The following is a 140,904-nucleotide window of genomic DNA, read 5'->3' as shown; positions in this document are numbered from 1 at the left end:
CAACTAAACTCTTCAGTTAGTGCAGCAATACTACATTTTTAAATTCTATTTCTTTTTATTTTAACACCTCCTGAGTCGTGACTCTGCTTCAGTCTTATTTTTTTTTTGGGCTAAATCATGTCTGGGGGTTTTAAAGTTGTAGACGGTGCAGAAAGTCTGGATGACAATGCATCATTCTGGAATTAGTGAGGATTTGAGGGGAGGGGTCTGAGTTAATACTTCGGTAAAAGGAAGTAATTAAACGGGAGCCTAATTGGAGTCAGGGGAATTTGTCACATTCTCTTCATGCAACAGGGAAGCATAGTGATAATGATGTCACGCTCCATGTAAGTATCTCAGCGGGCATGAAGCACGGGCTCTGTCACTAGTGGCACTAAGTCTTTTGGAGGACTATTTCTACTTATGGTGCTTTGCAGCACCAGGAACAGGCTTTATCTTTGAGCAAAGTGTGGAAAAATAAAATACAAAACATCTCCATGGAGAGGCGGATGTTGCAGCATTGGCTGAAACCAACACACACAAATGAAAACGCTTAAATAATTCAGTGCTTCACTATCAAGAGCAAAACCATATAAGCTCTGTGAGTGTGGAGGGGCTTTGGACGGGAGGCTTGTACCGTTTCCTCCCTGATGACTAACCAGCAACCCTTTTCCAAATAAGATAGCAGATTGGGCCGTAGGAGGCTGTGAGATAAATCTTTGGAGACAGATCCTCTTCCTGGGCTGCGCCACGTGACTCGGGCTGTGTTGTTAGTGTGTGTTAACGTCATATTCCGGCAATGGCCACTAGGTCTGTGGTCAAACTGGATTTTCACTGAATTACTTTATCACTTGGTGTCCTGGATATAAAAGTGCTTCATCTGATCAGGTAAAAACACAATTTCAGCAGCATGCCAGGAATATTTTCCTTTAACAAGCATGTCCTGCGTCACCCGAGGGTAGCCCAATTACATTATGGATCTGCCAGAGAGAGACGGCTGGGAGGGTTGTGTGTCCTGCAGCTGAAGGAGACAGGTCTGCAACTTCACTTTTTATGATTTCCAACTTATTAATATTACATAAACAGGACGGAGCCCCTGTCTCACGTCCCAGGAATCAATGCACGCTCACTGTGGACCGTGGACGTGAGGAGCACACTGTTTAATTTAAGATCACACAGGCTCTTAACTCAAACTGATATCAGTGTCTGTCAACTGGTTTTACAGTGTTATCGCATCTTTGACTCTCCATCCATTATCTCGAGTGCTTATCCGGTGCTTAAACCCAAATCCAGGGATCAAGTTGAGTCAAACCCCAGATGAACAAAGTGCTGAACAGGCTTAAAAGAAGGAAATAAAAGAATATTAAATATATATAAAAAACACAATAAAGAGATAATACAAAAAAAATAATGTTAACATCATGATATCAAGGTCTCAAACTTAACTCAAGTGACGAGGATGCAACAATTTAACTAAAGTGGTGCCAGCGCATTTAAAATCTTAAAAACAAGCAATAAAATCGATCCTGAATTTGACAGGAAGCCAGTGGCGAGTGGCTTTATACCAACTCCAGACACGATTGAGCCATCACCAGCATTTCATTACCTCTTAGAGATTATTGTACTTCCCCCATGAATTCTAATAATCCAACCAAGAGATAATAAAAGCCTGAACAACTCTCTCCAAATCTTGGAAAGTTTTAGCTGAATAAAAAAACTGTTTTGATAGCTGAGCTAATTTGCTCGACTGTTTTGAAGTGAGCTTTCAAATATCACACCAGGATTCTTCACAGAAGATCGATTGCAGGATGCTATCGGGGCCAAAAGCACCATCGGGCCCCTGCAGCAAAAATAATGATCTCACTCTTCTTTTCATTGAGATTGAGAACATTTATATCCACTCAGGTTTTTATGTCTTTCAAGCCGTCCAACGAGGCCTGTAAAGGGAGAATAGGCAAACTTAAATAACCTTCTTGCTCTGAGGCGATGGTGCTATCTCTATATTTTGGACTTTGTGCTTCTGTTCTGCGACAGTCAAACAGCTGTGAGGACACGAGACTGGAACGGAGAGCGGCCTCTGGCTGCAGCCGAGGAACCAGCGGCGGCGGCTGCATCTGTTTCCCGCCACATACCGCACACATTCACCGTGATGAAATCTGCAGGCTGGCAATGAAACCTGAACAGAAGCCCGGAGTGATTCATTTGGGCAACGTGACTCTCGCCGTGGTTTACCGCTTTAAATTATATTAACCCTATGTGATGATAACTGGACAGAGGGCCCCAGTTTGCCTCAGGAGAAGTGATTATTGCCGCCGTAATGACGCCCTTTGCAGGCATTATCCATTTGGTGGGATATGACCGTGGGAACGGCGACGGTTCAGTGGACGGCTAATTCTCTGAAAACAAATCTAAATGTGCGCCGCAGTCCAGCTGCATGCAGGAATTATGCAGGAGGGTTGTTTAGAAAAACGCACACCAGCAGACTAGTGGACGAATGGTTAGCTGTATGAAGCATGGCTAATTGCAATCTAAAATAGCTGCCTGTAGAGTATTTGAGGGGAATTTGGTTTAATTAAGATGATGCTCAATAGAGAACTGTGTCCCTGAACTCCTCTCTCATAAAAGGCTGCTGCACATTCATATTAGTCATGCAAACATAATTCTACCGAGAGGCCGTGCATGTCTTTCTCTGTGACTGCACCTTCGGAGACCAACAAAAAAACGAAACATAAAGAGACTGCGTAGGAGACTACGCACGCACTCACACATGCTAGAAACACATTGCACACACAGAGAGAGTGTGACATTTTTCACGTATCGTATATATATGTGTGGGGGGAAGAAATTATACGAGACACACACATCTGCCCACGTCCTCTTGTCCTCGCTGCATTAAACATGGCCTCTCTTGAGCTTTTCCTGGCCCTGGCTTTCACAACAGATATCAATAATCCATGCAGAATAAGCATCGATTAGCTCTGCGATGAGCGATGCTGCAAGTCGGGCGACTTCTGATTAGATTCCCTCTGATATCGCTGCATCACGCAGTGGGGCACTCGGCGTGCGCTGGAGGAGATGTCTGGTGTCCTCGCGGTGAGAGAGGCGGGGGGGCTGTTGGCTCCTAACATGCCCCTGTCAATTCTGGCTCCGGTGCCATCATTCTGCAGCAGCGGCCCTCGGGGGGGCAGTTTGTTACGTCGACGCGGCGAGCAGAGAAATGTGAGACATTAGCAGAAACCCTGTTGCTCCCAGTTAATTGCCGTGTGCACTCTGCAGAGCCGAACTGGGTTATTGGCTGAGAGATGATGACTGGGAGATGGACAGCGAGGAAAGAAAAAAAAAAATCGTTTCTGCTCGGTGCACAGCTCTCAATCTTTCATCTGAAAGTGCAAAAAATGATTGCGTTTAACATGCCGCACTTGACATGTGTTATTATTGACTGAGATTTGACTAACAGCTCTGAGTTTGTCAGAGGACGACGCTGAGTGTCCCCCATAGCAGCCCAGTGTAGGACTCCTTCTGATACTAGCTTGCCCTGTGTTGATGCTCAGGAGCTACTTCACTATTATTCCTTGTCATTAGTTAGTTCTACAACATATTGTCTATGGTGCAGAGTGAAGATAGAAAACTTTACGTTCATCCTACCTGGTTTACCTGCAGAGAAGATTTTACAGTCCATGTATTTTTTTTATCAAATGAAACTGAATTTGCTTTATAACTGTTCTCGTGTGTGGTTTGTATAGAAGTTTGAATGATTTACTCAACTGGTGCTATTTTCTTTTTCAAACATTGCATGTCGGCTATTTCAGAGGTCAACTTTGCAACTTTTCAAAATAAAAAGCTCTGCAATTCAGCTCAATACAAAGCATTACAGCAACGAAGCAAACCTTGTGCTTTTACTTTGAAGACAACTCGCAAAAGAGGAAGTCATTCTATGAAGGAAATGGCGGGAGAAAAAAAAAATCCCCACTGACTGAGACAGAGCTGGTTGCCTATTTATTCAATTTTTATTGATCACATGTTCAAATCTCACCGGATTAAACACTGTTCTTCACCTCAGGAGGTTTGAGGAATGATTAGCTCGATATCGTTGTGTTGATTGTACATTCAAGATAAAAAATGACGGGTTTACATAACTAGGATTTTTGTGATGCTATACCTCGAAATAATATGATGCTTTTTCCCCCAATTAACAAGTGACACTGCCACACACACCCTTCATCCGAATCAGGTATTAAGGTAATTGCACAATTTCCGGGTGGCACTCGACTTAGTTCCAGAGGAGAGCTTTTTGAGAACAGGACCTGTCACTGTTTTTTCCCCCAGCGCATGATTAATGACCCTAATTTAGAAGTTTTTTTTTTTAATCCAATCACGCTCTGACATTTGGTATCAGACGAGTCCTCCTTCATTCTGTCCGTTGTTTACCTCCTGACAGTGCAATCTGCCAAAGAGGCAAGTGCCGGGCTCTCGTTTATAACTCCCGTGTCCAGATGACGTTTTTGGGCAGTTATGCGTGATTACCTCCTCTTAACGCAGAGAGGCGTCTCTGAAGCGTGCAAGTGTCCACTGGGGTTGCGTTTATAGCTTTTTACTGCACAGTGAAAATTGGGGTTGGTGAGCTTTTTTATTTCTTCCCCCAAGCTTGAAAATGCCCCCGACCGACGAGTCGAGGCTGGTGTCAGGTAAAGGACACACGGAAGCCTCATCTGTGTCTCTGCGCATCTCCTCGGTGCACGTAAGACGAGTTGTCCTCGGGACTAAAGTGGTTTTTACTCTTTTGCCTCATTGACCTTCGCAGAGGTGATACCAGTCCAGGTGGACCCCAGGCACGAATTTAAGCCGCAGTGATAAATTGCACACGCAGCTCTCCCGGCTTTGTGAGCAAACAGTTTGTGTGCTTTGCTGTGGGACTTTGGCTCGAATTTGGAGCAGCAGAAACTGAAAAGGAGACCTTTCAACCGCGGCACACCCCTGTCGAGCCAAATAAAACACTCTCTGACACCTTCATCTGTTGGCCCCACACTGTGAGGATGCTCGGGTGCATCACCAATCACGGCACTGAATGTGAGAGACTGTGAAACTGTGAAGCTGAGAACGACGCTTAAGAGATCCCAGTGAGGGAGGGAAGCCTTTGTTCTTATTTTTAAAACCAGACGTAGGATGCAGGTTCGTGTTTCAAGATCTGGCAGCTGCTCTGAACCTCAGACAAGACTTTGATTCAATTTTAGCTCAAAAGGAGAAGATTTCAAATCTAATTCATCCTCGGAAAATGATTGATAACCTTTCTCTTCGTGGCGCAGAAAACTTCCCACCTCTGCCCTTTGACCACAGAAATCACAATTCTGTTTGGAAGAAATATAAAAATTACAACAGTCTAAGTTTACTTCCTTGATGGTTTGTTCTTATCTTCTTACGCTGAGAAAAGCAGTCATTTTTTTGTTATTGTCCAACCCAACAACAAGCTGGCTGTGCAGAGAACCTCCCGCTGGGTTGTGCATGTGTGTGAAAGGTAAACTGCCGGTAAACTCCGTAGCCAATTCTTCGGATTTTACCCGCAGGTCATGTCTGAAAAGGGGCTTCTGTTATTTAAAGAAGAACGTGCATGACATGAACTGAATATCAACTCTTTCCTTCTCGGTTTCCAAAGTGTGCACTCGCATGGGAAGGAGATTTTCATTGCAGTTTGTCAGCAGGATTACTCAACAACTACAAAATAAATCTACATATAACCAAAAAGGTATAAGGTATAACTTATACCTTCAATTTGGTGCAGATCCAAAATAAAAAGCTGGATCTCATAGATATAAATATGGTCGCTGTATGGAAACAAATTTAGTATAATTGTCATTGAGTTACCAACTTTATTCTGGTTTTAGCTTAAGTTTTGAAGTATTCATATTAAAGGCCATACTATTTGTGTAAAGTGTAGCAGAGACACAGTAAACAACAACAGAGATGTCACAGGTATAAATTGTGTGTGATCAACAATCGCGCCCTCTTGCGATGTTGTTTGTGAAGCCTGAGTTCTTCACTCGGAGCCGAATGAGCCTCTTGCTTTGCTGCTTTATTAGTATTCCTGCAGCGGACCTGAGAAAGTTGTTGAAACGCTCTTCATCTGATAAATCAGTATTAAGGGTTTTCATCAGAGAGAGAATTACACCGCTCCTCCACCGCTCCACACTTTTCCTCCGGGAGGCTGAATAACAATTTTACATTCTTCAAAAAAATCATATAATACCTGTTTTCCAATCATCCTCCCTTCTCATGGTTAAATTTAAAGCCCATTAATTTTATGTCACCTGAAGTTTCCCCATCCAATATATTTCCTCTGCTGACGGAGCGATGGAGCCAAAGAGATGAACTCGAAATCAAGCAAACAATTCAAAACTGCAACGCGTGCGATACTGCTGCTTCCCAGAGGCGAGGGGGCTATTATGTTTCTAGCCGATTCCAGACGTGACCTCCGGAGGATGTCCACAAATTTGAGTTTGACTTTTACGCATGAACATCGCAGCAGGAGGTTCTCGACTCGTTTAGAATACAGAAACCTCCACTTTGTCATCCTGAGATATTTGTGTTGTTTTTGTGTCTTTCTTGTGTTAGAAATGTCATCTACACGACCACGTGCTCGGGGGGGGGGATCTCCTGCCGTGTTCACATCGGGTCCTCCAGACATTCTGAGGACTTCACACTCGAAGAAACTCGGCAGAAAGTCCGGAGGCTCTCACTCGGACGTTTGCGTTCCTCCTTCGAAGGATCTTAAGACTTCAGCTCACGTCTGGAAGCAGCTGAAAGGATAAACTTCTACTCTCATCGCCAACAGGCCTTCAGATGTTTTCGGTGTAAATGTGAGTGAGCTGCTGTCGGTATGTGTCACATTCAGTTTTTTGGCCACTGCTGATGGAACAAAAATCACTGTGGAGCTCAGGCTGAATAACTGTTGCTGGGTCTATTTCACGTTTGAAGAAATATGGGTGAGTGGAGGAAAGCTCCCTCAGAAGAGATCAGTGTTTCTCACACAGGAACTTGCTTTGAAGGAAAGCCTTAATAACTGAGTAGCTTTCGATTTTAAGGGGCACATAAGTACGTGCCTGCACTGGTGGTGATCGAAGCTTTGTTTGCAGTCTCTGGGATCCCTACAGCTCTCGGCCAGGTAATTGAAAATAGAAAAAAACCAAAACGTCTTTGTTATGGTCATAGAACACTGAAAGTCAACGCTGTTGTTTTTCTGTTCAACACAGATATTAATAGGCAATATCCTGCGCCTCCATGCTTATAATGTATTCAAATTAACTAAGGGTTTTCACAGTCCGTCAGCGTGGTGTGTAGAATATCATCCGACAGGCGAAATGCTGCCACAGAGCAGAAAGAAAGACTAAATCCTGAGTTGGCTCCGACCAGAGACAACAAATCCATAACAGCAGCAGCCTCATCAGCACTTGTAATTGTGAATGGGCTCAATAGACTCTGATGCCCCACAGACCTCAGTCACTGCGCCGCGCCGCACCGTCGCTGCGCCTCTCAATCAAACTGCTCCGGACAGATTGGAATGAGACGAGCAGATTATTGGCAGATGTGGTTCCACTCTGCAAGTGACTGCTGGTGCAAAAACACACATGCAACAGGAAGAAAAAGAAAAACTGCCACAACTGGTAAAAATACAGAAATGATAAAACCAGTTAATAACCACTTATTTCCAATTTATTAAAGTGTAAAAACACATATTTATAAATATATATGTATTTAAGTGTGTATTATTAAATTTTGTGTTTTATAAACACTAATTTTATTTTAAATATAATATATTAACATGATATATATTAAAAACAAAGCCATGCAATTACAATCACATTTAACAGCATCAAGACATTAAGAACTTCACATTTGTGTTTGGGCACTTGAGTTAAATCAGTTTGGTCCAGCAGCCGTAACGTCAGTCAAGTAGGCAGAGGGACATTTGGACGCAGCCGGTTCTCAGTGCTGTCCAAAAGATCCCCCCCCCAAAATGGACGAACCCACACTCACACATTTCTCGTCAGCGAGCTCACTGTGCAGCAGATGCCGCTCGCAAATGTCAAGTTGTTATTTTCTCTCTCTCTCACAGACGTCGTGTTTAACATCGCAGAGTGAGCGTCCCAGCGTACGTCCAGGAGCAAGGTGAGGGCCGGACTAATGACCGTCGAGAGCGTCTGCGGAGACGCCATCAAAGCTGTCACCCATCGGCGAAGCATCGTCACACAGCCGCCACACAAAGCTGGTAAATAATCAGCGGGGACTGGGGACTGCAGTTGACAGAAACTCAATAATCCAAGGTCGGGGCATTTAACAGGCAAAGACAAAAGGCTTATCTAACCACTTCTCGTTTGCGTCTCTTCGCCAACAATGTCAATCAAAGCCGATGAGTGACAGTTCCCCACTTTAAAGATTTATGCTAATCTGAAAAAGTTGCAATCGGGCAGCGGACAAGTCGGCCGCTGACGTGGAATCAGGTCGTACGAACACGTCAGGAAAAAAAAAAAGATACCAAAACAATCTGATCTGGTGCAGTCAGACGCTTTGATAGAAGCATCTGTGCACGTTACGGACGAAGCAGCAGAGCGGCCGCCACTTCAACACCTCACTCTCAAGCCGTGTGGGTCGAGATGTAGTGTTTACTTGAAAGAGGATTAGACTCTTGGCTTTCATGTGACATGTGCTTTGATGAGGTGCTCTGGTAAACATGCGAGGCCGGTAAACGTGCTGCAGGAGGGAGAGGACGCTCAGGTGTGATCGATCCCACCGAGCAGCCGCAGAGTATAAAGGAGTGGTTCTACATGTTTAATCCTGCTGGACGTCATGATACGGATTCAACAGACAGTCTTTAGACTAAGTTTTATCCTTATTGGACACCGAGGAAGCTGGAGTCACTGTATTTGTAACGCAAAACTTTCCGTGTGTCAAACAACATATTCAGTTTAAACTCTGACGTCTACTCTGCATTGACCCTTGTGAGGAAATAAAGGTTTTACCATAAAATGCAGTGCCAATATAATAAAAAAGTCCCAAAGAGTTTGAGTTGACTATCATAAATATAAATGTTAAAGCTGCAGTTATGTGGTGTGTATGTTTTACAGTTTAACAGCATATGATGCACAAACTGTCGATGATTAAGTCCAAACATGGAATGAATGCATCAATCATGGCAAACAAGTACAAGTACAAGTAATACATGTAGTATAGTTACATCAGTACCATAGAGGATTTTAGACATTTGAAGTTTTTCCACAGAAGAAAATAATATGTGGAAGTTGATCAGCATCATAAAGACGTGAGCCGTTTTCAGACATGCAAATATACGACTGCAAATATCCAGAAAGTTCTGTCGCGTTCACACCAGGAAAATGTGCAGAACATTCAGATGAGGGTGAAGCAGCAGGAGCCAGGACATGATGAATAAATTCTACTGTGAAAAAGCACATTTTTATTTACAGCACTTGATCGACTCCAGGCCCAAAGCTCTCATATCCCGTGGTCTTTCCAAGTCAACATCTTCGTCCGTGTCCTCTGCACGTATGGGCCCCTCTTCTTCATCCTGGGATATTTGCATTTTTCCAGTTTTGCGTCCACAATTGTCTGGAAATGTTCCCACCGCTGCTGTATATTATCACATGGGCTCTCTCGGACTTGGGGGGGGGGGGCCTGACGGGAAAAGTTCCAGAAAAAGGCTTGAGCAACTGACTTGGGCATTCCAGCCCCTCTGGACGATTTCAGGACAATGTGTGGACGTCAGTGGAGCAGGAGACGGAGAAAATGGTTTAGAAATAATGTCCCAAGCCAGATTTAGTCTCTGCACACTGAGGTATGATGGAACATTCTTCACCCACATGTTATATGTTATGTTCCTACTTAATTATGTTTAATGCTGTTCTCTATGAAATGGTGCTGCAGTCATAGTACAAGTCTTCTTTATTATTACTATTCCTTTTATTGTTTTGATTTCAGCAGCCTGCATGTTGCAGCTTCAGTCTCCCACAAACCTTTCAGCTTTTATTTTGTGATGGCAGAGTGAGTTATGAATACCAGCCGATACCAGCCCCCTTCAAGATCCATTAATTATTTCCTGGGAATTAATGAAAATGTTGTCTCTTGATACTGAAGCTGATAAATAAACCAACCGACAGGAGTGAAAACAGAGTTAATTTAATCCATTTGATTTGGCCCATCTGCTAACATGGAGGAGGTGGGGTTTATGAGCTACACTGCAGGAAGCCACCAGGGGGCGATCATTAGTTTGCTCTCATCTTGTCCTGCATGTTTTTTACTCTGCTTTTCATTTAAACATTTCTCCTCCCTCTCATTTGAAGCATCTGTTCTGCAGTCATGTTTATAAATGTATAGTTTTCACTGACGTCTGTAGAAAATGAATAAAACCGCGGCCGTGTTCACGCCAAAAGAATCAGAGCCTCGGGGACAATCCGGCGGGGGACCTCTTGAGCCGCAGCTTACATGTGCAAACTGCCATCTCTGAAAGATTGAAGCCGGGGGCCATGTGTCATTGTTTCCACAAACGGCCTGATCTGAGGCTTGGAGTGGTCGGCCATTGTTTGAGTAAACACAAAGACAGCTTTTGTGTGAAAATGCTAAACTGAGATTAGCTCCTGCAGTCGAGCGGGCTGCGGGCTGCGGGCTGCGGGCAACACGGCGGCGCCGTCTCAGAAGGTCGCGTTGGTAATCACACAGTCCTGTAACCGAACCCAGTGAAATCAAACTGTGCCGACCGACGCCCAGAGGAAAACTATGAAGATTATCCAACAATTGCACAAGTTAAGAAATCCAGCAGGATCCTCTGAAGCCCATATTACATTGATTTTGTGCCAGCGTGCAATATAGCAAACATATCAGCGGCTCTATTGATTTCAGCGGGTGTGTTTTGGGAGGATAAATGGCCAATTTGACATCAAGCACGAGCTCCATTTTATTCCCAACCTCTGAGCTCCTCTCCATAGGTTGAAGAATGCCACGTTACAGCTGCACTTTATTACAGTCATCTATCAGCACGTGTATACGTCCTGCGTTTTCCGAGCGGCGCCTTTACAATAATTTCAATTTCACTACAGTATCAGATCATTTAGATTTTTACGAACACAAAAAGGATTCCCATAAATCATTCTGCTGGGTGCAGTCAAATTGTTTTCCCCTCAGCCCCTGATAAGAATTGCTGCTTGTTAAAACGGATGAATGGCCTCTCAACAACACACTTATCTCCTCGTGTGCGGCGTCAAACATGTGTGCACGGCCATCTTAAAACGAGACGCGTCTCATTTAATGCGAGGAGTTTACACGCTGTGATGTGTGAAGACGACGGCGGCAACAGCTCCCACCATTAATTGATGATTTATTGTAATTCTCTGGGCTTGGGCATCTGGTTAGTTTTCAGATTTTGCGTTTGCCGCCTGTACTTTCTACACCGACCAGGGAGGAGCCGTCGAACACGCAGATCAGAGTCCGAGACGACGTTAATCAAGACGACCTCCACGTCCACTCCACCTGCTGCCTGCGGCTCATCCCAGCTGTTTGTTGTGCAGTTTACAAAATTAATTTGATTCCCGTTTCTCGGCCGTACCGGAAAGATCACTCCGACTCCAATTTACCATCCAGGGAAACAAGATCTGCACATGTGACACGCCGGTCTGAATGAAGGCTAAAGTGCAGCGCTCATGAGAGCAATTTCCTCATTTGAGCTCTAAGTCAATAAGGTCAAACACAGGACATTAATCACCGGAGTTAAAAAAAAAGAAAAGGAAATCTCGACGTCTCGGTACAAAGGGAAGTGGCTCTCTGCTCAACCTGCGAGCGCAAAGCCAGATTTCCAGCCTACAGCTCATTAAATCTGAATTGAATTTCTTCTCAGTTGCCCGTGTTGCAGATCTGTATTCACCTCGGGTGATGAACCTCTTCTGGCTACCAATTAAGGGGAAACATTTACATGTACGCACCAATTTAAATGCACCACCATCAGAGCAGACATGCTCAATCACCTCCAAGTCCGTCCCATTCATCAGGCTCCGACTTACAGCGCCAGTCTCCCCGTGTATTGATTCTCCTGCACGCGTGTGTGTGTGTGTGTGTGTGTGTACCTGTTTTCACTCAACAGTCTGGGAGGGACGCTGCAGCTCGACTGGGACTACGCCTCGCTTTGCTGTCGGGCCTCCACGGCGTGCAACTGTCATACAGAGAATACAAACGGTGTGAGACATCACAGGTGAATGATTTAAGCCCGGAGCATATTGACCGTCTGTGTCTCATTGATGTCGACATTGATTCTACAAGTATCATTGTTGTCTCCTCCCTTCAGATGTTGGCTCCCTGCAGGGTATCTGAGGTTCACACAGACATCACCCGCTGGAGCTGGTTTGTACAATGATGTGTTTCTCTGGTCGAAGAGACGGGAGTTTGGATTAAAAGGTTTTAAGAAACTAATGAATTCACCCAATTCATAATTTTCTTAGCTTTCACTTGCTGCATATTTATATCTATTATATATACGTCGGTGTGTTTCTTTTTTAGACCCAGAAGTCGTTGGGATGACATATCTGGGGGGGGGGCATGGGGACGCCTCGGGGTCCAGAAAGAGCTGGAAAGCGTGAACAGGGGAGAGGGACGTCTGGAAGTCGCTTCATTACCAGATACCTCCATGACCCGAGCTCGGATAAGTGGAAAAACGATAATTTAATGAATGGATGTTTCTTTTTTTAACCATAAAGCCCGAATTCAACAACTCTGAATCGACATATTCAAATGAACAGGGATATTTGGATATTAACCAGTTTAATAGTCAGACTAAAACACTGTGAAAATAATGAGTAGAAGAAAACAATCACTGGTATCCACAACTTTGATATTCTGAATCTTTAGTTTTTACTGTAAACACTTCTATCATACTACAACTGCTGCTTTCTTTAACTGCTATATACTACATCCTGTGCATGTACATAACATTACACTCTCAATCCATGTTTGCACTGTTCCGGTTTGCAGTACTCTCATCCTATCCACCGTGTGTCTTATGACTGAATACTATGTCGTACTGTGTTTTGAGTACTTAATATGTTCTGTCTACATATGTTTACACTGAGGATCAGAGAGAAACAGCATTTCAATCCCGTCTATGCCCTCTACCAATGTCAGAATCAATAAAGTTGACTTGACTTGACTTGACTTGACATTTAAACCTGATATTATTACAATCTGCCTCAGAATTGACTGCTTCAATTCGTTTTCAGCTCTTTTCTTTCCTCTTAAGGTCAAAACTGTAAAACGTACATGCACAAACTCATTTCATGCATCTTGTCAGTGAGGACCACACAAATAATGTAATAGAATGAGATCATTGTTTTTTTCTCCCCACAATAAATCATAGAGGAATCTCAGGGGTAGGTTGAAATAACTGTAAATACAGTAAATAGACACTTCTGCTTTTTAAAGCGAGAGCAGATGTAATGAGCGATTTATCTTCCACAAATCTGACAGCGCTTGTCAGGTAATGCTTTCGTGAGACGAGCGAGAGCGTCAGTGACTTATGCGAAATGCTCCTTTCAGCAGCATCTTCACCCCCAAGTCGGAAAGTAAATAAATACTGAAAGAAATACAGCTGTTGATGAATTACTTTTCAGTCGAGCTGAAACAAGAGCGAGCGAGAAGCGAGAAAGTTCCTCAGAAGTTGTCGGATCTCGTCGACTGCAGAGTCTGAAATGGGCAAACATGGGGATTCCTAATAATCCAGCCAATTTAAATGTGGGAGATGAACAGTGAAGAGAAGCAGCGAGAAGAGGAGCGCGCTGCCTCCTCACTGTTTTATTACTCAGTTTCACTTTGAAGGAACCCTCAGATTGCTTCTACTGATCCAGGTTTTTACTGTGGCCTGCCACCATGGGAATCTTTAAATCAGGCAATATGTCAGCGCCATGAAAGGTTCGCCGCACCTGGCTTTACTGTAAAGTAGGCAATGAAGCTGTAAAAGGCCACGCGATGAACTGGATGCTCCCTTGCACAGGCGGGCTCCAGACCACGGATAAACCCTGCATTTACCTCTCCCCTCCTTCCTCCGTGGAAAATGGAGGCTGGGTGGGCTGCAGCGGGGGTCTTAGTGACGGGTCAGGGAGGTTTAATCCAGTGCATTGAGAGGAACCGATGAGACTTTGATTCTTCAGCATCTACAGGCGATGAATAAAACATCAGGTGTCACCGCCAGACCTGCTTGTTATTTAGATCTTGAAAAACTCCCCAAAAAAACAAAAAAGGTGCAGGAATAATGAAGCTGCACAATTTATAGACAACAGGGGACGTTTGAGAAACACAACCAGCTGCACAAGGTCACATGTGTGCCAGTAGAAAATGACCCAGTGAGAGTTATGTTCAGGAAGAAAATGGCCACACACACACACACACACACACACACACACACACACACACACGGTGGTTAAATTCACTAAAAGGCAACATAAGACACAATTAGATGTGACAAACTGCCGGCGCGGTGCAACAGCTGGGATCCAGACAAATGTGACAAATGTCAAAAACCTGTGTCTGTGACATCCTGGCGATGAACTTCTGTTTCCACATGATGCCGAGCTTCGTCACATTCTGCTTTAACTCTTTAGACTCTTGTTCTTCACTTCGCTTCAAAATATTTGACCTTCGATAGTCACCTCACATTCAAGTTTCCTGGTTATCAGTCCTGTAGTTTTTGCGTAAGCCTGCCCTGATCGAGTGAATTCCTTCAAACGAATGCAAACATTTTAATTGGAGATTTAATAGTTTTAATGCCACACACATCCACGTCTGAGCAAACCAGACGAGGAATATAAATACACACACACACACACACACACACACACACACACACACACACACACACACACACACACACACACACACACACACACACACACACACATCTTTTCTAAAAGTTAAATATAAGAAGTGAAGATTTAGTGGATGAACTTTTGGGGAAACTGAGGATTTAGCTCTTTGCTCTGTAGCAACAGGGAAAAGTTTGCGGTGATTAACAGAAACTCTCACTGAACTCAGACTCGAAACATTTTCCAACTGTAGAAAAAGTCAGACGGCCCCGAAAAACAATACTGTAGCTTTGATAAAGTCCATGTGTTGCTGGAGGAGTTGTTTCCTTGTCTCCCTGGTTTGTTTCTCCCTAGTGATTCTTCTGGACGCCATGTTCCGCTCTGTGACATGTGATTGTGGACTACTGGCCTCACTGGGAATCTTGGCCTGTTAACCCTCCTCTTCCTCCTCCTCCTCTTCCTCCTCCTGCTGCTCTCAGGTGAGACATGCTCACAAGGTGCACACTGGGTAATTAGTGGAAGTGAACTGAACTGCAGGAAGTGCTTCCTCAAAGCAACAGGTTCCCACAATGCTTAGCAGATTAAATCATTATAGCTGTTATGCTAACACGTTGGCTGGCTCAACATTAAATCCAGGGATTAGTGTTGAGTCATGTTAACACACCATCAGCCTCAGGCCAGTTTTTTTGTGTGTAAATTATGAATGATAGATTTTTGGTCTTTTAAACGATTTAACTGAATTAAAATGCTTTAATCATGTTGTTTTAAATCATGTTTAAATTAACTGAACCAAGAATAATCGATGTCGGCGTAATCCAGATATCGTTAAATAAAAAAAAACTGCTCCCTAATCTTGCGCCACCATCAGGCTGAAATTATATCTGCTACCACATTGTGCACATCAGGGAGAAACCTGCTCCCTGACTTTTATGCCTCTGTCACCAGGTCGTATTTTGTGCAGCTGCACATCATCGCTCAGTCGTCTGCATGGGACAATATTGACTTTGGGAGTAGCAGGTAACCGGGCAGATTATAAGGTCTTGGCTGAGGTCTGCACTTTGCTGACTACTTTTTCCTGCCTGACCTTTAAATCTCCCTATGCAGCCCCCAGATTTAGAAATCCATCCCCTGGTATTTCCTCACACAATAGGTTCTCCAGGAAAGTCGCTTGGATCTTAAAATTGAATCACCACCCTTCAATCTGCGGGGATTCGGCTGAATTCCAATATCTCTATAAACAAATCACCGAATGTGACTTTTATGTCCTGGAAGGAATTACACCTGCAGGGGAAATTCTTGCAAGTGATTTATTCGGAGCAGCATGACGCAACACATCATTTTCGAAAACACAGAAATTAGACATCATGTGGCAGCGTCAAGCATCTGATACCCCTGCAATAACAATTGCCTTTATGAGGCTTTCAGTATTCAGGTTTTAGTTCAGACTGTGACTGTGGACTGTTAATTCTTCTCTATAGGAACAGAGCTGTGTGGCAAATGTTTGGGGGTAGAAAAAACACAAGGCCCGAACTACAAGGGACGGGACATTTTTTATCAACAACATTTGTCTTCTTTCGTCTCAGATTTACTCTTAAATGTGTCGCACTAATGAGGCCTCTCAGCAGGGGGCTCTCACTTTAATTTCTTACGAGGGGACGAATCACAGTTTATCAAATTAGCCGCTGTTCCTTGAAACTTTCCCTCTAATTGTGGACCATCTGCCACCACACACCAACTTCTGCAACTAGTGGATGTTCAATTTAACTTTAAATCATGGATACGTTTGATGGAGCCTGGGTTTTAAATCCTTTGCTCTATAGAACTATCCTAACATGCAAATAAACCAATGCTAACTGCTGATGCTAACCATGTCAGGAAGAAAGGAGGCAGTTCTTCAAACACATAAATACTATTTCAGAGAAAACATGAACAAACTATGTCCTGAAAGTTGTCCCACGTGTAGTTTTCGTTGTGCAGCTCAACTTGTCCTGAGAGCCACTGGGTCAGACTATACATGAAGAGGGGCGCGAACCAATATTTGTGGATTGCCCCCTGGTGGCTGGTTGCAATTTTGGTCATAAACCCATTCTCCTCCATGTTAGCAGATAAGACGAGGACCAAACTAAACCATCATGTCAGATGATTTGTTTTATTTAAGATGGTTTTCTGTCATTTTAGGTAGCTCATATCACACTGATTGCACATCCAGGATATCTTGGCTTCATTTTGTACAAGAGGAGGAAGTGGAGACACGTCGTTCGTTTTTGTAAACAAAGTGTAATGCTGAGTTTTATCTAGTTCAAAATACTACTGTTTTAATTGCTTCAGCACAAGATGGCTGCACCTTTGTCCTGGATACTTTGGCATCACTTTTTTACAGTGGGAGGAAGTGATCGTCCATCTTTAAGCTTATGTTTGACTAATGTCAGCAAACATGTTATTGACAATGTTAGTTTTCTGACTCTGTTACTCGTCTTTAATTTTCATTTACAGTCCATATTTATGAAAGTCACAGTGTAGAGAGGATGTTTGAGAATGTGGAGCTCTCTGGTTCATCCTCTGGGGAGCTTAACTATTAATGCAAGTGCAATCGCAGAACAGCTCATTAGATTTTTATATTTCTTGAGTAGAACTTTCATTCCTTCCCTTGGCGTGGTGCTGCAGTTCAACCTCTGGGAACATGAATTCTTAAACAGTAGAAACATTATTTTTGAAATCTTGACCAAGGTGACCTCATCATCATTTAGCAGCTCATAGGAGAGAAACAGTGAAAAACAGTCTGAGGAACAAGTTTAAATTATTCTTCTGTAAACAAAGCCAAAGAAAAGACATGATTATTTATTTCTCGTGTCCTGCGAAGCTCGGCAGAACAACACATTGTGCACCGCGGCTTCCCGACGCTGCTGCTCCTCCACCACAGCTGCTTTTTAGAGGTCAGGAGACAACTTCAATTATAACTTCAATAATTACTGGACTGGTGCAATACAATGCTGGATGTTGACTCTCTCTGCAAAGCTGCTCCTTTAATCCCTCTGTTCACAGTCTTCAGCAGGAACATGGCACACTTCCCCTAATTCTCATTCTCTGCCATCCCCGCCTCCGCCGCTGGGAACCATCAGGCCGAAAATCCAAACATCACAGAAACGTCCAAGAGCAAACACAAATTAGCTGGCTCTTTCAGAATACCCACTAGTTATATATATATTTTTGTATATATAGCCTCTATGAAGCTGGATGTTTTGTACTGCGGCATAGAAATGAAGGAATAACTCTGATGACATGCATGTTTCATTATAGGTTTCATATCATACATAAGATTTTAATTATGGTCTATGACACACATATATAAACTGAGAACAGTTGAAAGTAAAATTGAATTAGGGTGAAACCGTAATTATGAGAATTAAGAGAATTCCAAACGTACAGGAACATCAGACACATTTAAAACATTTTTATTAGACCACCGTTAAGTTTGTAAAAAAAAAAAGAAAAACACCCACACAAAAATCATCCCATAATATAAAACGTTCTTGTACAAAACTCCGCTCCTCTGTGTGACACGAGCCGTAAAGTACAACTACAATCTAAAACTTTGTTGGTTTGAAGCAACACACATTAGCCCTAAAATAATCATAAACATATCTAACATTACAGTAGTAGTAGTAAAGAGTACAGTAGAGCACACACACTCACTCACTCTGACGTTATCCTGCGGGGAGTTGGTGTTTTAACTGCTGACACTATAGCTTCTGGCTCTCCGAATCCAAATGGGTCCCCTTGCAGTATACATAATCCATTATCATAAATCAGATGCGCCAACACAGACAGGTGCTGCATGAATAATTAAAGGTCGGTACATTAGCACTTGTGTGTGGAGGTATGTGTTGGGGCTGACGTCACTGAACGGACTAAAAGGGCCGCGAGACCCCTTCCGTCCCCATTAAACAGCCTAATGCTTTGCACTCTACCCGGTGGGATGACGCACAAAGTAAGAAAGAGGAGACCGACCTCACATCCTCCCCCTCTGAGTGGAACCAAAAACACAAGGGGGCTAAATCCGTGGGATAGACGCAAGCTCGGAGCGGCGTCCGTCCTCCGTCCTCCTCCTCCTCCTCCTCCTCCTCCTCCTCCTGTGTGGGTCTATATCTGATGTGCTCGAGCCGGTTCCCCTCGTCTGAACCTGAGCGGGCGAGCCGGGTTTGCTCTGACTCCGTAATGGGAGAGTCCGGGGAGCTGGAGGCAGAGCCGGGCGAAAGGTCTGCTGGAGTGAGCAGGCTGTATAGGACCACAGATCCCCCTTTCTAGCATTAATTACACTTGAGGCAAATTCATTTGGATTTCTGCCGAGCGAGAGATAAGTTTTTTTTTTACTGCAGACAAGGCGAGAGAGGCGCCTGAGAGGACGGGGCGATGCTCTTGATCCGGCGCCGCGTGGATCTGCAGCGGTGCTTTTATCACAGAAAAAAGTTTCTGCGGCCTTTAATGCCACGTGTGCAGAATTCAATCAACTCGTGCTTTTACATAAGACACGGGATGACCTCTCAGAGGGAAGAGCCGTCTGATGCCGCTTCATTCAGATCAGTCAGAGAAGAAAAGGGAATTTCAAGTGATATATGTTAGAGCTAAAGTTCATCAGTTTAATTATTATCGAACTCTTTCTGCTTCTCAAATGTGAGAATTTGACGCTTTTCTTAGTTTTATTTGATTGTAGATTGAAAGTCTTTGGATCCCGAGCTGCTCGCCAGACAAACCAGGCAATTTGAAGCTTTGGGAAACTATGACGGGCAATTTTCTTTGTTTTCTAACATTGTATAGACACAATTATAATTTTTTTTACCATTATGACATTCGCTTAAATGTGGAAAATTCTCCTGCTTCTGTTTTTCATTCCTTTTTTTCTTTCTTACTACTTGTTAGAAAAACCAATAAAAGACCAAATTTGAAAAAACCAACTGATCAGAACAATAATCGTCTGTAACCCTTGTGCGTCGTCATCAATATCTAAAGCGCTAGAAATTACAAACACCAAGTATTTAAAAATATACATCACATTTATTCGTACTGACACCAAGAGTCCGTACAGAGTTTGTCTTTGTCTATTCGTGTTCGGGGCGCGACAGGTGAGTCAGAACCTGTCGCACGCCTCCATACATCCAACAGTCAACTAACTGTATCACCGAGCATCGCTACCAAAACACAGAGTTTGACATAGCGGACACACACCACTGGTTCTTCTTCTCTAAAGGTAACACAATGTACAAAAAGCAAGTCTGGAAATAGTAAGATTCTTGGTTCCATAAAAACTTTTTCTTCCCCCTCCTCAATGTGTGAATAAGAAAACAATGCACTTATCTCTACTGAGCTTCTGCTTCGTTGCTTGTTAGGCAGCCAAGGGGTAAATTGATGCAGATAAGTAATGAGAAGAAACAGGCCGGCTGATCCCTGTATTACTACCACAGCAGCTTTCCAGGAACTGTTCACGCTCTGTGGAGCCCCAGAGCTGCAGGAGCCGTCTGGAAGTGGTTTGATGCCAGTCAATGCGAGGAACACATGATGTTAAAAAAAGTAAATGACTAAACAAATCTTTTTTCCGCACAATGTACACTACAGTACAACACTACCGTCGATGTCGATGACAACAAAGCAAATCCAAAACGTTCCGGGGCCCTGGAAAGAAACAAAAGGGAACTAAAACAAAAAGGGGGGATGAACTCGGAAGAGCTGAACGTCAACTGGCAGACTCGACCCCCTTCGGCAGGCCTCGGGCCCTTTGAGATGGGAAAGGCCAAAGCAAGCAGGCAGTCAGAGGGGAATGAGGGAGCGAAGACCGGTGGCTCCCTCCGTGGAGATGAGGACGGGGCGCAGTGGCCTCACCAGGACGCTGAAGGCACCAGAAGAACCAGGAGCAGTGCTGTCCATGCTAGGCTCCGAGGCAGACAGTGCACCGAGCACTGGTTGCTTTTTGCTCGAACACCTGAGAGGAGCGAGAGAGAGAACAAGTCAAAACCAGAGAAAACAAAAGATGCAAAAATGTTATTTTTAATGCTGAATAACTACATTGACACACAGGGAGTTTGGAGCCATGAATAAGTTTCCTTTTTCTTTCTTGCGATGAAGAAACAAGGGGGCGGTGAAGGACAATGAGGACGAGGAGGAGGAGGAGGAGGAGGAGGACAACAACAACCCGTCGCCCTGAGGAGTTTGGTCGTGTTGCACATTGAGCGGTGAACTTCCCGCTCGCCCTGTTGCCTAGGAGTTAATTGGCTGTGCCGGAGTAGGAAGGCTTGTGTGGGTGAGGTAATTAAAACAGTATTAGCCAAGGAAAACTTGGCTCGCTCAACAGCTGCGGTGACTCAATTAAGGGCAGAACATAAGATCTCTACAAAGAGAAAACAGCCTGAGCACGGAGATTGGATTTCAGTGGTCATGTAAAGGAGAGCGCAGCCGGGAGAGAGATGGGGGGGGGAGGTAACAAATACTATTAAGCTTACCGGAGGAGGTGACGACTCGAACCTGGGAGCTGACGGCTCCCTCTCCTCCTTCGCTGAGGGCACGCACCTCCATGATATAGGTGCCTCCCTCTGGCAGTGAGAGCATGGTGGACGGGTTGATGGTTCGGGTCACCTGGTTGTGACCTCTGCCCTCCTGCTTGAGCAACACCTGCAGGACCCAAGCACAGAGTCACTTCAGGTGTACACTGTGTAAACAGTTCAGATGGTGGAGACACATCATTAAACACGAGCTTGGTTCAGTTTAAAGTTATAAAGAAGTGACATTTGGGGTGATGAGATGTTTCTGTTTCCAAAATGTTTAAATATTGAATTATTATCATCATCAATTATTAATAAATGATGATGTATTTTGGTATAAAGCATTACATCATTAATTACATTGTTAATTAAGCTCAGCCTTATACCAATCCAACAAGCAGTTTGCACCACAGACTGTGTATAAACATGGACGACATGACAGCTACATCATCTGGATCGCCCCCCTGGTGGCTGTCTGCAGTATAGGTCATAAACCCTGCCTCCTCCATGTCAGCAGATGGGACATGGACCATACTAAAAAGTCAAGATGCACATTAAATAAAGATGGTTGCTCCCATTTCAGGTAGATCTAGGTCCAGTAAGTTGGACTTTAATTAGTTATTTAATGCTATTAAAACGGGGACAGTTGAGCAGCTCCACCTTACGATCACCAGGGGGCAGACTCCAAACAACCAGCGGCACCCGAATCCAGGATATTCTGGCTTCATTTTTGTACAGTGAGAGGAAGTAGAGACCTGTTGTCCATCTTTATTTACAGTCTAAGGTTTGTACCTCTGATCCCTCTGTCAACTCATCATATCAACTTGACAGAAAAACAACAAACGGGAAAATAAAAATAAAAACAGATACTGGGACATACTAATTTATTCAGGAGACGCCTGTGGTTCTATATTTCTGACAAGGACAAGAAAACTTTGCGATAGGAATTTACATTTATAAAAAAAAAAAAGGTTCCCACTCCACCACCACCGTTTAGTTTCACGAATGTTTTTTTCAAACTGAGCAGACGTGACTTTGGAAATGGCTCATTACCATGTAACCGATGACATCCGATTCATTGTCGTTGGCCTTCACCGGGTCCCAGCTCAAAGACACGTTGTTGCCCTCCTGAATCCACATGAGGTTGGCAGGAGGTTGAGCCGGAGCTGAGGAGAGAATTCAAAACAGCGTTTTTTTGGACCAATGAGGTCAACCGCCACACTTTTTTCTACAGGGATATTTCGAAGCCATCTTATCAGGGAGCCTCTGTGCTATATATAGCAGAACACGATTAGAGTCAGCACTCACGGGCCTTCCTGGTTTTGGCCGTGACGGCAGCGCTCGCAGGACCCTGGCCGATGCTGTTGAACCCTTTCACGATGATGAGATACACACTGTTGCCGTCCAGTCGCGTCAGCACCATGGATGTTTCGTTTTTCACGGTTTTCTGTTTCTTTCCCGACTCTTCCTGCTCCATGTCTTTCCAGTAGCTGACCTTTAAACAGAAAGTGACGACGTTGACTTCAAAAACGTGCACAAAGGTATGCACGCTGCATGCAAAATGTCACACGCTGTATGTAGATGTGCACGTGTCGCACGCAAACACAAGCCCCGAGCAAAGAATGTACACAAACCTCGTATCCTCTCGGTCTCCCGGGGCCGGGGTTGGGAGGTTTCCAGGTGACCCTGATTTCCGATGAAGAAAAGCTGTGAGCCTTCACATCGGTTGGTGCTTCCCTCGGTTCTGTGAAACAAGACAAAACGGTGACGATCATTAAACGCTAAAAACCTGTAACTTCCCTTTTGCTCTTTTTTTTAAATCCACACAATCACAAATATCCACTCACCCCCCTCAGCAGAGTGGATGACAACAACTTTACTGAACGGCCCGTCTCCCTTGTTGTTGTACACGCCGACCTTCACCTCGAACGGGGTGAGTGGGGGGAAGGTCTCGTCTCGGTACTTGTACGTCGTCGAGTCGGCTGAAGTCACCATCTTCTCCTTCCAGCCTCGGGTCCCGTTGGCGCGAAAAGCAACGATGTACCCGAAGCCCTCGCCGTTTTGGAACTCCTCAGACACAGGCTGGAAGAATCAGAAGGAGCAGAGCAATCACTCGAGCGTGTCTCTCACCGAGCGTAAGTGCAAACCTGGCTCTGTCACTGAAGGTGAATTCTTTCTTCCATTTGAGCAGCGTATTCACCTCAAACAAGGTTTTCATTGAAGAGAAACCAAAAAGCAGGGTTAGGTTTTTTCCTCTGTGGTATAGCCCCATATAACCCATTTTCAATTTCCTACTCATTTACTGTATCTGTCAGCCGGTGTTGATAAAGATGCCGTCACTCCTGAGTAATGGAAACAAATAATATCTGGCTCAGTCGTGCCCATTATGTTGCTATTTATCTTCCCATGTCTGACGGGAGGATTCTTGGGACCCGGCATCTGTGTGTGACGGGTGCGGTGTTAATCCGTGGTCCTTCCTGAAGTGGGGAAACTGGGGAGCTGCCTTCCACAGCTGCTCTGCGCTTAATCAAATCAAATGCCAACTTATTAAGTGGGCTGGAATCTAATTAAAATAAGGGCTGCAGGGATTCAATCTTTGGCAAAATTTAATAAATGGCAAACACCTGTACACCTGTTTTTGGCAACAGGGCTGCGGCTCGCCCTCTAATGTGCTGATTTGCATACGGGCTTGGAGGGAATATCGTCCCCTGAAGGCATCGCCCCAAATTATGCCATCCAGTCTGCAGAGGCAGCGGCGGAGGTGTAGTTCACGTTTCACTCAACAACGACCAATCAGCACGACTCCCTAATTACAGAGATGATAAGTGGAAATTAATTAGCCACCATCAAAGTTATTATCAGAGCAGGAAATGCTTTTAAAGGAGTGCCAAGGAATATGGGTCTTTTTAAAAAAACAGCATGAACAAATTAACTTGTTAAATGTAGAAGCACTTGTGGGTTTGGGCGTCGAGATCGTCCCAGATAAGTGGGGAGACTGTGACGGCTGTTCTGACTGAGGTGAATCTCGTGGATGAAATGGCTGGGGCCCGCTGAGCTCAGCGACGGTGACGGTGGGGGCATCGCTAATGGTCCTCCCAATGGCTCCCCGAGAAAAAAAGCGGTGTGTCTGAGTGTCAGCCATCTAATGAGACGGCTGAATGAAGCTGCGGCGACTGTCGAGTCATTCATCCTGCTTAATAACCCTGCCCACCGTGGCCGTCCGAGCTGTGACAACTATTCACAGGCGATTGGAGAGGCGGAACTGCCGCGCGCTCAAACGCCTCGACTGCCAAAAAAGGGTGAACATTCCTGCGCCGTCTCCTTTAATATCCATCTGCATTGATCACCGACGGACTCCTGATTTATCTCCAAAAGCACTTAGCAGAAAGGAGAAGAAATAGGGCAGAACTAAAACGACTTAAAATGCCAAGTAGCAAAAGGAGGACACTGCATCTAAATAGAACATCACAGCGGTGCCCAGTGATCCTGACACACTTATTGATGGGTGACTACTCCCTGTTCCATACAATGGTCTCAGAGGAGGCATTAAGAAGTACTTTAATTCTTCAGGTAAAGCCTGAACTTCAGTGAAGTGAATAAAACCAGAGCAGACTGAGTAATGTTTACACTCAGTCTTGTGTTGAGGCTCTTTCACATTCATATTCATCATACCACCTTAAAACACCATTATAGTATAATATTATTATTATTATTATTATTATTATTATTTACCATACTTATCTATGCCAGTCACTTTACTGCTATTGTATCCTCTTTGCATCCTCATTACCTCGACTTACTTATATTTGAATGAAGAACTTTATATTATACTTTTGCTTTTATTCTATTAAATAGTCGTTCATTTGTTATATTTGTGTATTTCCTCTGTAAACAGGCACAATTTGATTTATGTAAAAGACTTTGATTGTTCCAACGATGGAGGTTTGTATCACTAAAGCTGCAAATTCATGAATTCCATCAACAATTCTGAGTGATAAACTTATAATTGTAACAATAACTATAATTGTACCATTTAAAACCAAGTTACAAAGTGCTTTACAATAAAAAAATGAACAAAATGCAAGTAATCGAATCCAAAACATAAAATATGACAAGATAAAATACTACATATACATTAAACTTTCAACCATACCAGTAATTAAGAATAGACCATACATTAAAGGTGAGTCTTCGGAAGACACAGCTAAGGGCCACGGTTAGTGGGGCCCTGCTGGAGGATCTCAGGTGGTTTTACATACAGGCCCCGTGCACACCTGCTATTAACATCTGTCCTGAGAGATCCGATCACAAGTGGCCAGCGTTAAGTACGTGTGTTCCCACGTGATGTTAAAACGTGTCCTGAGTGTGTCTCCTGTGACCACGTGTGATCACTTCTCCCATCTACATCCAAATTAACACGTACGCCAGATGTGTTAAGACTAAATTATGCAGTTTTCACCCAATCTGAGTTTCCAGATGTGTTCGGTGTTCTGAGTGCGTTCACACCTGTACGCACGGATCGGATCGCAAATAAACCACATGTTAATACCAGATGTGTACGGGGCCACAGATACAGGAAGGAGCCCGACCGTTCAAGGCTTGAAAAACAAGCAGACATGTTACTTGAAGGGCACTTAGAGAACGTCCCTCGTCCTATCTTATCCTATCTGCACCAAGTTTCAATAAAATCAGTAGTAGTAGTTTTTGTGCAATCCACGAACAGCAATGAAAACATCACCTCTTTGGTGGAGGCCATCATTCAAATTGACTCTATTTCGGCGGTTTTATATCAAACTTAGCTCCAGTGGCTACTTTGTGTAACTGGAATACAGAGACCCCCCTGTTATTGTTCCCCAACATTGGGGTCCTGCATTTATTTACAAGGAGGTCGTGCACTGTGTCATTCTCGGCACGCTTCGTGACACTCTTGAGTTATAAATAGGAAACGGTCCACCACCAAACGCCATCCCATCTGGAATGGACATTATCCTCCATAATGTGCCACCGAGGTGCACTTCTGCTCGTGTGAAGGTTATCTTCCCAGTGGCAGTTGGGCTCCCATACTTAATAACTACAAGAATAACTGTCAGTTGCTTGCACATCTGTTCACCGCTCCCCTGTTAATATATCCTTCCACCGATCTCAATTGCAAATTCTCGGGGCTTTGCTCATAGTAATTCTGAACATGCTGCACCCCTGAACCTGGCCGCGAGCCAAGCTGTCCACTTGGAAACGATTCACACTAATATCCTCTTTACTTAGCGAGAGATTTATTACATTTTGTACAATCATTGTCAAGACCGAGGGTACAAACGGATATTCATAAACATCCCCTGGATTTATTAGGAACGACTCCGCGACTCAAGGTTAATCATCGTTGTTGGTCTCTCGTGGGACCAAATTTTAAATTCACTACATCTTAATCACTTGGCCGGCTGCTGCGGCTCCTGGTAATATACGGTGTCGCTGGCCTACTTTGAGCTGTGTCAGCAAATTCTTTAATTGTGACCAAGTTGTGCCCTCAAACTCTGACACCCTGGATGGTTAGGTACATTTCCAACACAGTAAAACATGAACCTGTTTTAAATGCATTGAGCTACGATCTTGAGGTCCTGCTACTGTTACTGATAAAGGAGACGTTCGTGCCCACAGTCAACAACACGTGCACATATGCTCCATAACTCAAAATAAGGAGAGCCAATGAGGAGATCCTGAGATGTAATAAAATCTAAGGGTCAATTATTTCTGCTTTAGAACTGTTACATATAAATGTGAGTTTTGTCTTAGTTCTACTTGAGCAGGTTATATTTCACGTTTGGCCCTGAGAGTTCAACAACATAAGGAAACATGCAGATAAAGAAAACAGACGAAATTATTATGGGACACTAAAAAGCGTAAAGGCGGCTGGGACTCGCTAATTCAAGTAATCTGATAGAAACACACTCAAGTAAATGCTAACGTTGTGTTTTTCTTATCAACATGTATCGTCTTTACTGTGGCCGATATGACGTCAACCTGTTTCTCAATTGATTAAGTGTATTTAGAGACTAATAATACAACAAGATGCTAACAATCCCAATGTTAAAATAAGCATTTAAGTAATTTTCCACTAAGACTGAGAAATCAACTTCTGCTGATAACTTCACGAGTCCCACAGCAAGCGTGTCTCAACCATCATCACTATTTAGTGTCTCCTGGAAACACTTGTGCTGTGTTGTAAACATTCGCAGCACGTTTTCCATTTGTCGGCGAATCCGTTGTCAGATTGATGAATATGTTTTGTGCCTTTTTATACGTGTGTTTCCTTAAGTTGCATTTCCACCGTACTGTTTGTTATAAACAACTCATATTGAATTATTTATTGCTGTTGTGACTTAAATCCATTTGGGACCAGTTTAATTTTCCTTATCCCACTGAATGCAGTTGCTTCCTTTTTACAATGAGCACTTCAACCTCTGCTCTGGTGGAAAACCACTCTTGCCCCAGTGAACACTCTCTAATCTGTCTGTGGAGATTCTCAGTCTTCCGGGTCATAGTTAACCAAGAGGCGCCGAATTGAGGGCAAATCAATTCAGCGCCTCATCTGGTTTGTTCCTTCCTCGAACAGCTGAAGCCGGCTCCACCTGATCAAATCCTCCAGCGAGGAGTTAAGATTCAGTAAAAACCCCAGTCCGAGAAAATCCGGTGGAATGCTGCAGCAGATGGGTCTATACCCTCTCTGCTGTCTGAAATGGAAAAAGGTCACCCTGCCCTAATGATGGGTGCTCACCTGAGCCCTCTCACGCCTCACAGACCCTCTCTTCCACAGACCGAGACCGCACCTCTGTGTTATTCCACTGGATAGAATGTGCGTCGCGTTTTTCTATCACAGGGGTCACGGTTCCCTGGGAGCTGAGTGCATCCTCACCTGTGTTATTTTATCTTTGTCTCTGCAGCTGTGGTGCTGGGCGTCTCGTCTCCTACGACTTCCACAGTATTAAAAAACTGAGTGTGAGCTGTCTTTTTTAAAAAACTGGATATTGTACATTAGTGCGGACATGGTTTTCAGAAAAATCCTTAAGCAGCACGTTAAGCTTTTCCAGGGGACGTTGACTCAAGCGACCTTTAAGCTTAAATCTCAAACAGCTCACTACGCTAAATACAAGCATTTATAATGTCGCAAGTTTAAAGGTGCAGTGTGTAGAATTTAGTGACATCTAGGGGTGAAGTTGCATGTTGCAGCTTACACACTGAACCTTTTAAGACTTCATTTGGAACTTGTCTTACCTAAACTCTGTGTGAATTCATTTGTCTTTCGTTAAAATCTTAAACGAGACATATTCAGGCTCCTAATTAAAATTTGGGTTGTTACTTGAAAAGGTTCCACAATCCTGTAATGTTCAGAAAACATCCCTTTCCTTATGCCGTCCTTGGCTGCAGCTCGAGCGCGTGTATGAAATGTTGGCCTCCGCTCTCACTCTACCTGGCTTTGCAAGGGAGCGTGCCAGACTAGCCGCCAGCCGTGCATTATGCAAATGTATATTTTTTTGTAAAAAGTATATGTTGGACTAGTGATGAGAGGTTTCAGGAGGAGTGTTTTCTGTGGGGGAGAGGAGCACCATGAACTTTGGGCTTCTTTACTTTGCTTTTACATTCACAAGCAACCTATATAACGCACGAGAGGAAAGAAAGACTGGAAACAAGCGTCTCCATTAATCTTAATTTTTTCAGACTAATACGATCAATAACGTTTCTGCTGGAATTTAAGCTTCAGCTCTTTTTCTACTTGATAAAAATAAAGCATCCAATTTAACCAAAACTAAATTCACCACGGAAATACCTCTGCCACAGAAGTCGACCTCCTCATCTGGGTTATTTAAATCCTGCTGAAAATCCCACCAAACATCTTTCTTCTCCCATTTTAAGAACATCTCCCGACTCCTCTCGTCATTTTCTCACCCGAGCTGCTCAAACGACTCCTCTATGTTTTAATTAGATCCCACTTTGATGGTTCAGGGAATAGGAAGGGAAAGAAAACGCAGGTCCCCAGCACACACTGAGTGAAACTACAGAACCCCCCCATGGCAACTGACTGTAAACTAACACAGTCAATCACCTGAATCAGAAAATCATCAGAGCGCTAGTTTTTTCCTCAAGCTCAGGAACCACGAGGACGAGCGTCGTCCATCAACCGTGTTTTATCCCCCTTAATAATGTCTGACAAGAATTCCCAGGCAGGAAAAAGTGACGCTATTTAATGAATGCCACATGCAACAGCAACCGCTACATGATTATTAAGTTATACAGGATTTATTATTTAGTGACAGATGAAATCCTGTAGGAACATGGTGAAGCTGTGGTTTCAGTACAGATGTTTAAAGGGGAACGTTGCTTGTTGTCGCTCCTGGATCAAGCTGCAAGAATGTTCTGAGCAGCGGGGGGGGGATGATACATTTTCCCCTCACTACAAATGAATTGTCACATTTAATTTTTTTTATGCCCAATAAGTTTGTTTCCATATTTTATTGTGTAAATGAATCATTCAATGCTTTAATCCCTGGTGATTTCAGTACTGCAGGCAGGGCTTTGTTCCAGAGGGTCACAAGCAGAAAGGTTTAGAGGAACTGGCTTATAAAGTGAATTTAATAAGAATAAACTCGTCAAAATCAACATTTATATTTATTTTGTTGTTTATTTACTTCATCAGGCAAATATTTTGTGATAATCAGTTATTAAGCCTCAGCAAATAAAGACCCACTGCTGGACCATCGTCGTCATGATGGAGTCCACTGCTGCAGAGCCTGTGTGTTCAAAGTTTTTTAATAGTGAACGTGTTTTTAGTTTTTACATATAAATGTTTAGTTTAGATCATCAATCAATCAATTAATCAATTTCCTATTTGTAAAGCGCATATTCACAAATTATAATTTGTCTCAAAGGGCTGAAATCACACTGTTTGAACTCTACAGGAAACATTAACAGCATTAAAAAAAAAAACATCTACTCTTATAGTCACCTAGAATGGCTCATATAATTGAATCACTTGAAATAATATTAAACTTCAAACAGTATTTCATTTTATTCATTCTAATGCTGTTGATTGAGTGGGTCTGGTGTGATGATGGGAATAGTTCATCTGCCACACTTGAGGCGAATAGATGCTCATACGACACATCATGTATTTGAGACTAAGTCTGTTTTAAACATGACTGTTTGGAATTATAACATATTCAGAAATTAATCACATTCAAATTATACAGGGAACTTTGGTTGAATAATAGTTAAAAGATTTAATTTTGAATTCCAGGTTTTTTATCAGCCTCTATTAGAAAGCACCTCGGATTTCAAGGCCTCTCTCTCATACGTAGTGAAGATATCATAATTATGTGAAAATAAGAGGCTCTCTGGAGTTTTGAAAACACTTCACGGTTTGAATGTCAAGTCGTTGACATTCCTCGATACGACAAGAAGCTGCACAGATGACGTTTAAGTGAGAGGAGACGAAATGAAAAGCTTCCATTAACCGCTGTTTATTCAACGAAAGAAAAATTGCAGTTTGCACAAACACCACCGTGACATTTGTGTGTTTTTTCTGTCATGCTCGTACTACAGAGAGACTTTGGCGAAGGACCTACCTCCCATGAGATCACCAGTTCATGCCTGCGGCCATTTCCACCACTAACATTCGCTGGTGCCACTGATGGGACTGTGTGGAAGAGGAAAAAAAAGGTTAACACTGCAAACTCTCTCACCCACTAAATGTTCCTTTAACACTGTTTACAGGCCTCGATCGTTTGACCTACATTTCATTGATGATTGGAATGTGTATCATGAAGATTATACAATGCGTCGCGTGTGTAAACAGACATTTAACAGAACCATAAAACAAAAGGAACGTGGTTATTGTGCAGTTTTTTCGTGGTTTCGAATTTTACACCCTTTGTCTGGCGTGTGGATCATTGCTGTAAATTCTAGGACGGATTACCGCGGCCGTGTGGAGATACAGTAATTAGTCTGTTAATTATGATGAAGGAGATTAAACATATAAAATACTTCTGATTGACCGGCCGACCTTTGTAATTATTACATATTAGAGGAGAGAAACAAGCAGCAGCAGCAGATCCAGGCTGTGTCGGTGAATTCTTAGTCGCTTTAAATGGTTGATTCTGCTGTGTCTCTGCCTCGGGGCGTTAAAGGAGCGGCTGCATTAACAGAAACACTAAACTTCTTGAAATTCATGTAAGCATCTTATTGATTTTTAACGTCTCACCCAATTAAAACTGAGCTCATTGACGAGGGGAACATGACGTGCTTGTGAAGTGCCGGGTGGGGGGGCACAATACATGATTGCAGCGTATATATCTGGCACTGATGGCCCACACAGGATTTACCTGCTTCTTTAGTCCTCACTCCCCTCGAAGGCGCACTGGGATCTCCGGTCCCAATCGCGTTGCTCGCCACCACCCGGAACTCGTACTCCACCCAGGGGTTGAGCTCCACAGCGATGGCCGACTCCATGTTCCCGGTCACAGGGTCTGGGTCTGCACACAAGAGTGTTTGCTTGTGTATTTATTTATTCGGGACAAGTGCCACATTACAACAGCTGCACTTTTCTTCAACTTTAAGGGTGTTTGACAGCGTTCTCATCCGCATCGAGTGCTGAACAGTGTAAGAATCACAGAGCTTTAAACGTAAAGTCCCCCTGAAGGACAATCAGGCAGGAAAATGATGCTGAACGTGGTGAAAAGGCGAACAGGGAGTTTTCTTTATGGCAGTCACCTGATCTCAATCAGGCAACAGCAGGTGTTTCATTGAAGGAAGCCAACAAGAGGACTGTATAGCTGCAGCTCCAACCTTTCTGTGCATATCTGTGGGCTGTAGCCCGGAGGCCATCTTCACCAACAAAGTATTTCATATGATTAACCACGATGACATTATATGATCACTTGAAGGCAGTGTCCCCTGAAATTGAGGAATAATTCCTGCACTGTTTATACGATAGGTTGTAAATAAAGATGGACTGTGCATCTCCACTTCCTCCCACTATCCAGAAATGAGCCAAAGAAAAAACAAAAAACAAATCTCCTCTCCTTTTTAAACATAACGTTTGGTTCCCATCTGCTAACATGGAGGAGGCAGGGTTAATGACCTATACTGCAGCCAGCCACCAGGGGGCAATCGGGCCACATTTGGCTTCACTATTGGTCCTGTCGTCCATCTTCAAACACAGTCTAAGGTTTATACCTGCGTGTAAAAGCTGAGAGTCGACACTTCAACCTCGTCTTTTGTTTCGTTTTAAAATCCAATGTGGTTGAATACGGAGCCAAAAAATAAAAATAACACAGTCTTTGTTGGTTTGGACTCAGCAGTTAAACACCTTCCCTCCCGATTCTCTGTTATTTGGCATATTCCTAAAAGAGCTGGTGACGATAGTGTTTTCCTGAAACCTGGCAGATGATGTTTTGACGCCTGAACAACGACTCACTGGCAGCTTCAGAGCACATCTGGACGTCTAACGCGTCACATAGAAGGGAAAGCTGATTTCAGAGCCGAGTGACTACAAACTACAAAAGAAAAACTCCAGTTCATGAATGTGTTTTCAACCACGTTACAAGCAGGTTACCCAACTAATCTAATTTCTCCAGGGACGCCCGTGATCAAGCTTTTGTCAATATTGACTCGGCAGCAGCAGACAAACATTGACTGAAAGCATATCCATGTCACAAATGAACCAGAGGTCTCTCTCTATGCTAACTAAAGCAGCGTTGGGGCGAAGCGGCAGAGCTCACGTCCCTTATCATCCGACGCAGCTCACAATGAGACCACTCAGTCAAGCAAGCTGCTATTCAAACAGCGGCTGATAACCGTGTTTGCAGGGAGTGGGAGCTAAAAGCGCTATCTGCGTTATGCTAATCTTAACAAGTTCAACACCGACAATACATCACACAGGCCTAATTGTGCTTTGTCGAAATTAAGCGCGGTTGAGGAGACATGATGCGAGAGGAATGTACACAAAGTATGATTTATAAATCAGTGGGGATGAATCGTTATCACACCTTCAACTCTGCTTTTATTACCAAACGGCGTATTAAGATGGATTATGCACAACGCTTAGCGAGCCTTCATCCCTTAATGCTAACTGATGGTTTTTACTGTCAAGGTACCGAAAGGGAGGAGAAAGTGCATTTATGCCAAATGGACAAGGATAAGTGTCGTAATTCACACCTGAAAGGTTAATTTCACACTAACCGATACGAAACGGAATAAAATTAAAACCAATGACATTTGAAATGGGCTTAAATTACTTTCTGCTATAAGCTCCTCCGAACAATAGTTCAGATGTAAAACGGGGGACGGAGAACTTGCATTTTAACTTCGGCGTCTGAGAGTTTTTTGTCCAGATTGAAACAAGCCTGATCCGTTACTTTCCGGATGGGATTTAAAAGACTGAGGGCGATAATATATAGAAGTAAATTGCCACATCGAGAATGTTTAATCACGTGTGTTGAAAACAGCAGCCTCGCTCTGATTCCCAGTCTCTGTACATGACTGTGGGCCGGATTGAAGCCTTTATGTGGCCCCACCTTCACCTTCCAGATCGAGGGGCTGCAATTTTCTCCTTATTGATTACCTGTTTTGACAGTTTGCCAGCCTAATGAAAATGGGCTGCGGGCCTGTAAATTATAGGTGCTGATGGGGCTGTGGTTGTCGAGGCCACGGGTCCAGGACAGGGTGGCTGTGGTGTCGGTGATCTCCTCCACGATCACCACTCCGGGGGGTCCGGGAGGACCTGAGGGAAAAACGAGAGGTGACACAAACAAGGAATTACAGGTGTGTGGATGGATGACGCAACGAAGGAGGAAAACTGTTTGAATTCATCCTTAACTCGTCCATATTGTGATGTCTTCATCACGCACACTATGTCTCACTGATGGATGCAGCCACGCGAGCATTAAAAAAGGATGCGCACTTGTGTGCATATGGTGACAACACCGATTCCCTGTTGTAATCTTTGAACAAACAAACAGCCGACAAGGAACACCTCATCCTAAACTGAACCAGGATTTGGGTCGGACACGGTTCTGCTGCCAACGATTTCCTGCTGATAAAGGGATACTAACTGGTGCTGTCTTTTTTTGGGGGGTGGATTCAGACGGCAGTTTGCCAGTTCTGCTGAGCGTGACTGTGCTGCAGACCTTCCGATGTTTTAATTCAGTCGAACATATGTTTACCGCGCTATTCAATAGTAAACGTAATCTGCAAGTACAGCAAATGTCTAAGGACTCTGGGGGGAACAGCTGTAAATGAAAAGTGGGCAGCTGGTACGCTCCATGAAAACCAATCTACTGTGTCCCCCAAAAAGTGCCCGTTAGAAGGTTACGCTGAAAGGGGGCATTTGCATCACGGGGCGTTAAGATGACTTTTGTGTCACCATGGGAACAACACCCGCTTTGTGACCAACGCATAAACCCTCTGCTGTATTTGAGCTAAGTGCAAATGACAATCATTGAATATGAGACTGTGGAGAAGGGATGACACGGCTGAAATATTTCCTTTTTTTACGATATACATTCATACACAGGAGCACGATCAATTCATCAGGTGGCTGATTAAGAGCGGTCGATATTAACGGAATAACTAAGAGGCAATTTGACATTAAAGGAGAAAACAAAATTCTAATTATTCATTTAATTTAAACTAATAATTATAAAATGATGGAAAATAGATAGATAAACAAAACAAAAAGAAAAAGGAAACAACCTGTATTCCTAAATGAAATATACAATAAGATAATACTGAATTATTGCCTGACCAGACAGTTCAGAAAAAGCAAACTCATGTTAAAGTTTCGGTTTATAGAACCTAACATCTTATCTCAAACTATCTAAAGCTGACGACACGCTGCTGCGATAACGATCCACTCGTTACATTATCAGCCTTCACATTCAGACGCTGCCACACAATCAGATCACGAGACAGTTCATCTGCTCAGCAGCTCGTATCGAACTTGCTCATGCAGACAGACCGTCTGTCCGGCCTCATTCACAGTGACCGTAAAAATTAGTCAAGATGATCAAAGGGGCTCCGATAGTGTGGAAATTGTCTCTAATGTCTAATTGGCCAACTCCTCAGACCTGCTGCACTGAAAACACATTTGTGGCTAATTTCCTTGATTCGCAGTAACTGCTCCACAGAATAGATTCACTGACTTTAAATACGTCTTTCAACAATAGTTAGGATCCCATATGTGCACTGACTGAGTCCAGCTTGTTGTTATTATTCCTCTTCACCCCCAAAAACTCCTTCCTCAGAGCGTCCTGGAGTAAAAACTTCAAAAATAAAACATGTGGATTCTGCTATAGGGAGCTGATTCAATTCGGGGGGCAGCAGTGAGTCACCTCCTCCAGCAAAGATGTTGCATTGCAGACAGACAGATAACAAGCTCACCTCGCACAAGAAGCTCAGCCTCGGCAAACACCGTGTCAGCGCTGGTCTGGGCCCGGCACCCGTACTTCCCAGCGTGCCTCAGCAATATGCTCCTGATCATCAGATCCACCGTGGAGGACTGCTGCAATTTGTCAAAGCAAAGCATGGAAAAGGAGTTAGGTATTTAGACGAGCAAAGTGTAACTGTGCTTAGCAAGAGAGAGTGTGATTCCTCTACATCCTGTAGAGGCTCATGTGGCTTGAGAGATTCCTGTTTAATTCAGGTGCTCGCTCGCTGCTACATTCTTCAGCCGCCCGTATTTTCTCCGTTGAAATGAGAAACGCCCGAGGCAAAACTGGGAATAATTCAAGGTCTACAGGCAGCTGTTTAGTACGAAACCTGATTAAAATTACAAACCATGCATCAGCCAGGAATCTGTGCTGCCTGTAAAGGGATGTCACTGCAAATACTTTCCCTCCAGAGCACGGGCAGTAGCAGAGGACACATCCAGGCAGATGTGAGTTTAACAGCCACTGCCAGAGAGATAGAGACGTAACTAAGTCGTCCTCGTCGCTGGCGATTTCTTTCTTTCGTCAGGGGAGGGGAAATCTAAAATGTAAAACTCAATTAATCTTACAGCCTGGTAATGCTCTTCAGGAATATGTATTGAATGGGAGTAGTATCTGAATCTCTGCTTGAGTTCGATTAACTTCGTTTGTTTTTAAATTTGAATGCATCTAAACCTGAAAAAGAGTCAGTTAAACAAATAATAACTATGTCCTTCTGTTCCCGAGCAACAAAGGATCCTAAAGGTGGTTCCTTCTCGGGGGCCCATTCATTGCATGCTGGGGACGAAGCTAACCAACGGTTGATCATACAAACCAGCTAGTGCGGTTTATCGCTCATCATTCTACGCACTGCAGAGTAGATGTTGGATATTTTTCTGAGTAAAGTCAAGTAAACCAAAGGAACGAGGAAAACACGGAGGTCAAACTCGTTCTTCTTCAATAAAAACGTGTTTAAAGGTGACGGTTGACGATGTGACCTTGATGTTAAAGGCGAAGAAAAGGTGTAAATGCTTTGTCCGGTTTGTGTATCTTTCACTTTTGTCTGGATCATTTCTATGACTCCTTCCTCAGAGGACCTTCACTCCCTCCAACATTTTCAAACCTTTAAGTCAAGCAGAGCGTTTCAGCAGGAATGACTGTGCAGTCGTCGAGAATTGATTCATAACGATGTTTTTACAATGCCATAATTTAATCATTTAATGAAAAATAAGAAAGATGAGCGTAGACCATGTTATATGTCTACGAATGCAATTATATATATTCACCTTGATAAGTTTCACATTATTAGTATTCTTCTAATTCATTATATTCATTCCTACTTCATATTCTAAATCATCGTTGACCTTGTTTCGACCTTTATTTCCTTTCAAGGCCATTAAAAATAAAAAACCTACTCTTTGATATAAAGTATACGACTGTGGGATTCAATAAAGTTCTGACCTTTATTCTAACTAATTATCTTCTTATCCGTGGGTGTTTGGTGCAATTAGTAGAAAACATTAACTACAGAAAGAGAACAAATGGAAACAACTCAATCATTTCAACTCAGAGAGGTTGATTCGCAATATCAGCAAGTTTGGGGCAAAAAGACAAATACGTGAAAACCAACAGATGAAAAACTTGCTCTTACTCTTGCTCTTACGGTTTGGATGTATTCAAAGTGGCCGCCGTCCTGCTGGAAGTTGATGGGTCTCTGGTTGAAGAGCCACTGGAAGGCCACGTCCAGCGAGGTGTCGTGAGTCGCCTTGCAGCTCAGCACCACGCTCTCGCCCACGGTGACCTCCACCCTGACCGGGCTAAGCTCCACACGCATGGCCTCTGGAAGCACAAAGCTGCTGCACTGTCACCTCAGGCTAACCCGACGCAGCTGCATTCAACTGAGGCATCACCGCCAGAGCCATCACCAGAACCCGACCAGGACCCTGTGGTTGGGTTCTCGTGACACTCACCTTCGCCAGAGAGAAAGTCCCAAATACCCTGAACTAGACTGTGTACGGTGCATCTGTGGCTCTGCTCAAACCTGGCATAAACATCTTGTGTAATCTGATCACAAGTAGGCGTCAGTTCAAACCTGGCATTAGAATGCGTCTCCATGTGTCTCTGCAGTGACCACTTCCTCGCTCTATATGCAAATACAACTGTCCATCATTTCTGTTTCGCAAAGACCAAATTATGTTCTTGAAGCTCGCTGTCCTTCAAATTTGACATTTTTGCCGGAGTTCTCTAAGTTTATGGCTCCTCTGTTTCATCCTGAGATTCTTCCTCCAGCGTCACGTCCGTCACGTGTTGGAAAAACGTCATCAACACGCCCAATCGCTCGCTGAGGGTTTTACTGGAATATTATCTCACGTTGGCTCACGCACACATGTTCCTGGCAGGATAACTTCCAGTAAACGTCTGGAGCTGCCAGAGGACGTCAGATGAGAAGTCGGTCCAGGACACAGTCACGTTCAGAAAGAATTCACACTCCCTTGAATTCGGTCTGAGTGATCGGATCTCAAATGCGTCCTCAATGCATCCTGGCTGCGTTTTCACGTGTACTTAGAGCTGTCCACTTATGATCGAATCACTCGAGACAGGAGTTAATACCCGGTCTGAACAGGGGCCGATGAGACAGAAGCCTTTACACTGCTAAAGTGTGTCCTTGTAATATGATTCGTGAATGTGAGGGCCCTTGGTTCACGGTTGAGCAAGCGCGATAAATTTCCTGGCACAGGAGCAGAGGTGGGAGGAAAAAAACGACATCGGGGACTGTTTACTCGTGGCCGACTTGTGCTAATTTGGCAGAAAATAAAGGCCCCCAGGGCATCACTTACCTTTTACCCACAGCATGGCCGTCATCTCTGCCGAGCCGAACTGATTCTCCGCCAGGCACACGTAGTTGCCCTCGTCCGCTCGGCTGGAGTTAACAATTCTCAGAGTGTTGTTCCGCAATAACATAATCCTGTGACAAAGGACACAAAAATCAATACGGGGAATGAGAAACAAATTCGCGTACGGACAGTTGCAGAGCGAGTTGGGGAAGGTGATACTGTATGTTTGTGGTTGTGTCACGTTACAAGAATAGCAACGTTCACTCGGGATGAGACGAAGAACTGCTCAGATATTCTTGAATTAAACATTCATTAGATTACCGGTGGGAAATATAAAATAAAACTGTTTACAGCAGAAATGTTACTATCACTGCCTTTGAGGACAAAAAAAACATCTGATGCTGAGTTGTTTGTGTTTGTGAGAAAAGCTCAGAGGACCGAGGGAGGTGGAGTCAGGAGCCGTGGTTGTATTTGTTGTGCAACCTTGAACAAAAAAAACATGGTAATATGCTTATTTTTTAATAAGGATCAATCAATAATTTAAACATGTCAAATTTATCTGATCAAAACACGTGTTGTTAAAGATACTGACGAAGATTTCGGGACAAACACGACACCACGTCGTCGATGCAGAGAACAAACAAATTCTTCCTCTGACTTTTAATGCGGTTACACTGATGTACTACGTCTCATCTTGAGCCTTTACGAGAACACAACAGGTAGCCACTTTCGTAAATTATAGAAAATTGTCATAAAACATTTGTGGAGAACACAACATTAAACCAGAGTGACACTCAGTGGAGCGCACACCCCCGCCAAGGCCCAACAGTCCCCTAAAATTCAATTAAGCCGCACCAAATTTCACACACTCACACAGAAATCAGTTCCCCCTTAATGTGTAAATGTGTTTTTATTCCATCAAAATCCATGAATTATTGTCTGGGCAAACAATGAAAATGTAGATAAACTTATTTCTCAAGAATGTTCAAGAAAGTGACAAAACAATCTCTGGATCTGCACCAAAATCTAATGATCCATTCTTCAACTAAGTTTCATGCTAATCCGTCCAATAGTTTTGGTTTAATCCAACTAACTAACCAACTAACTAACTAACTAACTAACAAACGGACAGGGGTGATAAACACAACCTCTTTGGCAGCGATAATATAAAAATGTTTACGATTCTTTGCTCCTCAGCATCAATATTTCCATTAATCCAAACAGACGCTGCCCGGCGCTCATGAATCCAGCTGACAAACCGCTAAGTGTTGCTGCGTTCAAAAAAGCAAAAAAATCCTGACAAAGACCAAGATGTGCACATCGGCGACGTGTCCTCCTGGGAAACACGAGTGTAACCGAGAGGAAAACACAACCCGGCGTCACGTCCCCTCATCCGGCTGAAGGACACGAGCATTGTAGTATTTACATTTTCACCGAGTCTGACTTGTACATAACAGCCGGACAATTAAGAGCTGGATGTAGCAACACTATAGAAGCAGGTGTGTGAGCATATGGCCGCCGAGGAGAAATCATGTTTAAGTATAGTATTGTGACTTATGTGGAACCGCGGCTTTAACCTCACTGTGCAAGTCACGGAATATAAATATTTATATCACAATATAACAGAGGTGGGGGTGCACGTTTACGAAGTTATTCTTTATATTAGAAAATCTATTTAATCTCAAATCAGACAATCAGATTGGCGGGGGTGGGGCTGGGGCGTGCGTGCGTGCGTGAAGCACTGCTTGATGTTGTTGGGTATTTATTTTTATTTATATGAACACCAAGCTCTGTCATCACGGGCAAAGGTGATTGAAATTGGCGAAGAGGAATTTGTGAGGGCGTGACAAAATCTCGCCACACGTACACAATTCAGAGGCAATCTGCAGCCGGGAGACATTTTTCAAATTAGGGAGGAAATTCACATCTGACAAGGACACTGAGGCAGAAAGGACAAGATAGGGACTGATGGGAATAATACACAATATGCAAAACGATTCAACCTTAGGAAAATTTAAAGGGAAACATTAAAAGATTACAGCAAAACCTGCAGCATGTGAACATATATTCAAAGTGAAGGTTTCTGGGGTGAGGTTGGGTGAAGTGCAACAGAATTCTTCTTATTTTTCATATAGTAGAAAATCATTCAGCAATAAAAAAAAACGTTTTTCCATTTCAGAATGAAAATTGCCAAATTATTCACCTATTGTCCCGAAACCGTGGGTGTCAATTGAGTCGGCCCCGCACTTTCAAACTCGTGGCACTAATACTTTCTATTTAAGAGACAAAAGCCCCAAACATTAGTGGAAATCCATGTTAATTACAAACCTTCATTAAGTCAGCACAGCTGTCAATGCCAGATAAACGTGACGCCGCCGAGTTCGATTCCTGCCCCTGTTCCTCCAAGAATAGAGCCGCTCTCCATCCAAACACTCTTTACTTTACGACAAGGTAATGGCAGGAAACGTGTGCAGGAGTCAAAACCAGGAAATGCACGACTTTATTCTGATTTAGATTCTTTTAGATGGAGATCACTCATTTACAAGGTTGTTTACAAATATCCTGTTTGAGTTTCAGACGATGAAACCACAGAGTTTCTGAGGGAATTTCCGAGAAGTTAAAATTACACAAAATGAAGAAAATGACCTTAATGGTGACTGACACTTCACACCGAGGGAGGAGATTAAGTAACTGCTCTATCAATAATATTATTTGTGAAGACTTTTTCTGCTTTAAAGTCACAACTTTAAATCTGATTTGAATCTGAAGAAACAAATTGATTTGAAAGTTGTCTCCAGACAAGTCAGGGCCATTCATCAACATTTTAGGGCAACAAACTCAACAACTCTATCCCCGTCAATCAGTTACACCTAAACCAGGTCTTAAAATTACCTCTACAGCAAATTACAGAAATGCACCAACCTCCAAACTCACCATAATTACACTAAACTATGAATTATCTGCTTTTATCCAACTGTAAGAGGTCTGTGACGATTGTGTTTGTGAAGGAGCGAGGATCGGACTATCAACTGGCTGCCCTTGCTGTGAGGCTGTTGAACAGACTGCTGAATCTCAGCTGATAAACAAAAGGTCCCGTTCTCTCCCTCCCTCTCTCCCTCCCTCTCTCCCTCTCTCTCTCTCTCCCTCTCTCTCCAGACCAGGGACGCTAAGCAGTGACTGATAACTTCAGCGGCGTCGCTCAGTTTGATTGATGGACCCTCGCCCCTGCTCGGCCCCCCCTCTAGGTGCAACTGAGAGATGTTCCCTCATAACAGATGATGCATCAAACTGCATGTGAATTCCAAATGCAATTGTGCGGCCTAAATTGTCGGCATCTGCGGGGGGGGAGGTGGGGCCGCGGCTGCCTCTCCAGAGCTTCCCCGGTACCTAAGGTGTTTTATTCTTGCAGTGACACTTAATTTCAGTTACAGTAATGAAACTGTGATGTGTTACAACAAGACACGTATATATGTTCCCTCAAAAGGCCTGAGCCGTGATGATAAGGCTCCAATTTATGCTGCAAAACTCCGACGGAAAACAATATAAAGATATCGAGGGAGACAAAGCTTTTTACGGCTTCATACATATTTTACAGGGGAATTAAGTTTCTCTAACAGTTTTCTGTACTTTAAGCTGTGCAGAGGAAGAAGCAGATCTGAGGCTATTTATATCTGCGAACGGGTAAATCTACCACTGTCTTCAAAGAAAACGTACACAATCTGTCCCAGTGACGGCAGGAGAAATTAATCCTCGCTCTAAAACATATAAAAGTACTTGAAGGGGTTTTATTTCAGACAGTGAAACAAGCCCCCCTTTTTGCACAATAAAGGGCTTAAGGCAGATCCCTACATCAGTGATATTTGGAGTTTCCATTCGCATTTCAATATCACAAGTTGTAACAGGCTCCGGGGCTCTGACAGTTTATCGTGCAATTCTAAAACAGTAGGAGTCTGCTGCACTGCAAGTGTATATTACTTCAATATCTTTGTTATATTAAATCATTACAGACATAAAAAATAAATAACCAGGAAAAGATTAATGACAAAAATGCACTTATACTGATATCAATTCAAATCCCATGTGTCACCATAGGCAGTGTGTGGGGCTGTGCAGTCAGTGTTATTATGCACATGGAGTCCACCTCGGTTTGGGTTAAGGTTTGAAACCCTGCTCTACTGAACTGTCCTTGAGCACAACACTGGATCCCTGACAGCTTCCCACAAACTGGAGGTGAACAGAGAATTTTTTTCTCACAGAGATCAATAACCCGGAGTACTTCTCGTTATTTCATACACTCTCCGACCAACACGATCAAAAAGGAGATATCCAGTTTGTGAAAAGCCGGAGAGTGAAACTCGACGCCTCCGAAGAGCTGCTCTACCTTTTATTCGGTTGTATCCGTCTGTCTCCTCTCTTCCACGTTACCCGCGGCTTGGGCGACGCTCTGGGTTTGCACTCGAGCGACACGTCTTTGCCGAGCGTGGCGATGACCCGGACGGGGTTCGGGACGAAGACAGGAGGCGACGCTGTGTGAGACAAACACAGAAGATCTTAACATGGATGAAAAAAGTATAATATTTATACTGTTTGTGATTAAAACTTTTGCTCTTGTCAAAATAAATGCGTTAAATACAATTTTTACTCAACTAAAATGAAGATATATTCAGTTTTAAACCTGTACTAATATTTAACGAGCTTATTTCCATACATTTGCTTTGGATATTTTTTCTTCCCCCTAGTGGTAGAAAAACAATACCCCGATGCCATTTGAATCACTGTCCTGCAGCTAAAACGTAACAGAATTGAAAACGTGATAAAACTTTTCAGCTGTGGCATTTCAAGATAATTATTTCTACATTGCTGGCGGGTTCAGTACTTGATCAACATACTAATAACCAGATTTTCCATAAGACATTTCAAAGCATGCATACATATAATAACGCAGATTTAAACATGTTTTCATATACCGTATAATGTTCCCTACTTTGTCTTAACTCTGTGTTAATTCACCATTATATGAATATGTGTTGTGGAGTCTGCTCAGTAACTGATGTCATCACGTTAATGATGACATGGCTGAGTGGTTTCCTCCGCTTTTGGGGAAATTGTTTTAACCCGTGTCTAACCGAGCTCCCTGAGTGAATAATAAACACACAACGTAAACATTTTTTATAATTATTACTTGCTCAAGAGAACGAATTAAGCAGTAATGGTCTAAATGGGGCTTCAGGCAGGAGAGTTGATGTGGTCCCGGTACCGAGCTGTGTCACACATCAAGGCCATCTACTGGCTGCGAGGCTTTGTCAGCCTTGATTATTCAAATCCTGAATGACGCTTTATACGTGACATTACACACAATGACAATTCAATCCCATCTGTAGCTACAGGCTGACCCCTCTCCCCGCAACACTTGTGTCTTTGAGCCTGAGTAGCTGCCTGAGTGGCAGAGGTCCCTGCAGACAGGAACAGAAACAGCAGAAAACAGAGCAGTTGCTGTGAGTATTTGTTTTAATCAAAATAAGAACAGGCCTGCAGCTGGTGGCAGCACTACCCTTATTGCTTCACCTGCTACCCTCCCAGAAGAGCTGGATCTGGGACAAGATCGCCGGCACGAGGGCAGCCGCTGCCCCCACGTAGCCTCCAGTGATCGCTCATCTTCAGGCTGTTATTAGCCGTGTAATGTGTCCTGATAGTGTTTGCTTGTGGACATCTCCCACAGAGCACACAGGTCACTGGGAAGAGATGCCCGGGGGGGTCACGCTATGAAAACATTCATCATGCGCTTCCAAATATCATCATTGTGACTGTGACTGGAAGAAAAAGGGTAGAAAGCAACTCCTCATCAGCTCAGAGGAAGATTATTAAAATCTGTAACTTCTGCCTCTTACGAAACAGTGGATATTTCCACAGATTTTAAACTGGAAACAATGTACAAAACAAACTTTGTCCTGTTGCAGGGATTTTTTTTAAATGCCACAGATTCCCTTCCAAAAAGGGCACGCCATGCAGACAGTAAATCAAACTGTCCCTCAGGGAAACATGGAAGGGGAGTGGGTGTCACCAGATGTGTCCCAGCATAGAAGATGACAAGGAGAAAATAGTGCATCAACACAGAACAGTGAACAGCCACTGACTGTTGTGCTTTTAGCCTGAAGCTTTAAAAGCCGGAGAAGTTTTTCGTCTCGTCTGTTAATGTCCTTAAACTTACAAGTGCAATCTTCTGCTGTGTACAAAACCACTAGAAATACTTTATTATAAATCTGTTATTTGGCAATTACTGCGAGTTATAATTGGAATTCTAGCTCCGACTAATAAACATCGGATGACAGTCAAGTCCAAAGTGAAGGTTTGCTGGGATCCACGTGTGGTCTGCGCTTTGATGACAAACAATAGAGCGGAGATAAGACCCTAATGGAGTCATTAAACTCCATCAAAGAAACCATTGATGTCTCCCCTTCTAGTGTTTGCTCCCATTAGTATAAATCTATAGCTACAAGTCATTGTTTTTCCATTCTGCTCGGAATAATGTGCAACTGCTCCGCTTTCCCCTCAACCCGATGTGCGCGGACACCACATTGAATACAACCATAAGGGATCCTTCTTTTATTCATGCCGTCAAAATCAGGGCCCATTGATTGGCAATCAGCACATCTCACAGTTCGGCGTCCCCCACCACCACTTGCATTTCAATCTCCCTTACCTATCATCTGCTACCTCATTCAGATGCCAATACTCTGTCTGCAATTCAATTCTCTGCAGAGGATCAAGAAACGGGCCCGGCTAGAGCACCGAGGTAACCGCATCAAACGCAGGCTTTCCAATGCCTTTTGTTTAGTTTATTATTATATCATTATTTGTACTTTTTATGAACTTAACTAAGTGTCAAGCTGTGATATAAACGTAAAATACCTAGAATCGTCAGCTCAGCACTGGAGTAGATGGCCCCGTATTTGTTCTCTGCGACACACTGGTACATCCCCGAGTCCGTCCGCTGCGCGTTGTGAATGGTCAGGTCTCCGTTCATTACCACAACATGACCCTGAGAACAGAAGAAAAAAGAACAACGTGTAGAAAAAGGAAGCAGAAGTCTGAATAAACTAAAGACGTTTACTATGCAGGTGTAGTTTCATGGGAATAATTGAGACGTTTCATGGTGCGATCTGCGTGGTGGTGCAGTACCTGGGGGGTCAAGGGCAGACCGTCGCGGAGCCAGAGATAGGTGGGCCGGGGCCTCCCCGTGGCCTTGCACTCCCAATGGAGCTTCTCTCCACTATCCATCTGGGTGTTATTAATCATTCTGACCCACTGAGGGAAGGCTGGAACAAAAGAAACACACGTATGAGAATATTACATCCTTGAAAAACACACCCAAAGCACCAGAGTGGATATAGTAATCAGGATACAGGTATAAACGTATTGTCAACACACAATGCGAGAGGCTGTATTTAAAACAGACAGTGAAATATACCAAACCTCTTTTTTATATAATCCCTTAATGCCACAGGGGCTAAAAGAAGCTCACACATGTTTAAATTATTAATTTTTTCAAAATCAACTTCAGCACCTTCTGTGTGTTTTCTTTTTAAAGTGTTTTCTTTTTTTAGTCTTTTGATGTCACTTTACATTAAAATCCTTGAATCCTTTACGACACCGACATCCACCACTTCTCTATTTCTGCCCCCTGGAAAAACTTCAAAATCACACTTTACTTCCAGTAATAAGACATCTTCATTTTCTGATCCTCTGCTCTTTCATCTTGAAGAAAAAAAAAACACTATTCTAATGAGGTGCTGGCTCACCGGTACAGCAGACATCAACACGAGGGAACAGGGATGTTTTAAAATGATGTGCAACATATCCAGGATGAGGAGGAAACATTGTTTTCACCAAAGAATCTTTGAAATCACTTTGTCAGACTTATTAGGCTTATATTAGCTGAGCATGTTTCCTGATAGAATATCAAGTTATTCCAAATGAGACCATATTAAAATCTCAAAAGATCGGAGGAATTCGGTCGCGTGGAGATATTTTCGGCTATTAAAATTCGGACAAGAAGCAAATTGTGTCGAAAGCAAGTTCCCCCAAAGAGACAGGTAATAATCTTTTTCACCGTCTGAAGCAGAAATGACAGAAATAGTGATTTGCTTTATATCGATATCGACTGATTATCGTGATACCATCAAGCATTAATACACAACATGTGTGTGAGTCCTGTGTAAACAAGCCTGAGGCTGGACTCTGTCTCTGCTGGTACGACCACTGGTGCATCTGTTTTTGTGGTTGAAACACAAACCTCCAGTTAAGATAATTTTTTCACCAACAACCAAACAAACAGTTTCTGACAGAATCCAACCGACACGAGCTTCTGATCAAAGCAACTTCTCAGACGTGTTTGTTTGTACATAAGAAAATACAGACGGGATTTTCACTGATGGGACCCAGAGTTAGACTGTTGTCAAAATGAAGAAACCTCCTCTTCTCTTCCCCTCCTCCTCCACCTCTCCTCTCCAAACTCATCCACTCCTCTCCTCTCCTCTCTTCTCCTCCTCCCCTACTCATCCTCTCCTCTCCTCTTCCTCTCCCCTCCTCTCCTCTCCTCTTCTCTCCTCTCCAAACTCATCCACTCCTCTCCTCTCCTCTTCTCTTCCCCTCCTCTTCCTGTCCTCTTCCTGTCCTCTTCCTGTCCTCTCCTCTCCTCTCCCCTCCTCTTCTCTTCCTCTCCCCTCCTCAACCTATCCTCTTCCTCTCCCTCCTCTTCTCTCCTCTCCAAACTCATCCACTCCTCTCCTCTAATCTCCTCCTCCTCCCTCCTCTCCTGTCCTCTTCCTCTCCTCTCCCCTCCTCATCCTATTATATCCTCTCCTCCTCCCCTCCCCTCCTCCTCTTCTCTTCCCCTCCTCCTCCTGTCCTCTTCCTCTCCTCTCCTCAACCTATCCTCTTCCTCTCCCTCCTCTCCCCTCCTCTTCTCTCCTCTCCAAACTCATCCACTCCTCTCCTCTCCTCTCCTCCTCCCCTCCTCCTCCTGTCCTCTTCCTCTCCTCTCCCCTCCCCATCCTATTCTATCCTCTCCCTCCCTCCCCCTCCTCCCTCCCTCCTCCTCTTCTCGCCCCTCCTCCTGTCCCCTCCTCCTCCTCTCCTCTCCCCTCCACATCCTCTCCTCTCCCCTCCACATCCTCTCCTCCTCTTCTCTTCCCCTCCTCCTCCTCTCCCGTCCTCCTCCTCCTCTTCTCTTCCACTCCTCCTCCTGTCCTCTTCCTCTCCCCTCCTAATCCTCTCCTCCTCCTCTCCTCCTCCTCTCCCCTCTCCTCTCTCCTCTGTCCAAGTGAATCATGTTTGTGAACACGGTGTTTTCTCTCCCCTCCACTGCCTTCTCCCTCGGGCCCCTTAACCATTAAGCTTCTGTTCTTTTCTTTCCTCCTCTTTTCTTGTTCTTGTTTCCACAGAATTTCCAAGCTGCAATGTGAGTTCCTGTCCGACTCCACATGCTGTTGAGAATATCTGTCACACCTTCAGATAGAAACACTGCACACACACCTCCTCTCTATTCTGCAGTTTGTTTCTGTCTGATCTGAGGTTGTAAATATTTAAATTTTTGCACATTCACCGGAATAAAACATTTAAAAGGTGTTTTTACCGGGACTGGATCCTCCTGTCAGTCTTGTGTCAATCACTGTCAAACTCTTTTATATTTCAACCTCCTCTATTTGTGCTTTTTGCTATAAAAACTCTTAAATTAGATTCTCACTTGGTTACATCACCAATATGTGATTTAGTTTTAACCTACAGAGATCAAACAGAGAAGAGCCCCCCCCCCATGCAATTACATTTTACCACACAAAAACTAGAGACATGATTTTGTCCACATGAGTGTATCTTATATCACGTTGCCAGATGCAGACAAGTGCTTTTGTAAGTGTGATTTAATTGAATTGTTATGTTCAGGAAAAGCCTCCCTCACCACGAAAGTTCAAACAACCAGCTCACCTGTGTAAATTACATTTAGCGTGAAGCTGCTATAAATTGAGACTCTCTATTCTCCTTGTGATGGCAACAGAATAGGGGGTTTGCCAAGAAGCGCACGGCCTTGGAAATGTGTCCTACCAAGGCCGAGGGACGCTATTATCTTGGGACGGAGCACATGGCTCAGACAGAGAAGGACAGGGGACATGGGGGCAGAGGAGTAATTTGAAAAGCTTACAGGTTCCTAACGTGGGCTAGAAAACTGCAAAACTCAGCTTCATCCTAATGCAAATCACAAAAGTGATCATTTGATGATTAAAGATGAATATGTGCGGTGTCGAAACTAAATTTGGTAAAATAAATAACTGCTTTACTTTTGCTGAAACTGTGAAACAGACAATAATAACATCCTGAGTGTCTTTTAAATGTCTTGAACATTTTTAATGCAAAGGTTTAAATGTATGTTTGACACCATGTGTTGTATTTTTGTGGGTAACTTCATTTTCTCCTTTTTTATGAACTATATTTCTAAACTATATTATTTTGTCTACTTCGTTATTATCATATACACCTGCATAACATTTTAGATGAGAGTATAGATACATTATGGTCCTTGGTTTTCTAGCCAACAGATTATTTTATGTTTACTAAGGTTGAAAAAGAAAACAACAAAATCCACAAAATCAAAACAGGTTTCTCAGACAAATTCAGAGAAAGACTTGGATGAATAAAACTATCAGAAAAATAATATTACTGAAACCAATCACATTATGTTAAATAACAACTCAAAAGAGAAAGATTTCAGAAAGTTTTGTCCTGAAAACAACAACAACCTCACAGTGAAAACGAGGTCGTTCGAGAGAGAGAAACATCTCGTTCATTTAGCTGAGGAACCCTTGTTACTGGATTATCTCTGATGGGTGTTCGATTGGTCCAAGGACTGGTCAGATAGTCCACGGCCACCAATTCCTCATTGAATTAGAGAAAAGTGTAACCGCATCATTAAAAATCCACAGGAAACTACGCGGATGAAACGGCTCATCAAAAATTCAACAGTAGTTTGAACTCCTCACACCGCTGTGCCCCCTGGAACACAACACATCCTCACACTGCACATTGTTTGATTTTTAGAAAAGAAAAATAAATCACAGGAATAAGAATGTGCTCCGACTCACTGTAGACCTGCAGCTGTCCTTTGAAGGACGTGCCCCCTCTCGGGTTCTCCGCTTTGCACTCGTACGTCCCCGAGTCGTCCAGTTGAATGTTGGGGATCTCCAGCACGGCCTGCGACTTGCGAAGCCGCGCCTTCTTGGGGATGTTGCCATTTATCTTCCTCCATGTGATTGTTGGCACTGGACTGTGAGGGGAGAGCAGCATGATGTATATGTACAGTCAGTGATGGAGTCTGGGAGAGAAGACAGGCTGTGAGCTGCAATGATGATGTGATTCAGAGGTTAAGAACATTAACCTGACATCTGACAACGACCTTTTAATAATTGCCTACAATCACTACACACATTTGAAGGTTTGTTCTTGATATAGCTTGTGAATGTAGTTATTTGAAGTTGGCTGAAGTTTGACTCGGTGCACAGAACCCTGAACTGGGGAATTAGTTGCCGTTGTCGTGAACGTGCTGTTGTCACGATCGACAAGGTCACTCACGTTGATGAGTCCCAGACACCACGGCCACAGAGAGCCGGTCGTCTTTTCAAAGTTTGATATTAATATTCAAAGCATCACGAGTCCAAAATACATGGAAATCCCTCCCTGTACCTCCTTGGGCCCTAAACAGCACATGTGAGGCCAATAAGATCAACGATTCTCCAGAGTCGCGAGCTACGGACAGACTGAGATTTCTTTGTAAATATAAGATAGAAAATCAAAAAGATAACCTTGATAGATTCTTTACAGCTATTTTTTTGTTTTCCTCTGCAGGAGAACAATCTGAATAATTTATATCTCTGAGTTTTTACAATCCTAATACTTCTTAGATGTTAAAACTTGCGATTATTGCGTCGATGTATTATTTATAAATCAAGTTAGCTGAGCTTTGGACGGCTCGTGGAAAAGAAAAGAAGAGAACGAGCCTTTTGGAAAATCGTTGTGGGCATTTACGTCGACATGATCAATTAAAATATTAATAATCACATCAATAAACAATGAGAGATCCCAGAAGTCCTTATCTTGAGTTTAACCACTGACACGCCACGACACCTATTTAATATTGGTTCTTCTCCACATGTGAGTCATTAACCTTTTGATCACTCATGATATATTTACTGAAGCAAATGACCCCCCGCATTAGACACCAGCTCCCCGAGGGACGGAGACAATACTCCACGGTTCTTTATGATCAGTGTGTGAGCGCCGCCATCTATCCTTGTTTATCCACGGCTCGCCCTATAGGCTCTCGTGATAGATGACTTGCACGCGCGCGGCAGGAGGACGTCTGACTATGAGCTCGCTATCAGCGGCGCTCTCTTGTATGACAACGAGAATAGACGTGTCTCTGAGAGATGGAAATCTGACACCGCACAAACCTCCAGTGAACCCATCAATCATTTAGCTGGAGATGGAAACACGTTACATCCCTGAGCTTTTTTGATCTGTTCCAAATTTTCACAAGGACGTCGAAGCGCTCTTGGCGGCAATGAGCTCAAATTAGGATTCAGAGCGTGATTTATATTAAACAAAGTGTTATTCCTTTTCATTTTCGAAAGAAGTTTTATGTCACATTATTCTTTCCTTTTTCTTTGTAGACTAATGGTTTAAATTTTGTTCCTTTGAATTGCTAGCTCATTACCTCACAGCACACATTTAGGCTTCCTCACATCACCGAGAGCGTGAAGCTAAATAATGAATAATAGTCGGTAGATTCAAACACATTTCAGTCTAAACTTTCTGCACAAGGATCCAGGGACAAAGTTCTGTCAGTTTGTCTTGAGACAAAGTTTTGATTAATGTTTAATTTGTGTCCCAAATGTGGAATATAAGGTAGATTAGTCTCTTAATAGAAGATATATTACGATGTACAATGACTAAAACATGGAAAGTCGAGCTTTTTTACATTTGATATTTATGTCTTGTGAATTCCAGTTAATCCCTCAGATGAGGAAGAAATGTAATTTTTACCTAAGAAGATGATGTTCTCACCTCTGTCTGTTTCTTTGTCAGGAGGATTACGCAAAAACTACATAAAGGATTTACATGGAAATTTGATGGAACAATGGACCTGGGCCAAGAAATGAGTCTTTACATTTTGGCACAGATGTGGACAAAAGGGGCAGATTTCGGATTGTACATTCAACTTTCTTCAATATTGAGAGATATGAAAAGAAAAATCTGATATTGCAGCTTGAATTAACTTAAGGAGACTATAAGGCGAAGGTGTGTCGCATTATTCGTATTAAATAATGTACAAAAACTATCATAACTAGTATCACCCCACCACTGTGGTTATATTATATACTGTAATAGTGAGTTAACTAAACAATAAAAGTCTTAGGTAAAATGTAATATCTGGGGCCATATTTTTAGTGCTTTGCATTTTCATTTTAATGTCTCCGTGGCGAGTAAGAACATATAAATTACATACATTCTAATGAAAGGAGGAGAGACTGAATCGGTTCTTGTGAACATTATGTGCAGTTGTTTTGAAAAAAACGTCCTTATAAGTGAGGAAGAAGTTTTGCTGAGACCTTTGGCTCCGAGTAAACTCCTGATAAGTTGGAGAACACAGCGAGTCTGCAGGGACCTTGAGGGACCGGAGCATCAGGGTTGAATCTTCCTGAGTCTATGGCAGCATTTCCCTTCGGAGCTCAGAGTAATGAGCTGTATGTGTTCACAGGACTCGGGGCGGGCGGCAGAGAATAGACTCATTCGGTTTGGAAATAAGAAACTGTGCCCGTCAGTGTCTTCTGCATGAAACAGTGGGTAAAAAACTACCAAAGAATAAAAGAAGACATCTTAGTCGCTCAGTCTGTTTAACTTAAGAGGTGAAACGTCTTCGAGAAGCACAAGCAAGTCCAGTTGTCTACGTACATTTGGACAACTTCTGAAAAGAAGATGTAAAAACTACGAAGCTCTGCAAGGTAGATTTATCCCCTCTTTATTGTGAATGTGTTGCATACAGTTTATTTTTAAGTGTTACAGTTTTCCATTCGAGAACGCACCCACAGGCAAGCGCTGTAGATTACATCTTAATTAACATTCCACACAATTGTTGTGCCCTCATCAAGACTAGTTCCGTAGAAAAGGTTCAGAATTAAAACTAATACTGAGAATATACTGGAGAATTGGTTCGTTTTCGGCTCATTAACATCTAAATATTATCCCAGGATTTAGCTCATTTGCGAAGCTCTGGGTTTTCTTTGGCCCCTTCAGGAAATTCTATGCTGTTTTGAAGAGGAATCTACCTGAAACACAAAAGCCATATTTTTACCCGCATGATCGGAGCAAAACAACTGTCTTTCAAAGACATTAACCGCGGTGGTATGAGATGTGCTGTCATTAAGAGGCACTCTCGGCTGCTGCTGACAGCGTGGTCCTTATGGTCCTGTGCAGCTCAAAGAGGACACTGTGAGGGGTTTTCGAGAGTTTGATTCCCTCTGGGGTCAAAGAAACTAAAAGTATATCCACTACACCGAGGCAATTTGGATGAAAGCATCCACCACATGCTACATATTATATTTTAAGTGGAAACGAGTGGGAGAATGTGTAACCCATCAAACGCACAAGGCTTTTGAACTGCAGTGAACTTCAAACTGCAGTATCCTTTGAAAATTAACGCAGCCAACAACACTGCGCTTTCCACTGCTTCGTATAAATCACACTGCGAAAAGCCATGGGTTTGAATTGAATTTGGATTGTTTGGAAATTTGCAAGTTGCATATACCATCATCAATATGTGGCTATATTCCCTCAGCTTGTCCTCACAACAGCTTTGCATTAACTGGAAATAAAGGAGAGCAGAAATATATCTGCATACTGAGCTACTCTGTTAAACAGCTAGAAGCTACAAGCCCGAGGCTGTGATAGAAGCTAATGGGAATCTTGCAAAAGGAAAACATTGACTATATGCTGGGAGACAGACAAACCAGCAAACTAGCGGTTGGGGTGATGACAGTGAGCAGTGACATGTTTGGTTTGCAACACTGACTGCCCTGAGAAATGAGCTAATTACCCCGAGCAAGGATTCATGTTCTCACCCTGTCGATTTGTTTTGTTGCCTGATGTGTTTGAAGGCTGGATTAAAACTACAGAATCAATTTCCATGAAACCTGGTGGAAGAGATGGGAACACGAATTCAGACAAAGGGGTGGATCCAGGACTGTTTACATGGTGCTACGCTCAAACTGTTTATTCATATATAAGTGGCTCTCTTGTCTTTATTATAGATTCATTTTGTGATTTGATTGAATTTAAAGAGACTTCTCACACAATCACATCGATGGAAACGACTACGCAAAAGCCACACAGCAGAAAAACAACCACAACGGAAGAGGGCAACAAAGGATGATAAAAACAAGATTTTGCACAAATGCAGGCTTTTGCATTTGTGTTGTAGTTGTGTTGTGACTTTTGAATTAATACTGTGACTTTTGCTGTTGTGTTGTGGCTTTTGCGTTCGTGTTTTCGGTCAATGCGCTTGTGTGAGACATCTCAGCCTCCATAACATTGGGTCTTTAGCGGAGGTATGCACCTTACTAGTTGGTTAGAAAGCAACTGTAGTCGATGTCTACAAACAAAATGCCAGATGAGCCTCGCTGCAGGATTCCTTTTGTGTCCTGTTCACGTAAACGATGCGATGAGCCCTTTTAGGAAAGTACTAACGATTCCCCTTTCCAGTCAGTGGTTATATATTTCTCTTTTTATTCATATGAAATGACTCCAAACATCAGAAGCACAGTGGTGGTCTGGTCCACAACAGTAAACAGTTGTTATCACTTTACACAGGATTTCTTTTCACGTACCCACCAGCTACAAACTCGTGATGAATAATCACTCTTTGCAGACACTGCTAAAAATAACATAACAACCCGTGAATGCAAAAACTCATTAAAACTAAGGAGGGCTGTGTTTTTATGGGTCTCTCTTTCATTTTCATCGTCTCATTGTTCTCTTTGCCCTTGACTGTGGCCTACAAAGTACTGTCACTGGCAAATATCAGGAGAGAAAATCACATCAAGGAGCTGTGGCATTCACGCACAAAGAGCCGCTCTGCCCCGGCTGAGCTCGCCGTGCCATCATACATATTGATCAACAGGAGAACAAAACCTATTTTAACTTCGTTTTCCACAGCTATATAAAGACGGGCGGTTCTTAATAGGGGTGCGCTGATAAATCATTCATCTCTACGCACGAGGGCAAGTCACCGTCTGACTGAAAGCCATCAGCCGCAAATTACTTCATTGAGAGAATCACAGGAGCAAAAAAAAAAAAGAAAGCTGTTTGGCTGTTCTAGATTTATTTAAAAACTTCGCCCCGGCTTCATAAGGAAACCAAGGGGTGTGAGATTAGAACGCAGTGTCTATATATTTAGGAAATGACTAACTGTAATGTGGATAATTAATTGAAATGAAGGTAAACAATTATGAGGTCCTTACTCATCTCTAGATTAGAGACTGTTTGCATTTAAAGATAGGAGTCAGCGATGAATAATTCATGCCGAACATTTATAAACAGGATGGAGTGAGGATGATGCATGACTATTGGCTCTGATGTGAAATTATTTAACGTAAAGTCAAACACCAATTCAACTGTGTGACAGAGTGACAATGTTTTGCAGTAATTTTTGGTCAAGCCGAGCCGAACTTTATCTTAAATTAATTTTTAAAGTGAAGCAGCTTCGTGAACCGTGACGCTGACTTTAGCCACGGAGGTAAGTGCTTTGGGTTTTAGTCTCCGTGGACAAAAGCGTCGTCCCTCCTGGCAGACGACTGTTACTGATTTCATTTCTCTCCCACAGACATAACCTCGGCGTTCTACATTCACAACAGGCCCTGGAAGCACCCAGGAAACACAGATACATTAGGGCCTCTCAATTACGAGAACACATGGGCCCCCAGGGCAGAATTCCCCATTGAGTCTTCCCCCCCTCCGTGCACTAACATGTCATCTAACAGCTGAGCCACGATGCTGCACTTCTCTACACTCACTTAACATCCCGCCTGAGGACAAGATATGCCTGGTTCCCACTCAGGTACCGGGATGATCTAATTTAAACACGAGACAAAAAAAAAACACAGGGAGCATTATCCCAAGGATCTCTCTCGGCAACAGAGCGGCGATAGGCTGCGGTTTATTGTGCCTGGTGATTAATTTTATATTGCTGTAATAAACAGCTACCTGTATTTGTGCAATATGCCGTTGTTTACTTACTTCCCCAGAGCAAAGCATTCCAGCCTGACAGTAACTCCTTTGGCAGCCAGAACAGATGTAGGGAAATGCACTTCAATTTTGGGCTCATATTCACCCATGACACCTGGAAAAGGTTAAGAAAGAGGAATTGCAGACATTAGAAGGAGGCAGATTGAAACAGCCACTCGCACATTCGCCATTATCATCATCTTTTCGTGCAGCGTGCGACACAGACACAGGGTACAGTGATTTCAAAATAAAGGGCGATGCCCACTTTCTACAACCTTTTATTCTTTTTCAGTATTGTGTCATATGTAAGCAACAAACTGGGGGGAAAACATGAAGCATGAAACATGAATCTTGAGTATTCCTCGTATTTATACCCCTGAAAGTACACACAGTACATTAAATAATGCAGTGACTGCACATTATGCACGCCATCTGGTACATTGTTCCACTATCCACCACAACGTTACACACAGTTTATTAATAGGGCAAGTGGCAGTGATGATGAAATACAGAGCATGCGACTGAATAATCATAGTTTTCAAAAACAGACATAAAAAAGTGGATTTAACATAGATTTGAACATGGTGCAGGTCCCCCTGTGTGTGTGTGTGTGTGTGTGTGTGTGTGTGTGTGTGTGTGTTTGTGTGTGTGTGTGTGTGTGTGTGTGTGTGTGTGTGTGTGTTTGTATTGAAACACACACACACTATCACAAAAACAAATCATCACGACGATGCTCTCCGGTGACAACATGGTGCCGTTGTGCATTGTCCTCAGGAATTAGTAAACCACTCCACAATTCCCCACGCTATGAAGGATACAAAGGTATTTTTTTTTTGTTATCATACTTTGCTAAGTGCCACCAAGACTAACACCTCCGCTCTCACAGCCGGAGGATATGTTGTCTTTGTTTATTCATCTGTACGTTAAGGCGGCCATTTGTAACCATTAGCCGGAATGACACGTCAGGTGACATTGAGCAAATTCGAAAGGAGCAAAGGAAAAGCACCTTCACCTGGGATCTCATTACTATTATCTGTCTTGTTAAGCAGGAGCTTTGCGATATGAATATCACATGAGCGTTTGTTCTCTTTACCACGTAATGTTATATGCAAACACAATCATCACAAGTGAACGCCGCCGACAGCTGCAGCAGCCGACCCCAGCAGCCGCCCCAAGTTCACAAGAAAGCATACGAGAGCATATGCAGCGCTCCTCCAGATGTGGCGTGATGTAGATAATCAGTGAGACCAATGACTGGCACTGCATTTGAGAAACAAGAATTACACCCCCCCCCCCACGTGTACCTGACCCTTCTTGTGTGTGATAAAATGGCTGCTGCAAAAAAAGAAGGAGTGAGGTTGTTGAGCTGTGGTGCACGATGTATAGAGAAAGGAGTTTTATGATATTTGTTCCAAAGAACTTTTCAATTTCAATCTCATTCCCAACATTTATGGCTCCAAAGCAGCCCTTCACATATAATGAATTTTCAATATTTCATTGGCCACAGTACATTCAACATTATATTCAGCCTCAGTGGCTGGACCAGAAGGAAGTGAAATAAATAATGTCCAGGCCCGGTGTGCTAAAACGTTACTGACCCTCATTTCTCATGTAGCATTAGATTTTTTTTTTTTACGTCTCAACTTTATTTATTAATCAAATGAAAATTACCTTTTTCTTTTGTGCTTTGTTCTCCTGCAAACCAATTTCCAAGCATGATGCCCGTCCTAAATTTTACCAGGGCTCCAGGCTAATGGCATAGAGAGCATAGAAGTGCTTTATCCGTTTTATCAGCTCTCTGATCCTGGAATAGATGAGTGTTTGGAGTTCTCATGCCTCTCACAGGCACTAATGCAGAGCAACCTTTGAACTTTTTGGACTTTAAAAAATATGAAATATAGACAAAAACATGCTTTTTAGATTTTAATGTTTTCAAATAAGAATATCATTTTTAAATTTCCCCTTGCACTTCCTTCATCTCCATATAATTGAATTGGTTCAGGCGATTCCTGGACAGCTGGACGGGTCCCTGCTCACTAATCGTGAACGGATTGTCACACCTCGATGTCTTCACTGAGAAACGTCAGATTCTCCATCTACACTGCATCAGCGGTTCAGCAGAGCTTCACGCACGGAGCACGACTAACAGACCAGAACATGTTGAATCTCTGGTACTTTTTACGTTGAATATTTTAGATGATTTAGTTTTTGTCTTGAGGACGAAGAAGCGGTTTATTTCCAACTGCTGCGTGGTCCTAATGATCACAACATATATAACAAACCGTTCAATTTGTTTCAAATGCACTACGAGGAACGATCCCATTAGCCTGGACAGATTCAGTGCGTTGTTCTTTAAAGAATAATGTGTGTGTGATAGTGGAAAGCAGAATGTGTATGTTGAGGGTAACGCAGAATGAGTTGTTTTGACTGCACCACTAAAAAAGATGTGGGTTAGTGAAAAATCATGCTGACATCCAATATGGCTGTGGGCCTAAGGTCGTCAATAATCATTTACCGTGAAGTACCAGCACACATGCCCATGTGGAGATGACATGTGCCGGCAAATATTGTGTTTTACTGATACTAGTGTCGGTGTGGAGAGAGAAAATGTCTTTCGGCGGCAACAACAACACCAGTGATGCTCCAGTGCCACTGTAACCTCCACCACTTCACTGTAGGGAAAAGCAATAGGTTAGATTAGGTTACTTTAGAAAAGAGAAGGCATATCCGTCCAAAACACAGGACGAAAATTATAACACACTGACAGAAGAGAGGACCATAAAAACATAAAACCATAAAAAACTATGATAAAAAGGGCTTAAATGCATCACTATCAATAGAAGGACTGGATAGGGACAAGTGTGCAGATTTGGCTACAGCTCGTTCAAGTGAACAATTGCGGATTGAACAAAACTATTTCTGTAGCGTTTTGTTTTAGACCTTGGGGCAGCAAACCCTCGACCCGAGGGTGGAAGGTGAAATTACAGAGGATGCGACTCATCATTGGTAATGGAGTAGAATAAATATTTGCTATTGCAAATTATTGTATTTTAGATTCTAACCCTCGACAAACACACAGACAAGCTAGTGTAAAGCACACAGGTTAAGTGTTTAAGTGCAGGTCCTATGGATGTTCAAAGACTAGTGGTGTATTTCTGAACTGGTGAATTCTCTCTACGTTTAATTTTTAAAATGAGAGTGCTCGTCGCAGCTGAGGTCACGAGCTGATTTTGATCTTAACATTGAAACGTCCTTGGTAGCGGTCTTTCTCGCTGTAGTCGACGTTTGCTCCGTATGCTTTGCACTCGATGCGGAGCTCCTGGTCCAGAGCGATGTTGGCAAACTGGATGGCCACCAGAGGCTGCAGGTACTGAGGATGCAGCAGTTTGCCGTAGTACGGGTAGTACTGGAGAGGAAAGCCTTCACCTAAGCCAAAGTACTTGATCTCTCCAATCTTGTCTGCATCCTCTTCTCTCTTATTCTTGCAGTGAATAGGGATGAGGTTGGGCATTAGTTTGCCCCGAAGAGCCTCTGGGAGTGACTGATTGTTCGAGGGAACTCTTGGACTGAAGTCGACTATCCTGTTGAGCTTGACAATAAGGCAGGGCTTTCCCTCCTTGAAGCCGAAAGTGGGATCGCTGTCCCCTGAGCAGCTGCCGAGCCAGGTCTTGCGGAAGCGACAGGCTTTCCTCTGTCCGGCGTCACTCTCCAGACGTCCACGGTCCTTGTACGTCTGAGGAGAGTCTCCACAGTCTTCAAATTTCATCAGAGTAATCTGTTGTTCCTCCTCGTACTGTTTAAGGAAAGTCGCCACGCTGTCGATGTACTTCTTATATGAGGCCTCATCAGACATATTGAAAGCAATTTCAAATTTCACTGAGCGCGGGGTGTGTGACAGACCTGGGGTAGCAACTCTGTCCTGATAGGTGGGTTTGTAGTCACTTAACGTGAGCAGCAGAGCCTGAATGGTCCCGATAAAAATTCCAGCAAAGCATCCGAGGAATATCACGTAAAACAAGAGGATCTTACACCAGCTGGAGCCCGTTCGTCTCAGAAACTCCTTCTTCTCTGAATTCCAAAGAAAACTCCTCCAGCCGTCGTCGCCGTATCCATTTCCCGACATGTTAGCTCCTCGGTAGTGTCCCCCACCGGCTTAACTTGAGTGGGATTTCACGGCTGTGGCTTCTAGCTCAGAATGTTGTCGACTGTTCCCCACAGGAAATGCAAAAGGACTGATTCGTAGCCTGCACCTCAACAGGTTCATCCAAGGTGTCGTATCAAAGTCGTATCAAAGACTGTTTTTCTTCCTTTCATGTTTGACATTAAAAATTTCCTTTGATTTGTGTTTTGTTTTGCTTCTCTATATTGTCATTTTTTTATCTGCATTTTTACTGCTTTGATCTTTTCTTTTTTTTAAAAACTTTTTTATGTCAATGTCAATGTTATTTATACAGCACATTTAAAACAACTTGGTTGACCAAAGTGCTTCACAAGTGTAATGGTACAACAAGAGGACAGTAACATGTAATACATCATAGTCCAAGTAGGTAAAATAATTAAAGTAAGAGAAAATAAAATTGAATATATACGGTCAAATAAATAAAATCAGCTGAGATAAAAACTTACTCAACTCGAGGAGAAAGCCAAGGAGAACAGATGTGTTTTAGGTCGTGATCTAAAGTGTGTTAGAGAGGTGGCAGATCTAATGTGAAGTGGTAGGTTGTTCCACGAATTTGGGGCGGCTACTGCGAAGGCGCGACCACCTCTGGTTATGAGCCTTGTCTTTAGGTCTGTCCCTGAGGAGGAGCTGAGTGGCTGATCTCAGCTCCCTAAGTGGAGTGTGCGCATGGATAGGTTCGGCTAAGAAAGGCGATACCAGTCCGTTTAGAGATTTAAAAGTTTACAGTAAGATTTTAAAATTGATCCTGTGAAGAACAGGATCGATTTTAAGTGTAGGTGTGACATGGTCTCCCTTTTTCTTAGAGGATTGGTCTAAGCCCACATACAGGGAATTGCAATATTCAAGACGGGAGGTTATAAAGGCATGGATCCCCCTCTCTAGGTCTTTTTGTGGGAGATATGCCTTTACTTTGGCTAGGAGTCTTAGTTGGAAAAAGCTATTGAAGTTTGAATTCATCCATGATTTTATGTCATTAAAGCAGTCAAGCAGGGGCTGCAGTGAAGTCTTAGTTTTAAGGTTCAGGGGCAAGTATATTTGAAGGTCATCTGCAAAGCAGTGAAAAGAGACATTCGATTTTTCAAAAATGTATGCTAGGGGCAGCATATATAGGGAGAATAGGACAGGGCCTAGAACGGATCCTTGAGGTACCCCAGATGTAAGTGGGGCCTTCCCAGAGGAGTAGTCACCCAGGGGGACAGAGAAACTCTTATCTCTTAAGTCTGACTGAAACCACCTGAGTGCTGTATCTTTAATCCCTCCAGAGTTTTCCAGGCGTGACAGCAGGATTGTGTGATCGACAGTGTCGAGAGTGGCCATCAGGTCTAAGAGCACCAGGACCTTTAATTCCTTTAATGTTTGTGTGTTGTAATGTATTTACCAACATTCCAGATGTAAACAGACTATGTATAAATGTGATAACTCAGAATCAGCATCTGTTCAATGTTGCTTCATGTATTAAATTACCTGTCAATCAGTTTGAGGATGAAACTGTCACTGAAAAGAACATTTAAAATAATTTCATGCTAAATAATTGCCATCCAAAGCAAAGGATCTTTCTCATGGTAAATAAATAACCATAAATAGTGGTAATTTTGCATCTGATCTGTGGTCACTGTAAACAAAACTGTATCCTCACATGAATATAACACATGTCCACTCCTGCACAGTTAGACCAGGGTGCAGAATGTTCAACCTCATTAGAGTTTGCATTCCATTGTTATTAGAACTGATCGACAACTGCAAAGTATAAACAACAGATGATGGGAAAAAACAACAAAACTAAGCTGCTGCCATCTGCAGTAATATGATGCATTTGCTTCTGTTACGGCAAAGTGAAAAATCAAAGGGAGGGCGTTTCTGAGTTAAATTGTACATCTGTTTAAAAGCAGTGCATCATTAAGGACTCCGGTCTCGCTCTGCTCTGCTCAAGGTGGATTGCAGAGTGACGATCAATGGCCCCCAGCATGGTATAATGGAGCCCAGATGCTTGTTGTGATTAAGAGCGTCGGGGCTGGAGCTGAGAGACGGTGGCGAGCTGCACACAGATCCAGCTTGAACCGTCTACCATATAATGATCACCCACTTTCACCGAGGCACAGATTGCGGCGTCTGATTGGTCAGACTCCAGCGACTGAGGGGAGCATGCGGCGCCAGAACATTTGTGTGTCTGCAGTGAGGTGTGCCAGACATTTGAGCCCCAACAACAATATAGAAGGCTGCTGAGCGTCGTGAGGTTTGCAGAGCAGGAGGCGCCAAGATGTTCTTCGGGCTCAAAGCTGCACAGACTTGATTGGGTCTGTTTTGTTGCAGGTGAGAGAAACGTGCAGGCACATGTCACAATATGGATTCGCTAAATCAATTCATCTTCCTCTATCAAAACATATAACTAGCATGGCACAAGGCCCGACAGTCACCTTAAAAAAACCACATTTAAATTCACTACATTTGGATTTTTATTTGGATCTGTTGGACGAACTCGTTAATATCAATCCTCTAAATATGCCTGATGTTTTTCATCAAGATCCATGAATTAGTCTCTATGAAATCAGCTAAAATCTTAACCAGCCATATCTCACAATGTTGATGAAAGTGTAAAAACAACCCTGCATCTGCCCCTGATCCGAATCCACAGCATAATTCAATGGTTTGTTTCCCCAACAACATCCTTCCACCAGGTTTCATGCTAATCCAGCCAGTAGTTTATGTGTAATCCTGCTAACCTCACAGACAAATAAACAAAAACATAATCTCCTTGGAGGTAATAAAACCGCTGATAGCAGATTGACCACACGCCCTTCTGCCCATATTTTGTATCTCAGTTAACGAGAGAGACAAACCAATTAAGCACGGTTATGTGCTAAGTATTATGTGGGTCTCTCTGGGCCTTTTTATACAAAGTTATGCAAATGTAGAGCAGGAATCTTGCTGGAAGGGATGTAAACCGTAAGAGGTGAATTCCTGTTGCAGCACTTTGGAGCAAACCTGGTTCCGAGGCACAGAGGCCCCCCCCTTTTGCACGGCTTCACCGGGGATGTAATCTCCGTGGCTCTTTGAAAGCGCCGACAATGACAGGCACCTGACTGGAGTGACGGGCCTTTCTCTGTGTAGTCAGAAGCAAAGAGCCTGTAGGTGAAATCCACACCTGAATCCAGCAAACGGCTCCACAGCACGGCTCCGGAGAGGCTAGTATAAAAGAGCCAAATCCCATCCACAGCAAGGGCCATTGATTCAGTTAATTTTATGCTGGAAAATGATTTCCCTGATGGCCAGTTTCACCAAAGCACAATGTGAGTGAAGAGGGCTCCCCACTCTAATGTTAAAGCAATGCTGGCCATCTATTTACAGTGTGTATGGAATTCATAACGCCCTCCGCTAACACAAGGCTCAGTGGAAAGCAGAGGACCGCCCCGCTTTTATTAACCTATCTGATCTGAGCTTTTTTTTTTTATTCCGCCCAAACGCATTAGGATACAAATTGAAATGCCCCAGTAGAATATAAAACATGCTTTTAGATTTCCATCTGTGCTAAACAAGTGCAGCGAGAGGAAGCAGTGTGATAGATCTAAAAAAAAAAAAAAACATTTTGAAACTTTCCGATGAACTTTCAGAGGTGTCTTCCCAGGGCATTCATACAAATCAGGGCCCGTCATGTGTGAGAGGTGCCATAAATCTGAGAGGCTCACCGTCGGTTTTCAGTGTCAGGGGTGTCGGGGGGCTCAGAACTCGTGCATTTGTCACCGTGTTCTTCACCAGGCAGATGTAGCTTCCTACGTCAGAGGGCTGCACCTTGGAGATGTACAGGTTCCCCGTGTCCTGGGAGATGAAGCGGCGACTGTCCTCGGCGACGAAGGAGGGGAACTCGTTGAACACCCAGCTGTAGACGATCTCTGCGAGAACAAGGGGAGACCATAGTCTGAATAAGTACATCCTTGTAGAATAGCAATCGTGGTTGTGGACTAGGTTTGTGGCAAAGACTGTCAAATAATAAGCACCCACATAGCTCGGTACTCCCACTGCATCAAAAGACTGTAAAGAGGCATCTAATCTGATGTTAAGTTGACTGTGTCAGAGCTTTCCATGCACGCAGACTGCCTGCCAAGCAGCCCGCCACTCATTGAAGTCCAGCTCAGCTACTTTATCAGATTAATTTCTGATTCTAATCAAATCGCTTGAGATTCGCTGCGCGTGCACAGTTTGCGACCAGTGGCCTCCACTTCAAACGTGGCTGTCTGTCTGTATCGGGCACGCCCCCCCCCCCCACACGCTCTGTATGAATATGTGCGTGTAGTTGTGTGCGGCGTGAGGTTGTGTCGCGTTCGGCCTTTCACAAATTTTAGAGAAGTAATTGATGACAGAATGCATCAAGGGTTGCACTGATTGCACAGACAGGGGAGATCCTCATTAGAAGGGATAGGACGGAAAAACCAGCGGCGGCGGCGGCAGCGAGTAGGCGAACGCACGGTCAGCATTAAAAAACTCCTGTGAAAGCATTTTCTGTACATAACACACAGACGGTAATGTGCTAAATGAATGAATGCATGAATGATATTCAGTTACATTTAGATTGTGTGTACAGCAAAGCTATGCAAACACACACTACAACAGCTAATGTTGTCAAAGTAATCTGTTGTAGGAGGAAAATGTTCATCTAAGACTTACTATTAAATATCCTGGAATGCATTTGTATTTTCTGCAACTATATAAAAATAAAATAAAATATGATGCAATGGAACTTCATGCAATTTTTATCCACGGGTTACAATTAGGGTTTTTAATAATATACTTTAAGAAGAACTACGCTCTGAAGTATATTTAGATAATTCATGACATACTGCCAGTAGAATACTGTATATACTGTATGAGCCCATGTAAAACAACGGAACATAAGGTCAATTATCAATCATTCTTAATCACTCCTTAGTATAAAACAATAATAACTTAAATATGTAATGGTTATGGGATTTCTCCAACAACAAGGGAAGTATAAAATAACTGCTGCTGCCCCTGAAGATGGAAAAATATCAATTTAAAAGGGTTTTATTGAGTCTGTTATTTGCAGCAAGGTTATTTTTAATTGATTGGTGGTTGCATCAGAAAGGAAAAGAAAACTGACATCTACTGATTATTCCAAGTCAGTTAAGTTCTGCGAGTGCAGACGCGTGTCACGAGTTTCCTTCTAATCACAAGCGTATAAAACAAGAAAGACACAGAACGAGGTGCCTCTGACTTTATGCGTAATAATCTTTGTTGTTTTTATATTTTATTCATGAATTACAGTGCGCGATATATTTAGCATTATTTACAATGCATCCTGACATTCAAAGTAAATTTCCACACGGCTGCTTATAAAGAAAATATGAAGATAAAAAACAATAAGAGGAAAAACAGAAATAGTTGTCAAAATGACCCTGAAGATGAATAAGTGGGTAATAAACTGGATGGATGGGTATGAAATGCCTGTGATGAACACAGAGCAGACTTTGACAGCGTGATGTTTGCTCTGTCTATTGTGCATAGTTCTACACGGCCTCATCCATCATTATGTTAGAGGAAAAAACAGGACTGTCAAATTCAGGGACAAATTAATCTATTCAACGTTGTCACGCAATATTTCACAAGTCTTTTGATTCTGCATCCATAATATGTTTTGCACTGGAGCAAAAAAAGAAAAAGAAAATGACACTATCAGAGGCCTCTTGGTAAATAATGGACGGCTGCTGATTCGGGGTTTGTGCCGACGACGAGCTGGAAAAACCGAGAACAGGAACATTTTCAAAAATATTTTCAAGACCCGGATTTGCAGTCAGCATCATTTGTTTAATCCACTGAGAGGACAACTTCATAAAGAGAGGACGCACAGTTATGGCTCCGATAGGTTTTATTCAAAGATCATCACACCCGAGCTTCATCTCAGTAAAACACTATTTACCGCGGACGCATAAAAAACTGATCGCAAGCGCTCAAAGCCATGGAACTTTTCACATCTCACTGACTTCAAATTATTTTTCCACTCTTGAGACTTTTTCTAATGTAAGTGTCATTTTAATGTCTTTAAATCCTCCCACATCCAATTTAACCCAAATTTTGTTTAAACACTCCCTACACACTGTGAAATTCAATTGTAACATGCTCTGGCTCAATGGGAAATCCACCAGACGGGCAAACTTAATGACTGTGGATTTTTTCTTTGCTTATTTATTTGTCGAAGATCAGTTTTCATTTAATGTTAGCGCTGCTGAAGACATAAATCATAATCGCACCCGTGTTTTTGTGCATAATCTTGAAACACGCACACAGCACCCATTCGTTTTGAGGTAATCTGATGATATCTGAGGTAAATCTCATTGTTCTGTGCTTTTAATGCTTGAGTGATTACATATATATATATATATATATATATAATAAAATATATATCGATCAACTGTGTCGCTCTGATACAAGGTTTGGGATCATGAGCGTCTGTCACAGAATGTCAGGATGACTGAAACCTGGGTCAATTTTACAGCTTATTGCAGCAAACCTTCAATGACAGAAAATCACTTTTCCCATTATGCTGACCTCAGTCCACATCATCTCTAATTTGATCTCAATCACACTTTCACCCATTCAACAGAAAACCTTTGTAAAAGCTGGAAAATCCAGAATCAACACTCTGCGGTTGAGCGCCTGCCAACCAGTGCAGGTTCAGTCCAAATTTTGACCAGACTTGTGTGAGGTCACTGTGACCTTTGACCCCTGTAATCTAATCCATTAATCTTCGTGTCCAAGTGACACCTGATCAATTTGGTAGAAATTCCCTAAAGGCAGACTTCAGAACCTTTGACCACCTGCATATTATAAATTCCTCTGTGAGTGTAAATGAACATTTGTGCCAGATATGTTCACGAGGCAAAAAAATCTTTGCGCCCAAGTGAATATTTGTGCTTGATGAAATGAAATGGTTGCTCCTGATTGAATCGCATTCACAAGAACATGAGGTCGGCACGTCGTTGACCTTTAACCTTTCGCCACCTTATTCCAATCAGTTCATCTATAAATTCAAATGAACATTTGTAACATAATTCCCAAGAGGTGTTCCCGAATTATCCCGACACAACTATAATTCCTATTCTCTGATGTATTTGACCTGTGACCACAAAAGTCTAATCAGTTGAGTCAAAGGTTTGTACCAAATTTGAAGAAATGTCCCCCATGGCCTTCTTGAGATAAGACAACCCGAGAACATAAAGCCTCTGACCACTGGCTGTTCTTGTGGAGGCTTAGTGAAACCACGTATGTTCGGTTTGCCCTGATATCAACTTCCTGGTTGATATCAGTGAAACTAATAAGTTCCACCAACAGTCTTCAGGTGCTGAGGTGCACTTGGCAAACATTCCCGTGGCTGCAGCCCTCGTGCAAACAAGCACAAAGCCTGGATGATTCATGGCCCACATAATATCTTACATTAGAGGACAACTGCAGAGAGGGATATTCAAGGAATGCCATTAAAGTCTCAGTGCCTACGTTGTGCCGATATGCGAAATAATTGGCGGTGCGACGTTTCTTTTTCGTTTCTAACGATCCGGCAAATTTGATCCCTGAGAAATCTGCGTCGCCGCTCTGTTGTTGCCATAACTTATCACGCTCATCGTTTGAACCGCATGGACGGACGGGAGAATAGATGGGGGAACGAAAGAAAACAACAACAACAACACAACCAATAAATAAACAATGAGAACATTCATTGTTCACCTTGCAACAGAAACAACATTACTTGGTGTTGTGGGCGTCCTGATGAATAGAGAGGATTTTATTGATCCGATTCCCAAAAGCTCTGGTTGTGACTGGAGGTGCAGATAATGTCTTACCTGGTGAATGAGGAGGGGGGGTGCACATGAGCACCACACCTTGGCCTTCACGTACGGAGACCCCACCTCTGGTCTTTCCGCTGAAAGCTCCCAGATCTGAAACACAATCAATTATCTCATGGTTATGTTGGATCAATTTGAAGCGTCGTCCCTGCAGCCGTGCCTCAACTTCACAGTATCATTAAGGGATGTGGAAGAACAATAACTGACTTGAATTTTAAGTCAGTGTTGCAAGGTTAAAATTTCCATCCACTATTCAGCTCCTGGTGGTAAAAGCTTGTGTTTTGTCGTGAGGTCACAGAACGTAACTGCACTGCCAACTTCTATTGTTTTTCACTCTGGTTGCAAATAAAGATTATTAAAGTAATATTTTCACAGCTGTACATTTGTTTGTGAGCATGATTACGTAGAAACTACAGGATGGAAAACCACAAAACCTGGTGGAAAGATGGGGTATTGGTCAAGAAAGAAGCCAATAAACTTTGGTGTGGATCCGGATCAGGGGGAGGATCCACAACAACAATAACATCGTGAGATAGGACGTTTTTTTCCCTGATTTCCCAGATAAAAAATCCATGGATCCTTAAGAATTGCAATTGAGTCAATGTAGAACTAAATAATTCACATCTAATATTAGCGTCTCTCAAAGAAATCCTTCCCCAACATTATTTAAGATCAGTATTAATGATTTCGTCTTTGTTTCACCTGGTTGTTTTTCTGTAGAAGTAGAACAAAGCAGGTTTAATCTGAAATCCCAGAGCAGCCGCCTTCTGGAACCCGACGCTGCCCGTTTGATTTTTTATTTGAGGCAACGCCAGAATTGTGGAAATCAAGCGACAGCGCGCTGACCCAGGGCAGGTCTCTGTGTCTGCACCACTTTCATTCCATCGCTTTGAGGGACATTGTTTACTGTTCACCTGAAAGTGCTGGATAATTACGCCTCCAAGTGACATGAGAAACCTGAATTTCTTCCCATATTCTGATAATAGTGATTATAGTTCACAACCTTTATCTTTAAACGTAGCACAAAGCCATTTTCCCTTCACTTTATATTTCTTCGACTTTCAGGACATAGTGCAGTTGCTTGTCCCCTTTTCTCCTCAGAGAAGCAGCAAGTTGGATTTCATGTTATAAACGTATGAAACAGAAGGTTCGTTTGAACCAGAGCACATCCCATAATAAACCGTTAATCAGCTGCAGATTGTGCTCAATGCTGGAAATGCATCTACATTTTCAGAAAAACCTCTTGGCTCTTCATGAAATGGTCCTCGTGGCCGTCTAAAAGCTACTTGATGCCATCATCCTGTTCCATTAAGAAGGTATGACGAGCCCTGAGAAAGTCAACATGTTCCCTATTGATTCGCCAGCAGCTGTCATCACCCCGTCTTTTCTGTTTTTTTCTCCGAGTGACTTCCTTCTACCTCTATCGATCCAACATGGATCACGACCAGGTGCCGATCAGTGTCCTTTACTTTAGCTTCAATGAGCAAACGGACAAAAGGTAAGTGAAATAGATTTGTCAGGGAAACAAATGAAACAAACGACTGAGTAAATAAGTAACACAAAGACGGAAACGCTAGCCGTCTGAGGACTATTGACCAGGGCTCTTTACATCCGACTGCTGAAGTACAACAACAGTAATTGCTAAAGTACAACATGACTCGTACGCGGCAGGAACCGAATGTGAGCGGGCGTTTGTGTGGATTCTCTTTTCTCTTCAATTATTCACCAACGCTGTTGCAAGCCGTCTTGTGCTTTTCTAGATTACCCACTGCTGCAGCGTGGCAGCAATTTACCCTGCAGTGCATCGTTTCCAGTTTAAGAGCATTACGTAGGTGCATGGACAATTAGATCATATAATTGCAGGCTGAAGCAGCAACACTGGTTGTTTGGAATAAATCAGCCATGGGTAGCTTGAGCAGTAATAGCCACCACGGTGGAGAAAGAGAAAATAAAAATCAGGGGCTTCTTTTATAAAACCATAGATTTTCCACTTCCTCCCACGATCCAGAAATGATTTCAATAACCCTGGCGCTGATTTGAGAGCGAGAGTCTGTGCAGCAATCGGGAGATAGAGCCGTGGTATTGGACGTCCAGCTGATACACGCTCGACCAATCACTTGTCAGTCTCAGCTGTCAATCAGGATGTTTCACCCCATTTTATGACATCGTACCTTTACGTCGCTGTCATGTCGTCCATCTTTATATAAAGTCTACGATATAAACCTATAGTAGTGAGTGTAAAGTGAGAAGTGCAATGCAGGAACTCTTCAAAAAGAATCACATTTCAGTCCCTAAAAAATAAGACATGAATTTTAGAGGCGTTCATATTTTATTGAACCATGAAACGAGGTTCAAAAGGAAACCGACGAATCATTTCCCCTTTGCAACTACAGTTATGTAATTAAATCAATATTGACATTTGAACACGTTTTAACAACTCAAACATGGTAATTACAGCGTCCTGCAAAAACCCCACGTCAACGTACAGTACGTCTGCATTAATGTTTAAAATCCAGAAATGCAGCGAGGAAATTAGCAGCCAGCGCAGGAGCGCGTGTTCAATGCAAATTAGTTATTTCAAGATCGGTATAATTCTATCAATGGGCATTAACTGGCGCCGATATCAGATTTGTAGAACATTTCAGAGTGTGGAGTGTGTGTGTGTGTGTGTGTGTGTGTGTGTGTGTGTGTGTGGATCTTCAAATGCCGAAGTCAAAGCAGTGCATTAATTTCATTACTAGCGCACTGCTCACAGAGGCTCGATACCTGAGCCTCAGCCAGACTCTCATCTGCAGAGAGAGAGAGGAGAAATCTTTGGGGAGAAAGATCAGAGGCCTCCTTTCTGCCTGCTGCCTTCAAAGTCACGCCTGAAAAACAGCCCAAGTGTGAGTTCAGCAGCTCGGAATCTCAAAACAAAGAGAGAGGGAGAGAGAGAGAGAGAGAGAGAGAGAGAGAGAGAGAGAGAGAGAGGGAGAGGAGAGAGAGAGAGAGAGAGAGAGAGAAAACACATCCGGCTGAAACATCGTTGGAGCAGAGAACACGACCAGTAGATAGAATATAGACAGCCTTGACTGAACCTTTCCTCATGCACTCTAGCTGGTCCACTCCACCTCTCCCCTGGTCCCCCCCGAAAGAAACAGAGGCGCTGTTCAGTCCGGCAGCAGCTTGACATAACAACCCTCCGGAGCACAGAGGGTACGGTGCTGCACAGGCACGTCATTTAGCCGTTTGCCCGACCCGGCAAAACTCAGTCAAGCCAGCAAGGTCCGAATTAGTGTAGCCCCGGCTGCTCTTAACAGGAGAAAATTAGCTGTTTTTTCACCTTATCTCAGCCAAAAGCTTAAACTCTGCTCGTACGTGTGTTCTGGTAAAAACACTTTTACACAATCACGAAGCAAGAACCACGAACAACTACCTGAAAAAACCACAAACAACTCATTGTTGTCATGTTCCAGTTACAGAAGCTATTCAGGTCAGTTGGCTCACAGGACCAGACCTTCCACTGGTTTATTAGGAGGAAGACTCACTGCCGTGTCTGAGCCAGCGCTCTGCCAGCAGAAATTATTACATATTTATAAACTGTAATATTTGCCTTTGCAGATTATTCTCAGGCTGAACCTGCAGTTGGTCTATAAATACAGACAGTCGCACTCGAGTCAAATCAAGGGCCTCCAGGTTTTTAGTGTCATTTCACATTCAAGTCTTAACAACAACTAACAACCTGTAATTGCTTAACAACATCCAATTTATAAAGGAAATATTTTCATGTTTATCTGAAGGACTTGGAAGTAGATGCAGCACAACCTCAGTGTAGTGCACAAACAGCTGTGTGTGTGTGTGTGTGTGTGTGTGTGTGTGTGTGTGTGTGTGTGTGTGTGTGTGTGTGTGTGTGTGTGTGTGTGTGTGTGTGTGTGTGTGTGTGTGTGTGCGGTGCCAACATGAAAAGAACAGGAAAAAGTTGCGCTCCACGCCGAGTGATAAATACCCGCTATTTGTTATGCTGAGAGAGCGAGGGAAGGTTCTGCATCCAAATGCGTGCTGCAGGGCACCGCTCTTTGTTTCCGTGGCAAGCTTTTCTGAAGGGTCCCATTTTAAAGAAATGTTGACTGGGTTTGAGACTATTACCCACTGATGGTGCTGCGTAGACGCCGTGAACTCAATAAACCTGAGGAAACACACACATGTGTCACTTCCCATTCTGAACAGACGTGGATGGAATTACAGAATAAAGACATTTTGTCATTGGATGAAATGACTAGAAAGGTTTTCTGACATTGTTATTATTATTACACATAGCTTCTATCATCGTGAAAAGGTGTACAGTGCATATGTGTTTTAATTGACTTTAGTCTTGTCTGTGGTGTATGTTTCCATGTCCTCTGCTTACAGCCTCTTACAGTTTTATGACAGCCTCATTATTCCAGTTTATTTTTAAATGTTTGCACTTCGAGTCCAATGAAAAACTGTAGATGCAGAGGAAAGGTTAGAAATTGCTTAACTTTTTATTATTCTACGGCGATGAAGACAAATTAAGCCTTCAAAGTTTATGCAATTAATTCCTACTGGTGCACTATTTATACAAAGGTAGTATAACAATAAACTGCTATTACACCCAATACCTCATTAGCATACTTTATAGGTTATGATATCTTGAACTCCATCGAGATGGTTTTGGCATTGGCAGATGTTTCTACACATTTCTGAATATGTGAATATATAAAAGTATGTTTTTGATTTTATTTAATCAAACAAAAATATGTTTTTTTTGGTTGTTCCTAACAATCTCAAATTGTTTATTTATTATACTCCTTAACTTCAGAGAAAAGAGGGACTTTGAGTTATGTGCGTAAATAGAAGCTAGCAATGTTGAGTCATTCTAAAACTTTTACAGTGTTGTGTAATGAGTGTGTGCAACAAACGTTACAATTAAGAAGTTGAACTTAATGTCTGCAAGTGTTTTTAACTGAAATAATAAAAAAAAAAGTATTCTACGAGAATGGCACAGCCGGCAGCAGAGTCGAACCACTGACTTTCCGGATAGAGGACGACCCGCTCTACCCCTGAGCCGCAGCCCTCCCCTGTATACAAACATATTTCTATTGCTTAAAGATATTTGAGTCTTTATTACAAACAGACTTTATCCACAAATAGAACAAATATCTGTTTCAGTGTCTGTTTAACTGACGATACAACTGTATGTGCCACCATTACACAAATATCCATTCATTCCTCCCCCCTTGGACATTTCTGACTGGTTCCTCAGATCCCAGCACAACAACAGTTGGTGAGATGTGGGATCTGTTGCTGACTCAATGGTCCAACTGAGACCGTCGCACATGTTTATTCACTGAGGTGTTCAGGCTGTGGCGCCGAACCCTCTAAGTCACTGGCAATTTGCTGCTGTAACCGACTGCAAGGCAATAATGTCAATTATCAGAAAGAGCTGAATGATAATAGCCTCATTATTATTGGGTATTTTATAGGCTGCAATACATTGGAGTTGCTGCATCCTGTCTGTGCTGCAGCTTTGCACATTACTGGCCTGTCGTGCCGTCAACAACAGGATGCTGACTGTTCAGTAACTGGAACGACAAAAGTCCAGTTCTGTCAAAGTGATGACAAACGTGTGGCCACCGTCTCAACTTACACACCTGCCAGTCGGCATGAGACGACTTCAAACGTGCACTTTGCTTCAAGACTAAGTGCAGCTACAGAGACCAACAGAACCAGATGTAAGTATATGTCTCTGTGGCACATCTCAAAGCACTGCACTACATCCTGGTACCCATGCTGGTTCCAATGTGAGGTCATCCCTTATTGTACTGTAGTATTGTTGCTTTGGGTTTAATGATTTAAAATAAGCAACAGTAAACAACAAAAACTACAGACCCTGTAAACCACTCACATTAAACTGATATATATATGTTTCATTTAGCTTTGTGTGGAAGAATGAACAACCACAGTCATCTATAGCAGAAAGAACAACTACACAAACCCTTAATCAAATAAAAAAAAGCACGATAAAGAAGATGTGGTGGAAAAATACCTGATTCCCTCAAGAAAAAACATAATTAGCCAAAGAGAAAATTGCATATTGCCACCGTGAATCTAACGGATAAAACAATTACAAGCCGATGAACAACCAAGTGTCAACATCTCAGCTGGAAGCCTATACACTAATAAACGAGGGCCTACGAGTTGCATTGCTCATTTTCAGGCAAGTTCCATTTTTATGGATTCTACTGATTTGGCTCTGGAGTGGAGAGGGAGGGGGGGGATCTGGGCAGTTGAGAGGAGATGAGGGTTCATGTTGAGGTGCAGCTTCTGTCCTTCACAAATTAGCAGCACTCGTTTAAATTGTCACTGCGCGTTACCATCTGGACATTCTGGCCTGCCATCGAAGACGGCCTTATATTTAATTTAAGGCCTGTACTTTTTACTTCTCTTTTTTGATCGTGCTAATAGAAATGAAACAGAGTAAAGGAAACACATGGTTCCATTGGCCTGAAGAACAGACAGAGCAGAACTGAACTAGATCCTTTATTCACGTTGGCAAAGTTACAGGTTGACTCCACCACTTGTTTCCTCGATGATAGAATGAGTCCAAGACCAAGAGATAGACAGATAGATAGATAGATAGATAGATAGATAGATAGATTGATAGATAGATAGATAGATAGATAGATAGATAGATAGATAGATAGATAGATAGATAGATAGATAGATAGATAGATAGATAGATAGACTGATAGACTGATAGATAGATAGATAGACAGATAGATAGATAGATAGACAGACAGATAGACAGATAGATAGATAGATAGATAGATAGATGAATAGATAGATAGAATAGATAGATAAGAGACAGAACAGACAGACAGACAGATAGATAAATAGATAGATAGATAGATAGATAGATAGATAGATAGATAGATAGATAGACTGATAGACAGATAGATAGACAGACAGATAGAAGACAGATAGATAGAGATAGATAGATAGATAGATAGATAGATAGACAGATAGACAGATAGATAGACAGCAGATAGACAGATAGATAGACTGATAGATAGATAGATAGATAGATAGATAGATAGATAGATAGATAGATAGATAGATAGACGTAGATAGATAGATAGATAGATAAGATAGATAGATAGACAGATAGACAGATAGATAGACAGACAGACAGACAGATAGATAGACTGATAGATAGATAGATAGATAGATAGATAGATAGATAGATAGATAGATAGATAGACAGATAGACAGATAGAGACAGACAGACAGACAGATAGATAGATAGACAGACAGACAGACTGATAGACAGACAGATAGACAGACAGACAGACAGACAGACAGACAGACAGACAGACAGACAGACAGACAGACAGACAGACAGAAGCAAAACAAAGGCCAATTGGCTTTGTGTTGTTGGAACCAGGGTAATGCTAACTTCCAGGTTGACCTATGCAACATACACAACATCTACTCCTCTCGTCAAAGACCTTTAAAAATAACACAATATGAGACCATATACTTAGCAGCAACCACTGAGAACAGTAAGCTCCCAGCAGACATGCCAATAAAGCTATTACGCTCTTTGCCCCTGAGGAAACTGTAAAGAAAACTAGCGATGCACTTTCGTTCTGTGCCCCTGCTCGCACCGTCTGACCGGACTTCGCCTCTGATGACGTTTAGGAGTTTGGCCAGGGGAGTAGTTTGGAAATAAATGTGTATTTTTTCGTATTAATTCCCCATGAAGATTTGGCATTTGAGAAAACATACCCTGTTAGCAGCGTGACGCAACGGAATCAGATGGAACCAGTGAAAACTGAACTCAGCGAAACCTTACTGCAGAGAGTAAAGGTGTTTATTTAGCCTGGAACTAAACAGGTTTACTTTGGACTCAAAGAGCTTGAAGCAAACAGACCTTAAAAAAGAAAAGTAAAAGTACATTCATACATTTTGCCAACACAGACACCTGCAGCTAAAAGCTACAGCTGCTGCTACTGAGACCTTTTGTAAGCAGAATTGTAAAAGACGGTTTGAATAAGTACAAAGGTCGACTTACATGCAAACTGCAGCAGAGCGTCTCGACTTAAGATGCTCCCAAAGCGGTTTTCTGCTTTGCACTGGTACTTCCCGTAGTCAGAGATCTCACTCGCGTTGGTGATAATCAAGTTTCCGTCAATGAGGCTGTAGCGGTAATCTGCCTCCTCCACCACCTCCGTCCCGTTGATGAACCAACTGAAGAGCACGAGACAAACAAGGGATGTTAGAGACAAGTAATGAATGAACGTCAGATTACATTTAGGAGACGGACGTAAAACAAGTCCCACCTGTACGTAGGCGGCGGATTTCCCCGTGCGTCGCATTGCATCACCACTTTCTTCTCGGTAGAATCCAGAGGAAAAATGACATCGTCCGGCTCCAGGATGAAGACAGGCCCGAACTCTTCACTTTCTGTGTGAGAGAGAAGAAAAAAAAAGAGATGAAGATGAGGATGATTGCAATTGTCATCCATTCACTTCTACCGTCCGAGTACTTCTTCACGCCGACTTCCGAGTGATGGAGCTGTTAAAAAGCAACAACAGAACTATAACAACAACAGACAGCGGTGTTCTCTGGCCAAACGGTGACACTTGACATATTGTATAACTGATGCAGTTGCTCGGCAGTAAGAAGGTATTATGAAATCCTCGGAGTGAGAAATGTGAAAAATGTGTTTACAATGAGAAACCTTGAGGCTGGAGCCGCTCTGAAGTGGCTTTAACAATTTAATGAGTTGGAAGTGACCCTTTGTATTCATACAAATAACCTGGTTTGGATATGATTCATATAATAAAAATGTCACAAGGTATAATTCAATCACTTTAACACCTTTTTGAGGTTGAAGTCATTCTTGTTCTTGTTTTCTTCAGCTGAGCCGCCGAGGTTGTTCACACTGGTCTTAACCACAGACTGAATAGGCAGCTCCCAAAAGTGAAGCCAAAGCCTCTTGATCGCCCCCTAGTGGCTGGCTACAGTATAGGTTTAAAAATCCTGCCTCCTCTATGTTAATGGACAGGACATGGAGCAAATGAATAAGTCAAACATAACCTTATTTTATTAGCTATATTGTATTTATTAACACACATATTGTTTTGTACATTATATGCAATATAGAGCCCAGGTTAACAATATATTTATAGATATATAGGAAGCTAGTTAAATATAAGATAATTATTAATTAATGGCGTGTGTAGAAGTGGTGAGATTAAATAAGTGTGTACTTCTTCTCGCTCCTTTTTGAATATGTAGATTTGTATGATTTTTTTTTGCCATCACAGTTTTTTATTCACTTGTTTGTGTAATTTCTCTCGAAATGAATAAATATGATTGAATGAAAAAAGTCATTGTTTTTTTCTTGAAGATGGTTTCTGTCATTTTAGGTCGTTTCTCAACAGCCTGATGTTTGTTCACACTTTTCATTTTTACAGGAAGCTTCGGTGAAACGTGACTGACAACCGGCACCGACTCACGGAGGAGGATTTCTTGACGGTTCCACATCTGCAGCCTCCGAGGTCCGTTTCCCACTATGATCTAAATTCACTTCTCACATTAAAACAACAGAATCCAGTGGAGCCAAAATCAAGGAGGTGATTTTTTTTACGATAACAAGCTTGTTACAAGCAAAATTACCAGAAATAAATAAGTCTGTGTTCAAAATGTTGTTCACGAAAAAACAAATGTCCCATCTGGATTTCAGACACTTAATTCTGTGCAACGCATAGAGATTATAAGTATAGCTCATCTCTGAAATGGCTTTAATTGCAATAAACAAAGAATTAATTAAAGCGTTTTCATCCTCATTTCCAGAACTTATTTCAAATGTGTAGGACTTTTTGTTCTCGTCGTCTCACCCCTCATATAGTCGCTGACTGCACCATCCTTCGCTTCCAATCTAAATCAATATTGCACATGTAACGACATAAAAAATGTATAAATAAGATTTATATTGCTGCTCACGTCACAGCAGAGGGCTGGTATCCCAATAGTATAAAAATCTGACAGTGCAGATGATCTGTCATCAAATGCGCTGTTCTCTTTGTGTCGTACAAAGGGAAAGGCTTTGATTGTTTTTCCTGGCTGGCAGAGCGAGGTACATTTGAGGCCCTCGTGAAAATAGGTTGCGATTCATTATCAGAAGTTCGAGACAACAATCGTGGACGTAAAATGTGGCATCAGAGCCTGCGTTAGAAAGTCGGCTTTAATGGAGTTTTGGTGTTTTAGAGAAGATGAATCATGCAGATGCTCAGATGAATGAAACAACGGAGATATTTATAAATTACTAACGTCACCAGTCAGTTACTTACATCAATATGAGAAAAGAAATGTTATTTATTACAGAAAAATATTAAACACAACATATAGACCCCAGAGGAAGCGAGTAAATCAGATTAAATAACTTTTAATTGAACAAAGTTGATCTAAAAATAAACATAATGGGATTTACTTAACGTCCAACGATAAATTCTGAACAACAGGACATGAGGTCGTGTTACATAGAAATTAAATGAATGCCAGAAGTATTTAACATTGGGATATTATTTGTGTTTTTTCCAGTAAGGATCCATTTAAAGCTTGAATTACAAATGCTTATGCAATTTAAAATCTGCGAAATGCTATTTAATACCTACATGACGACGCTCAGCCCACAGCTTCCTGATCTATCGGGCTCCTGTTGGCGATATGAATTGTCTCTTGTAAAAATTTGAACTCTCCACAGCAGAAATACCGCCACAAATCAATGTGCTCTCCAGCTTAATGTTGTCTGCTTGACAGTCTCTGCTGCAATTCTCATCCGTTCCCTCGCAGCACTCTGCTCTTTGATCAGGCCGTCTGCTAACACACAAGTGGATGCACTCGCTGCAGACGGCTTCCTACGTATGTTGCACCTCGGAATTCAAGACTTTTCAAAGACGGAGGAATCCTCTGGTCTCCAGGAGAAGAGTTTCTCAGATAATGAATTTATGAAGCCAAGTAAACACAAGGCCTTTACGTTAACACAGCAAAGTAAACACAATTTCTTACAGTATAATGTATAGAAATCCATGTTTAAACAGTAACAGTACAGGAATAATACAACAGTGCAAGTCACCAATGTTGAGCACCTCCTACTATTTAGTAAATGATCTAAAGATAGATAAGAATCATGGTTTCTTTCTCTGGGTTTGTATAATCACCCTTTGTCAGCAATTTACTGCTCCACGGGGAAATAAAAAGCTCTTGAAGAAAAATACTCTAATCAGTGGAGGAAAATGAATCAATATTAAGTTGGAAATGTTGCTGTGAATATAAAACTTGCAGTGTTACTGGTGTGCAAACAAGAAGGAAGCAAAGACGTGTCTCTACATCCATCCATACTATTATTCCTCAGTGCTAGCATGCAGCAGCAGCCTTATGGAGTGGGGCAGGATGTGTGATGAAATGATTTCTATTTCAAATGAAGACATTTCTGGCGCTGTGTTTCAGCTGAAACAAGCTAGAAATGAAATTGGACAATATTATGGCCCAGCAGAATCCTCCCGAGGGGATTCTGCTGGTGTCTGGTGGACATAAAGACACGTCATCAACTGCAAGGAATACATATCATTAAATATGACTGCGTACAATGACTGTGTTCATTCTCCAAATTTATCTTTTGTCCCCTAAAATTGAGAGATGATGCCTACAAAGGGACACAACTCCCCCGGTGTGCATCCGATGTGGACAGAAAAACCCTCAGCTCATAGTTATTGTTTTGTTTTCATTCCCTTGTGTTTTAACAAAGAGCCAAAACAACAAAAGAAGAGTGTCCTCGTCCTTCCTGACTGCTCTGTACTGTAATTATGGTTAAAAGTGGAGCCTGACCTGAATCAGAACATAATGCACATTATACTGCAGGGAGTCATGAAATGTTCTGCTCAGGCTCACAGGTGAAACTAACCTTGACTTTGACTGACTTTAAAATATTCAATAAATGGACAAATGAAGCGGAAACGTCTTGTTTTATTATGCACAGCAAATAAAGATTGAAGACGCGTCTCCTCTTCCTCCCGTTGCACAGAAATGAAGCTTAACTATCTCACATATGGGCGCTGCCGCTGTCATTAGGAGGCAGAGTCTGTACTGTCATGGTTACGGTGTGGAGAAGCAGTATGGATACACACGCTCAACCAATTAAAAGTTCTATAGGATCCAAAAACTAATTTGAACGAAACACGGCAGAAGAATTTGCACCAAAACAAACATCGGTGTGATAAAAACAACCTAAAATGACCGGACACATCTTTGAGTTAAATTTATTCAACATGTCTTCTGACTTTTTAGTTTGTCCCACGTCCAATCTGCTAACACGGAGGAGACATGGTTTATGACCTACACTGATGAAGATGGTTGTGTTTATAAACTGTATATAAAGATGGACGACACTTCTCCACTTGCTCTCACTTTCCAGAAATGAAGTTTTACATGTATTTTGACTTTTTAGTTTCCATCAATGACACAGGGAAGTCAGGCTCATGAACCGTCCTGCAGCCAGCCACCAGGGGGCGATAAAGATGCTATGGCCATCCCATTTGGGGAAGTGTCATCGTCCATCTTTATATTCATATGTTTATGATCCGACATGAAAGAAAAGTGCCTCAACAAAATCAAGTAGAGTTTTCCTTTATGTTTCGGGACGCTATAGCTCAGCGACTGGAACTGTGCCCATTTACATGTTTGTGACCATATGAAAACATTAAAGAGATGGATGGAGACCATATGTCTGTGTGTGTGTGTGTGGGGGGAACACACACATACACACAAGCTTAGAAGTTGTTTAAATCACTCAACTTCAAGTGCCGTGGCCATCTGTCAGTCACACAGCCAAAAAGCAATATCCCCCTTTAAGCCACCAAAGGTGTGGTACTTTTTTTGGCATCCATTTCATTCACTGAACATCAATCCAGAGCAGCGGTACAATGCTCGTGTCATCGCCGACAATGGAGCCATTACTCTCACCTTGGTAGTAGAGATATACAGTAAGTTATCGTACGGCGACGTAGTGAAAACGTCAGAAATAATGCGAGGGAAAGTAAGAAAAAAGACGGAAAATCACTGGCGGAGACGCACCAAGAAAGAAACACATAAAAGATCAGGTAAAAGTTGTTATTCCTGGTTTCTGCTTGTGTTTAATGTGACAATCTTCATTCATTGTAAGTACTTGCATTGCAGCCTCTTTGCCCATTCAGCAGCTACTTCATATTTCCTTTAATGAGGCACTCCAGATGCAAAAGGCATGACGTGATTAATCATAAATTAAAGCATCAATGTGCCATCATATCCTCTGAAATTATTCATACTGTAAGTCAGGACAGCGAGTGACCCACGTAGATTTATGGCAGCCTGTTTGCTGTGTTTGAGGTCTTAAATCTTCCCTTTTGACAAAGATATCCATCACATCTATAGCTTGTGTGCTGACAGGAACACAGAGAGAGGTGGATATTGCCATGATCCCGCTTCAATTTCACAGAGGGCACGACCCCGGTCACTGCAGACCATACCACAGTGATGATGGATAGGTGAGATTCGTTTCTACACCAAATCTGAGCGGCCAGGAAGCCTGCACGTCTGAAGTGACACCAGAGATGGCCGACCGCTGAGGGAGATGGCAGAGTGCGGGCACACCAATCACGTTTGGAGGAGTTCATTCAAACTCTGGAGTGTCCACCCTCTGGTTCAGCTCGTCAGGTGAGGATAAAGTCATCTGAACTCAGGTGGCACCTCCTGTTTGCACGAAGACCACCTGACAACTCAAGTCCTTCATGATGCGACAACAAGACAGAGAGCGACACGGCAGAAGGAGACAGATGGTGCCACCGAAATACAAAAAAACCCCCACTATTTACAGATAATCATATTTATTTATGCAGCCTCATCTCCCAGTCTTCAGAACTAATGAACAGCACAGTGTGTGAATTATGTCACAAGCAGTCGTTATCCTTGGTTTAAGTTGTGGGTGTAATTCAGGCGAGAAGAAAATCACAACATTCATGAGCTATTCGTGAGGTGACGTGACTTTCTAGCACAGTTTGTTTGTGATTGTGAACTTGGAACAACAAAGCTAAACTTTTATGTTATTTCTATTCAGACGAGAGTTTAAAAAAAGGTTTGACTCCACCATTAGTTTTACCTTCACTCTGGTAGTCCTCCTGAGAGCTGAGCAGACTCAGGGCTGACAGGGGGTGACTGGAGAAAGGAGGCCAGTCAGGAGTCACCAGCCCGCCGCCGCCGCCGCCGTCGCCGTGGTGCTGTCGAGGTCGGCTGCGCGAGTTGAGCACTGACGAAGAGCTGTCTTGTTTCATTCGTAACAGTGCGGCGTACGATATCGGCCGTGCTGCAACAGCTCTTGCAAAATCTGCAGGAAAAAAAAAAAGGGGGCAAAGAGTTACATCATATATTGACTTTGAGTGAAATGGATCCGAACTACTCAAACGATGACATATTTGATGATATCTGTGTACAATCACTGTCAAAATGGAGGGAAACAACCTTACATATGTTGATTTGAATGTTTAAAATTGACACAGACGAGTAGTTTTTCCTCAAATTACAGTATGAGGAATAATATGCCACAGATTATAGTGTCCTACAAGACATCCTGCAGAACAGGAAAACCAAGAAAACAGCAGAGTGCACCCGGCAGAATGAGGAGGTGTCACCAGGCGGAGACAGCTCCGAGTGAAATAGGTGGAAGAAAACCTTGAGTGCATTTCGTTCAGTCTGCAGAAAAAATACACACACTGTCTGAAAAACACGAGCAGAGTATCCGTGATGCAATGGGTGTCTGGACGATTTGGCAACGAGCTGCAGAGTCGGGAGGTCTGAAGCCCGAGTGCCCAAAACAACCAAGACCTGCAGCTTCGTCTGTGAAAAACCTTATTGTTTCTATTTTAGAACAACGCTGGCAGTTTTTCCCCTTTGACTTCCCGCTGTCAGTCCTTCTCTGCAGCAGCATCTATCAGCCATTAGAGGCACTCTGCAAAGGCAATTGCGATGCCGTAGGTTAAAGCGTACACTTCTTACGACGCACGGCGGATACGTTGCATACTCGGGAAAATCGCTGTCATCAAAGTTTAAAATTGAATAAAACGGTAAGTGTAACAGAAGCGGGGAGAGAAACTGCTCCCTTTCAAAGTAAAAGAGTCCGTGGGGGTTCGGAATAATATCCTCACTAAAAGAGTAAACTGCAGCTGAGGCTGTCACCAGTCATTTCTGTCACCGCAGCCTTCCACTTACGTTTTGAGGAATTCAATCTACTTTATGGGGAGTAATTTGCCATAGTGTTGACTTTTACGATGCTATAAATATCACAACGCAAGATTACACACACCTAGTTTCCCCGTGACAGCTGATTGTCAATACATGTTTCCCCAAAGCAACTGTACAATCAAACAAACAGATGAGATTCATGGTAATATGGAAGCATATGGCTGTTGCAGGTATGGTGCTAAAAAAAACTTAAAATGCTAAAAAAGATTGGAAGCTCAGCAAGACTCTAATCAGAGCTGCAAAATTGGGAGTAGTGGGAGTGTTTTGCACTACACGATAAAGTGCCACGAAAGAACTGAACAAAACTGAGAAATAATTATGTGCCTTTGGGGACTTGTCAGCAGCAAAAAAAACACTGCTATCTGCAAATGGAGAGTGGGCAATTACTGTGTCACATATTCCGGGGGAGAGGCAGGATGTGGAACTCCGTCTGAAATTAAAAGGTATTGTGAGTTTGGTAAATTGATAAGCAAAGCAATTAGCGGCTGGTCGGTCGTCAGTTAAATCGTTTATCTGTCGGAGAATCAGCTCCGTGGAGGTGTAAAGTATATCTCTCACTGCTGATGCCAACAGAACAAAGCCTCTCCAAATGTGCCTTTTAAAGCTGGAACAGTTAACACAACTATTTGGGGTATTTTTAGCTCCTATGATTTAATACCATTCAATATGTGGCTATTTTTGTACATTTTTTTGTGATGTTTAACATCCATTTAATGTGCAATAGAAATCATTAGAAGATAAACAATGGTTTTCGCTGAACAAGTGGTTTTTCTAAAATCGGATTAGAGTCGCAAGATGTTTAGGAATTTTATATAATTTCTCATATATGCCATATTTTTGAAAGAGCCTTTTTATTTCTGAGTTCAGTGGCTCTTCTTTTAAACCATTGTGTCCTATTGGTGATGTTTTATTGAATTGTCTGATTTGTCAATGTTTATTTATTTATTTTCTTTCATGCTTTTATAAATCCAGTTCCTATAAACATCTTTTTTCCTCTTTGAAAACAAACAGTAAATTAAAGAACATAATAAATGTCTTCTCTCTTGAACAATTCTGCACTGAACACAGAAAACTCACAGGAATTCAGAAGGTGTCCTGAGCTTCAGCTGCCAACTCGCCTTTGTGACGACGGTGAAGTAATTTTAACAAGAAATGGGGAAGCTAACATGGAACAATAAAATAATGTTCATTTAACAAATCCTCAGCAGTGAGCGTCGACTCCCTGGTGACGGAGCCTTCGCTCTGTGCATCATTAAGGACATTTAAATTATCGATTTGCTCCAATTAATTTTGCTGTACTGGTAAATAAATCCTGGAACATTAAAACATTAAACTTCAAAAGGCCATTATTTAAAACTGACCGTTAAAAACCTGATTTAACAGCTTGTTGCTTTTATAAAACAGTTATACGCTTGTCAAGGTTTCATGAAATAAACACAAAGCAAAACAAAATGCAGTATTTAATTGATAAGAAATAACCATTGTTCTGCAAAGAAGTGCAGCTCCTCAGCAACGGCAGAACTTAGATACATGAGGAACCTTCACGCTTCACCTCCAAGTCATTATTAACATTTATGTGGCTGTCTCTATTAACAATGCAATCGTTGAAGTCCTGTTGAATTATGTTATTATTCGTCTCTGTTGATACTTGAGGATTTGTGTCTCTGGACATGTGTGTTTTAATTGCAGCAAACAGCAAGGACGACGATGCACTTCTCTCATTGTGGGAACAGGTAAAGTTTTCAGGGACGAATCATCACAGACATGAATGATGAAGCAAAATTCACAACAAAATCTGACATGTGGAAACCGTTTCTTTGATGCATTAACATGGATGTAATGCATTTTACATTCCTTTGAACACATCAAAGCCGCGCACGTCTGACAGTTGATGCCGTCTCAGGCTGATTATTTTTTCCAAAGAAAGCAGATTTAAGAACAGGATCTAGATCTTTTCACCTGACGGGACCGAGCTGTCAGCAGTTTGACCTTTAACCAGTTTGTTTCCTGTATCTATATTCGACTGAGCACAACTCGGCATCTCTGTGACTGACACCTGTGCTGTGACAATTTGAAGTGCGGCGGAGAAAAGCAGAGCGATGACAAGGAAAACAGCTCGTTGGAGAAGAAGTGGATCCTGTTTAAAGACGACATCTGCTCAAACTTGGTTTTTAATAAAGGCTCAAAACGCTGACAAGACAAACGCCTAATTTGGCTTTGAGTGCATGTAGACATATCATGTCAGCGCCATTCAGGAGACTTCTGTCTGCGCAATGTGCACAAAGACTTAAGACTTAAATTCATGTTGGATGATAATGACTATGATTGTGCATTTGGTTGTATAGTAATAAATGGAAACCATAGTTTGGGAGAGAAATCATTTTGTAACCAGAAATGTATAGTCAGTAGAGAAGATGCTAATGAAAAACTCCATATCCCGCAATGTTAAAGATGATTCCTTAATACATCCCTTTGTCTAGATCTTAAACACAGAGCTTTGTGGAAATCTGCTCAGTAGTTTTTGCATAATCCTGCTGACAAATAAACACACAAACTAGCCAACGATTAGATATCTGTAGATTCCCAGACTAAAGCAATACTGAACAAAAAACAGGGGCACACACAAGGATACAAGTCCTTCTTCCTACAAAACCAAAGCAACCTATCACTGCTGATTCCGACTGAGCCGGAGCCAGAAAGAAATCCACAGGATTTTCACTATGTGACACACTATATAGAGAGCACTTTAATGTAATAATCAAAGTACTTGATAGTACAATGCTGTTCAATACAAGCTTTGTGGTCAGGTTGTCACAACACTGACATGTTTAGTTGTGTTGCCACCGAGTCACTTGATTGTACGGCATAGAATTGAAAATTGTAAATTCCTACTTGTTCCATCACCCTCTCTACTGTCAGTAGATCTGAAAGGCCTCATACTACATTGAAGTTAATGTCCTGCAGCTCTGTGTCCCTTTAGTAATACACTGGCAAGACAGAAACAAATATTGACGGCAAAGGTTGACTCCCTTTAAAGAAACTGGTAACTAGGGAATAGTTGGATGGATTTTCTGACATTTTTCATTTGGTCGTCTACAAATGATATCAATTAAATGAACGAAGGAAATCCAGAAGAACCGTATGGAACCTCAAAGGAAGCATATGGTGTTTTTTTCTCTTTCCTCTAGTGTGTTATACAGGTTTGTTTGTGTATGTAAAAAACAGTTTGAGGAAAGTGAAGCGTTTCTGATCATTAAAGCACCTGAAACTTTTAAAGTAATAAGTGAATATGAGTATGCCTCAAAAAGAGGGTCTACATTTCACAAACTCTTCTGTCGATAGCGAGTCAGAAGCCCGATTCCCTCTTCCCGTGAAAATAACATTTCCGACAAAATCCTGACAAATGCAGCACACGAAAAAGTCCCTTTTGTTTGTTTGACTACTGAAGCTGACAGGCACTTGCTTTTGTCAGCTGTCACCTTCATCTGATAAATGCACTGACCCTTACAGATCCCTCTGATCTCTATCTTTCCCGAGGAAGGGAAATCAGAAACACTCATTGTCGTTGAAAGGGCCGGGCCTGCAGCGTCTCAGCGAGCTCCGGAGCAATGACATCCACTGCAGGTCTTAACACCGCGATCGCGATAACGTCAACAAAGGAGACAATGGCCATTTGATACTTGAACAAAGAACAAAAAAGCCCAACACTGATGTTACCTTGTCCTTACTATCGTGTGTATGGCACACGGAGGGTTTACATCGATGGAAGCCACCTCTTGTTGGTGTGTTACATACATTCTGCATTAAACGTTGACCCCTGCCTCGCGTTTTCCTCTCTTAGTCAAGTTACAGTTAATATCCACGTGTGTCCACGTGTGTCCAGATAGATTTGAAATATATGTTTTGGCAGAACAAGAAGAAAACCTGCAAGATGGCGACACCCGTACCCGAGAGATTTCGGCTTCATTCTTATACAGTGTGAGAAAGAGATGCTTTATCCATCTCTACAGTCTTTGGTCCACATTCATAGTATATGAAGACTTTAAAAGGTTTAAGTGTTTTGTATATATGCTTGTGAATTCTGGCGTTATGATGGAAATTGTGTTCCGTGAGCTCCCTTGACCTTTGACCGCCGCACGCTAATCCGTTCATCCTCAAGTCAAAGTGCAGATACAGTATGTGCCAGTTATAATGAAATTCCCCGCAGGCGTTCCCTGATATATTGCGTTTACAAGAATGCGATGGACGTGAGGTCACGGCGACCTTGACGTTTGACAACCAAAATCTAATCAGTTCATCCTTGAGTCCAAGTGGACACTTGGGCCAAATCTGAATAAATTCCCCCGAGGCGTTTCTGAGATATCGCACTCGCCAGGACGGGAGTGATGGACGGACGACCTGGAAACATAACGCTGTCGCCAGCGCGGAGGCGTAATGAAGTTCAACTTATTATGCAGCTTGTCCAACTGGGAGAAAAAGAAGCTCACGACGGAGGTAAAGGTGAGGCTAAAGGAGGAAGACAGAGGGATGATGGGGAACAAGGCAGATGGGCGCGACTGATAAACTCACCTGCTTTGTCTCAGATCTACTTCTACTGGGTCATTGTGTTGCTGCTGCACAGGAGACAAGCGAGCGTGAGTCTCGGGCTTTTCTCCTGCAGCCTCTAGACGGAGCGGTGAGAATTAATTAGAATAACATACAGTAAGTAGGTGAGACGCTTGTGGGGGCTCAAGTAGACGGACATGATTAGCCATAGCCTGCGAGATTAATGAAGACCTTCACAGGGAGATTATATTGACTGAAGCTGATTAGGCTTGAGACCATTTATTCAGTGGAATATCATTACAGATGGAACAATCCATACATCATATGCAACCTCACCTCACCTCCTCCATCACTACGCGGACTACTTACCAAAACCAGGTCTTTTTTCCCCCCCGCCCTGATCCTCGGTACGCTGAGAGGGTTTGCGAGTTCCTTCAACCTTGCCAGAGCAATGATGGAGCTGCCGTGTGTTTTTGCATGATGTGTGGTATTAATTATATCACTGGCTTTTAATTTGAAATCGAATCTCTGTCCAGCCCTGCTTAACACCCTTATTAGACGTATCACACAATTCGTTGTACATTTTTTATGCGTTTAGAAATATCGAGCATATTACAACAAACTTTTCGAATTGGCTTGAGGGGATCTGGCTCATGACGGGAAGGTTTTCTGTTTTATAAAATGTTGGCGTCGCCACACAACCCTCATTTTATGTTCTTGTGTACTCTGAAATTTCAAATCCCCAGGTGCTAATCATAGTCTTGATCACTGAACAAGCACGACCGCCAAGACTTGAACGCCGGGTCCAACTTGTCGTGCTAACAAAATAAACAATGACTTTATTGTTTTAGTTTTTTTTTTACTTTTTCGAAATGTTATTTCCTGGCGTGTAAGAGAAGCTGTCACAGCTCAGGCTCCCCTGCTGCCAGTTGGAGAAAGTCCACATGCTCCCTGATGGTGGGACCAAAAATAGATCCCACACTTCTTGTTTTCAGGACGGTTAAGCTCCGCGAAAAGTAATAACCTGCCGGATCGCGAGCGGTGATTATTGCTTTGTGCTTGCAGGGGACAGGCAAATGCCATTTTTAGGTGAGTGGGAAATTGGGGAAATGCGGTTGACCTCTGGTGGCTCCAGGGTGACTTTTAACAAAGCTCTATATTTTAATGTTTATTTGTCGAGGTATGCAATCAGAGCAATAAAGTCATTGCATGGTCCGGCGCGGCGTAATGCATGCAAATATTCCATTTCCCCGCACACAACCACGTTTCTGGTGCGTGACTCTTTTGCCCTTGGTGAAAATGACTTCATGCATCACTTATACAGCACTACACATCTATATTCCCTGCAACCACTTTTAATATTGAGATACCTCAGAGTGAGCCGAGATACAGCTGCATTACTATTCCACACTTAACACTCGGAGCAACGTTGTATTTCAATCAGAGGCGGACTGAAGGGAGGGGGGACAAATGGCCCCAGACATCATGGCTGCCCAGCCCACTTTTCAACATAAGAGAAACCTAATTGTGCTATCACCTCCCTGCTTCCACGTGATTTAAATATATATATACGGCATAAAAAAAAAGGCTCTGGACAGTGGAGACAGGTGCGGAGGGAAATGAAACAGGACAGAGGGAACTGTTGTCTTCAAAGTGGGCATTTTCAGGATATTCAGAGATAACAGTAGGTCAATAATCCATTACACAAGCCATCATGTCAAAAGTGTCATAATAGACAAAGACCGCATCGTGCACCCCTGGGAGTAGCTGCTCACAGCCCCTGCTGCTGATAATATTGAAGAGCTGTTTGAAGTGCAGCACTCTGAGGAGAAAATGTGAAATATTTCTGGTAGTTGTGCTAAAAGCTCGGCTCTCAGCACTGTTTTGACTGGAGTGGGGAAAAACCTTCACTTTCACACATTTTCTTTGTGGTCCATCAATTCTCGAGTAACTGTTGAGGAAATGAACAATTCTCCATTTCCCCCCCAAAAAAACCTAACGTCCAACACGAGAGACGTTTTTGAATTTATTTATCACGTTTTGAAAATCAACACCACGATGATATCAGAACTGCACAACACTAATTCCACTAATGTGATCTCAGTTATTGATACGGCGTCGCTCGGCAGTTAATGTGCAGACGGATGACGACAGGAAACACAAGTTCCCTTCAGGAGATGCGATAGAAAGTCCACAGAGAGTCATCCCTCTGAAGTGGCCGAGCAGGAACGAGTTCAGAAAAATGTCTCCCAAGGCTGAAGAACAAAGCAAGCAAACAAAAGGAAAGACCTGTCATCGCTCGTTATAAGAAAACAACAGGCCTGAGGACAACACTGATATATAGTGTGTGTCTTCTTTTCAAGGTTTTTTGGTTGGTGCCCATAAAATTTCATTTTTCTACACTGTGTTATATTGCCTTTCAACTGCTGGACTTTATAAAGGAAGAAACCCAGACCTGAACTGTATATGTGGACAAATGGAATAATGCAATATGTACAGGAGATGTTGTGATCATTAATGTGGACGTACAATTCTGTATATCTATCTGTTTTTCTATAAAAATAAAAAACTCAATACAGCACCATATTAATTTATTTTCACTTTAAGTGTCAAACGTTTTGATTAATTCAATATAACCTCAAAACATCAAAGTTTACAGTGGTCAGAGATTTTCGCCGGTATACTTGGGCTGTGACTTTCAAATTCAAACATTCATTAGGATGTGTGGGGGTAGGGGGGGGGGGCCATACTGGAACTGTAATAACCAGTTTAAATTCAAAATATTCTCGAAGGGCATCGGCCCATCTAAAGCGGTGGTCGCCAACCTTTTCAAGCCCAAGGTCACTTTTTAATTCCAAACATAAACCGAGATCTACAACCTGAATATCTTAAAAAATTATATTTACTATTTTTGCAATTTCAATTTAAGAGCATAAAAATACACAAAGAAAGGCAGTTATGCAATTTTATCTATTCAATGCAAAATATTCACATTGATATCAGTTCATATTTACGGCATCTGTTCAGACACAATATTCAGCTTCTCAGTTCAACAATATGTTCTGCAGAGGAGCTGCTTCAAATAAACACCGACACTTTACAGCATGAAGCCGTGCGTCTTCCACGCTGGGGTGCTTTTATTTTTTAAATGAATACAAGACCAGTGTTGCAACCATTTGTGTTTGTGACATAAATTCAACAGATAAACATTACAACTCAGGTGAAAGATCGTTTCCACCGTCAAACGTTTTATCTGTCGGATTTGTCAACAATGATTTTCAGTTCTACAAAGTAAACGGGAAAATAATGATCCGACAACAGATCCGTGGGCTCACCTGTTGGCGGCAGGAGAGGAGGAGCCACGTCGAGTGTGTGTGAACTTGAGAAAAAGTGACAGCCGTAGAGAATAAATGTAAGTAGACAGAGTAAAGTGTGTATGTATAACTATTATTATCTGTCTACTGTACTTTGAGTGAGGAAACAAACTGAGTTTCTTGGTCGGGAATATACAATATGCTAATGTGAATCAAATGTGTGACTGTAATTTAATGTTCATTCAGTGGAAATGATTCTGTGACACCGTCATTGCTGAAAGGTTAATGACTTGCAGTTAGTTTTCATTTGCATATTATCACATTTGACTGAACGTAAAAAAAAACAAGGACACAGTCTTCCTGTTTCCTCTCAAGTCATTAGGAAACAAAGTGCACTAAACACGAGGGTGATTTCACAAGCTCCCCCTGTTTGTCTGAAACACGGCACATCTTAATTGGATGTGACGCCGGCAGTTTAAGTTTTGCTCCCTCTGATGGAAGAGATGGCAACGTTGGTTAAGACAGACGCAGACGTGGTGACACATATTTCTCTCTAAATGAGAAAGGTGAAAAAAGAAAAAATCAATTTCCCAGTTAAGTCGTATTCGGCCTAAAGAGAAAGAGCCTTCACAGTATTCGGGAGAGGCAATTATTTTTGCAAAGTAGTAAGACAACAGGAGTCTGTTGGGCTGAGATACCTATAATGAACCAGCAGAATACATTTCGCCGAACTGTATCCACCCAAGGTTCAGAGCAACAGAATCCCCAGATCAAAAATCAATGGACGGAATAGACTGCAACAAATTAACTGCACCAGCCACTAAGTCCCTGTTTGTAAACTTGATAAACTAGTTGAAGTCTTGGTAAACAAAACAAAACAAAAACCTGCAGCTTTTCTGGAACTGCTTCTTTTCTAATGCGATGTTTAGTTCATCTAAAAAATAAAAATGTACTGTCTTTTTATCTAAGTTGTTTTGAAAGTTGACGGCTTAAGTTATTAATAATTATCTGTAAATACACACAGTAAACGCTAAATGCACTACCTTTTATACTATTTTTTATTGCCCTTAAAGCAACACTAAGACATTGCAGCCACACACGGTGCTAAATTCATTTGCACTGAACTGAATACACAACTGAACGGTGGATATTGAACCAGAAGAGCTGCCTCTGTTCAGAATCCTTCATATTTTCTGGCTAAATATATCAGAGATAAAAGCCGGTGACTTACTGACTTCCAAGTCTTTTTAACTGCTCCACAGTTCAGCATCACTCTTCAACCTGCTGGACCTGATTCTGTCAGTTGCAGCTGCGACTATCAGTCAGTTACACACTGTTCACAGGAGATCGTCTCCCCCTCACCAAAGTCACAGAGCAAAGAACAGACGTTCAGGGTGAAGAGTGTCCAAGTCAGCGCACCTTAAATCAAACTATAAAGATGCTATTATAAGGAGGTAAAGAAGTTGTAGTGTTAATTTAACAAACACTCAGAGAGCTTAAGATTACAGTTCACATTCATTCATTCATTCATTCATACAGCACTTATGTATCGAGCGCTTTGTCGGCCACTTATGAATCTAATTCATTCACTACAGAGCAGCTCAAGGACACTTCATCGACGAGAGGAGCTGGGAATCGAACCACCGAAACTCCAAATGCGCAGTTTGAAAATGATCTATTCACATCATGTTACCAGCTTTATACAGAATATCAAGAATATACTGTATATAGTTATAAAATACTGATAACCCACTGTAGAGCTTTATATAGCAGAGTCTGTTGATTTCATGATGCTTGCAACAACAACAGCAACAACAGCACCAACTGTAGCAGGCTGGTTTTTGTTTTAGCATCCTTGACTGTGTGCATTACAGATATTATTCAATCTCAATGACTCGGACTGACTCCTCTTCCATTTCTTTCTCCTTGAAACCCTGAGAGAGGAAGTCAGTGCAGTGTGTGACAAGCACATAATGAAGGTGTCTCTAGTTTCTCCTTGAGGAATTTAATTTTACACCATCGTCAGGCCTTGATCTGCTCGAAGAACTCCTCAGGACCCAGAAGTTGAATCGTCACTATACTGCAGTTTACTGTACTAACATCCACCGCACTGTCTCGTCCTCTGCTGTGTAGCAAAGAACAAGAAAAGTCTTCTGATGGAAAGGTGATGATGGGAGGAGGGAGTTAATTACATATACTCACTGCTGCGTGCCGCTTTTGCATTACCGCAGAACAATGATGAATGTGCAGCAAGCTCAACACTGACAGACCGTCAGGACAAATACCTGTTAGTTAACTGTGGTTAGCTAACTCACTCACTCACTGTGACCAGTGCCTGCTCAGATCCTTCTCAGACATTCTGCACAAATAGAAATTAGTATAAGGATCCACCAAGGTGAGATACTTGAAGACAGGAGCAGAATCCGCGCTCTAAATACACAGAAAAGAACATAAGACACCTTGAATCTCTTACGCTGGGTTAATTCATTAAGCCCGGGTGCGACCTCTGCAGCCTTCTCCCATTAGCGGCCAGATGAAAGGTGTCACTTGGCTTGTGACTGATGAAATACATTGTGTTTTGCTGAAATACGCATGGGCGAGGCAGAATGCACTGTGGGTAATGTAGTTTGTGTGTTTGTTAGTCCTCCCAGCCTGGAAAAAAGTGTTTTAAAGTCGCGTAAAGCCACATTTTTTAAAGGAAGTCTTTCTTTTCTTTGCTGCAGTTCTTTAAGACAAAGTACACAAACACTCGCCATTGTTCTGAAGTAAACAGAGATGCCAGAGAATTTGTAAATAAGAGGTCCAGGAACCGGAAGACACTCAGCATAGAAACCTATATTAACCTACACACAACTATGAATGCTCGGCCCAGTACGTAGGCTACGTACGCACCTACGGCGTAGCTTCGACGCAGAAGCACGGATCAGCCTTTAGAGACAAGTGGCTGACGAGCTAAGCGACAAAAGCGACATTGAAGCAGATTACAGCAGTGACGAAAAACAACAATGAAGAAGGTTCAGACTCAGATAATGTGTCTGATAACCTGCTAACCAAGGAGCAGTCAGTGAAAATGGTCACAAAGTTCATGTCTCTATTTGGTTCAGGGGCCGAAAAATTTGTAAATGTTGTTTTCCAGCAATGATTTGGTTTTAGAGTTTTTATTGGGCACCTTTGGGTTAATGTGACCCCATTATCCTTAACTATTGTACTGAAAACAGATTTCACAGTGAAACAAGACTTCGCCTACATATCTCCATTCATCTACAAAAACATTCAGCATAGTGTCAGCGGCCTACAGGCTAACTAGCCAACGCTAGAGGAAAATCCAGCACGTAGACCGCCCCATTAAACAGCTGACTTAACGTCTCATTTTCTTTTGCTTTCATCATCGGGCTGCGACCGTGAAAACCAATTATACAGTTGTACAACGTTTCTCTGTGTGTTTGATGTTGTTTCCGGATGGTTTTATGTTGCTACCAGTAAGGAGCAGTGAGTCGATGTAGAGGGGGGTTTCCTTTGCAGCAGTAATTTGCTTCATGAGCCAGAACGGCACCGGACTCACCACCGTCGGTCCTTCGTGAATTCACAGCTAATTACCGCAACCTAGTGACATAACAAGGGCATGACATGACATGAGATGAACAACCAGAGCAAAAAAAAAAGAAGAACAGATTGCGTGCTATAGGAAGCCTGCTCTGATTTTGTGCTATAAAATCATATATCTTTCTACATTGTCCTCAATCGCGACCTTTCTGGAATCGAACTGATATAAATCCATTGTAGCAACGGAGACCTTTAAATTCTGTTCATCTTTTAATCATCAAGACCTATTATTGGGTATAAATTTGAGGTTGAATGTTGAATGTTGAGTAGAGGTGGCGTAAGAAAGATAGTTCATCACAGAATTGTAAACAAAGTGGAGATGGAATACTCTTGTCAGAGGAGCACGGGGACAAAGTGCATACAAGAGGCAGAGCTATAACAATATGGGAAACATGCTCCAAATACCAAAACACATTCAAGTGTGAAATAACAAAAATCAAGGGACATGTGCTCATAAATCCAGAAATGCAACAAATATACAAGACAACATTCAAGAGGAATTACCACAGCAGAGCAGCATTACAAACACGTCTTGCCTGCCCATCAGACTTTGTGTACCCAACCCAACCTTAACCCTTAATTAAGTTTCAGATATTTCAAATAAGAGGTCAGTTTATTCAAATAATGTTTGTCTGGGGAAGTTTGCTCTGACAATCCCAGGGGGCGTGAAGATTATTTTGTCACAGGAGATGAAGGGCAGTGTTGAAGAGCAATCACCAGAGGCCGGCTGAGCTGCCGAGCATTAACTCCTGAGGACAATCGGCGGCGTGCTCGCTGACATCCGCGGCTCAGTCTGGCTTTTTGGTAAACAGACTTTTTCAGGGAGGAAAGAAAATCAAGTGAAGTGGAATATATACCTGCTACTAAAGCTGTGATGTATTTCAAAAACATAAAGCAAAACTTTAATATACAACAGAGCCTCTGCTGACTTTTATTTGTATATGTGTTGGTTTTTATGTTAATGTGGTGATTTGTACATAGAGATCTAAAAGTCCACAGACGCAGGGGCTGTTGTTCAACTGTCCAATAAAACACGTATGTATATTATATTATGTATTCAGCTTTAACGTCAGGCAAACTTATTTTTATTTGTAGCAGTTTGCATATAAAAATCCAATATTTCTCCTATAAAATGTCCACAGTGTATTCAGAGTCAAACAGCGCCGAGTATCAAGGCTCTGGAGTTAAGAAACAGTTGTTCCCATGTAACAGAAGTGAGGTCGGTGCCGTGTGCGTGTTTGAATCCCAGAAACTTAACTGAGGGAGCCACAGAGTGAACCCTCCTCTGGTGGGTTGAAAGGACCATTAAATGAAGAAGCAGCCGAATCCATTAGACCGGCGAACACACGCTCTGGGCTTACCGAGGGAGACGAGAACTTAAAATTGTGCACTTACCGCTAATCGCACAAGTCAAGATATGCTACGAGGAAAAGCTCTGACACGTTGAGATTTTGATTCTTGTAGGTCACTAAAGCCAGAGGGATGCTGAGGTGGTGCCTTGGATAAGCATGTCCACTAAATTGAGTTTTTTAAATTTTTTATTTAATTCAGTTGGTCAGTATTCATAAGGTAAAACTTTGTCGGCCCAGGAAACCCTGCTTTTCAAATTCAATTCAGTTTTATTTGTATAGTCCCAAATCATAACATAGGAACAGAAATGCACATCGAGCCGTAGCATCTCCACCTTTTTGCTCAGATATGAATTCAAAATTCAACATTTCAAAGATGTGGATTCCGTGGATCTTACGAGTGAAGAACACTTTCACCCACTCACATCCATAAATGATAATGCCCCCGGCTGTGTCACATTTTACACCTGGAGATTTCCGTGCGCACTTTACCATTTCCCCCCTAATACCAGTGCTCCAAAAGATTATTATGTACAACTACTTCCGACCATTATACTCCAACACCACCTTTTGTTATTTCTTACCTGAAAGGCCACTGATGACAGACAGGAGGAGAAGTGGTTTCCATGGTGACCCCATACTTGTTGACGAGGGTCCCTTCTGCAGGAATGTCAGCAGGGTCGCTTCTTCATTAAAGCTGTGTCTACAAACAGAGAGGAAAACACATCAGCACCTCTGGTTATCATAGACATTAAAAGGTCCAGTGTGTAAGATGTAGGTGAAAGGGATAGAAATGGAATATAAAATAATCCTAGTCATGTTTTCACTAGTGTGTTTTCATCTAAATTGTACGAATTGTCTCGGTGAATTGTCCCGGTGTCATTCTGACCCTAGAATGGACCTTTTATATTTAAATACTTTATATTTACATTGGGTCCTCTCTACGGAGGCGGCCATGTTTGTGAATTTGTGAATTAGTGAACAAGATTTCTATGGAAATCTTGTTCACTAATTCCACCCCCCCTATGGTTTTAGTTCATATTAAAGATATTTGAAAACCCAGCGTTACCTTAATAACCACAAATCCCCAGGTTACACTTTTTGTCCTATGACCTCATTGTGTTTTTCAAAACATAACTCCTATACATTCAACCAGGTCGACTATGATTGTACTTTGTCAGTTATGTCGCTTTGTTGAAGAAAACACTCAATAACTATCACTCATTTTCAATGGAATTTACAAACTTTACACGCAAAATCTAAAGTACTCAGTGTTGCTCCAGTGCTCCAGATACACAGTGTGAATACTTGTGTGAGTGTGCATCTTGAGGAGAGTGCTCTGGCTGCTGCTGCTCATGTGGATAAACACCTCTGCACAAACCTAGATATCCGGCCTAGATGAATACAGTCATCTACATAAACGTTTAAACACAACAAGGTGAGCGAAAAACAACGGCCGAGTTGGAGCGTCGTGCAAAGTGGAATTGTCTTTCTCCCTTCACTGACTTTGTTATTTCGTTCGCGCATAATCTTATGCTCTGACCGTACAGATGCTCTGTTGTCAAACACATCAAATACGGCACACTGAGTTAGAATGCATGTTTTCTTTTTTTCCTCCTTCACTGAATAACACACAGGAGGATGAAGCTAACAAGATCCTACACAAGCCGTCATGCACACAGCCTGAACACAGTAGGACACGCTTGTGCAATGAGAAGGAATTGATCTACTACTGACTTAATATATGTTGACAGTTACTTTATGTACCTATTAACTATCCGCCTACCAAGTGTACATGTATAATAACCCCGATGCCAGTTAATGCTCCAACAGCCGTGCAAATGCGAACATAAAAGCTACGTTGCAATAAATTTCCTCGACGTTGAGGCTTTCACCAGAATTTACTACAATAAACTTAACACCATTTATAAGTTCAGCAAAACTTGACCACAAGAACAAGTAGAGTGGGAGTCAGTAGAGCGCACGCTACCGCCAAGGGCCAACGGTCCCCTGAAATTCAATTCAGTGGCAACCCACCGTGAGGTTACCCATTGGTTTGTGAGCTGCAGTTTTCTAGCCTTGGGTTTGGTATTTTGTCCAGAACCATCTTGGATTATTTGAAACCATATTTGGAGGAGTGGGGGGTTCGGTCTGACTGAGAGCTTGAGCGCTACGACTTTTATCAGTTGAGTCGCCCTCTGTGGGTCGTTTGGGAGAATACAGGTTGCAGGCATGTCCGCATTGGCTTCACTTTCCAGACTTGGGGTCTTTCTCTATTTTTGTGTAAAGTCTATGATCAAACCACAGCAAATCATAGAGTAAAAAAAATCAAGAATGTTCAAGATAGTGAAAAGAAATGCCCCTTTTTCTCCAGATCCCCACCAAAATAAAATGGGTTCTTTGTTGGCTCCTTCCACCAAGTTTCGTGGAAATCTCTTCGGCAGTTTTTTTGACATCCAACCAAGAAACAAACAAACCGACAGGGTCGAAAACATAACCTTCTTGGCGCAGGTAATGATTGAGGAGAAAATGATGGATAAATCACTGCACTCCTGCTTGTGGATGCAATTCCATTTGCAAACAGTGATAATGGGATCCACTGCCGATGGTTTGCAGGCTTGAAGCATAAAGAGCAAGGCGCGCTGACCTTGGTGTTTTCCCTCCGTGCCATTCATCTTCACACCAAAGCAGAGTTTCTGCATTTATCTGATATTTTCTGACTCTCTGTCAACCTGTTTGAGTGCTCACTCCCTCTGCTTGTTTCTCTCCTCCTCCTCCTCCTCCTCTTCTTCTCTTATCTTGCTAACAGTCTCTCTCATCTTCATTTAAGTTGTCTGTGTCATTTAGATTATTAATGCAACAGCACAGACAGCTCTGAGGGTTGAGGGAAGCACGACCAGATCCGGCAGGAATCGTCTTACATTAAACGTTTATGCCTCCTTGTCGGTGCCTCACCTCATTTGCTCCCCCCCCCTCCCCCAGAATGCATCAGCAGTTATACTCGTGGGTTGAACAATTAGTCACTTAGCACTTAGGCTATCTGTTATTTAGAAACAGAAAGAAATGAAGAGCGAGAGAGGAAGTCAGATAAACACAATGATCCATTTCCTTCCTCGTAATGTGAGCTGTTAGTGTTTATGCTGCTTGTTTCGCTGCGGCTGCCGCGCTTGGCTGTAAACTCAATCCTTTCCTCCACGGCTGGAAATAAATAAATTAAAAAGAACCTCAAACTTGGGACTGCCACTGCCACTTAATTTGGCTGTTTCTTGGGTTTCACTCTATTTTCTCACTGATTTAAAGAATTAAATAGCTGAGGGCTGATTGTCTAGACAACTTTCTGCAGAGGCTGGTTTAAAACTGTTGCTGCCACTTTCGGATAAGTTTCGCCCCCTCCCTCACCTCCTGTTGACCTTTCTTGAATCTCCCTTGCAAACAAAATTTGAGAGAGAAAATGTGCAGAAGCCCACACACATCCCCTCAGGAAACGGAAGCTTTCTCTGTCCCTTCTTTCAGAACTTCACTTTATTTTTGGCTGCATAATTCCGTCTGTTGTCGTACCAAACCCCCTCGGCCCATGTTGGACTGGACAACTTCCACATGGGCCCCCAGTTGGTGACTGGAGTCAGAGGATCATTTCTCCCTGAAGAAATCCATCAGCAGATTCTGCTTCATCCCAGTTGGCGGAGTATTGTCATAAAACTTCAGATTCTAAACTTTTGGTTTGGGTAGTTTTGGCAAGTGGGACAATACCACTGACACAACACATTCATTTCAAGTGAGGTTATAATCAAATAATATCACAGGAGATAATTCCAAAAGATGGATTATGATGGAACGTGTATGATGAAAGTAAATATTGTCAAACATCCTGGACAAAGATGCTCATTTGATCTTATTTCATAATTCATACCTAAATGAAAGTGCACCTAAAAGTCCCAAATAAATACAAAATGGGAGAACAAAATCTTTTGTACATTTGTACTTGTACAATTTAGTCTCTGTTCTCTTCTATTCCAGCAGAGTGCAGTTCTCTGGCAAGTGTCCTCCCACAGCTCATCCGTTACAATGCTTTGCTCTTAGTCTCGCAGCCCTCTGGACAGTTTAATGTTGGGTTTTACAGAAGTGTGGCACACCGAGCCTAAAGGTTTCAGCGTGCACACACATGCATAAGTGGAAATAGAAGGAAGAAGACGAGGAGGTAATGAGCATTAGCATGTATCGTTATTGAAAATTAAGAAGTGTCATCAAATAATCGAAATGAAATCAAGTTACAAAAGAGTTACGAGCACAGGATGAATGGATAACATGACAATTATCCTGAAAATCCCATTTATTGAAGTAGTTTTACAGTAACTTGGTGTAAGGATATGAATATGTCTTGTCTTTCTGTCAAGTGCTTAGAGTATCAGGCTGAGAGAACATGGGTCTCCGGTGCATCTCAAATAAAGTGAGTCGACACTCAGACAACCTAAAGTTCACCCCACTTGACGGCTCCGCGTCTCACAGAACTCAGCCAGACATGTCGTCTGTGGAAAAGCTTTCACTTTCGAGTCAACCATTCACCGTGTATAGGCCTGTGAGAAATATGTTGAACTGCTTTCAATGCACAAGAGAAAAAACCTAAAGTCTAGACAGTCAGCTGTACAGTATAATGGCAGGAGTATGAAATATAAATTAATTAAATTAAAGAAAAGACAAAAAAAACATAAACATAAAAGCTCATATAATCTGGAACCGCAAGGTTAAATCGCAAGTTGATATCACTTTAAAAATCTTAAAAAACAGATTGCCTTGAATAAGATAACTAAGTTAATATTGACTTTATATCTATATAAATAGATATATCTTTTTAATTTCCACTTTAAATTTAGTCGTATTTTACTTTTGTCAAGTATTTCCAGCTAAAATATGGCTGAAGTGAAATTAACTTGTCATTTCCAAGTTCCTGAGTTTAAATAGAACAAGTTTGTCTGACTTAAATAATTGTCAACACAACTTTACTCACTCTATAAGCATTGTCCCAGTGCATGCTGGGTGGCTCCACCCATCTTCCCTCTAGTGAATATTTCATAACTCTTTTAGGCGAAACAAGTAAATTACTCGTAGTTCCCAGACTGTTCTGCAGAACCTGTCATATCAGGGCATCATATACCCGTGAGATGCTAACCTTTCATGTGATGCTAACCTTTCATGTGATTCCTTGAAAGAGGAACCTCCTCTGCGACTTGTCCCCGTAACTTTTACAGCTGCGAGCTTTGCGCTTGCCGGGCCGGTGGAACCTAGATTCCTCACTCACTTCTGTCCAGGCGATCACAGCCCAGCCCAGATGATTATTAATGAGGCGACGCGCAGGGTGCTGCGAGATGAACCGACCAGTAATGAATGTGATGCCTCTGCTCGGCCTCGCCGCTGTCATGTCATGCGGACGTAGAATCCCAGGCTGAGGTTCAACAAACCCAGTCACAAACACGGCCTGGTAATGTTCCCACTCTCTCACCAGACAGTTGCTGTGTAATTTCCAGATAACACAGGACAGGGTCGTGGTAATGTGCCTCTGACGGCCTTATAAAACTTGTATGAATGATGCGTTCAATTACTTTGCGGCGTGAGATTCTATTATGTACTTCTGCAGGCCCGGTTGTAGTAAATGCACGCTGTTTGTCAGCACTGACATTTTGTGTGTTATTGGGCGAAATTTGCCAAATCTATTATAGATTATTTAATAACTAAAGCTGCTTTCTGTGTTCACACTCACACGCGAGATGTCATGGATATATCTTACCCTTTTGTTTTCAACTAAACGTAACGCAATAAAGGCTGAGGCGTAAAAGTAATTGAGTATGTACGGCTTTATTTATAGCACTTTTCAAAACGTAAACACACACAATATATATAATTGAATAATGAAATAAATTCATGGAGTATAATATAAAGCACAGCACACAGAGAGACAGGGCAAATCAAAACACATCAACATATAAGACAGGGATAAGGGTCTATTAAAAGGTGATGTGAGCAGGAATGTAACTAAGGGCAAGGTAACATGGCGCCAGTAGCCTGGTGGATGCATTTTAAACCAACTCTTAACGATTCAGGGCAGCTTCACCTCTTTTACTGTAAAAACCTTGGAATTTGTTCAGCCTTGGAATCAAAATGTCATTCGTTAAACAAGAAGGACGACACTCTGAGAAAATAATGTGTTGGGTCAAGTTTCAGCAGCTATCAGCAAGTACTACAAATGCATTTTCAGGAAGAAAGAAAAAACTGATTTGGTTCTGTAAACACCAGACATCGCTTGGATGTGTTGTTGTGCGTCAGCCAATACAAGCTGCTAAGCTCTTTAGAATAAGTCTCATTACACACACTGAAGGTCTTAATCCAAAAAGCAAGAGGATGAAGTTAAAACAAGATAAAACACGGATTACTCTCAGCACAGTTTCACTCTTTTGACCGATGCAGGCCCTTTGTTAGGAGGACATCTTTTTTTTTTCAGATTAGCCTTAAGCTTAGTCATGTTAAAGCCACGGCAAACCCTTTAAAAAACATATACAAGGGAGCAGGTGCAGCAGGGGATGATGCTGAATGCTTGAGAGGTGAGCTTCTGTTGAACTTTAATCATGGAGTGTCAAGGGAAATGTGGAGGAACCATGTAGAGGAGGAGCTTTGACTGAGTTCTACAAACACCACTGACGTTACCCTTGAGAAAGGCTCCTCCCTACTTTGTGCTAATGGTCCTGCACCACTACCACCAGTAAAAAAAGACAAGGAGAAGGCTACAGCAGCTGCAATCTTGAACCGATGGAAAAGAGCATGTGTTCTATATGTTCATCGAAAAGGGTAAAACACATTAAAGGCAATGGTTTGCCATATATATATATATATATATATGTGTTTTTCTGTGTGTTGGCAGGTAGTATCATCTGTCCCACTATCCACCCCCTCAGTTGGTCAAGCTGCCATTCCCTCACTTGTCATTCATCTTGATGAGCTGTCTGCTTAGAGACGGCACGTAGCCAGAGGCTGAGGTAAACAGCATCTATAAAGCCATCAAAGGTTTTATTGAAGCAGGTGGCACACGCAGCCAAACGCAGCCAATCTGCAAGAAACGTCATTTTAGAAAAGGTCTGCTGCACATTTCCAGATTCTGTTCTGTTGTGCGTTAAAATTTCTGCAATTGCCGTTCTATTCTGTGGACAATGAACTGTCCCTGATTGTGCCAATATCAGAAACTGGCCCCCAGAAAATGAAATGCAAACAAATCTTTGGAATATCCATTTTAGGATAGAAACAAAATTCATTTGTTATCTAATTTATTTGCTGAGAGAGGTTATATCGAGCCTGCAATTGCTAGGCCAAGCCCGGGTGAGGAGAAAGGAGGGTTAGATGAGGGGGTAGCTGCCCATGTGGTTACAGATACATCAACAAGAGTAGAAAGAAAAATCCTGAGAGCTCAGGACTGGAATTCTTAAAGAACCTATGCCATCAACAAGAGTTTTTTTTTTTTTCATAATCTCAACATCCTGCTTATGTCTGACTGGGGACCAGCGTATTGATTGAACATCCCACAATCTCCCTGTCATCTGCATTCATTATTTTTTTTTATTAAACCCACGGCCTGCCCAGTGTCACCACCTCCGGCTATTAAAAGACGGCCCTGCCACCTCAAACTGCACTGGGACCAGAGAGACCTGTGGGAGTCGCGCTTTATTCCAAACCTCCATCACAGTTCATCACACTAACTTCTCAATGAAACATCTGAGGACAATTTCCTGCAACGGCCTTGTTCAGTGCACTACGCAGTGTGTGTGTGTGTGGGGGGGGGATGACTCATTCAGCGTTTAATGTCATGTTTACATGTTGCTATTCTTGGAACGAGCTCTTTATGTGGATACAAAAGAACTGAAAGGTTGTTGTGTGGTTGTACATTGATGTGCAATTGTTGTTAAAAGATATCGTTTATTATACATGAAGATATGTTCTCTGCCGAAGATGCTTTGTCTGTTCAATATTTGAATCTTGTTTTCAAAGCATGTGGACAAGGGACGATAAAAGCAAATTGTGAATATGTGCAACTTATAGGAACATATATTTATTTGTATCCCTGCTTTCTAATATGCAAAACACACAATAAAATCTATGTTTTGTCTAAAAAAAAATAACCCAGAGGACAGAACACCATGTGTAATATATTGAGGAGGCTTTGCTGCCATAGGGCTTTCTGCAACCATAAAAAAAATGTTTGACTACAATAGCTCTCAGTCCCAGCAGCACAATTAAATCCCATCAAGCTGCAGCACATCGCAGACACAAATAGATATCAGGCCCTAAATATGCTTGAGTTTGAATTTTCAAAGATCCATGATTTGGGAAATTGGTGAAAGAACAATAACCAGACCTGTGCCAGAATTGGATGGGCTCCTTCTTGGCCCACGTTGGATCCTTCAACCAAGTTTAACTGGAAATCAGGTCGGTGGTTTTTGCCTCATCTTGCTGACAACCAACCAAACAGACAGACACGAAAACCAAACACCTCTTTGCTAATAAACCTGGATGATTAAATGTGTTTTTTAGATCATAACAGACTGGCACAGAAATCCCTTAATTAACTTAATTGATCACTTAAAAAGGACACAAACACCTACATGTTATCTTTTGTGATACGCTCCTCAGATTAATAATGTGAAACCGACCGTCCCTTAACGGAGAAGCACAGAGTCACGCTGTGTGATGACGTCATCCACAGACAAATCCTGGCGCTTCTTCACAGACAGTAAATAATGACACAGCTCCTGGGACGCGCAGACAGCACCCATGGTGGTTTTACAGGGACATGGGGACGTTTTCTGAATCACAGCTGAAAGCCCTACATTAGAAAAACTCATTTGGATGCAATATTTACAAGAAAAACCCTCGGAGCCTCACAGCATCATTTATTAATTCAGCCTCACTGGCTCAGTTCTTAAAAAGGTCACCTGATTACATCACGATTCAAGTCTTGATGCGTAGATCCACAGCTCAGGGAGACACTCTGCTGAGCTGATAATGAATTTGCTGTAAAAACAAATAATCCGAACAGCAAAAGTGAAGTTGTGCTTCGAGAGGAATTCTCCTTCAGGAATGTTTCAGTTGACATCTTCAATACTTTTTTCCAAGCATTCTTCATCAGAGGTATTCAACAGCTGCTTTCCAACAATCTGTCCACCCTCTTGAGTCTTAATTACGATTATGACGTTGGTGGCGCAAGATGAAGGATAGAACAGAGTCCTTCGAGTCTAACAGGAGCAACGTGAACGCTCCTGATTAGTGCCTCTTTGTCTTTGATGAGGTTTGCAGGCATACGGGCAACGTATGGAACAATGGGGGTTATCAGCATTGCCAAGAGAGTTGACATCTTCCCCCAGTTTGAAGCCTTTTTAGTGAGTCGCAACAATTCTCCATCGAGTTTGAGGAGAGAGAGAGAGAGAGAGAGAGAGAGAGAGAGAGAGAGAGACGCTGCTCCCTCCAACTATACTGAAACCAACAACAGGGACGGTCTCTATTAAAACAGGGTCACTGATGGTCATCAAAATGGGTAATGAAACTCTAATTGGGGTAAACCCTTCGCTAATTACTTGGTTTTTAAGGAACTGTGCAGTGTGATAAGTGTCGTTGCCGCCTCCTAAAGCCTCAGTGAGCCGCTATCAATTGGTATATTCATGAATCGGCTCGCTGATACTTTTGATGCTCAACCGTCCATTCAGCTGAAAAAGGATATCTCGAAGTTTGTGTCGAATCATGCCCCAAAAAACACTAGAAGAAGTGCGAGACAAATGATTGCTGCCACTGTCTACACCAGAGACAATTAGGGTTATTTCTTTTGGTAGCTTCACAATAAGTCGCCGCAACAGGAGGACGGCAAAACTTCACGTAACTGAAACACCCCCGGACCATTCAATGTGTATTATTACAGATCCACCACCGTCTCCCACACAGTGACAGAGGAGACGACTTTGTTCTGCCCACGCTTCACTGGTGCACACATTCACACAGAATGTAGATAGGAAAAATATATATAAAATGTGTCACACGATCCAGGAGGTACTCCTGGGGACGAGCGCATCTTTTCGAACTCTGGCCTCATACCTGACATTCAACCGACTGGTAGAGTCGAGACAAACGATGTGTGAATGCTCAGAAACATTTGAACAGTTTATCCGGCTCCATCTCCTCCTGCCACAAGCGACATCCCAGAAACTACTGACCCGATTTTTTATTTTTACAAAAAACTTGGCTGAGTGATGTGTTTTATTTTTAAGAACCAGCATTTTGACAAAAATAACACAGATTTGCCAAAGGGGCCTCAAAGCAAATCAGTGAAAACATATCTGCAGTTTTTGTTTGATGTAACTTTATGATTTCCTTTTTTTTTAAGAGATGTAATTCGTCATGAGAAGTTTCTCCCCTAAACTGACACAACCAGCTGGTTTGTCAAGATTGCAGAGACAAGGTGGATCTCGCCATCTTTGGGCCGTGACCGTTTTTTTTTCTGTCATCAAAGCTGGAGTCGGAGATAGGAGAATTTAGGCTACATTTAACGACTGCAGTGCCGGTTCTACACACGCCTGTTTTGAATGGGCTGCATGTTTGGACTTGTGACGCTGCTGGTTGCAGATTGGTTGAGTAACGCTTCAAGAAACAATGTCACATTTGACACGGAACAGCAGCTAAAGTTTTTCTCTGCGTAGTTAAACTAAACTGATAATATAAAACAGCCGAATAATAAAGTTATTAGATACATGTAGCAACATTATGAGAACTTCCACTTCAAGTGCTTGTGAGCTGTGAAATTTCCAAAGTGCAGATATTTCTTTGAAACCTGGCATAGTCCTGATCACTGGTGTCATTTAGTGTCGAACAATCCCAGCATCCACTGCTACAGATTGTTTTCACCTGTTTATTCAAAATGTATTAATATTGAACGTGTCACCTTTGAAGTTTGAAGTAGATCAGATGAATGTTTTTTTTTTATTTTACGGCAAATTACATAACAACATAAAAACTTCAGAATCAGGTTTATACATGCAAGGAATTTGCTGTGATGTATTTGTGCATGTATAAATATAAAAAAATATAAAAAATTGGAAATAAAAATACTATACGCACCAGGGGAGGGATTGTGCAATATGTTCTTAGTAAGTCACATGATATTCATTCATTATTAATTACAATGCTATCTTAGCATTTGTTTTGAGGTTAATTAATTCCGTCGCACACACACATGACTTCTTAGAAACAGAGGATTCAACCTCTAGGATCACCGGTGACACTCTCCTGTCACGAGATCTTTGACTTGTAATTAATACACTGATGAGTGTGTGCAGTTAAACCGTTTCTGTACAGTCTCCTACCCCCCCCCCACACATATTATCCCTCCCATACGTTCCCCTTGTCCATTTTACCACAAAGCATTGCTGTCTCAAGCCTCTCGCTTCCTCTTTTCACCCCTCAATGGTTTTAATTGTCCTGATGACCTCAATCAAAAGACAATTACCAAAGGGAAGAGTAGCACAGGCAATTATAGTGTTCACCACAAGACTGAGCACACCTGAATGGAGCGAGCACAGAGGTAAAATGACACGTTTGCCGCCCTGCGATGGCTGTCGGGATGAAGACGTGAGCACGAGGTATGTGCACGGAATGGTTGCGTGTCCTCGGAAGAAGACGCTGACACTTCAAAGCCCCGGCGAGCAAGGTGCTGCGGTTTGAAGTGGAGCACATACATGAAGTTAGGTGGAAGAATTCAGGGCAAGCAGAGATCAGTTGGAGAAATAGGTTAAGAGGGACTGTGAGCACAGAGCAGTTTTATTTTATTTTTTTACTTCAACACGACTCTGCTAATAAGTGAGTGGGAAAAAAAAGACTTCTCTGCAAGTTGCAGCCTGATGATTATGGATCGCTCGGGTTGTGATTGCAGGGAAAATGAGGAACGTTGCATAAACCTATGCTATTATGAACTTGTCATTGTTAAAAAAACCCATCATTGTTTCATGAAGCAGTGCAGGGGTGCATACTGAGGCTGGTGAAATGACTGTCATTTCCTGGACTGAGGGAGGGGGTGAGCCACAGAAGTGTTAATCATCCCCGCAGCTATTTGGGGATCAGGAGAAGGGCAAACTGTTATTTTCGGGGATTTATCGCGACATCAAAAATCCTTCAGTCAATATAAAGAATATGTGTATAGTTAATGAAGAGGCGTACCGTGATTGTAATTCTTCATAATATATCATCATACTATAAATAAAAAAAGCCAGGCCCACATGTACAACAACAACACTGTACAATTATGCTAAAAGCAAAATGTGGTGTTTTTGTGTGTTTGATTAATTTGCACATTCATTTATCTTTGTTTTTTGTCATAAATCACCGTTGCTTAATTCTGTAAACGTCATTTGAGCTGAAACTCTTTATTGAAATAATTGCTACCTGAATAAATACTTTGGATACAACCTGTTATCCGCGGTGGACTCTGCCACTTGCTCGATGTCAGCGTCACGCGATTGACTTAACTCCTCCCGACGACCCTGACGTGGTGCAGCTAACTGACGGATATTCACAGAAGAGCATTTCTTTTTGTTTACTGTGTCAAACCCCCTGTTGTGCGAAAGCCTTGAAATATCACTCGTCTGCTCATCACATCAGAATATTCATCAGTCATCTCTGCCACCAAGTCTATTTAAGATCATTAAATTATATGTAGCCGGCAAGTTAATACAAAAAATAAATAAAATACTAAAACAACAGTTCATTCTTAATGATGCATTGAACACTCACTCCTCTCTGTGGATTAATGGATGCAAACTAATTATGACGGCTTCACCACAACTCACCATCATGAGGTTGACAAGTTAAAAAATAACGTATCTTTCTATTTGACCAGTCCCAACTTTCTTTCTGAGCTTTTCATACCAAACTTTAACGGCATATGTGACGGACATAGGTTCACTCAATGTCTTCAAAGGGAACGTCTGCCCTTTACTGTCAGTGTAAGTTCAAGAGTAGTGATAGAACCTACAGCAGGCAGCAGTGTGTTAACTTCCCAGAGTAACAACAAGCGATGCAATGCCACCGTTTCAAATTACAAGATTAGGTTCGAGTGTTGATTTCTACACCGTCAGCTTAACATCAATTTACATCTCTGCAGTCTGTTTTCATAACAGAACGTATGAAATGTGATATTTATTCATAAGCAAGTAGACAGATCTGGTCTATACTTCTATTCAAAGTGCATTTACCCCCAAAAAAAGAGTCCAATCAATAAACCTGAGATGAAAAGTTTCTTTGAAACTGAGTCATGCTGGTACACAGAACCCACTCGATTCTGTTGTGGCCGGGCAATGTTTTGTATTTTCCCTGTTATCGCCTCTTTAAAAGAACCAGATAACAGTCTCACCAAAATATCAAGGCTTGTTTTGTTATTGTAGATATTTTTTCCTGAAAGAAATTTGGATTGATATTCACAAAAGAAAAACCACTTCTTTTGTGCTGCACGATGTACTGCAAAGCATGGAGAGTCTGCTGTCATCTCTGCCTCAGCACTCTGCTGTGAAACTGACCCACTGTCATCTGCTTGTTTCTCTTCAAAGCCGTCATTAGTCAGTATGTATAGAAGCCTGTTTTTCAGAGATCACACAAAACATCAGCCATTACTTTCTTTTTGTCCTTTGGCCAATATACACAGTTAATTAGCTGGACCCTGATTACTACAGTTAGAGCCTTGTGGTTTTATACCACCGCCAACCAGTCAGGTTGCACTTTACATCCATGCCTGAAGACTCATATAATAAAATGATGAATGTATCTATCAATTAATGTAAGAATTTCCTGTCAAAAACATATTTTTTGAGGTCACAGTGACTTTGACCTTTGACAATGAAAATCTCATCAGTTTACCATTAAATCCAGTTGTGCCAGATGCCGTGAAATTCCCTCCTGGCCTTCACGAGAGTGGGAAACCTGCGAGGTTGCAGTGACCTTGACCTTTTAATAACAAACTCTATCAGTTATCAGTTCACTCCTGAGTCCAAGTGAATGTGTGTACGTTCTCGAGATATCGCGTTTTCGAGGAAAAGGGGCAGACATACGTTCAGACTTTAAGGACAACCTGAAAAGATAATGCCTCTGGGCGAAGCTGCATAAAAATAAACTGTCTGGATCGGTATTCGCTGACACTGAAACGACAATAAAAAAAAGAAATGGAACTTTCTAAAATGAAAAAATCCCCACAACAGTGCTTAAAATACTATAATAGCAGCATTGGCGGCCCCAGCTTGGTGACAGTGGCATCAGAGGAAAGGCCACGCTGCTCCTCGGAGGATTCCTGCAGCAGAGAACTTGGACGGAAACACCTGCTCTCCATCTTTGAAGGGAGTAGTGCTGCTCAAAACAAGGTCATTAAAACTGTGTTGGCATATTCAATTAACTGTAGCCGATCAAAATGTGTTACTTCATTTCTTCCAATAACTAGTCGTGACTTATTTTGCAAAACGAAGATCGGACCATGTGGAGCGACGAGGTGAAAGAACCGTCAGCGCTGACAATGACACGTGTTTACTTACCAGCAACAACATAATCACCCTCCTCTGGAGCTAATCAAGAAGACAAGCTCAGTGTGGATCAGTGGATCAAATGAGCAGCTGGGGATTTGATGGGAACTGTTGTTCGGTTTAAAACATGAATTTGAGGAGTTTCTCTTTCTCTTTGATGATTTATTTGTATTTATTCATTATTCTTAAATCTGTCCTCGTCATATCAACCTCTTCAATTATCCCTTTTATTACCTCCGCCAGGGGGGGGGGTCAGGATTTATTCCATGTTTGTATTTTTGTAAAGAAGATAAAATAAATACTACTGGATGGATTCATACTAAACTTGGTTCAGGGAAGAACTTGTTAAATTTGGGTGCAGATCTGGATCAGGGGGCGGATCCAGGAATTTCGCTTTCTTTAGAATTTTGTTCAGCATTGTGACCTTTTCACGGATTTCCTATAGGGAATAATTTTTTGGATCTTGATGACAAAAATCTGGCATATTTAGAGGACTGAAATTAAATGAAATAAGAATAAATAGATGGATTGATGGATGGATAGATTGGAAAATGATTGTGTTACAGCAGCATGTCAAGGGTATTGCACATAGAGTGAAGTATCAATAAAACAGACATGAAGAATTAAAATATCTCAAAATAGAAAGTAATAAACATAAAATGTACTAAAAACTGCACATACTCCCTAAGTAGAAGATACACAATAAAGTACTAGAATACACAGTGAAGTACTAAATATAAAAGGACAACAAATAAGAATATAAACAAGAGACTGAATACAAGAGATGACAAAGAATGAATAATAGACAAGTGAGCAAAGTAGTTGTTTGCATTTAAAGTCAAAGTGATGATGTATTTATGAGTTTGCAGCTTAATTGAATTCAAAGGGAACATTGACGACTCTACTGAAGAATGTTCCAGTTCCACAATTAACCAAAGAGCTCAGTTTCAGATGTGTGTCTGATCACAATGAGCACGTCGCTTCTACTTCTAACACCGGTAGGTTTCAGAGCCCGACAGAACAATGTAGGTTAATGGTTTCCATTTAGTTTCCATTTTTTCCCAAAAAACAATCTACACTCTCAATGTGCCTGCTCACACACTTTTGTTAAGTCAAAGACGTTCTCCTGGGAGGATGCACCACTCTGCTCTTCCACCGTTTGTCATTTATGAGTGGAGCATATTTCCCACGGGACCTCTGAACATGTGACGCTTACAAGCTTCAGGAGGATAAACAGAGGGCTCGTCTTCTATTTATCTTTGTTTTTTAACTCCAGTTGTAGCATATTGTGAAAAAAAGAAACTGTTTCTTTGCTGCAAAAACACTGTTGTGAGCTGAAAATGTCTCAAACAGATTGAATTTGGTTTGTTGGACAAAGTGATAAGAGATTCTTTCTTTGGCTTACTATGAAGAACGTAAACAGAAAGATTCAGTCCATCGAGTACAAGTAAACATTTTCGTGGTTATTGTCGATCTCACTGATTATATTGAGTTAAAAGTACATAAACGAGCCGAAAACACCGACAGCCACTGATGCACGTGATGTGTAACTAAAGCTCGGGGGTAAATATGAGCTCCAGAGAAGGTTTCAATCCCCCAGAGGTTTTTACGCTTTTCCCAAAAGGACACATCACATCCCAAATTCAACAAATACAACAAAACAAACAATCCAAACATCTGTCTGCAGGCCTTCTCAGAAGCTCCCCAACAAATACTGTTTGCTAGTAGCTAGGAACTATCTATTGTTTGATAAAACCAGGTCAACTTCGGTTACTTTATGCATGACACCATTTTTAAAACACTCCGCTAAAGGAGGTTATGTTTTCACCCCTGTTTCTTTGTTTGTTTGCAGAGAAAGAACAAATTACATTTTGGTGCGGATGAGGACAAAAGGGCAGATCCAGTAACTTTTTCTCACTTTCTTTAACTTTCTTTAGATTTAACATTGTGAGGTGTTTTATTTCCCAGGGAGTAATTTATGGATCTGGATCTCACAGATTTAAATGTTTCATATGGGGGAGACTTTAATTCACTTTCCCTTTCACCAACCTATCGTTCTTCTGCAATGGAGATTAAGATTTCATGATCTGCAATGTTTTGTTTGCTTAGCTGTCGGTCTTGTTTGAATTCAAGGGAACTGAATGGCCTTTAGTCTAAATCTAGGTTTGACAGCCAATTCGTTTTCTTCTGGTCCCTTAATAATAATAATAATAAAACAACCCACACAAAACACCAGAAGTAAAAGAAAGCACTTGTTAGAGAGCAGATGTGTGAAGAACCGAGCGAGTGAAGGCTGCTGGAATTAATGGCTGACCCACTGTGATGTTGGTGCGCTGTTAATAGAAACTACAACATTAACACTTCCTGCACCTGCTTCGCGGTAAAAAGAGTCTCTCCAGACTCTGCATGAAAACATGGCTGTGCTGTTTGTTGTCCCAGGCGCTGGATCTCATTCTGGGGTATTTGTTGGTGATTTGTTGGTGCACAAACATTACACCAACTCCAGCTTATCTTTAATATTCACCGTTTTACCTTTATCTCGTCTGGTTGAGGATAAGGTGAAGAGACAGCTGCCCCTTCTCAAACCAAGAGGCCTGAATATGTACATCAGCCAGCTCAGCTCTTTGGAGCAGTTACGTATAGACAACCCACTTGTCTGGAGTGGAACCGCTCACACAGCAAAAACGCTCCAAATGAATGAACCCAAACAAATAATGTCACGTTGCATTTCAAGTTTAATTATCACTGCAGGTTATCATCTATGCGTTTTAACGGTGCCGGGTGGTAGTGGTTGTGTGGCCCAGCTAAAAAAACAACAACTGGTGTGGCAGTGGTCAACCACAGATAATGACAGATGGCCCAGGGACACCTGATATCGACGTACTGAACTGTGGTGTAGTGGACCGGGGCCCTAATCTTTTCACAAAGCTGACTGCACCTTCCATAAAGACTCTGTTTTTTTTCCAGATGACATATCAGAGGAGAGTGTGTGTGTGGGGGGGGGGGCAGACAGGTCGCACGATGAGTTAAATTTACTGGCTGGCTTGTGGGGACATTTCTGCCCATGCTCAATAAAATGTTAAGCCTAATTTGTAAATTATGCAATGTAGCATGTTGTGAATTACATTTTGCAGGTGCTTAACTTTCGGAGTTAAAGCCCTTTTCTCTCACCACACCAAGGAAATACATCCACTCCACCTAAGTCTGCCAGAGGACACAAATCCCTGAAAGCATCTGGTTATTTTAAGATCTTGGACCGTTTCTTTCCTCGGAGAATATACATGAATTTATCAATTCATTCTGACCTTAAAACAATGACAAAACCCTGCTTCACGACAGGCCCAGACTAAATAACCCATCAACCCAGAAATATCCCTCTTTAATATTCATCAGTGTTGTCTAAACTCGGCTTTTTGCTGAAAGACACCTTCTCAAAAGAGTCTGTGTTTGAGTCCTGCACAAACGTATGAGCGACGCATTTTAAAGACCACATTTACATACCCACCATGACAGCTACTTTACGTCTTTGCACACCGTACACATAGTTCTGCAGACTCACAATGCTGACGGTCCTCGGCTGCTGCACACACACACACACATTCTGAGGAGCTGAGCACGTCAATTTGTCCACGTTCACAGGAAACAGCAGAACACGGGTTCCGTGTGTCACACAATTATGTTTTAAATTAGCTCTGCTGAAAATTGAGATTTAATGAGGACGTGATGGGGCACATAAGGGGACTGTCTCCGGGCTCATTGTGGGAGCTCGACACCTCAGGTCAGCGCAGTTAAGACAAGTACCTGTGCAGGAATGTTACACTGACTTTTAATAGTGTGATCTGAATCCAGACAAAACGGCAACGATGTTCCACTCCGCAGAAGAAGTAGAACGTGCAATGGCAAGAGAGAACGTGTCATGGCTCATGTAGAGGAAGATACCTGGGATTTAAAACTCAGTGATAATGTCAAATTCCAAATTAGAAAATATCAGAGTTATCAGTGTCTGTGCCTGAGGTTGTTTCTTTGGTTACAGCCACAGTTAGAAATTAAATGAGAACTTATTACATAGCAACACTGTCAGCTACTCAGTTATTTCTCAAACACATCAACCTCTCTGCAGGAAATTATAGGCTGCTTACAATACATCTGAATAGCACATGTTTACCGCTCTATTATTAGCATGCTGGTGTTATATACCCCCACTTATCAGTCCATTTAATAATGAAATCGGTGCAAAGTGGCCCACCCCCTGATGGCTTACTGAGGGCTCAGAGAGAGGAGAAGGGAAAAGCACACACATACTTTTAGAACTTACTTTTTTAAAAGTCTTGCTTTGATGGTAAAAAAAATCCCTGTGAATGAACCAAGATGCTTTTAATCCTGATTAATCCTGATTTTGGGATTATGTCGATACCTGACTGAATGCAGGCAATTATGGTTAAGAAGCAGTGAGCATTGGGAAGAGGAGACCAACTATTAGATCTGTGGTGGGGTAAAGGTCGCATCTAAGCCGAGCAATAATGTGCTGCGCAAATCAAGGTGTCACGTTGCTATGGTAACTCCAGTATGGCCCATGGAATTTAAAGGGTGGTAGTAAAGGCGTTTTTTTTTTGGAAGAGCCTGCGGTCGTCCTCCATCCCCGAGAATACTGTGTGGTCAGTGTGGAACAGGCTGAAAAGTGGAACACTAGCAGCCTGTGAAAATTGTATTCCCCGTGCAGTTCTGTGAAGTCCCATGCTGCATGTGTGGCAGTGAGATATATATATATAGTGTAGAGCTAATTCTCCATTTATCTGAGTGGGATCTCCACTGTTCTTCTCCCTGAGTGATCAATTACTGTGATCTATTCCAGGGAGAATACAGAGATGCTACTTGTTGTTAACATTAGCAACCAAATTAGGGACGTGCATCGTAAATAACGTCTTTTGCGTGAACATTAGTTGACAGGAAACAAATTTGCAGATTAGTTTTATTATGGTGCACTGATAAAAATTGTAATCAATGCATCTTAATCCTTAACACTGAAGTTAGTGGTTTTCACTCATTCAAAATGCATTAAGAGAAAACATAAGAACAACACAATCGATAGAGAATTAAACATTTTTGACAGCTCGTGGGGATTTGATTTAGAGGAATTTTAAAAAACTCATTAAAAAGGGAACAGAATGTACAATGAGGGAATGTGTGAGTGAATTAGGTTAAGGTTAGGCACTTCCTATACTATCTCTCTATATGTTTAGATATGATTGGGCTGCTGGTATACAGTGGAACATCTGAGACATTAGCATAATGTCCCAGAAAACAAAGCCAGACGTTCTTCAGCTGCTCCAATAACAAGCTATAAAAAAAAAGCTGCACTGGAATATTTAGACAGCACCTTCATTTTTTAATTTACCTGTTCAAACGAATAGCGTGAATTTCACACTATCTTCACAAATACTGCGATAACCAAACTACGTTTAATTGTTCCATCAGCGGAATATTTAGATCATCACTTTCTTTCTCTAAGAATGATGCAAAAAGTGATTTAAAATAAAACCTATTGTCTGACATGATGTTAGATTAATGTAAATATATAATCATCAGCTACTGTTGCACGTTCGTAGATTTAATAAGTCGTGGCTAGTTATTAAATTTAAACCCTCATCCATACGTTAGTAAACACCCAAAGGTTATAGCATATGATTATATAAGATTATATGATTTGTTGGAAACTTCTTAGCATGAAATCATCAATCATCAATCATAAATTGAATAAAACCACTATTAAAAACCATTATTCAAAATTCCCTTTTCTATTTTCCTGCCATACAACTGACTAATGGCAAACTGGATGATGAGTAAAACATAACACAAATATAATCTGTGGAAACGCACAATCATGGGCAATTTATAGTAAACAAGCCACACACAGAAAAACAAAATGGTCCCCACAACCATTAGCCATCGTTCTATCTTCTCCCTTTTGAAAGACGACTAATTAAACTAACTAGCTGGAGTAGATTCATGTTTCTCTTCCACGCCGCCGTCCCCTTTGTTTGCAGCAGATGTTGGAAATGGCTGATTAATTACTCCAGTCGCTGACCAGTTGGAAGCTGGTCGTCAAAGGCTCAGAAGAGAATTATGCGAAATCATAAAAAGCACGGCAACGCTGCACATACAAATGTCTTTATCTCGTTTTTTTATATTATAATATTATTCTCTTATTTTTTCATCCCAGGACTACTTGCTAAATCACTACATCCATAATACCACCCACAGCAAGCTGACAGCTGAAATTGTGTAAAAACCAAACATCAGCATTCACCACACAATGGTGGCTTTGAATAAAAGCTTCACAGAGCAGCTTTCGTCCCGTTCTTTCCTTTAAAAAGCATTAGTGCCTCTGTCTTATGCCCGGGCTTAATGAAGCCTCACATCATCGCTGTATCTGGAGGACATTTTGCTGGTATTAAGACCCACATTTGTTAAAGCATACAATGTCTGTAAGTATATATGCATGTGTGTGTGTGCAGTTGTGTGCATATTATTGCCAATTCACATCCAAGTTCCCTTTGTAGAAATGTATTGGATCCAAATTGTCAAGTCCGAGGTAAAAAAGGAACTATATGATTAAACATTAGCCGTTATCCATACTTCTATGTTACAGCATGACTGTACAATACCGAGGAAATGACATTCACTAGACTTGAGTGGAATAAATTCAGTGCTTTGTCACGAGAGAGTGAACAGGGGGTGCAGCACAGGCACAGCAAAGCACAGCCAGCCCTGTTAGTTGTATTTTGACAGTTACCTCCATACACATTTCATCTCTCGGGAGAAAGGAGGCATGAGAGTGGAACGCGGCGAGTCATCATGAGCCTGCAGGATGCATGACTTAGTACTGTAAGAAAGGTGACCCTAAAACACCTCCTCCTCTTCCTCCTCTTCTCTGTGTACAACATCTCTGCCTTCTGTTCAAAAAGTGTCCACTGGGCTGCGAGCCCTGCGAGGCTGCACCACAGTGGACACTGAGAACGGCTCAACTAAAAGAGATCTGAGCAGTATTTCTACCTCAGGAGTTGGTTGCATGGATTTTTTTGGGGAAGGATTTGACATTAACCCTCCGTATGAATGACAATCTCTCACGTTAACCAGATAAGATCTTATGTTAGGTGCTTTAACATGTGAGAGAGTAACTTATAAATCGGAAAAAAATGAAGGTGATCGTTAATATTAATGATGCATCTGTAGTTTCTCTTATTAGACAAAAACTAAATATCCCAGATACGGCCACTGACATGTTCTCGATGTAATTTTTATCATGGTCCCACCAAAACACACGCTTGACCAACCCCGAGTCAGGCTCAGCTGTCAATTAAGATATATTCACCCCCTTTTTTTATAGCATCATATAAAAACAAACATCAGTGTTATACGAACTTCCTTAAATGACAGAAACCATCTTTGGGAAAAATATATTTAAAGGTACAGTGTGTAGAATTTAGTGACATCTAGTGGTGAGGTTGCATGTTGCAGCTGAATACCCCCTCACCTCACCCTGCACTTCCAAACATGACAGACCCCATTCTAGGGCGAAGAAAACTATAATTAGTACAATTTAGATCAAACACACTAGTGAAAACATCAGTAGGATTATTTTATATTCAATTTCTGACAATAGATCCATTTCACAATAAAAACAACGTATACTTTGAGTTTCTAAGCTGCAGGGCGATGATTTTATACCAACAGTCTGTGGTTATGACAGTTGAAAAAGATGATTACATAAAAATAAAAAAAAATACAAATGAATGAATAAATGAGTGAAGGAATGAACTACTAGCATGTATTTTGATTCAGGGCATATTTTTTTTTACAAGAACCTGAAAAGCTATTTCACATCAATGCTTATTAACCAACCGGGCCTGAAGACAATTTCTTTCTTCAGGGTTAAAGATCAGAATGTAAAGAGGTAGTTCTACAAAGTCAGGTTAAAAAAAACAACAACAACAACTAATGTTAGATGAAAATTCATTGATATCCCGAAGTGTCTTTGTGTTTCTCTCAACACTGCTGACGTTCGCCCAGAGTTTCTCACAGAAATGTAGAGAAATGTTTGGAAAGAAAGGGGTCGGAGCTCCGATGAATCCTAAGCAGGGTAAAAAAAAAGTGCCCCTAACTAATTCTTTGGGGGATCCATGGCCTGTTTGAGGACACGAGAAACAGACTCTCTCTTACTGCTGCAGCGGGGGGGGAAAAAGGAAAAACAACAGAGTACAATAGATCTACTGGTCTTAGATTAGGAGACGATACAAACTGCTGCTGTGGGTTCAAGTAAAGTTTACCCACAAACCTCGCGTGTCACCTTTCTACCCCGTCTATTGTCTGCCACGCGTTGAATCATTTAAAAATAAATCACGCCCCCAAGACAAATCTGAATTTTATGACTTTCTGGAGCCTGAAGGTCAAAGTGCATTAAGAAATATAAGATAATCTTTAATGTTGTACTATCAGCACGAGGCAGATATAGCCTAAGACCCTGTATTTGGCTGTATTCGACGCCCCTTAAACCGTTTTTTTTGTTACACCTTCATCTCACTAATCTGTCGCGAGCATGAGAGTGTAAGACGTTTGGAAGATAAAAAAAAATAAAAAAAATCAAAGAGTGTTGTGCTTCATCATGGCCCCGGTAGATAAGGCCCTATACTGTCACATAAAATCAGGGGCTGCCGACTGAAAAACACTCTGTCCTCGGGCTATTTCCCACCATCACCACCACTTTCTCCATCGCATCTCCACAGACCATCTCCAAACACCCCCGATCTCAGCACATCAGGAAGGTGGCCGAAGAAGAATCCCTTTGTGTAAAGTCTAGATTTTGATACAGCATGGTAAAGGTTTGCATTTTCACCCCATTAAAGGTTAAATCGTATGTTAAAAAAACATAATAAGCAGATATTTTAATTTCATAATGCCTTCAGGTTACGAATTAGGGAATTCTGTTGAGATCTAATTGCCAAAAAACAAAGTGTATTCTTCAGTTTTTGAATTTTTCTCAAACATTATCCTCATTGCTGCCTTGTTCCGAACATGCGATTAATAACCTTTAACATTTCAGCGTTGGCACAGACGACGCCTGCAGGTGTCTGTGGATGACATGCTCAAAGTTAACACAATGAGGACATCGCAGAGACAAGCACATGAAGGGGGCTGCGTAGTTACCCAACCTGGGGCTGTGGTGATATATATTAGCTAACCAAAAACAATTAGTTATTAGTTATTCCAGCCATTCGGATCAGCTGCTGACCAACAGAGCAAAGAACCACATGAGAGAAAACTGCGAGATGATGGATGCATAATCAAACTAACTTGTTTTTTTGTGGTTTTACACGTGATTTTTTGCATGACAACATCTCTGTGGCTCAAGATTTTCGGTTTGACTCATCGGCCGTCAAATCCGAGCCATTCATAACCCTGACAAGTGGAGGGGGTGGGGGGGGGGGTGAAAGTCACTCTTTCGAACACAGATGCTTCCAAGCAATTACATAAATTAAGTTGTCAGATGGGACCTGGGGGACGTTTGTCTTCCAGGCTGCGCAAGACCAGTGGGTCTCCCTTACAAACAAAGTGCTTGGATAGGAATGCAGCCAAGGACGACTTTGCCACTGTCAAGTTCACCAACATTTCCTAAAGAGAATTTCTCTAATTTGACAAATGCGTGTCGTCTCAGCTCTCCCCAGGGACAGATGCCCCAGACCCACATTCTGTGACCAAAACCCACAGTCTCGCCTTTCTCTGGACGCTGAAGACATGTTTACAGATTCCCGTGATGCCACGACACGTCCTAGCTTCACCTTTGTAATAACTACATGTTCTCCCACAACATATACTGAGGCCTGTAGTGTTCACGAGTGTAAGAAGTGTGTTCTGCAAGACATTCCTTTAGCCTTTTGCACTTTATTAGCCTCAGATTTGCCAGTGGAAATAGGCCTCCCCTGGGTGCTATTGTCTCTGTTAGACAGTTTCTATCTCCAGCCTCCCTCCTGTCACTACTGCTATGCGTTTCCTCCTCGCCTCCCAGGGGCGAGCCTTCACCGGGGTTGTCATTTTCAATTAGCTATACCCTAAACGCATATCTGTTGGCCCGCGTCAATAATCATTTTATTTAAGATGATGGGACAGCTGCAACTTGCACAGACATATTCCATTTCCATCGACCAAATTGCATTTCATCTCGCACCTGGCCCCCCCGTGTGGCTGTGCGAACGTTTAAAGCATGTATTGCAAGCAAGTAATTGATTTACATTTGAGAAGGATAAGGGTAACCTCTACTCGGTGCCAAGTGAAACAGGCACAGCTGCTCGTTCCCTCCGTCTATTCCCCCGATATGCAAGTGCAGCTCGTCTGATTAGGACTGTCTCTGACTGTAACTGCATCTTCTCCACTATCAGATGGTTTCAGGAAACTGAGCAGAGCGGCTGGAGTGCTCCGATATTACAATTGTTTTAGCAGATTAGGGCTCATGAAATATATATCCACATTAACGTTACGGCATTAAATAATAGCCCATTTGAAATCACAAGCATTAATTAGAGTTCTGCTTCCACCAGTGAGTCTTGATAGCTGCTGTAACAGAAAAGCATGGCAGCGTTAGACCGTGATGTATGTAACATGGTTTTTACACTGATTTCCAGCAAGTGAGATTAAATATGTTACCGTCAATTTGAGCCAACATTTAATATTTTTCGATATGATTGTGGCGTCCAGTGATGTCTGCGTTGATTTGATGGAAAAAGCCGATCTCTGTCTATTCTGACAAAACAAGCCACTAATCACTTTTGTGCACCCCTGTCTCATGGAGTGCAACAACAGAAAAGGTGTAAAACACAAACACAAAAGCAGCCAAGCACAACACAACCACATCACACCCCAGACATTTGCTATAGACGCCACTGGTTACAGCAACATGTGCGAGGCATCAATTCAACTTAGTGTCTGCTCCAACTGTGAAATCATCCACTGAATTGAAAAAAAGTCCAGAGGAAAGTTTTAAAAAACATAAAAGCATTGGGTGATTTCGCTGAATCGGCTGGAACTGCTTTACATCAAAGGCAAAAATTGAATATCGATCGCGTCCATGTTGAAAACGATATCCCACGAGTAGAGCTCAGAAAAATGTGACACAGCAGTGGAAGTAAAAAAAGATGCACTCGACTCATAAGCCTTGGGAGAATATGAATGAAATTGCGCTCGAATCAAAAAAACGATTGAGTGGACAACTTTGCCGTAACCAGAACCAGCAGCTTGAATCACGATTGCATGAATACAGGAACCTATTACTGCATTTATTCCTTTTTCGACTTCAAAGACACATGCTGGAGTTTACACGTCTGTCTCCCTCAGACGCTGTGCACATCAGTAATACAGCATTTCCATCGCCAGTATTTCCAAAGGACCATATCTGAATTTCTCAAATTGGACATTTCTGGAGGCAAGCAGACAACAAAGTAGTTTCTGCAAGTTTTATGGTTTCAATCTTCTTGAATATCGCAGTGACACAATGAATAACTTTAAATTTGTTTGTCTTGGCGTCTCTGAACGGAACCTGCTTTAGAAATGGAGAGGCAGCAGAGGGATTTTACTGACGTGTTTGAAGGTGACTTTATTCTGTTCGCCACCACTTCGCTAATTGCTGTCAGCGAGAGGATATTACAAACTTCAGGGAAAAAGAAAACATTGCACAACCATCCCTTAATTGAGTAATGGCTTAATAATACTCCCCTTTTCTGCCTGTGCATCCTCCCAGCAAATAAAAATAAAAATCCAGATCAATAAGATCAGACTAAAGATCCAGTCGCCAGCAAAGCACAGATGAGAGTATAACACACTAAACATTCAACCAGAGCCAAGCCACTAAATTAGAGTTTGGGTAATTTGCACATCCCTGATTAGATGGTTCCTGTGGGAGCAGTTGGATGTTGTGTTGGAAGACGCCTGCAGCTCTGCTCAAACCTAAAGATACACTCCTGACAAACAAAAAGAGGACCTGCCTCTGCCCTTGAGCTTTTTATCTTACCCCAAATACCGTTTTTATATATATATCTCCCTCTAAGCTGCTATCAAGAGGCAGACAGACCTCATCCCACTTCAAAGAGAGCCAGATGTTCACCTTTAATTTGACGAACTGGAAATATTATCCCACCTTATAATAAAGACGATGATAAGATGAAAAAGGTTTGTGAGCATCTCGACACACTCACATCTCCCACATGTTTAATTCTGGCTCCAGTCACTCGCGCAGAAGTTATTAAATCCAGATGTGGAGCAAACGTCTCCATCTAAAACTATCCAGCGTCTTTCAGGTGGTTTATTATCCGGATGCACATCTGGAGCCTTGTCAGCACAACTTGAACAAACCTCGTGCAGCTGGAGCTACAACACAAACCCCATAAATATAATAAACACACACGTATATGAAGTAGTTTACTCACAGAACACGCAGATGAAGTGGTCACTTTCCGCCTCTGTCTGCCTCCCGGGTGTCAGCGGGCTGCGGTGGCCGCCGACGCGTCTCTGCCTCCCGGAGCCACACGGCGGTGGAGAGAGAGAGAGATGAATATCCAGTGAAGGGATCCTGTTCTACCGCCGCTTTACCCGGTGAACCAGCGCGTCCAGTACATCCTCAAGTCAAACAATGGAATACCAACCAAAAAACCAACAAAAAAATATGAATGTTCCAGCTCTTTCTCCACCTGCCCGAGCTTCTCCAGCCTTTCTCCGCCCGCTCCAGGGAGCTGTGTGCCGGGGCTGTGCGTCGCGCAGGGCGGGTGTTCGCTCCGCTCGGTCCGCCGGCTCAGGCTCTCTCTCTCTGCGGCGGAGCGTCCTCCCTCACCGCTGCTGGGGGCATGTCAGCGACGAGCGTCACACTTTATGACACCGCGTGTGCATTTGTGTTGAGTTGTGTGCCCTCAATATAAAAATAATGGAGAAGTATTTGGTTAATTATGGAGGAGAAATAGTAAAAGACGCACCTGTGCACATCAGGAGCTTTTTATCTGTTAAAGGTCCAGTGTGTAGGATTTAGCTGAAAGGGATCTAATGGCACAAATCTAATATAAAATTATGTTTTCGCTTATGTTTCATCAAAATTGTACTGTTTGTTGTTTTCTTTACTCGAGAACTGCCCCTTTATATTTAAATACTGTATATTCACATCTGGAGCGGGACCTCTCGACGGAGGCAGCCATGTTTTTTTTACAGTAGCCCAGACTAGACAAACTTTTTTTGTTTTATTTTAGAATATAGGACAAGACGGTGAATGTCCCTTGTACGTTTTAAGGTCTTCTGCACAATTCACGTTACCAACCACCAGGAGATGTTAGCAGGTTTTAGCGGATGTTAGGGGCGCGACCTCAGTTGTGCATCTTAGCATCATCAGGTGTTTTGGTCTTGTAATCAACGACACAGGCCGAACTTAGAAAGAACAGATGATGCAGAGCGTCCAGTGAAGATTCAAAATGCAAATCGGAAAATCTAAATGTTACCAGCTAATTAATTACTATTCAGCAGTTGTTTAGTTAACATTCACAAAGTTAACTAGTAGTTTAATGCCACATCCCATTAATCCTCGGAGCTTGGAATTTCCGACCCCTGAGTCAGAAGTTGCAACTGGAACGCCCCCAAGTCGAATTTCATCCCCCCTGACTTCGAAATCCGATATCAACTTTAATGAAAGCTGCAGTTTTTTACTGTTTATTAGCACTTCCGTCATTAAATATGTGTAGAATTTAGTGACATCTAGTGGTGAAGTTGCATGTTGCAGCTGAATACCCCTAACCTCGCCCTCCCCTTCTCAAAAGAGAACCTCAAAAGGTGTTTAGTTTGTCCAGTCTGGGCTCCTGTAAAAAACATGGCTGCCTCCGTAGAGAGGACCTGCTCCTGATGTGAATATAAAGTATTTAAATATAAAGTATTTAAATATTAAGGGCCCTTTCTAGGGTAAAGAAAACACCAGTTCGTACAATTTAGATGAAACACACTAGTGAAAACATCACTATGATTATTTATTTATTTATTCATGAAGAGATAGCTGTAATTTTGCACTGTGACCACTGGAGGGCACTGAAAATGCTTAACTTTGTAGCTTAAAGTTTTTTTCAGCTCACATTGTCCAGTTTGCTAATACTAATAGTTCCCTAGTAGTTAAGGAGAACAGAATTTTTGAGCTCATCCTCATTGGAGATTTGCAATAATTAATTTTTTTTCCATATTTCAATTAAATTCCAGTTCAGCAAAAGCATATTTTCATACTGTGATGGTGATGAGTCAGGATCTCTCTTCCTGTTTGACAGGACAAGTAGCTGATAGTCACAACTGTTTGCAGATCTGCTCAGGCTTCACTAATCAATACGTTGAGCTTAAAAATGTGATTGACAGGTCAAGATATTTGTACCTGTGTTTGTTCCCCCCCCCCCACGACCGACATAAGGCATAATATGTTTATTTAAAGTCGTTCTCTTCAGGCCACCATGTGACATAAGACCAGTGAGTTGTGTAAGAGGAGGAAAAAGGTAGAAATAAAGAGGAAGCACGAACAGAAAAAATCGTTTCTATCAGCTTCATCTGTTGTTTCACTGAGGCTTAAAAGTTCAAATGTTTTCTGTCAATGAATCAATCAAGGACAGAGTGAAGATAAAAAAGTTCAGTCCAGTCTGATTGCTTCTTTTATGCACTGCACTCAAACTAATAAAGAATATATATTTTATTTGTTAGTTACAATTGGACTTTAACAATCAAGAGACATTTAAAAAAAGTGTATTTCTTTTGTTGTCGTGCTGCAGCTTCACCGCCCTCCTAACAGACCACTAATGGTACTAGACTGGAGAGTATAGATTAGTTCCTTCTGTTTCACGTATCGGTTGCATAGCTCATATTGCCACCCTCTGCCGTGAGTGTTTGACTGACAATATGGAGCTAACGGCCTATCTCTATCCCCCATCATTAATTAAACAGGACCCATGGCTGAGTGCTCTTCCTATTGCACAATTGATCCATTGCAAAGCTCGTAGCTCTTATCAGCTCTTAGATGCCATCTTTTTGAAAAGCAGCATTTTAAAGACCCTTTTTACAACTTTGCTTCTTGACATTGATATGGTGTGGAGAGCTTTGCTTATAGTATACACGCCGAAATGTGTTTCAGAGGATATTATTATTTCTCAAGGTCTGTTACCTTAAGCTAAGTAGTTTTTAGGCTGTACTTCCCAGCACTGAATAATGGTTTGGATACAGGGGACATGGAGTATTTGTCTTGCACTTTAAAACTTGCAGGGCAGTTATCCGTTCAGTGTTTTTGTTTCACTTCAGTGAATATACTTTATACTCTACTCCTATTGCTAATGCGGTGTCATCCATTTTGCAAAGAATTCCCCATTTTACACGTGCAAATGCTGCAAAAACACTGTCTGCTCTGAACCTACAGTCATATACTTTAATTTAAATCCTTTATAATGTGGAAAAACACAATTTGCAATAAATAGATTGATTTCTTTCCGAAGCTTCCTGCGGCCGATTCGTCTTGTGGGTCCCTGCAAATGAGATATGTGAGGTGTAATTAAAGAAAAGATAAACCTGAAACATAACAACGACAGCCACAGCAGCTAATCACAGGAATTTGTTAACAGGGCAATGTTAACAAGATGGCAGGTGTGTGCACGCTGCAGTATTTAAAGCACAGTGCTGCAGCTTTTCTTTAAGATGCAAACCTGACATATTCCCTGTGAGAGCACACTGGCTTTGGTTTTCTTTGAAGTGCACTGACATTAATACCTGGGTGCATTAAATAATAATAATAGCACAAAAAAGTTTTAAAGTAATAGCGGCAACTCATTTCCAGTTCCTTCAAGATTCTGACATTTCATGCTTCCTCCAGACTTCCATGCTGATTTAATAATCGCTGGTCGCCGTCGATATCAATGTACGGTGCAGCTTTTTTTATTCTTAATGGCCACTTGCACTTTTAACCAACTGCAAACACATCATTTTCATTTTAAACATAATTGCAGCCAGAGAGGAGGATAGAGGGAATGAAAGCCTGCCTGAGTTAGTGCTGTTAGTCTCACCACTGATGCTAAATAAGAGTGTCACACCCGACACAGAAAATGACAACATGTTGTTGGGCGAAAGAAGACAGCAGTCGCGTATAATTAGAGAGGTGGCGCTCTGCTGCGAGAGGAGGATTAGAAATTAGGGCCTGACAACAAGTGGGGACATGACAGGATGCAGGACTTTCTGAACTTTTAAGCCAAAACTTTATATGGCTGGCAGAAGAAAAAGAATCAGAAACAAATTTCCTCCCCTGTCAAGAACCCAAGTTGTAGTTTGACGTGGGTAGAACGTTGTGAAGCTGGATTCCTGAATGGTGCCGTGTCAGAATGAAATTGTTCTTTTACAATTAAGATCCAGAACCTGTTCTTCACATAATCTTTCAGTCTGTCTCTTTTTTTCTCTGCCGGTGTGAGAATAAAAAAATGTCACACTTCTAACAACGCAAGTCTCTGACATCTGCAGTGTGTGTGTGTGTCTGTGCTTGTGATGTTGCAGCTGACTGAATCCTAATTTCCCAAGAAAAGGCTAAGGAGAAGGCAATCCTCGGCTTTTGGACTAACGCAGCACTATTCACGAACAAAACGTCTTAATTTATCTTCATTACACACCCTGAGAGCTGTGTTGTGCTACGCTGCTTTCCACTCGGCTACCGCTCAGACTGCTGCGCCAACTTCTGACTCAAACGTGGGGCAACCTAATGAACTGTTTGTCTGCACACGACGTACATTTGTGCATTACTTTGTATTAGTTTAGCTTGTTTTAAGTTTGAGGAAATAAGTAAAAGTGAGGTTCATTATTGCACATGTTACATGTGTGTATCTGCATGTGTGTGTGTGTGTGTGCTTGTTCACACTCTCCTGCCGTATAAACTTCAGGAAAGCCTGACGGTATACCTCTACAGATGGTGAGTAACATTAACAGGCTTAGCAAATTTAAGCAATTTGTATTTATTGCTCAGCAGATGCTGACTAGATCGAGGTGGTAAATTATAATTTAGTTGGTAGACTGATTCTTTTCATTACTGGTAGCGCCAACATCTGCTGGGTGGAGTGCGTACGCATGCAAGTGGCTGCATAAAGTCACACGGACGCACACGAGATTTAAAGTCGATATAAAGCCGTGCAGGTGTTAAATAAAACAGCAAAAATCACGTTACAGTTTGGATTAATTAACAATCAAACTTGTCAGAGAGTTGGAGACGTAATCAAAATAACTTAAAGGAGACTGTTTCTTATCAACGCTTCAAAATATTAAACTTTCTGGTGCAATGAGTTTCTTCGTCAAAGTCAGTTTTGCTCGGACATAAATCGAAATATGTCACCGGTAACTTTCTAAAATATTAAATGTACTTTAAGCAAATTAATAAATCGTATGAATCAATTAATAATAACTTGTCTTGAACATAATTCTCGTGGTAACATCTCAGGCTCCTCAACACGAGATGAACAAGCGTAAAATCAAGTTTATGAGGCTCCTCAGCATAAATTACTTGATCTAAATAATTGATTGCTGGAGAGAAAATAGAAATGATAATCACGGTTTTAAAATGCACGAAGAAAATCTGATTTAATTGCAATATTGACAGCCTCAGAGTGATGTCAGGGACAAACCTCCGTCAGCAATAGGTGACGTGATTGGCCAATATTTGCTACTCAAAGCATCTATTATCAATATATTTATTTAACAATGATTCACATGCGAAAGGAGTCAGTCTGGTTATAAAAAGCTACAGAGAATTATTTACCAAAACTCTGCAGTGTATTTCAAGCCTGCAGAGCTTTGTAGCATCTTTCAGCTCCTTGTTCTGCAGCCGCACTGTTTCTGATTCGCTCTCATCGTGTCATTCTTCAGCTGCAGCGGGCGGCTGTTTTCAAACAAGAGGCTCTAGAAACCCAATGTTCGGCCGAGTCAGCGTCTCTGCTGATCACAGCCGAGCGTTTAGCTGCTAAAGAGACAGCTAGTCCCGCTGGGAGTTGATAGAGAACAAAAAAAAACGGAGCTAAGAACAGACTTGCTTCCATTCGATTGGCAAAAAAAAACGAGTTTCCAAATGAAGCTTAACATGTTTGCCCGATTTGCTTAGAAAGGTAATATGTCAATGTTGGGCTCACGACTTGTCAATGCTGCCTCCAAGTGGCCAAAAATCCCTTTATTGGATTAAATTAATTAATAATTTAGCAGCCTGATCGGGTATAATCCTAGATCACTGCAGTATGACCCATTGTTCATGTTCGTGAACCCATTGTATTCACAAGCTGAAAGAATGGGAGCCACAGTTTAATGTTTGTGTTGAATAAGGTCACACTCGGCCTCCCCCTCCTTAGTGGAGTGTTGTCGGAGTCGCCCAGCTGCCTCAGCGACCAGCAGATCCACCTGCAGAGAGGGGGAGATTGTCCGCCGCCTCCCTGCAGAAATACAGAATGTGTTTGTCGGTGCTTGTGCCAGCAGAACGCTTGTATCTCAAATCGGCCCCGTCGGAATCGTCGAGCGCCGATAGTCGCTCCGCCGCTGTCTGCACGGCTGAAATAACACACTGCGACTCCATTCAGCTGTGATTGGAAATAACAATCATAATTACCACGGCGTAATCATATCCCTCAGCAATGAGTGTCGGCGGAGAAACACCGTTCCTTTTAATGTCACAACACATCAGCTGGTTTCAGGAATCACCAGAAAGACAAAGAGTCCGGACTCTGTGATTGAAAAGGTTCACGATCGTGTATCATGTAATTTAAACGCAACTCTGAAAAAGCTGTGTCACGACCCCTTTGTGTCTTTGACTCAGAGAATTCTTATCTCATTCGAGCATCCACTGATTATTTGTCAATGTTGAATAAAGAAAAAAAATGATTCAGACACACACACACACACACACACAGGACTGACGTTGAGGGAGAAGAGTGTTGGTGGATGCTGCCATTCACCCTCTGTCTCTCCCCCTTTGTGGGAGGATTCCTCATCTCCCATGTGGCAGCCCATTTGTCCTGGAGTAATTCATTACCTGTTCACTCAGTAGTGACAACACCTCAATTCCATCTGGCTCCAGCGTCTCCTGGGGCCCCCGCTAGCCCCGGAATAATAAGGACGGCCACCGGTAAACATATTTGCTCACCTATTACCTCAATAACTACTTAATGATTGATTCCTTGTTGGATTATCCAGGTGTCACAGCGCGGCTAAGAGCTTCTTTAATGAGAGACGCGCCGCTCGCTCCACCTGTGACGCCCCGTTTCAAGCCGCGCGCGCCAAAGAATATGTGACAGTCATCGTCGAAGTCGCACAGCGGTGAGTGCATCATTCAAGTCGTGTCAGATCTGTGGTCGAGAGCTGCAGAATCGTTTCTGCGCCGAGAGGCAGAACAATGAATATAGATCAAAAAAACATATTCTACTCTGTCGCCAATAAGAAAACTGACCTGTTTCTCCGTGCGCTGAAGAGGGACAATAATTGCTACTTTGAAATCACTTGTCCTCATCCCCCCAAAAAAAAGACGTGCCCCCCCCCGCTCCGAATGTATTCATTCTTGTCTGCTGGAGCTTCATGCACGCTCACACCAAACAGCATGGATTTCTTCAGAAGACGAAAACACCGGAGCCCTAATGTTTCTATTATGTAAGATCAATAAAAGCTCCATAGCGGTAGAAACCCAAGGACACATTGATATTTAAACAGGGCTGCAGCGCCGTCACCACCGAATTGATGGGGCCACCTCAGGAGTTGTGTTGCAGCCGCCCACTGCAGGCTGCAACACACCCAGGGCACCACTTCAGAGGCCGGCAGCTGCGCCCCTGACAGCTGGACACATGTTGTCGTCCTCTCCCCCGCAGGAAGTGCAGGAAAGGCTCTCTGTATCCTGGAGCTACACTTTGAATCCACCCCTTGATCACAGCAATACCTCTGTTCCAGAGCTGGAAACACATAAACTGGAAGGCATGACACTTCCCAGGGTGCTCGTCGCTTCGCATTTAGCTAACACTTTTGGGCGAGCGATTCCATGAGTGGAGGCAACAGCGGAACAAGCCCATGCTCAGCAATAGGAAAAACAAATATTTCAGATGTGAAGGAGCACGAGTTCAACATCGAGCCAGATTTCTGTCTGTGATATTTTCTACAGCATCTATCGATCTATGTGCTGCCATCTTGTTATATTCGTGGTCTAAAAGACATCATTAGCATTTGAATTTGCCTTTCCTGCCACCCCCTCTGTTTCACACGTTGGCACCACGCAGATACACACACTCTCACACACCCTCACACATACACCCACGCACGCACACGCAGCACATTTGTCAGTCTTTAGCTCCAGAATCATGTGTCTGGGATCGGTTCCAGCTTGGCTAAAATTGATTAATAGTGGCTTTAATTCCGCAGAATGCTGACTGCAGACTCGGCAAATGTGCGTCTTGAAACATGCTCCTTCCAGTCTCATCGTGGAGATGTGTGTGTTTTGGAGGAGTTAATGAATAAGTCATTAGGAGGTGACCATGATTGATGTTTAAGAAACAAACAAGCCGCCATCGACCGCTGCCGGGATCAGAGCGGAGGCCAGACAAACTGCAGGTAAACCAACAACAGCACCATCAAACAGACGGCACGATTATTCCCACATATGTGTATTGTCTCCCTGATTCAAATGGGCTTCTCTCTTTAAACATACTTTTCTCTTTTTTTTTGCAGCTTATGTGATATCTCATTAGACGAGGCAGCGAAGCCCAGTGTGTCTGCGCAGAGTTTGTGTTTTGCTTTTCCCGAAACTGGACTCAAGCAGAGAGCGTGATTAGCGCTCCGACAGCAGACTTCACAACAAGAGTCCACAGTTAAAAAGTTTTAAGGAATATTTGAGTATTTTCAGGCTCAACTGCTATCGGCAATTAACATATAAAAAAGCAGCAGGTTGTCCCGCTGGTTCAGTTCGCTAAGTAACATTTAGGCTGCGTTTTCCCTGAGTGTTTCTTCTTTTCATTTCTGGCTGCGTGGAGAAGCCTCCGAAGAGAGAGCACTTAGAAAACAAGAGGCCTCAGCCTTCAACTGAAACCTCTGCTAATGAAATTCTCTGTGTGGTTTGCAGCTCCTCAGGTCAGGGGGGGGGCATGCATACTCTCTTAACTTCAAGATCAAGGTCTGTGACTTCAGATCTGGTCGCAGTTTGCCTGTGGCTCACTGAACTGCAAAGTGAACAGCACAGTATTGAGACTGTATATTTGTGCAGGTAGAAAAATGTTTATATTAATTCATCTTTTGGAATTTCTGCTGTATTTGATCGTGATATAGTCGAGAGGAAATATCACTGAGATGCAGCAGAGAGTCGAGGCTTTAGACTGAAAACCAGGCCACTGCATTAAGTATTCAGCTTTGATACATGAAACGCACTCTACCAGTTGACCAGGGCGCTCGTGTCAAAACATGCTTCCAATGTTATGATGATGATATTCTATAGACTTTCTATATTCAATAGATACATTTGTGGGTTTCAAATTTACACACAGACACACACACACACACACCAGACTGTGGGGAATCTGAAAAGCTTCCAGAAAATGCGTCCTATAGCAAAGCACTCTGCGCTCCCCGGGCTGTAATACAGCAGCGAAAAGGTAATAAGCTTCACTAAAGACAAGAATTCATGCAGCGACAAGCTGTTGCAATAGCTCCACGTTGCATTACCACCCGGCCCTTCAGCGAAACAATTTCTAGTGAATAAGCGCTGTGTAAAACATAAACTCATATAATTCTGAAGTGCCGTGTAAAATGAAATGCAGAAACCTCGTGCGCTGCAGTCATTACAGATGATTATGTTAAACCTGGGTGCTGCGTGACTTTAAAGGTTGCAGTTTGATATTCACAAACAAATTACACACTTTGACACAAACCACCGATGTGTCCTTCTCGATGGCTCCGCTGAGCCCTGAATGCTAATCTCGGCGATGACTGTGGTGGCACTGGGAAGCTTCCAGATGTAACGGTGTGTGGAGCCGGTTCAATGTGGAATAAGAATTGCAGACGGTGCTGGCAAGTTCAGAAAAGATTCTCCCAAAGGATAAAGGTTTAACTTAAATCTAAAATTAAGACAGATTAATTCAGAAAAGATGTATGACGTTGTAGACGACATATGTTATCCCACAATGTGATTAGAAATATTTTAGCGTTAATTTCTAGACGACTTGTTTTCTCTACGAAGAAAACAAATATTTAAGATTCCATCCACGCATATTTTATGACAATAGAAAACTCTGCATACTCTGCAAATTTCTCACAAAAATTCAGTTTCTATGACTGAACAAGAGCAGGGGTGGCCAACCTCCGGCCCCCAGGCCGTGCACAGCCTGCAGGACAATTCATGAATACAAAAAAGCAACTTTAAAATCCACCCAAATAATCTCATGACATGATAATTTCATCTTTCCATGAAAAAGGAAAATAACAAAATTATATATTAGCATGTTTTGGGTGGTCCCTCGTGAACAAAACACATGTGCAGCTTCTTTCTAGTCTTCGCTTAAAAGCTTCACTGTGATTATCAGTAAAAGAAAAGTAAATGTGGAATATTTGTGGAAGAGAAATTGATGTATGATTTCTTTTTTTGACAGCTGAGACGCTACACACTGAAACTGCTATCACTGGATAAAGTGAAATTGTTCCAAGGTGTCAGAACCCAAGCTGAGCAGATTACTGATATCGCACAAGATATATAAAAAAAAGAACACCTAAGAAAACTGTAAGATCTTTCTGTTTTTGTGAGTTTGATATGAAGTGTGTGTTTGCTGCCTGTACCACGAATGCATTGCTCTGCCAAAGGTGAGGCTTTGTTTGAGTGGAGCATGAGCTGCAAGTTGCATAATCACCACCACCACCATCATCATCAATACCATCTGACATCAGATGCATCACCATGATAAGGCACTTCCGGCCCAACACATTAGAGAGGGTCTAGTGTGCTTTATTGTGTGCTCAATAATTTAGTATGGCTCACATAGGATGTTAGAATAATTGAAATGGGCCCTGATAAGTGAAACAGGTTCCTCGCCCCTGCGGATGAGAGGTTTCAGGTTTCAACATCACACTTTGTGCAAGATGCATTCTGAAAATAAAGAGATTCGCGTTATTTGAACGTAGTGTGTTCATGTAGCTCTGTAAACAAACAGGATTTTCGCATGAATCGTTTCAAACACTTGCCTCGGAGTCTAAGCTCAGATAGTAGCTGATCTGGAAAGTATCATCACGCGAGCTCCCACGTTACCACACACTCAACTCACTGTGCACTGTTTAATTACTGTTCAGTTTGAGGGGCAAAGTCTTGGCTGTGCCGCCCGGTGGAGATCCGGTGCGACTCCAGGCCTCTGCTCGGCCGCTGAGCTTTGAGCTGCAGCAACACTTCACTATATTGATAAATCTAAAAACCTGGAGATGCTGTCGTTGCTCAGAGGTCTCCTCAAGCCCTGCCACGCAAATTAAACAAGTGTTTATAATTTAACTATATTTATTTGACACATGTATCAAATGAAGAGTCAATGAGTGGAAGGGTTTCCTCAGCACAGATCTGAGGCCTGTAATCAACACAAATAAGGCAGTCGCACTTTCTGTGCAGAGGAGAGTAAGCAGCTAATTAGAGAAATTCAAATGTAGCCGCTTTCAGACATGAGCTGAACTCCAGATAATATCCTGCAATTATCTGAAGGGGCTGAGTGTGAGAACAAAACTGAAACGTGAAACGGTCATGAGCCGGTGTCTTCTGTGTTAATGTGCTGTGAACGACAAACACCTGAAAAGCTCCAGAGATTTCTGTGTTTCATATGTGAAAGATAAACTACGGAGACAGTCCATTGTGTGGACATTATCCGGAGTTCACGTCTGAAGTCTGCTTTTGTCTGGGCCAGAGTAAATCATATACAGTACATCACGCATCACGTTTACATCAAGTTCTCGTTGTTTTGTCTTTTTGACCTCTTTGATGCAGGTTGATGACGGCTACAGTAAAAGCAGAATTCCTCCCCACATAGCAAAATAGTTACGGCCCAGATTTGGCCCACATCTGTCCCACATACCACATGGAATGAATCCACTTGGGCGGTACGCTACTGTTTGCCAGATCTGGGCCATATTCATCATTTACCATGGGGCACTTTAGGTTTAAATCCAGATTACACCTGGAGCTCTGCATATTTGACAAATAAGGCCCACGGCAACTTTTGTCATATACAATTTGTTCAGGCCAGAAAAAGGCAGTTGTGATTTAAATGTTTACGACCGTCCGACTGTACAAGACTTTTATTCAGATGTTTGTATCGAGCAGTTCCCGATCTCACTTTAGTACCTTTGACACAGTCGTTCTGGTCCTTTCTCTGCCGCTCAACCAGCTTTACCTTTGCTCTTCCCCTCCTGCCATGGAAACCTTCTTTATGGGGCTCAAAGGGAATTATTCACAGTCTCCTCAGGGCTCTGACAAGGTCATGGGCTTTCTGTCTCCCCTCTCTCTTGGCTTCTGTTCTGAACCGTAATTGATTAGGTTAAGCAGTAAGAGAGGGAAGGTCATGCCTGCAGCGGGTGATCTGGAGAACCCGACAGCACGCGTGGCCGCAGACACATGCTCTCCATCACCTGGAGACAGGCACAGCGAGGACAGGATGAACCACCCCTTCGGAAATGGACCCGCTCACAAAAAGATCCAGTTAGCTGCACCACGCTGCCCCGACTTTGTCCAAAACCACTGGATCAAGCACCGGAGGGCGAGGTGGGGCCTCATCCCTTGGTAATGAAGATTTGCACTTTATGAAATGCAAACATATTCCTGTTGGATTTAAGAGCCTGTCAAACTAGGTGCATCTGGTCCCACATGAGCGCACAAAGAAAATCTGCAAGTAAATTCCCACAAGATAGTTGTTCGTGGAAAGACGGACAGAACGCAGAATATAAAGGGATGCCGTGCTCAATTTGCTCAGCCTCTGAATCCGCTGAGCCTCATTAGTCAGACTAGAATTGCTCTTGAAGGATATGAATCTCGTTGAATTGGTGATATGTTGGAACAGCGGAGATCAAGGGGAAGATCTGGAGGTTCTTTCCTTCCACTGGAGTCAGTCAGCCGACACAGCAGATCTAAAAGCACCGGCTGTTGAACCAGGTTGATACCACTCGGAGTGAAATATCCAAACCTGACAATGTGCGGAGGCTTAGACTGCGAGCGCTGAATGGGAGAGTCGAGTCGAGTCTTCAAATTCCCAAAAGTCCTTGAAAAGACGTATTTGACATGTTGATTTCTGTCCTCTGACGATGTTTTCTTGGGAGATAGTACGATAGCTTCGTGGAGAGATTGGGTTCAACATGAGGACAAAAATAAAAGAACATTTCCCGTATGCCAACCATGGGGGTTTATCATGGGCCGATCTTGCAGCTCATCCCATTCCCCCGTCTACTCACAAAGCAAAGCAAAGACAACTGCATCTCGTTGTGGAAGGTAAATAAAGGATGATAGGGGTCTCAGCCCGCTGCTTGTTTGACATCCGTTTGTTATCTACCTGAATAGTCGAGAGGAGCGAGGCCGGGGCTGTTTTCTTCGTCGGACACATACCACCTGACTTTTATTCACAAACTGTTTTCCCGGACATGTTGTTATTTTCTCCGCGGCAAAGTCCGGCAGCAGCTGCAAATTGCAAATTGAGAGCAGACAGCAGATTGATTGATTCCGGCCCATTTTGATTTTCCAGCAAAACAAACACTTTGAAGGGTCAGTTCGTCCTGAGTCCAGACGAGTTTTACCTCCTCCTGGCAGGGACGGGGAATTGGTTTTAAAATATGAAGCCTGTATGCAAATAGAGCCAAAGCTGCTCTGCTAGAAAGACAAAAGTGAGACAAAAATAATCATCATCAGGCGAATGAGGAGGATATCACAGGACAGATGTGACACTCCACTGGCATTTCATATTTTGCTGTAATTTTAATTATTAATTGCACATTCATCTGAATGCAGTGGCTGTTTTCAATTTACTCGGACTGTGACTCAGTCAAGATGAGATACAGTGTGAACGGCAGCGTGTGAATGAGCTCTGTTATGCACAGTGTGGCTCAGACAGAGAGAGAGAGAGAGAGAGAGAGAGAGAGAGAGAGAGAGAGAGAGAGAGAGAGAGAGGAGAGAAGCAGGCCTGAGCGATGATGAGTCCATCCCTCGCAAATAAATTGGGGTTGACTTTGTGAGGGGCCTTGAAGGAAGGCAAAGGGAATGGAATGAGAATGTGCCGTTGCTATGCCGCGGCGTAATATTCACGGAGGGAACGAGAAGCGATGGTAATGTTCGGGGGGCGAGGGAGGCGGCCAAGCTTCACGGAAACCTTCGAGAGGGTGAAGGGCGGACGACCCTGGCCGGTGGCGTCGCTGTGAAAGAAGAGGAGGATCTTATTCAAACGGCAAAGTCAAAGTGAGACGACACTCCCACTTTCACCAGAGGAAGAAAACAAAAGAAAAAAACAGTAACATTGCGGGACCTTGCTTCGTGTCCTCGTGTTTTCTTTTCAAGATCGAACAGCGCCCAGCGTTACAACATTCCTTGGGAAATGTATTTCTGTTTTTTCTCCCCTTGACAGCAGATCACTAAAGGTTGTGCCATTTTTTTTTTCTTTTCTTATTAAAAGGTCAAAGCCTCATTTGAATATTCATAAACAGCTCCTTGTGGTTTTGAATGCATTAATAAAAAGAGAAAATTATTTTTTTTGTTTGTTTAATGAATGCAGGAGGAGAAATGCATTAAAAGCGGATGATTTTCTGAAGGAGTTGATGAAAATTTGAGGGAATAATAAATCTTTTTTTGTGGAGAAATGCTGCTTTGAATGTCGCGATTAAATCATGTTGTCCCTCCGCGGAGGGAAAATTCACTAATTAGCATGAGGCTACTTCAGCATGACGAGACGGGCCGGTATCACACCGGTGCAAGTGTCACTTTGCTTTGTTAAACAATGAAGCAGCTGACACTTGTTTCCTGGGCTTGTTACGTCTTGTACCCGGATCTGAGCAGGAAAACGCAGACCTGCAACGTGTGCAAATATCAGTCAACCTGCGTCCCGCTCCCACACCTATATGAAACAATTGAATTATGCCTTTTCATAGACAAATTAGCTGGCAAACTCAGCATTGTGTTAATGAACTGGAAACTGAAAAGCCGCCGGTGACGGGCTACGACAGGAGGTACTCGTCCGCACGTATCTGGCTCCGCAGAGCAGCGCGCGTTGTGAGTAATCCTGTCATGGTGCATCTCTGGGTGCAGGAGTGTGACAGCAGAGCGGAAAGTAAGGGGGCTGGAGGAGGCGTTGGGGGGGTCTGAGTGGAGCACACCAGCTTGTTACCCAGACACGAGGATGAGTGGCCCGGCTGCACGGCGAGGAGGAGCGGCTCCCCACTGGGAAGTGACGGCGGTGTGCACAGGGACAGCATGATGAATGAGGGAGGAGAGCTGCGGGAGGCCATGAATCAATACCTCCTCTTCCCTCCTCTCTTTTAAAGGTGGATACTCCAGTTCACATCTTCTTGTCCCGACTTATTTGAAAGATGATGGAGGAAACACCCTGAACTAACGCGGTGACATCCCTGAACCTCACCTCTGGGCGGCTGTTAGACATGCAGCTTCCCGACGAGCCGTCGGCGTTGAATATCACAGCTTTTCAGCAAAAGCAAACTAAACAAATGAAGTCGGCCTCAGGGGGGTTTTATAGGACTGAGTGCTCTACCACTAAATGCATTGGTCGGACTCCATGAATCATTTATCGAATGGTTTGTAGCTCATTTTCGAGCAGTGTCTCCTGAGCCAACACTTCAGACCATTAATCCCATCTCATCCGGTGTTCCCTCTTAACAATAGCATATTGCCGAATGAATACACTTTGTCTGCAACACCTTTTGGCGACTGCCATTAGTCATTCAACATAATGCACCACTGTCTGACTCGGAGTGAGATTTACTGTCTGTATAATGCAGGGCGGGTCTAGTAAAAATGTTATAGTGTAATAAAAGTATTTTACGGGACAATTAAAAGATTGATTAACCCAAATGACCCCAAAATAACTTATCATTACCTTTCTCTCACTCAAGGCTCCGCCTGAATACAATACAGAATTTGTTTGTAATTTTAAAAAGTATATATTGTCTTTTATATTTCATTAAACTCAACATTTCATAGAAGGACTTTGTGTTGTGTTATTGTATCATGTTTGTGTTTCTATTGTTTTTCAACCCTTTAATCAATGGAAACAACATCAATTATTAAGTGGGTCAAAGGTGAGATATATAGAAACCTGAGTTTTTTCCGCTAAAGCCGTTACATTATTAATTATTACTGATTTTGTTTTGTACAACTTGAGCCCTTTGTTTTCTCCTTAAGCTCCAACAGTTTTATTTATTTCGTAGAAGAGATTTCTATTTGTGCGGGTTTTTTTGTTTTCTCACTCTATAGTTTGAAGTGGACGGGGCTCTGCTGGACAAAGGTGATGTCTCATGCATTTGAAAAAACCTTTCAGGGCGCAGCAGCAGGCGAGGAATCAAAATGTGACAGCAACAGCGGAGTTGATTTATTTCACAATAACAATCTATAAAAAGACATGAAACTTTGCTCCAAAGTAGAATTTAAAATCCACTTTTATCACCGTGGACGTGATGTTGAGCCTGTGGAATGGTTCGGTTTAGTTTATTCACAGAAGAAAAGAAGCTTAGTTTGAAAATAATTACTTCCATACAATTATATAGGTGATTTGTTGTCATGGATACACTAATAAAAACAATATAATATAGGTTAAGGTTGTGGAACGATTATAGAGAAAAAGAAACTACAGTTCAGTTTCACATAGTAAACAACTCTCCCCCTTATAACCTCCTCCCAACACTGGGTCAGCTGACTTCCTCCTTTCCTCATGTCTTAATTACTCTGGCTTCTAGTCGCCTGTAGCAGTAAAACAGGACTGTAGGTCTGTAGTTCCACAGACGACCTATCAGACTGGTTTTTAAAATCACTGATGGGGAGAAAAGGAAAGAAGAGGCACACTGGCCTCATGCTCAGTAAAAGAGGTTAAAAAAAACAAAAAAAAACTGAGTTGGAATAAATCAAAACATGATTTTTGAATATTTATGTCTAAAAATACTGCAACCAACTTGTACCAGGCTGCTTTGAGGAGCAGCACAGGAAGGGTTAACCTTCATGTGCAGCGGGGATGTGAGCCTGATTGATTGACAGCTCATCAAAGAAGTGAAAGCTTATAGGTGTGGATCCTTTTTTTTTCTGATCACGAGCCGAGCGCCGGCGATCGGGGTTTGACTTCGTGGAGACAGGGAACCAGTCAAATAACACCACGCATCAAAGTTACATGGAATTATTCAAATCCTTCATACCATTGATTTCACAGTCCCACAGCATTAGACTCAGGGTGGAAGCTGAAATATCGGATTCAGCAATCTCACATGAAACCACACGAGGATGAGGATGTATATATATATATATATATATGTATATATTTGTACTGTATACTCAAAAGACATTTGGCCCTGCCAGCCTCTTCCACGGAGCAGACATCTGCCTGGTGCTCCCCCCATTATTGACTTACGTGTATCAGCACTTCCCAGGAGTATCGAGCAAACACAGTGACCTGCAGAGAGCTGTCTCTCATCACTCCCTTCCTCTTTACTCTCCTAGACAGCAGCCATGTGCAAATATTTGACTCGAGATATGTTTCACATTACCAGCAGGTCTAAATGTGCAGGCAAAAAAAACCCGACACTGCTACCTTCTTCATTTGAGGGAGGAAATTGAGCTGTAACACCCAATCGTCACCGGCGAAGGGACCGCCACATGCTGATGTGTGATTATACTGATTAGAGCTCAGTTTTGTCGTATTTCTACACACTCGCTTCAACACAACGTGCGGAAGGGGGATGGGACACAACTGCAGAAGTTGGACTCCAGCCGAGGAACAGAAATCCAGGGCTCGCCAAATCTGGAACAGCTGAAGATTGGAAAGTGGAAGCCTGGTCGGATGAATCTCGATTTCTCCCGAGGCACACAGATCGTTGGGTCAGACTTTGAATTCATCAGCATGAATCCATGGACATGGTCTTCCTCGTG

At 42.3% G+C, this 140,904-nt stretch overlaps 2 protein-coding genes across 3 annotated transcripts; both read right to left on the bottom strand.

The window, feature by feature from the left end:
- Positions 1-19,854: 19,854 nt before the first annotated feature.
- On the bottom strand, positions 19,855-123,591 carry cntn5 (contactin 5). Of its 2 annotated transcripts, none has more exons than XM_035155474.2 (24): positions 123,203-123,591; positions 96,732-96,850; positions 82,198-82,422; positions 76,340-76,463; positions 76,072-76,247; positions 67,995-68,090; positions 63,831-64,034; positions 55,980-56,082; positions 49,775-49,956; positions 45,819-45,955; positions 45,549-45,678; positions 43,021-43,165; positions 38,643-38,770; positions 37,457-37,644; positions 35,780-35,900; positions 33,963-34,121; positions 31,723-31,872; positions 30,967-31,037; positions 23,200-23,434; positions 22,987-23,096; positions 22,661-22,847; positions 22,406-22,518; positions 21,314-21,482; positions 19,855-20,796 (listed from the first exon to the last, which is right to left on the bottom strand). In XM_035155474.2, the coding sequence occupies exons 2-24, from the start codon at positions 96,784-96,786 to the stop codon at positions 20,693-20,695; spliced, it is 3,312 nt and encodes a 1,103-aa protein (XP_035011365.1). In that variant the 5' UTR covers positions 96,787-96,850; positions 123,203-123,591; the 3' UTR covers positions 19,855-20,692. The 2 variants fall into 2 exon arrangements, with proteins under 2 accessions (XP_035011365.1, XP_035011366.1); XM_035155475.2 differs by having other exon boundaries at positions 37,469-37,644.
- On the bottom strand, positions 59,185-60,165 carry LOC118106724 (sodium/potassium-transporting ATPase subunit beta-233-like). The gene has a single exon (XM_035155476.1). It carries the CDS (start codon positions 60,088-60,090, stop codon positions 59,185-59,187), a length of 906 nt encoding a protein of 301 aa, XP_035011367.1. The 5' UTR covers positions 60,091-60,165.
- Positions 123,592-140,904: the final 17,313 nt, after the last annotated feature.

The sequence above is a fragment of the Hippoglossus stenolepis genome, chromosome 4, assembly GCF_022539355.2.
Source record: "Hippoglossus stenolepis isolate QCI-W04-F060 chromosome 4, HSTE1.2, whole genome shotgun sequence".
In the NCBI taxonomy this organism is placed as follows: Eukaryota; Metazoa; Chordata; class Actinopteri; order Pleuronectiformes; family Pleuronectidae; genus Hippoglossus; species Hippoglossus stenolepis.
This window is presented reverse-complemented; position numbering and strand designations above follow the sequence as displayed.

Coding starts and splice junctions, on each gene's coding strand:
- LOC118106724 (XM_035155476.1), bottom strand. CDS start 60,090: ATGTCGGGAAATGGATACGGCGACGACGGCTGGAGGAGTTTTCTTTGG.
- cntn5 (XM_035155474.2), bottom strand. CDS start 96,786: ATGGGGTCACCATGGAAACCACTTCTCCTCCTGTCTGTCATCAGTGGC. Junction 43,166..45,548: donor TGCTGAGCTGACGATTCTAG/GTATTTTACGTT, acceptor TGTCTCACACAG/CGTCGCCTCCTGTCTTCGTC. Junction 23,097..23,199: donor CATCCACTCTGCTGAGGGGG/GTGAGTGGATAT, acceptor CTTGTTTCACAG/AACCGAGGGAAGCACCAACC.